Source organism: Bufo bufo, chromosome 1, assembly GCF_905171765.1.
Source record: "Bufo bufo chromosome 1, aBufBuf1.1, whole genome shotgun sequence".
Lineage (NCBI taxonomy): Eukaryota > Metazoa > Chordata > Amphibia > Anura > Bufonidae > Bufo > Bufo bufo.
The window spans coordinates 104,762,637-104,906,815 of record NC_053389.1 but is presented as its reverse complement, the minus strand read 5'-3'; the positions used below and the strand labels follow the sequence as shown (position 1 = coordinate 104,906,815).

The window sequence follows — 144,179 nt, the reverse complement described above, 5'->3', positions numbered from 1 at the left end:
TTTTATAGAGCCGGGCGATACGGACGCGGAGATACCTAATATGTATACTTTTTTTTTATTTATGTAAGTTTTACACAATGATTTCATTTTTGAAACAAAAAAAATCATGTTTTAGTGTCTCCATAGTCTAAGAGCCATAGTTTTTTCAGTTTTTGGGCGATTATCTTGGGTAGGGTATGATTTTTGCGGGATGAGATGACGGTTTGATTGTTACAATTTTGGCATACATGCGACTTTTTTGACCACTTTTATTACCTTTTTTGGGAAGTAAGGTGGGCAAAATTTCAATTTCATCATAGTTTTTTATTTTTTATTTTTATGGTGTTCACCGTTCGGGTAAAGTAACATGACCGTTTTATAGATCAGGTCGTTACGGACGCGGCGATACCAAACATGTGTAGGGAATTTTATTTTTTTAATTTTTTATCAGTGATAAATGTGTTTTTTGATTTTTACTTTTTTTTTCACTTTTATTCACTTTTTTTTGACCCAGACCCACTTGGTTCTTGAAGATCCAGTGGGTCTTATGTCTGTATAATACAGTACAGAACAATATATATTGTACTGCACTGTATTTTACTTACACTGAACAGATCTATGCCTTTCAGCTTTTCAGATCTGAGAGGCGTCCTGTTGCCATGGGAACCTTCTCCGTCTGCTCAGAACTTCGCAGACGGGGAAGGGTAAGGAGGGGATCTCTCGGGGGGCTGTCTGGGGGCTCTCTCCCTCTCCATCGGGGGGCTGCAAAGGCACAGCAGCCCCCCAATGGGAGAGGGAGGGAGCTCCCTGCGCTGTTAACCTTTTCCATACAGCGGTCCGTACGGACCGCTGTATGGAAAGGGTTAAACGGCTGACATCGCATCGCAGATGTCAGCCGTTTATACCAGGGTGCCAGCAATGTGCTGGCACCCTGGTATACCCACTGAACACCAATGAATTTTCAAGGGGAGGCGGGCGGGGGATCGCGATCCCGCCTGCCGCACCGCCCGCCTCCCGCACCGCCCACACCGCCCGCAACCCTCCCCCTGCACCTCCCGCCACCATAAAAATCATTCGGGGGTGCAGGGGGGGGTGAATAAAACTTTTTTTAGGCATATAAAGTTTCTGATCCCCGCGGTCAGGGACCGCGGGGAGAGAAACTGCAGAAATTGCAGCAAACCGCAGGTCTGAATTGACCTGCGGTTTGCCGCGATCGCCGACATGGGGGGGTCACGGGACCCCCCCGCGCATTTAGCCTAGGTGCCTGCTCAATGATTTGAGCAGGCACCGAGTTCCGATCACTGCCAGTCGCACGGCAGTGATCGAAAATACACAGGGCGTACATGTACGCCCTGTGTCCTTAAGTACCAGGGCACAAGGGCGTACCTGTACGCCCTATGTCCTTAAGAGGTTAACAAGTGGGAGGCACATATGCAAACTTTTGTAATTCCTACACCGTTCACCGGATTTGGATGTAAATACCCTCAAATTAAAGCTGACAGTCTGCAGTTAAAGCACATCTTGTTCGTTTCATTTCAAATCTATTGTGGTGGTGTATAGAGCCAAAAAATGTTACAATTGTGTTGATGTCCCAATATTTATGGACCTGACTGTAGCCCCATAGTGTTTCAATAAAGTATTCTAAGCAACTTCTCTACATAAAAATGCATAGTAATAGGTAGAGCTTTGCATGGAAGTCATACTTGGAATAGGTGATCAATGATCAATTTTTGACTCCAGGAACCCCTGCTGATCATCAGGTGGCTTATCTCACAAATTTAAGACTCTTTTTAAAACACTGTTACTCACTTATCTGGAGGACTTTCTGTGAGTGAGCAGCAGCTCATCAAGCACTTGCATCTCCCAGGATGCCTGTAGTTAGCTCTTGTTAAACCCTTCCCCCCCTGCATATAGCCCCAGAGATACAGATAATAGATAATGCCAGTGTCTAGAGAGATAAAACTATATATTTGAGAGGTGTCTGGGCCGCTTCACTTGTTTCACTATACGATCACTACATTGGCAACGGAGGGGAATAGAACAGGGAATATACATGTTAGTCCATCTGTGAATGCAGAAGAAGGTGGACCAAAAGAATAAACAGCAGGGGGCACTACCAGAGAGGAATATGTAACTTACATAAAAAAATAAAAATAACAATATTTTTATTGTATATACGTTTATTGTAAAAATACTTCATTTGAAATGTCCTATTCATAGCATGGTAATACTTTTTGTAAGATAACTACTTTACGCCCTATTACACAGGAGGATTTTCAGGCCAATTATTAGTAACACGTGGTCATAGGAACGCTCATTCCCAATAACTGACCCTTTTAATTGTTCTGCAGATCAGGCAAACTAGTAAACACTTGTTTGTTGTCTGATTGCGTTGTTTATGCAGCATAAAAAAATGCTACATTATTTGGCAGTATACGGCCCTTTGTAATCAGGGATGTGCTGGCAATAAATAATACATCTGAATGGGGGAGGAACGATCTCGGTAGCAATCGTTCTTCCCGCATATACTTTGTATCGGGCAGTGTAATAGGTCGTTTATTGTCAGTTGGTGCTTACCCTCATTGGGCATTGTAATAGTACAAAATCAAAAAAATTTACTGATAGGACCATCTTTAGGGAAGTGAAATTAGGAATAGGTCGTTTTGTGAGCCCACTTACACTAGGTTATTATGTTCCAAACCAGGTCACCTTAGTGCAATAGTAAATCCCACAGGTGACAGGTCTGTATATCTGTCAGACAGGAAGTGAAGATACGGAGGTGTTATGTACAATAGAAGGCTTTGTTGTAGTTCTGCAGTAATTGTATTTCCTGCTCTGTATCATGGTTAAATAAAGATTAAGCTCAAGTAAAGTCAATAACATTTTTAAATGAAGCAATGATATACCTCTCCATACTCACCTTTTAAGGGGTTGTTCACCCCTGGGGACATTTTCTACAGACCCCTCCCCCAGCGTGGCCTCACCGGATCTCTGCTGCTGGGTTCCGTCACCATCTGTGCCCCACTTGTTCCGCAGGTCCCGGGTCTCCCCGAGTCAACATCTGCTTTCATGTGGGTCACGTGACCACTGCAGCCAATGACCGGCTGTAGCAGTGACGTGTCACCCCTGACGCATGGGTGACACATCATCGTTGTGGCCAGTCATTCGCTGCAGCGGTCACGTGACTAGCGTGGCCCAACAACACTCTGTAAATATGCAGAAGAATATCAATCATCTATAATTCAAAATTGGTCAAAAATCCATATAGTTATCAAAATCTCTCCGCGCAGTCCAGCCTCATCATACACTCCAAAAGAAAGAGAGTACAGAGAATCAAGATAAAAAAACTTTAATTATTCCATTATATAAAAATCCATAACGATCAGGTCACACACTACATAGCAATCTTATCCATTAGGACTGTCACACGACCAACAACTGCAACCATGGAATTGAATGGGGTCAAAGAATGACCTGAGAATCGAAAGTATTCCAACACTGCTAGATTTTTTGTGATTCTGGGGTTGCAGTAACTTGGAAGCCCTGCACTGCGACCCCATTCGGTTTAATGGTTGCACTGCTGCACAGTGATCATTAATGTAGTGGCCAATATTGTCTCTAAGTTAAGGGGGGTTTCCACGGGCCGATGGAACAGACGATTGTTGGGAAGGAAGCGCTCCTTTCTGACAGTCGGCTGATCGCTCAGTGAAGGAGATCGCTGCATTTACATGCAGCGATCTACTTCACAGTATGAAGACGAGAGATCGCAATCTGCTGCCCAGGGACGATGCTTGATGTGCCTGCATGGACGACCGGATCACCTGATGAGCGAGCGTTTCGCTTGTTCATCAGGTGATCGGCGGAATATTTAGATGGCCAGTCGTTCCCGATAATCTGGCTGATTATTGGTTTGTGTAAATCCGCCTTTACTCCAGTAAAGGGGAGACATAGAAAGATAAGTCTAGATAAAAATGGTAAGATAAATCTCCCTACTGGTTGAATTAGCGTCTACAAATTGTAGGATATGCGCAAAAATTATGATTTGATTTGCAATTGTGAGGGAGTAGGAGACGGCCCTGTTTCTCAATGGGCGTCCCCTTCTCCCTGGCTGTAGAGCGGTCCAACCGCAGCGGAGAGCGCCACAGCCAGGGAGAAGGGGACGCCCATTGAGAAACAGGGCCGTCTCCTCCTCCCTGTACCGATGATATGCATTTACATACCAGGCGGGGAAAGTAAAACGGGGGCACAGCGGGGGAACTGAGTGGTGCCCAGGCAAACCAGTAAGTGATCTTACATCCCTGCAATATTGTCACTGAAATAGTAAATTGCCCCTTAAAACATAACATTTAATAGTATTCATTAAAAACCCACATAAAACAAAAAATGAACTAGGATATTCTGTATACAACCAGGAATGTGGAAAAAGTACTAATACCTACCTTTGTTGGTATGTATATAGAATAGTATATACATTTTTTGTTTTATGTGGGTTTTTAATGAATACTATTAAATGTTATGTTTAAGGGCTATTTCAGTGACATAGATGTACAACCCCCCCTCTGAGATCTTTCTAAGTTTCAGTGATATTATCCCTGCAATATGCCATACACATCCCCCTACTTATTTGATCATGTCTGGACCCATGAAACTTAAGGTCCTCTTTAAATAGGAGTGAGCTGCTGTGAACGGCAGTACCAGGCACCGCCACAATCAAATGTATGGCACTGTGCTTGATAAACACTACCCTTTAATACTTAGGCCGAGTTCACACGAACGTGTGTGATCCGTGGCCGTATTGCGGGCCACAATACACGGCCACAGTTCCGCGTGCATTCCGCATTACGGATGCGGACCCATTCACTTCAATGGGTCCGCAAATCCGGAATTGCGGAACGGCCGCATGGAACGGGACCCCTCGGAAGCACTACGGAGTGCTTCCGTGGGGTTGCGTCCCGTACTTTCGTTCCGCAAAAAGATAGAACATGTCCTATCTTTTTGCGGAACGGGCAGATCGCGGACCCATTCAAGTGAAGGGGTCCGTGATCCGATGCGGCTGACCTACGGCCGGCAATCGTGCATTGCGGCCCGCAGCACGGGCACGGGTCACACACGTTCGTGTGAACTCGGCCTTACAGTCCTGGAAAACATATTTGAAGGGGGTTAAACAGGAATTTGATACTAATTACCTATCCTCAGGAAAGGGTATTAATATCAGATCAGCGGGGGTCTGGCACCCGGGACCCCCTCTGATCAGCTGTTCGAAGAGGCTGCAGTTCTCCATAAGCACTTAGGTCTCTTCATAGACCAGCGACGTCACTATACATCGGTCACGTGGCGTAGGCGCAGCTCCGTCCCATTCAAGTAAATTAAATCGCTATACAATGTAAGGCGCTGTGTTTGGTAAGCTGCCCAGAGACCGCATCGCTCATCGGAGCCCTGGTGAGTTCAGAGGCCTCTTCAAACGGCTGATTGGTGGGGGTCCCAGGAGTCAGACCTCCGCTGATCTGATATTGATGACCTATCCTAAGGATAGGCCAACGATATCAAATTCCTGGATAACCCCATATGGAAAGAGCATATTCTGGTCCTCCGGGATGCTGCAATATGAGTTTATGCATTTATATACAGTCTATCATTGACATAGCTGAATGAGGGTTGTTTTTTGTAGGATGACTTGTATTTTTACACTATACTACTTTAGGATATGTATACCTTGCTGGTTGTTCTTTCTTCCTTTTTTCGAGGAGGGAAAATGGAAAAACAAGCCATTTGTTTGGTGGGTGGGGGGCTGTGTGGTATACCTAATGTGTTAATGTTATTCTATTTTTTTATTTCTATTGCAGAATGGATGAGATCATATTATTATTAGTCCATCAGTACTCATGGAGGATATGTATCTATTCATATCCACAACCAGAGTTTCTGTCCAACACAACCCGCACTTTAGGAAAGAATGTGAGTGAGCTGTATTCTGTACAAGAAGAAAGTGTCAAAGTGTTTCCTACATTTGGAACATATCATTGTTGTAACCTGCCTTGTGCTATTCTATTAAGCTGACACATTGCTAACACCCCCCCCCCCCCCCCCCATCCCAAGGTTTCATGAACCATAACGCCATTTGACGTTGATAAGGTTGAATACAAGTGAAAAGCTTTTTCAGGAAAGAGCTGAAAGAATTGTATGTGCGATATGGTAAGATGAATTACAGTAACAAGTCACAGAGAATACAAATGTGATGTAATGACAAGTCCTAAGTGGGGTTTGTGGCCCCACAAGTGATGATGTCATTGAATAACTTGTAGGTGTACACTGCCCATATGGTTAGTGTAGGTTATGCAATGCAGATCTAATGAAGTGATATGCCTGTACAAAGGACCCACAGGGGTTCCTGCTTAATGTCACAAGTACAGTAATGAGTTTTGGAAATGCCATTTAGAGTACAGTGCAGTTTGCATGGGGAGTTCTGCTTCACTAGAAAACAATTACGGAACCGCACTTTGGCCTGATGCGAGATGACGCACTTTTTTCTACACAGCCTATAGCAAATCTAAATTATTCCATGGTTAGGCTCCATTCAGACGTTCGTAGTGCATTGTGGATCCGCAAATTGCGGATCTGCAATAGACCCGGCCGGCACTCCAATAGAAATGCCTATTCTTGTCCGCAATTGTGGGCAAGAATAGGACATGCTCCGGAGCTGCGGAACGGAAGATCGGGGCCGCTCTCCGGAAATACGGATGTGGAGAGCACATGGTGTGCTCTCCGCATCCATTCCGTCCCCATAGAGAATGAATGGGTCCACACCTGTTCCGCACAATTGCGGAACGGATGCGGACCACACTTGCGGACGTGTTAATAGTGCCTTATTGAGATTTTAAAGCACAATATATTTTATTGCACAAAAAGCTCCAAAAATTGGCAACTTACTGTTTAAAAGAATTCCTTTAGCCACAATGTCAAAGGCCGTCAGTGTGCATTTTGATATAACAATAAGGCCTGTTGCACACAAACGTATTTTCATTCCGTTTCCGTTCCGCTGCATTCTGTTTCCGTATTTCCATTCCGCAAAACATAGAACATGTCCTATTTATTGTCCGCATTACGGACAAGGATAGTACTGTTCTATTAGGGGCCAGTTGTTCCGTTCCGCAAAATACTGAATGCACATGGATGTCATCCGTATTTTTTGCGGATCCGGACATACGGTCATGTGCAAGAGGCCTAAAACTTGAATGTCCGTTCACAACCCGCATTGCATCCAGACGGAAAACTTGCTCGTGTGAAAGAGGGCTAAACATGCATTCACGTGACCGTATCTGTTTTGTGTTCCACAAATCGGAGATCCGCAAAATACAAATGGGGTCCATGTGCATCTGGCACTTCTTGCGGGCCCCGTTTAAAAAACGGACAAGAATAGGACATGTTCTATAATTTGCGGTACAGCCACATGGATGCGGACGTGCTGTTCACGTTTTGGCAGCCCCACAGAAATAAATAGGTCTGCGTGTGATCTGCAAAAAATGCGAATCTCATGAGGACCGACAAAATACAGTTGTGTGAGTGCACCCTAAATCACATACATCCACAGGCTAGTTAAAAATGATTACAATTATAGTAAACATCATTATGAATTAACCTTTTCATTGCCCTAAGGCCTCCTGCACATGAACGTGTGCGCCCCGTGGCCATGCTGGGCCGCAATGCACAAACACCGACCGTGGGGCAGCAGCAGCGGATCGTGGACCCATTCACTTTAATGGGTCCGTGATCCGCCCGTTCCGCAAAAAGATACGACATGTTTTATCTTTTTGCGGAACGGAAGTGCGGGACGAAACCCCACGGAAGCACTCCTTAGTGCTTCCATAGGGTTCCGTTCTGTGCTTCCGTTCCGCACCATTCCGCATCTCCGAATTTGCAGACCCATTGAAGTGAATGCCCACGGAATAGCGCCCGTGTATTGTGGATCCGCAAATGCGGTTCGCAATACGGCAACGGGCAGCACACGTTCGCGTGCAGGAGGCCTAAAGAATATAAACACATTTGCAAGCAATATTTCTGCTACAGTTTCAATAACTGTAACATAGAAAAGGAAACAACTTTGCAAATAGTCTTGTATCTCTATGGTTACAGACTACAAACAAACCCTGTGTAGTCTGGTACTGCCTGTCACTGTGTAGTGCTCCATGTGGACTGTATGTCGGAGATATTCCCCCCTAGAACCTTATTTTTTTTTCTATTATGTTTATATGTAATGTGACAGTAAAAAAAAACAAGACATACAAAAGTACATTAGGCCCCTGGATGTCTATGGGTGCCCTATAATGGTCACATACAACCTCCTGTTATGGTAAGTTGCAATACAGCCATAGTAAGGAAGCCTTCGAATGCTTTATTTTTTTAAGGCAACACATTCGAGATGCTATGATTTTTTTAAATATTTTCCCTGTTGAATCCAAGCTCCAATATGTGCAGCTGTTGTCACGTGGCTATAACCAAGGCCGGCGTCAGCACCCGGCATACTCGGGCAAGTGTGGGGCCCATTGCTCCTGGGGGGGCCCACTGAGCTGCTATGAGCACTTCCATCAATGACACTGCTGTTATTTCACTTACGCAGTACCCCTGACGTGCTGCTGCCTGTGGAGAGAGACCGCAGGGCTGGAGCAGAAATGTTGTGAACACAGTCTGTGAGTCTGCACTGTGACTGTCTCTTCTCTGTGGGATAGGAGGGTGGGCAGGCTGAACTCTTTGAGTTGCTGCTGGATGCTGTATACCAGCAGCTTCATGCTATTTGGTTGTTTTACTGCCTCATTAAGCAGTTTGCCTCCATGACACCTGCCCCCCCCCCCCTTCATATCCTGTCCTATCTCATCCTCATGGAGCCCCTGCTGACTCCTTTCCTCCCTCATGTATCCAGAGCTCCTGTTCTACCCTCCTATCTCCTATTGCTGCCCTGCACAGACCTCCTGCCCCTATTTCTTGTATGAATCCCCCTCAGAGCCCCTTCCACCTACTTGCTGTGTCCACCCCTCCTGTCCATCCAGGGCCCCGGACCCCTGTCTCACTCCTCTGCCTCTTATTATGGTGGCGTCTGAACCCCAATCACCATAAGGACCTTCTAACGTCACAGGGTCATGCGACTGTGACCCCACCCGGTACTGTGCCCCTCACCCAGTACTGTGCCCCCTTATACCCTGCATTGTGGCCTCTTACCACACTCTGTACAGTGCCCCTAATCATTCCCTGTACTGTGCCCCCTTATACCCTTTTATCAGGTCACTGTATGGCGGTGTTATCCAGTCACTGTACAGAGGTGTTATCTGGTCACTGTATGGCGGTGGTATCTAATAACTGTATGGCCATAACTGTATCCCTTTCTCTGCCCACGCCACCTTTTTTAGACCTGGCATGAGTGGGGAAAAGTTGCAGATTGCGGTGCTAAGGACCTTTGCACCACAATCTGTGTCAGAAATACACCTAATATAGACGTATTTCTATTAAATAAATGACCACCTAATTGTATTATTATTCGGGGGTAGGGCTAATATCTTTATAGTATATAGATTCTAGTGTATTATACTGTGCCCTGTATTTCCCAGTAGAAAATGATCCTTGGGAGACACAGTCCTCACCCCTGACCACCAGGACCAGGCAGCACTCTGTCAGTACATGGCGGCCTCCCCTCTCCGCCACGCTGCTCCGATGTGTACTGGTGCTTATTCTGACACTAGGGCTGGGTTCACATCACATTTTTGCCATCCGTCTAATGTATACCAAAAATGTATACATTAATAACAGATGCCTCAGACTGATGCCGTACAGTGGCGTCCGTTCACCATACAGTTCCATTGTAAAAAAACATATACGTTAACGTATGTATTTTTTACTGGACTCTTCGGGATACAAAAACGTGGAGTGCTGCACATTTGTATACATCAAACCAATAGGAAAAACGTGATGTGAACCCACCGGGGGGGACGACGTACTAAAATTTGCTGTCAGCTCCTTCTCTGCTCCAGGCCTGGCCCAGCGGTGATGTCATGACATGTGTTTCACTGTTGCAGCGGGCCGGAGGAGAGAAGAAACGCAGGGAGATGAGCTGAGGTTAGTGAATGACAGGACCACCAGCTCCCCTGCCCTTCAGCAATGATAGGTATGTGAAGGGGCCACTGGGGGATCATTACATTGTGAGGGCCCCTTACACAGTATAATGACCCCCAGTGCCCCCCATTTAGTATAAAGATCCCCAATGACCCTCCATTCAGTCTAATGACCCCCAGAGCCCCCATTCAATATAATGACCCCCATTGACCACCATACAGTATAATGGCCCCCAGTGCCCCCTCCATACAGTATAACCCCCAGTGTGGGGGCCACTGGGGGGTCATTATTCTGAGTGTGGGGGGCATTGGGGGGCATTATACTGTGTAAATGGCCACTAGTGGTCATTATACTGTATAGGGGCCAGTGGGGGTCATTATACCGTGCGGCAGCCACAGGGGGACATTTAAATGTAAAAAAATGCCTCAAGGGGGCCCACTGGGATTTATCGCCCAAGGGCACACATGAACCTGGAGCCGGCCCTGGCTATAACAGTATTTTTTCACACATAAATATTTTGTATTTAGTGCATAACGTTCTGATTTGTTTTCTGCTTTAGACTCTAAGTGCATATCTACCAGTGGTGCTGTAGACAAAATAAAGTGAACGTTTGAAATAGTTTATCATGTTAAAAGGTGAAAATAAACATTTCAGACTTTTTTTTTATGTAGGCAATGCTCTGCTTGTTTCGTACTGTACCTTTTAAAGGCTTGTGGTATGACGGCTCGGTGTGGGTAGATGGGAATAAGGAGTCCCTTTACTACTGACACCGAAGAGTCAGCTTTTTATAGACACAGCCACCAAACTATATTTCAGCAAAAAAGACACCCCCCCACCACTGTATAAGGAGATTTTCTGTTCCACATAAGTAATACAGTAGCATAGCCAAAAATATATTTAGTAAATTTGAGATATATATTGTAGGAAGGTACAAGGGGTCATCATTGATGTATGTATGTGTCACCGAGGTTCCTGCCCTCGTTGAAGTAAGAGACGGTATTTTCATGTGTCAGCGGCAGCTAATGCTGATTGACACTTTTGCTATTTAGTATGGCTGTAAATAGCTGATCCAGGACGGCTCTTATTGGGAGTAGTCAAAGTGCTGGGTGGGTGACTACTCCCCACTTTCCAGGCCGGGTTTTGACAGCACCTGGCTATCTTTAAAAAGGTAGCTGGGCTCAGCAGCAGAGAAGCCCTGTGTGTTATTGATCTGAGCCCTGTGCTGGGCTGAAAAGCTGAGACCCGTGTGTTGGGAGAGCAGGCCACCTAAAGCCTGCATTTAGACTGCCGAAGACAAGGTGACGTATTTTGCTATGCATGAACTTTCTACTCGGTGTGAACAAACACCAACCCTGCAAAGAGTGTTTTTGTTTGACCTTATGTGTGAATAAACACGGACATTTGAATTACGAACTTGTACTTTGCCTCTGTACTTCACCCGCTTATCCCAACTACCAGAGCGAATCCCCACAATATATATATATACACAGTCAGGTCCATAAATATTGGGACATCGACACAATTCTAAAATTTTTGGCTCTATACACCACAATGGATCTGAAATGAAACGAACAAGATGTGCTTTAACTGCAGACTGTCCGCTTTAATTTGAGGATATTTACATCCAAATCAGGTGAACGGTGTAGGAATTACAGCAGTTTGTATATGTGCCTCCTACTTGTTAAGGGACCATAAGTAATGGGACCATTGGCTTCTCAGCTGTTCCATGGCCAGGTGTGTGTTATTCGGTGGATGCTTTTCTGGATGTAATTTTTAAGTTATTCACGGCCATTAGTGTGCATTTACGGCCACCGCTGCTAGACTGCCGGGTGGTCATAACTAGGGATGAGTGAATCGACTTCAGATGAAACATCCGAAGTTGATTCACATAAAACTTTGTTTCAGTACTGTACCTTGGAACCGAACCCGAGTTCGGGAAAAGTTTTTGTTACAGTAGAAATCAATTTATGAAGTTATTATGCAAAGTCTCGCGAGACTTTGCAAAGCAATAACTTCGGCTCATCGGAGCCAATACATTTGAATACTGTACTGAACAATTGCTCCGTACAGTATTGTTTCATCCGAAGTCAATTCGCTCATCCCTAGTCGTAACCATGGAAACGAGCAGTGTATAATGTGATGGAAAAATTTATCTAGCCAGTAAAGGAAGCAATATGGACAATCGATATACATTAGTAAGTGCCTTGTATTAACTTTCTCTACATGATAAATGCCATTTACTGAAGTGAGACAACCCCTTTAACTTTCTCAGTCAGGCCATTCACTCAGACCAGAGAGGGAAGGGGGATGAGTGACTATAGGCCAATCAAGAGAACAATACAGCTGTCATACTGTTATACCAATTCTACACGCACTGTTATACCAGCGGATAACATTTTCCCTTCACAGTAGCAGTAAACTGACAGTGGATTACCTATCTATATAAGAGTTTTATGTCTCTGTGATGACTGCTACAGAATTAAAATATTCTGTAGTTAACCCCTTCAGGACCCTAAAGTTTTTTTGTTTTTTACTCCCTGCCTTCCCAGAGCCATAACAGTTTTTTTTCCTGTTCACATAACCTTATGAGGGCTTGTTTTTTGCGGGACAAGTTGTATTTTCTAATGGTACCATTTTATATTACATACAATGTAGTGGAGAACTAAAAAAAATTCCAAATGGGATGAAATTGGGGAAAAAAAAGCAATTCTGCCACAGTTTTATGAGTAAAACTGATCTGTTACATTCATTCTCCGAATCAGCACGATTACAGTGACACCACATTTATATCGTTTTTCTTGTATTTTAATACTTAACCCCTTGGCGACCGCCGCCATACATATACGGCAGAAGTCGGCGGGCGCCAAAGCCGCCGTTTTAAACAGCAGAGGCCAGGAGGGGCCATAATGCTGATCACATACATTTAACCCCTCAGATGTGACCACGGCATCTCAACGGTGCAGACGCAGAAGCCGCGGGCTCCTGCGTTCTTAACAGCATTCCCCAGCTGAGACTAGGGAAGCTGTTATGTTACAGTGATAGCCCGGGACCTCTAGCAGGCTCCGATAGCTGTCACTGAAATATTCCAATACAGGCCAGCAGGTGGCAGCATTGTATTGGAATACAGTGATTGCCACTGTATTCCAATACAATGATACTGATACTAATGATTGCCAGTTATAGTCACCTAGGTTGACTTAAAAAGTAAAAAAAAAAAAAAAGCTTTTAAGAATATAAAAAAAAAAATAGATAAGTTCAAATGACCCCCTTTCCTCAAAATCAAAATAAATGAAAAAAAAAAAATTACAGGCAGTCACCCGAAAACTCTCGTACTATTAAAATGTAACAATATTTATTCCATACAGCGAATGGTGTAAGGAAAAAAATTCAAAATAGCCAATTTGCCATTTTTTTTTCACTTCACATCCCCAAAAATATGTAATAAAAAGTGTTTAAAAAGTCACACACACTTTAAAATTGTATCACTAATAAGTACAGATAGCCCCACAAAAAATGAGCCCTCATACAGCTCCATACACATAACTACAAAAAAGTTATAAGGGAATATGGTGATGAAAAGAAAATATTTCAAATTTTTTTTTTCTGTATTAAAACGATACAACTATGGTAATGTTGTAATCGTACTGGAGAATGAAGGTAACAGTAAAACAGTAAATGAAGGTGGCAGTAAAACTGTGGTAGAATTGCATTTTTTCTCCATTTGGAATTTTTTTTTCCAGCTCCCCACTACGTCATATGCAGTATTAAATAGTGCCAGTGCCCTCACAAGGCTATATGAATGGGGGGAAAAAAAAAAAAGCTATGGCCCTGGGAAGGGAGGAAGTGAACAACGAAAACGCAAAATCAGAAAATCAAAAGGTACTCCAAGGGTTAAAGGGGCTAGCCAGGATAGGTCATCAATATCAGATTGGCGGGGATCCAACTCCCAGCACAGTTGATCAGTTGCTGATCCGTGATGTACATGATAGCACCCAGTGGCGTAACTACAATTGACTGGGCACCACAGCAAAAATTTTTATGCCCCCCAACGCCCAACTTGACCCAAAGCAGCCGCTTCCCCTGCTTCCCCTATAGCTATGCCCCCGCGTGCAACAAAAAGAGTACAACTACATTGCGACATGTGTTGACGCATGACATTTTTTCTAATGATGATGTCGCACTGGATCCATATCCTAGCAGTACACCATAAATGTCCCTGATGGCAATATCCATTTAATACATTTCCTCTCTGGAGTTTATTGGTTACTCATTCTTTAAGGGTTCAGCCCTGTACCCATTCAAGTAGCCCTAGGATACTTATAGAAAACAGGAGCGCATGAGAAATGGCACAATTTAGTACAGTATTTAAGGGAAAAAAACACAATAATCCTATTTTTTAAAGAAACACACACAAAAAACTTTATTTATTATGAAATGGTCTTGGATTTCTGTTGATCTGGCCCTTAAAGGGAGGTGGAGACTCCTTCTTCACATTCTCCTGGGATTGTTCCATTGGAGTAGGTTGAGTGTCGCACCTCAGGCAGATTTTCGGAGGTCGGAGAGGGTCACACGCAGCTCTCACATTGTATGGAAGAGAAAGAAAATAAGGATCAGCAAAACAATTCCCAAACACGAGGAGAAAAACGGCCAAACGTACCCGATCTGGTCCTGTGCTTCTCGTCAGACGACCCCTAATAGTGAGAGCCAGCCCAGGAGACTGAGGCTGGGGTCAGTGCGTCATCTCAATATATACCTGTTGAGGAACGGTTGAGACGTATGCATATATCCATGCATGCCTGCAAACACGTGCGGTCATGTATGGTATATATCTGCATACATTAACCACAGCATCATGGGACGATGTGCGCAGATGTCCCCAGCATCTGCGCACGTCTGCCCATGGTGATCCCCAGGGGCTCATGGTGGCCCTTGTGGGAAATATGTGGTCCCTGGAAGCTGTGCCCCCTTATAATCCCCCTTATATTAGTATATATATGTGCCCCCTTATATGTGTCCCCTTATAGTTAGTCCTGTATGACCGTGTATATATTGGCCCTGTATGGCAAGTGGGGACATATGCATGTCCCCTGTATGTGATGCCCCAGATATATGCGAGGGTGTGTGTATATATATATATATAGATATGTGTGTATGTATTTGCACACGTGTCTATGTATATACACTTATGTCAGCATGACAGTATGTATGTGGGCTTATTGCTGCCCATTCATACCCCCGGTTTTTTATGTGTTTATAGATGTGCCCCAAGCATCTGTGGATATATATATGCATATATGCAATTCCAACTGTTATCAACAGAGTTGTTTAGAGAAAAACTTGTGCTGATAGCCTGTAGGAACAGCTGATTAGCATCTAGTCCCCTTTTGTTCAGGCCCCTTACAATCAGACTCTCTGGCACCGTTAGGGCCTTCTAACCAGAGACATCATAACCTGTTTTCCACACCTCTGACTAGGAGGGGGGACTAAGGCACACTATGATGTCACATGCCTGAGGAAGGAGGAGGGGGTTGCTTTTGGGCTATAAAACCCCAAACCGGACAGAGGTGCCCTCGCTTGCAACCAGACTAGATTCAGAGACGCATGGGAGAGAGGAGCTCCATGATGACCACCTGGATAAGGCCTAAGTATACCTGTGTAGCCCCTAACTACCCCTCAAATATCACCCCTGGTCCTGTAACCCCTATATTTGTGTCCCTGATGTGCACCTTGGGCCCTGCCTTATTACCCTTGCCCCTGATGTGTACCCTGGGCCCTGATTTACCCTTGCCGTGTTACTGGACACCCTGATCCCCCAAACCCTTGCCTTATTGTATCCTTGTTTGTACCCCTGATCCTGTGCCACTGGTTCCCCTGATTGTATTTGTGGTTCAGTTACACCCCCCTGATGACCCCCACTGTATCTGATTAACCCCTGCTCAAACCCTGCCACCCCCCCCCCCCCACTGTACACTTGCAGGGTATTTACCCTTGCATTGCTGTACAGTTCTGATATTATCCCCATTGTTAACCCTTTGTGTTTGTGGTCGGTTTACACCCCTGTACGGCCACCATTAACCCTCGTCGTACCCCGTAGGGACAGTGAATAGTCAGGTGGGGTGGGTTGTTATATACTTGTATGTGTGAATTGTCTAGTTAGTTTATGGGTGGAATATGGGAATGTGTAGTGTAGTTTAGGATTGTATATTTAGTGCTGTATTGCTAGTGTATTGCGTGCGTTGTGTATTGTAAGTAATAAATACTGTGTTACTTGTAACTATCTGTGTAACGTGTAGTTATTGGCGATAGTTAGTTAGGCGCATGCAGCTAGCGTAGTGATTAGTGTAAAGTATAGCAAAGGTATTGTGTTATTATTATATAAAGGCATAAATGGGCGGAGTTATCAATATATGGCTCCTCCCATTTATGAATATTAATTATCGATATTTGCATAAATATTGGTGATTAATAGTCCCCCTTTACAATACCCCATTATGACATCACAAGTCATCTGCCAGGATTCTAATGATGACATCACAAGCAGTGTCTCAACATGACAGCGGCCATATTAAATGTAATAAGATACAGACTACAGACAATGAGCTAACACTTCTTCATTGTGGCTGATTATTTTGTAGAATTACTTCAGAGAATTCCCAAATGCGCCAATTTCCAAAAACATTGCAAATTTTGGACACCGCCTATAAAACAGTAAATACAGTATTTACATATGTGTTCAGATAGTATAGGGGAAGATCTACACGGCAACATAAGTCGCGCAACCAGTGACATAACTACAATTGACTGTGCACTACAGGAAATTTTTGAACCCCCCCCCCCCCCCCTTACCCCCAGAAACTTCTTTACAACCCACATGCAACCCCAGCTCCTGTGGCTCGTCAGGACTGAGCTCTCAGACAAGGCCTGGTAGCCACTCTGTCCGTTTCCTACAATCACTGTATATAAAGTCATTGTAAAATACTGTTGAGGCAACCCTGACAATTAAATCTTTTAGACTTCCTCCTGAGGTGACCCCTTGTGGGTCTGGGCCCCAAAAGCCCCCTGCTTTCCCTATAGCTACGCCCCTGATAGCACCGTCTACATCCGTTGTCACTGTTTTATTTTGCTCCCTTTTAGGTTGATTTATTTGAAGACCATTTCTTTTTCTGGACCAACTTAAATGGGCTTGCAGAAACCACGAGTCATGTCAGGACAAGGCTCCTGGCATGCAAAGAGCAGGCCAACAATAGTAAATAATGAAGCTCTATTATTCGTCTATGGGCAGATTACTATGCGACAATTGTAAACACTGGGTTAGGCTGCTGATAGGTGTGGGCACCAGTGATGCATAAAGGAACTTTACAGTAATACGAAATGGATTTGTGCCAGGACAAAAATGCCAGAATTGACAGGTCAGATGATGCTGGGATACAAGAACTCTATATACACTATGATTCCAGTAATATGGACGTACAGTCTGGAATTCCTGGTAGACCTATGTTCACACCAGTGATATGACCTCATTTTATCAAATCTGTCTAAGGTACATTTTCGATGGCAGATGCATTTTAGTATCCATATATCATTTGCAATGTAGGCCCTCCACCGGTCCTATTTAACCCTATGTTGATCCAAGATTGGTTCTGCAGAATACTGGGTACTCCGCATGTGACCGAATTATGAATGCTAAAGTGTGTCTGTGTTATGGCTGTCTGAAGCACGCCTAAGGCTACTCTCACACTGGCGTTTTGAATTATGTTTGTGAGATCCGTTTCAGGGATCTCACAAACGGTTCAAAACGGATCAGTTCAGCCCCAATGCATTCTGAATGGATAAGGATCCGTTCAGAATGTATCAGTTTGGCTCCGTTCCGCCTCCATTCTGCTCTGGATGCGGACACCAAAACGCTGCTTGCACGCTGGCGATGCAGAGCCAAACGGATCCGTAGTAAGACCTATCTGACTGAGACTACCTTGGCGCTGGTAGGTGGGCACAGATGTGTTTTCATTAAAATATATTTGCTGAGGGTCTCAGATTTTATTATATCAGAGTGAGGGCTTAGTCCATGTATAATGTTTGGATCTATTGTGTTAGTGCATTATTTTTTGTGATTTTTCTCTTATAAATGTAGCCATGCACATCTGCATATTCATTTATCACATCGTGCAGGATGTTTTGTATCTTTTTATGTGATTTTTAGCTAACAGTATACCTAAACTTTGAACAAATGTTTGATATGTCATAGTGAGACATTGAAAGGTTTTGATCAGCGGGGGTCTGAGTGTAGTGACCCTCCTCAGTGCAGGAGATGGACTTAAAACATTTTCATAGACTTTCTATTCAGCATGTCTTCAGCAGCAAGGAGAGACAGCATTTTGTGGGAGTGCTACTTTTCCCTTGTTTTAGCAATCGGTCGGGGTCTCAGAAATCAAAACCTTTGATAAGACAACCCATCTCTTGAAAGAGAATTTCAGCCATGTATTTCTCCCCACAGTCATGAGTCCAGCATCTATACCTGGGATTACTTCACGCTAGGAGAAAATGTTGTACTGGAGGGGGAGGGAATGGCAGGCCCCTCTACCAAGGGTGCACAGAGTGGCTTGGACCTGACTTCGGTGCACATAACTGCTCATTTACATATGGATTAAAAGTACTTTTTCTCCAAAATGAAGCAACAGATCGCTAAGTGAATGTATCATTACATTCAGCTGAGCTAGAACTACAAGGCATTGTGCCTGGTTTATCAGTGAATATCCTGGTGACAGATTTTATATCAAGACACGGAGGCTCATATTTGCTTAACTCTTTCTTTACTGAGTATATATAGCAGCAAAGACAACTGAAGAAAAAACATCAGTGTAACCATGGAAATAACTCCACCCCCATAGCCCCTATATAAGGCGCATCACTGGACCACCACTTCCTCTTTCTTTGCTGCTTCACAGATAAGTACATGGGTTATTTCTGTGTAAAAATTTTAGGCTGTATTTTATTACCTAGTGGGTTTATGGATTCGTTCACTGTTTACTTATTAACCTAGTAGGTTTCACCGGTATCCACGGTCACCGATTTGGGTACTTTTATTAGTGTGCCCATTAGTCTCCACAGCTTTTTCTGTGGTATTTTCTTCCCTTCATCCCTTTTACCATTATTAATTTTCCGTCCTCTCTATTTTTCGTCCGTTCTTCTAGCCGTCCACACCTCCGGTGCTTGTGTCCGGCTCATTTTAGGTTCCCCTCTCTACTGGGGCCGGGTCGCGGCCATTTTCTGCCCCCCCACACCCCTGGTCCTTACCTTCTTCCCGCTTGTTCATCGGGTTTTTCGCGCGCTTTAGATCTCGCGAGGTACGAGATCTTTAGACGCCTTCCTTACTCTGTGTTACTTGACGCCGAGATCTCGCGGCGCCTAGCGATATTTCACATTCATCTTTGTTATCTCAACGCCCATTGGCCCTTTCTCCTGGGGGGTGAAGTCTGGTTGTTTATTTCCACTCCTACTCTACTACCGTTCCCAGTGCCTTCCTGCAGTCATTATCTGCGGTATATATACTCGGCACTGTACGCTATTAGCAGCTTGTTACTTTTTCTTCCTACTACGTTCTCTGTTTCTGTTGGGGTGACTTACTCCTTCAGATCCAACTGCATCATGTCCACTGTGCCCGCTTCTCCGGCCGTTTCGGTGGACAGACACTCAGGTCAGGTAGCCCCCACCACTCCCCTCAGGGCTAATGAGACTCCTACTCCTGGGGTACAAAATACTAATTTGCAGCAATCAATTTCTGATGCTATCGTTGCTGCAATGGGGACCATGTCAGCCTCTCTGACACAATCAATATCACAGGCCCTTAGGGCTCACCCTGTGTCTGATATGCCCCCTCCTGCCTCCAGAACACTCCTGAATGATGGCTCTGGCCCATCCATTGACTGCGCGAATAAGTCGCGTAAAAGAGCTAATCCGCGCCCGGCAGAAAGGGCACGATCATGGAAAACCGCCCGGGCATTACCGGATCCGGTATCTGATTCAGACGCAGAGTCTGTTGAGGAGGCAGCTGACAATTGGTCTAATCATTCAGGGGATGAGTTAATTGATGTTGCAGTTGACCCTGCTATTGAAGACCCGTCCCAGATAACGGGTATCATTTCTGAGCCAAATGAAGACGTCAAGGACGCAATTATTGACCCCATGGGGGACCCCCTTTTTAACCCTGATCATTTACACCATCCACGGTCCTCTGAGTGGCTCCCGGCCACCCATGTTACTGAATATCTTGAAGCCAGGGTCCGCACGCCTCTTTCAAAGGAGGCTCGCAGCAAGCTGCGCGCGGAATGTCCTCGTCCACTTATCCCTAACAGGATATGTGAGACCCCTAGTGTGGATCCTAAAGTGGTCCAATTCCTGGCAAAATCTGGTTTTAACCCACGCAAGGGGTTAGATTCTGCCTTGAAGGCGTGCCAGGATAAACTGTTGGACGTGACCGGTCCACTGGCAAAAATTTTTGATTTAGCCGAGGCCGCCAGGGTAGCGGGCACGCAGGTTGACCCAGAGGTTCTCAGTGGCTGGGCCCAAAGGGCCATTTGTATGATAGGCAATGTCAATACTTCTATTGCCATTGAAAGAAGGAAAGCCATACTTATGAAAATTGAACCCAAGTTAGCTAATTTATCCCTGTCTGAATCTGGCAAAGGCGCAGGGCCTTCTTTTCGGTGACCCCTTTATTAAGGAGTTGGGGAAATATGTAGGGGCCTTTACGGCCCTTGATAAGGCGCAGACTTCCATGCGTCGCGTTTTCCAGCCTCGTTTTTCCTCCAGGGCCGGCAGTCTCAGGGGCCGACTGTCCGGCCGCTCCAATTTTCAGCCCAGAGGTACGGGCAGAGGCTCCTTTAATTATCGCCAGTCCCTACAAGATCCCAGATATCAACCATCCTTCTTTCCGTTTCGCGGAAGTTCGTCCCGCTCCAGAGGTTTCCGAGGCGCTCCAGGATCCAGACGCCCGCATGGTAAGTCATCTCTGTGTGTCTTATCCGATTTCTCTTCAGGTTGGGGGAAGACTCCGTCTCTTTTCCCGTGCGTGGTCAAGGATCACCTCAGACCAGTGGGTTCTTTCCACAGTCCAAGGATTCACCATAAAATTGGTGGCCACTCCAAGGGATCTTCCTCCCATTTCAAGGTTGTTTTACTCGAACCAGATGCAGACACTTTTAGATTCAGAACTTTCGTCTCTCCTCCAGAAAGAGGCGATCGAGTTATCCCCAGATCCTCACTCGAGTATACTGAGCAGTATCTTCCTGGTACAAAAGAAAGGGGGTCAATTCCGCCCGGTCATAAACCTCAAACACTTGAATGTCTTCGTGCGTTACAGACATTTCAAAATGGAGGGCATCCATCTGTTAAGAGATATGCTTCAACCAGGAGACTGGTTCGTCAAATTAGATCTGAAAGATGCATATCTCACTGTCCCAGTGGCTCCAATATCCCGAAATCTTCTTCAATTCCTTTGGAGAGACCACATTTGGCGTTTTACCTGCCTCCCGTTTGGCCTATCTTCCGCCCCATGGTGTTTTACGAAACTCATGAAACCAGTGGTGGCCTGGCTCAGGGGGAGAGGAATTCGCCTGATCATTTATTTGGACGACATCCTGATTATGGCCCAGGATCCGCCCCTTTTACTTGTCCACCTGAACATGACCAAAGACCTTCTTCAGAGCTTGGGATTTATTCTCAACCTGGAGAAGTCTTGCCTCATACCGACCACTTCCATAGAATTCCTAGGCTTTACCATAGATTCTGGGAATCAAACACTCAGTTTACCTGCGACCAAAGTCAAGGCGATCCGCAAGGAGATCCGCCATTCTCTCGCCCTCCCACAGATATCTCTCCGTCAGCTGGCTCGCCTAATTGGACTCCTCACTTCGTCCATTCAGGCGATCTTCCCAGCTCCTCTCCATTATCGAGCCCTGCAGAGGCTCAAAATTGCTCACCTCAGGGCTGGAGCCTCATATTCGGACACTCTGGTCTTGGACATGGAAACCAGACACGAACTCATGTGGTGGATCCACAATTTGACGGTGTGGAATGGCCGAGCTATTTTCGGACCAAGTCCAGACCTAGTCATCGAGTCAGATGCCAGCCTCATAGGTTGGGGAGCCCATTGTCAGGGAGTGTCCACGGGAGGGGCGTGTTCTCCAGACGAATTGCATCTACATATCAACGCTCTCGAGCTCTTAGCGGGATCCTTTGCGATCCGCAGCTTTGCTCAGGGGTCGGTTCGAGCGTGTGTTCGTTTACGGATGGACAATGTTTCGGCTGTCCGTTATGTGAACTGCCTGGGAGGGACCCGTTCCAAGGTCCTGTCTACGCTAGCCAAAGACTTTTGGGAATTTTGCCTATCCCGGGGAATATCGGTGGTGGCCGAGTACCTTCCAGGCCTACACAACACTTTGGCCGACTGGAGTTCTCGTTGTCTTTCAGATTCCAGCGACTGGAAGTTGGATTCAACGGTTTTCCAGGTTATATTATCTCTTTGGGGCCCGTTATCCATCGATCTGTTCGCGTCACGTTTGAACGCACAACTCCCCAGATTCTTCAGTTGGCGTCCGGATCCGGAGGCCGAAGCAGTGGATGCTTTCCTCCAGCCCTGGGACGGCCCCCTTCTTTACGCTTTCCCTCCTTTTTCTCTCATTCCGAGGGTACTCGCTCAGGTGTGTCGTCAGCAGGCACAATTAGTTCTAATAGTGCCTTATTGGAGAACACAGTCTTGGTTCCCCCAGCTACTTTGCCTTCTGTCGGAGGAACCTCGGCTCTTGCCATCCTTTCCGCTACTCCTGCTAGACCCTTACGGTCGTCCACACCCTCTACTTCTAGACGGTTCGCTTCATCTTCTCGCGTGTCGGATTTCAGGAGTTCCTGGGACTCATCGAGCTTTTCGGCAGCGACTAGACGGCTGTTGGAGTCTGCATGGGCGCCAGGGACTAGACGAGCCTATCATGCGGCATGGCGCGTCTGGACTCGTTGGTGCGATCCACGGGACTTGGATCCCATACTTGCCCCTGTGACGGACGTTCTTCAGTTCCTCACATCTCTCTTTGAGGCTGGGAAAGCTTACCGTACTCTCAATGTGTACCGTTCTGCTATTTCTTCCAGGCATTTAGGATTTGACAGTTCTCCCGCCGGCCAACATCCTTTGGTATGCAGGTTGTTGCGTGGCTGTCGCTTAGCTCGTCCTCCGCGACCTCGTTTCTCTTCCACTTGGGACGTTGCGACAGTTCTCAGATTTCTAGAAGGTTGGCCTGCCAACTCTATGCTGTCTCTCCGGCAACTCTCAGCCAAGTTAGTCACCCTTCTTTGCTTAATCTCGTGCAAACGGGTCTCTGACGTCCGGGCTCTGGATATTGATGCGCGCTATTTTACCCCGGAGGGGGTTATGTTCAATATCTCTCGGCGCACTAAGACGAGCATTAAGTCTGTTTCTTATCCTTCTTTCCCTTCATCTCTTCAGTTATGTCCGGTGGCTTGTTTGCAGGAGTATGAGGCTCGCACGTTGGTCTTCTGCTCTGGGGATAATCCTCAACTTTTCATTTCATTCCGTCGCCCCTTTAATCCGGTTTCCAGCGTCACTTTATCCCGTTGGGTTAAATGGATCCTGTCCCTTTCTGGTATTGACACGTCCATCTTTACCGCACATTCGGTGCGCGGGGCAGCGGCTACCTCTATGTCCATAGCTGGTGCGCGTTTAGAGGATGTATTAAAATTGGCGGATTGGTCCCGGGTAGCTACCTTTCGGGAATTCTATTTTAGACCGATTCCTCACGCTTTTTCTTCCGTGATTGCTCAGCTTTAAACTAGCAAATATGAGCCTCCGTGTCTTGATATAAAATTCAGGATTTTCCTAAGTTATGACGTGAAGTCATGATTTTATGAAAGACACGGAGGCGAGTATTTCCCACCCATTGCTGTTAATGTCCCACCCGTCTGGTCTGTGGTTTTTTCTTGATCATTTATTTCCTTTTGTTGTGATTTATTCATATATTTATGTACTTTTTGTTTTACAGCAAGTAGATAATGAACCCAGGTATGGTTATCCGGACTTGGATCCCATATTACCACGATGTCTTGTTTTTTCCTTTTAGGTTGATCACCCTCTATCAGCTGTCTCCAGGTGCTCACCTGGCTGCAATCCAGTTTTGTTCTTGCGCGGCCGAAGTTCCGGCTGTTGTTGACCGTTCCAGGTTCCAAGTTCCAGGTTCTCGGCAGTTGAAGTCCACAAAGAAAGAGGAAGTGGTGGTCCAGTGATGCGCCTTATATAGGGGCTATGGGGGTGGAGTTATTTCCATGGTTACACTGATGTTTTTTCTTCAGTTGTCTTTGCTGCTATATATACTCAGTAAAGAAAGAGTTAAGCAAATACTCGCCTCTGTGTCTTTCATAAAATCATGACTTTACGTCATAACTTAGGAAAATCCTGAATTCTCTGTAACGATTTCTAGTTAGTGTATGTGGCCAAAGCAATCCCTACCAACCTATAGATAGCACATTAATGACTTTACATTTTTTCCTTACATTACTTATTTCACTCTATGATATGGTTGGAGCATTTACTCAGACGTCACACAAGAAAATACATTGTGTTGCAACTCACATAAGTGATATTTGCAACAATTTCGATGGTTCCACACAGTGACAATGTTAGAATGAAGGGTGGAATGGGGGCAAACTAACAGGCAGTTGATCAGCATCCGGCTGGGATTACACCATATGAGGTCAGCCAACCAAAAACTCCTCCACAAGGAAGAACAACCCGTGTGGAGGCAGTTGTTTGGGGTTTCTTTCCCCTGTACAGTACAGAGCCCTGGCTGGATGAGTGGGCTGTACTGGTTTTTACTGAAGAGGAGCAAGAACCCCAAAACAGCTGTCTCCTGAGTCCCTGGTTGACAGATGCCAGACAGTTCTGCTTCTTCTGGATAATAATTTGCATACATTTTGCATGAGACATGGTAAAAGTCTCTTTATGCCAGCTGGCTCTCTTCAAGGAGAACCACTACCCCCTCCAGAGCATCCCCAGTCAGCTGTCCTCATATAGAAGCGGCCCACCGATTACATGTACGTCACAATTAGCCTGGGGCTACAACTCTGGCCGCAAGGCAAAAATCACAGCATCGCAACTTAAAGAAAGTGAATGGGTTCATAATAAAACTCACTAGTTGCTGCAAAGGCAACACACGAGTAACCGGAAATCCTAACCTGCTGCATTTCTGACTACTGGAGTGTCAGCAGGGGCAGACTGGCCATAGACCCTGCAGGGAAATTTCCCAGTGGGCCACCCGAGCCATTCTCATGGCTGTCAGCTGGATACATGCGGTAGTGATCTGATGCTCTCAGCATTAACTAATGCTGGGAGCATCAGGTACTTATGCACCTGGCCGCAGGTGCCCTCCTGAACTCAACTGTATCACCATCCTCAGGGGCTCAGGGCTCAGGCACACGACCGTGTGTCCACAAAAAACGGATCCGCAAAAAAATACGGATGATGTCCGTGTGCATTCCGTATTTTGTGGAACGGAACAGCTGGCCCTTCATAGAACGTAAATACGGACATACAGAAAACGGAATGCACACAGAGTAACTTCAGTTTTTTTTGCGGACCCATTGAAGTGAATGGGTCCTATGTGTCCGTGAAAAAAACATGGCATCTGTGTGTTGTGTCTGATAGGAGATGCTTTGGAAATTAATTTTCAGCCGAGCACTTTCTGTGGAATACGGGTGACAAACCAGGAGTTAGTTCCAAAAAACGGACACATGGAGCAAACGCAAATGAAACACGGACTGATTTTTTGACTCATGTTAAACAGACACGGAAATGTGAACGAGGACTTATGGTGGCAATAAAGAGCAGAAGAGAATATGTTTTAACTAGGTCTCTTACATTTTCTGACGTATTTTTTTCATTTGTTGGAAATGTTTTATTTCATCGACTAAAAAAAAAATGTGTGGGTGTACGCGCACCTTACCTTACGTAAACCGCTTCAGACAATAATGGCTATTGAGTAGAAAATAGAAGTAAAATAAAAACATAATAAAAAAATATATATATACACCGTATATATATAAAAAAAACTGTTGAATGGTTTCCAAGGTGAAGAGCGTACTCTGGGGCCTAGCAGCCTGGAATGACTTATCTCGTACATTTTCTTCTATTATTGAAATTCTTTGCCTCCGATAGATCCATGCAGAAAATAGCGCTAAGGGTGCACGTCGGGTAATTGTATGTATCCATCAGGCCCTATCGTTACGACTACCAGGACATGAACCCGTTTGTTTTAATAAAGCCATGAAAGACTTTTCCCGTCACTTATTAGAAAGCACAAGGGACCTTCAGCCGATGAAATTACTGAGCTAGCACCGGAGAGCTCCTCTCCCCACCGCCTGCCAAAACAAGCCAGGGAGGGCTCCCAGACAGAGCAACCAGAAGATTCACTCCTGGAAGAATCAGGTCTTCTCCAAAGTGAATGAAGAGGGAGTCACAAGTGAGGCTGGAGTCTCAGTGTGGGACAGGAGGCTGCTCGGCCCCATGTGAGGACCACGGCTGAAGAAAAATGCCTCAATAATGGCTTTAGGCAATTCCAGGACTCTGTAGACAGCCTTCCAACGTCATTGCTGGATAATGTATCGCAGCAGAGATACATGGGGCACCGCTGCTTTAATAGGATATTGATGAATGCGGCATATATGGAGCAGACCGTACATGGACCTTCTCATTCCAGGGATACCTATATTTCATGGAAAATATAAGGCCTCATGCACACGAATGTATTTTCTTTCCGTGTCCGTTCCGTTTTATTTGCGGACCGCAGGCGTAACCATTCATTTCAATGGTTCCGCCCCAAAAAAATGAAGTTACTCCGTGTGCACTCCATTTCCGTATGTCCTTTCCGCAAACTATAGAACATGTCCTATTATTGTCCGCATTAAGGACGAGGACAGGACGGTTCTATTAGGGGGCCAGCTGTTCCGTTCCGTAAAATACGGACGTCATCTGTATTTTTTGCAGATCTGTTTTTTTGCGGACCGCAAAATACATACGGTTGTGTGCATGACGCCTTAAGTGCGTAAAAATAAATACTACCCCTACCCTGACTGCAGCCTCCGGGGCAACATTTTGCCTTAGGCTACATGCACACGACAGTTGTTTTTTGTGGTCCGCAAATAGCGGATCCGTGTTCCTGTTTTTTTTTTTACATCCACATCCGTTCCGTTTGTCCGGCAATTTTGCAGGTTGTGTTTCCGTGCGTCTTCAGTTTTTTTTTTTTGCGGTCCACAAAAAGAGACCCTGAAGGCTGTAATTCTTGAAATTTAATATATACAGGTTTCTCAGCAACCATCCGCCCCAAAAAACAGATGCGGATGACATACGGGTGGCTTCCATTGGTCATCCGCATTTTTTTTTTGCAGACCCATTGACTTCAATGGATTCGCAAAACGTTTATTGCGGACAAGAATAGGACATGCAATACTTTTTTTGCGGACGGGAAACACGGACAGCGGACGTGGAAAAGAAATGCTCGACTACACCCCAATTTTAACGGCTCCATAGAAATGCATGGGTAACCATCCGATCAGCCGAAAAAATACAGAACGGACGCAGAGAAAAACAACTGTCGTGTGCATGTAGCCTTAGGCCTCTTTCACACGGGCGTTAAGGAAAAATGTCCGGGTGCGTTGCGGGAACACCCGCGATTTTTCCGCGCGAGTGCAAAACATTGTAATGCGTTTTGCACTCGCGTGAGAAAAATCGCGCGTGTTTGGTACCCAAACCCGAACTTCTTCACAGAAGTTCGGGCTTGGGATCGGTGTTCTGTAAATAGTATTATTTTCCCTTATAACATGGTTATAAGGGAAAATAATAGCATTCTGAATACAGAATGCTAAGTAAAACAGGGCTGGAGGGGGTTAAAAAAAAAAATAAATCATTTAACTCACCTTAATCCACTTGCTCGCGATGCCGGGCATCTCCGTCTGACTCTTTTACTGTCTTAGGACCTGTGGAGAGCATTAACTATAGTTTAAGGACCTGGGATGACGTCACTCTGGTCATCACATGGTACGTCACATGATCTTTTACCATGGTGAATCACCATGGTAAAAGATCATGTAACGTACCATGTGATGACCGGAGTGACGTCATCCCAGGTCCTTAAACTATAGTTAATGCTCTCCACAGGTCCTAAGACAGTAAAAGAGTCAGACGGAGATGCCGGCTACGCGAGCAAGTGGATAAAGGTGAGTTAAATGACTTTTTATTTTTTTTTAACCCCTCCGGCCCTATTGTACTATGCATTCTGTATTCAGAATGCTATTATTTTCCCTTATAACCATGTTATAAGGGAAAATAATAATGATCAGGTCTCCATCCCGATCGTCTCCTAGCAACCGTGCGTGAAAATCGCACCGCATCCGCACTTGCTTGCGGATGCTTGCGATTTTCACGCAACCCCATTCATTTCTATGGGGCCTGCGTTACGTGAAAAACGCACAAAGAGGAGCATGCTGCGATTTTCACGCAACGCAAAAGTGATGCGTGAAAATCACCGCTCGTGTGCACAGCCCCATAGAAATGAATGGGTCAGTATTCAGTGTGGGTGCAATGCGTTCACCTCCCGCATCGCATCCGCGCGGAATACTCGCTCGTGTGAAAGGGGCCTTATAGGATCCCTTTAATTACGGATTTATTTCATGCTACAAAAAACAGCAATTGTTAAACGTCAATTAGACAAGCAATCTCGCTGAATTTGCAAGAACGTTAGGCCTCATGCACATGACCCTGTCGCTGATTCGTAGAGTATGGATGCGGTCCGTGTGCCGTTGTATTTTTTTGCGGACCCATTGACTTTAATGGGTCTGTGGTCCGCATTTAGCGGACATATGGGGTCATTTATCAAACTGATGTACAGTAGAACTGGCTTAGTTGCCCATAGCAACCAATCAGATCCCACCTTTCATTTTCCAAAGGAGCTGTCCAAAATGAATACCAGTTTGACTATCTGTTTGCGGCATGGATATATGGATGCGGAAAGCATATGGAAGATCCGTATTTGCATCCGTATGTCCGTTCAGCAAAAAGATAGAACGTGTCCAATACTTGACGGCAAAATGCGGACAGCAGACCCACTGAAGTCAAGGGGTTCACCCAAAAAAAAAAAAGTGGATGCAACATGGACGGAATCCGTATTTTGCGGATCCGCAATTTGCACACCGCAGAATACATGAGGCCTTAAAGTGCTGTAGAAAGTATTTAACGGGAATTCAGCAAAACTACCCTTACATACCCTTGTCTGCAGGTCATGGATATGTCCAAAAGTATTCATTAAATTACAAAGGTTTTGGTTTTTTTTTACATTCAGAAACAGCACCACCCAGTGTCCCTAGGCTAAGTCTGGTATTGCAGCTTGGCCCCATTCAACTGAATAGTGCTGAACTGCAATATCAGACACATCCCGTAGACAAAAGTGGGGCTGTCTGGCGTGAAAAAAGACCTTTTTTTTTTCTCTATTCTCATACAACTCCTTTAAAATAATTATTCCCACCCCCAGACGGTCATGGACCCAGCAGGCAGGGGATATGCCCAGCTCTACTCCTGACTGTCCAACATCTAGTTTAGTCTCTTGCATCCATAACACAACATTTGGCACATACGATAATCTTCATAAGATAGAAAGAGAATTCTTCCCTCTCTGTCCCTGCGCCATTAGAGCTTGCAATCCAATCTCTGCAATGCCAGCACAAGTGGCCAGGGGCAGCCTACCACCCTGTCTTTGGGCCTTGCACGTGGGATCCTCGGCTTGAGAATTCAGCATATCATTATATAAAAGCGGGTCTCCTATTGTGCAAAAAATGTGTCTGAACAAGCCCTAGAGCCCGACTGGTATGATGCCATCACTGGAGCGCGGATCACACAGCCTATCTACTGCATGTCCTCTTATAGGACCGCGACTGGAAAAGAGCTTGTGGGTAGTGATCAGCGGTATAGGCAATATTTGAATTCACGAGATTTTGCAAATTTTTGCCCTTTATATTCGCCATAAATTCGGAAATTTGAGAATTCGTGATCTCCAGTCATAATTTACTTGATTGCGAAAATCGGCAATGTAATATATTCGCGATAAAAATGTGCTTTTAGAATATTTGCAATCAACACTAAGGCCTTCTGCACAAATATTCGCAATAAATTCGCTGTAAATTCACGATTAGAATATTCACGATCAACACTATTCGTGAATACGAATATACACTCACCTAAAGAATTATTAGGAACACCATACTAATACGGTGTTGGACCCCCTTTTGCCTTCAGAAGTGCCTTAATTCTACATGGCATTGATTCAACAAGGTGCTGATAGCATTCTTTAGAAATGTTGGCCCATATTGATAGGATAGCATCTTGCAGTTGATGGAGATTTGAGGGATGCACATCCAGGGCACGAAGCTCCCGTTCCACCACATCCCAAAGATGCTCTATTGGGTTGAGATCTGGTGACTGTGGGGGCCATTTTAGTACAGTGAACTCATTGTCATGTTCAAGAAACCAATTTGAAATGATTCGAGCTTTGTGACATGGTGCATTATCCTGCTGGAAGTAGCCATCAGAGGATGGATACATGTTCTCATTCTGTTTACGCCAAATTCGGACTCTTATTTGAATGTCTCAACAGAAATCGAGACTCATCAGACCAGGCAACATTTTTCCAGTCTTCAACAGTCCAATTTTGGTGAGTTCGTGCAAATTGTAGCCTCTTTTTCCTATTTGTAGTGGAGATGAGTGGTACCCGGTGGGGTCTTCTGCTGTTGTAGCCCATCCGCCTCAAGGTTGTGCATGTTGTGGCTTCACAAATGCTTTGCTGCATACCTCGGTTGTAACGAGTGGTTATTTCAGTCAACGTTGCTCTTCTATCAGCTAGAATCAGTCGGCCCATTCTCCTCTGACCTCTAGCATCCACAAGGCATTTTTGCCCACAGGACTGCCGCATACTGGATGTTTTTCCCTTTTCACACCATTCTTTGTAAACCCTAGAAATGGTTGTGCGTGAAAATTCTAGTAACTGAGCAGATTGTGAAATACTCAGACCGGCCCGTCTGGCACCAACAACCATGCCACGATCAAAATTGCTTAAATCACCTTTCTTTCCCATTCTGACATTCAGTTTGGAGTTCAGGAGATTGTCTTGACCAGGACCACACCCCTAAATGCATTGAAGCAACTGCCATGTGATTGGTTGACTAGATAATTGCATTAATGAGAAATAGAACAGGTGTTCCTAATAATTCTTTAGGTGAGTGTATAGCACTATATTCTAAATATTCACGAATTCTCGAAGTGGCAATATTCAGGATTAAAATTTGTGATTCGAATATTCGCGCTCAACAACTACTTGTGGGGGTATCAGTCCAGAATCGGTGATGCAGAATGCACACGGCCGGTGCCCCGTGTATTGTGGAACCGCCGTATGCGGCCCGCAATATGGCTACTGAAGCACAACAGCCATGTGCAAGAGGCTACACAGATGTCAAAAAAGATTTGGTCCTTTTTTAAGTAGCCCCTGTACCATGTAGTACCTGAGAATCCTTACCTGCTCCCTTCTACCCCACTATGGCACCCTTGCTTTGTTCAGCCATCTTCTGGTGCCCAACTTAAATCTGGCTGGGGTACAGATGGGGTCGCATGCACAGCTGCAGTCAATGACTGGCCTCAGAGGTGATGTGTTCCCAAGCAGCACATCATTGCTGGGTCACAAGCTGCTTGGGGACATGTCACTGCTGAGGACAGTCATTGGCTGCAGCAGCATACGTGACCCCATCCGTCCCCCGGCCAGAAGTAACCAAGCTGGGGACCAGAAGATTGCTTGACCAGAGATTACGATTCTATCATTAGGTACCACACGCTGTGAGGGCTACTTAAAAAGGGACCAAATCCTGAAAAAAAAAACTTTAAGGTAATTTATTAAAAAAATATGTAAAATGGGGCAGAATTGGGTAATATTAAAGAAAAAAAGCACTGTTCACCTCATGGATCCTCTGCCACTGGACACCTTTGCTCCCAGCTAGACATGTCCTCCCAGCCTAACCCATCCTGCTCCTTTAATTCCCCCTGGAAACCCTTTAATACATAGTGGGTAGCAATTACTGCATGTGAAGACTCTTCTAGAATGGACAATGTTCCCATGATGCATTTTTAGACTGTCTTTATGAATCAAGGTTTGACAAAAGGCTTTACAGATCTCCAATTCTTGGTCAGGACCCTTGGATCTCGTTGGTTTAGTTATATGGGAAGTTGGTGATCCCATGGGTCGACAGAGAAATGATGTGACCTTTTTGACACAGTGATAAGGATCTGATTCCAAGCAGAACGTTAGACATTTCTTTAATTCTGGGTACATTTACGTCTCGCATTACCAGAGTATTTTCCAGCGAGCATCATTCCAATTGCTTCCCTTCCAGGTTAGACGGTGCTGGTAGTGCTTGCTATGAATTGTGATATTACTAGTTAGCACCAAGCCACTTTCATGCATCTGCAGTTTCCAGCAGCACCAGCAGGGGGCACTGTGTGATGCTGCCAGCCTGGGTAGACGTCTCTAGGTTAACCAAATGGGATGGATAAGAAAATACTAATTAGGCTCCATTCACACGTCCGTGGTGTGTTGTGGACCCGCAAATTGCGGGTCCGCACCCCTATAGAAATGCCTATTCTTGTCCGCAAGTTGCGGACAAGAATAGGACATGTTCTATTTTTTGCGGAGCTGCGGACCCGAAGATCGGGGCCGCGCTCCGCAAATGCGGACAGCACACTGTGTGCTGTCCGCATCCATTCTGTCCCCATAGAAAATGAATGGGTCTGCACCCTTTCCGCAAAATTGCGGAACGAATGCGGACCCGTTTGCGGACGTGTGAATGGAGCCTAAGTCTTGTAAAACAGGCCTATGCCAAGGTGCACACGACCGGAGCAGTTGGGGCAAAAAATCTGTGCCAAAAACAGAACAGAGAGAAGAATCAGTGCTTTGTCCTATGGAATTTGTGCTCTCGCTCTATATATAATATCAAGGTGGTGCCTACGTAGCGGCTTTCACGTTGCATATCTCGCTTAAATATGCAGGTAGGTTGCGTCTCGCCATATGTGTCCAATGTAGTGTCTGCCGCACCAGGCAAATAAGATGTTTACGCGCTGCATTTTAATGGGTTTTTGGGAGCCTCAGACGCGACCCTCTGTTGTCGGAAGCCTCATTTGAATGCTGTTGATCGGAAACCAGATGGCGGATCTCACGGCATTATGACCAAACAATATGGAGCATATGATAAGTGATTGTTCTTAAATAGATTATTCTCCCTGGGAGAATGACGGGAATCCGAGTACAGACGGAATAGGAAACGCACTTGACCTTGATTACAGGGAAGACAAAATGGACTTCATATAGACTGCTGATGGGAATGTGCGCACAACATGGCGGAAGGTATGCAGGTACCGCCATCCAGAGTCACTCAGCCATTGCATCCCGCCTGAGACTGTCAGCTCTTATGGTCGGGAATTTCTCGTACCTTGTTACAATTCATAGTGCAGATGGCTGATGGATAGTTAATAACGTAAATAACCGCATGTAAATTATTATTTTTATTATTATTTTACGCACGTATATAGCGCTGACATATTCCGCAGCGCTTTACAGATATGATCATTGTCTCCAATGGAGCTCACAATCTAAGTTCCCTATCAGTGTGGGAGGAAAAACCACGAACACGGAGAGAACATACAAAATCCGCACAGATGTTGTCCTTGGTCGGACCCCAGCGCTCCAGAACCAACGAGGTGGTGAAGGTGAAGAGACCGGCGTTTTGGCTTTCCGTTTGTGAGATCCGTTCAGGGCTCTCCAAAACGGATCAGTTTTGCCCTAATGCATTCTGAATGGAAAAGGATCCGCTCATCAGTTTGCCTCCGTTCCGTCTCCATTCCGCTCTCTTCGTTTTCACTGACACAATAGAAAACGGATCCGTCCTGACACACAATGTAAGTCAATGGGGACGGATCTGTTTTCACCGACACAATCTGGCACAATAGAGAACGGATCCGTCCCCCATTGACTTTCAATGGTGTTCACGACGGATCCGTCTTGGCTATGTTACGGATAATACAAACGGATGCAGACGGTTGTATTATCTGAACGGATCCGTCTGTGCAGATCCATAACGGATCCGTCTGTGCAGATCCATGACGGATCCGCACCAAACACGAGTGTGAAAGTAGCCTAATGCGTTTTGCACGCGCGTGATAAAAAACTGAATGTTTACAAACAACATCTCTTAGCAACCATTCGTGAAAAACCATCCTTTTTTTGCGTTCGCATTGCACCCGCGCGAAATAATCGGTCGTGTGAAAGGGGCCTTAAGGCTCATGCACATGGCCGTTTTTTTTTTTTCTGCGTATCCATTGTAACAATGCCTGTCCGAAAAAACGGACAAGAATAGGACATGTTCTATTTTTTTTGGCAGAATGGATATGCGGACATGCCGACGCAGAATGCACACTGAGTCATTTCCCGTTTTTTTCTGTTCTGCCTACGGACCTGTAAAGAAAAACAAAAAAAATTTAATAAAATTCGTATCACCTAGATTTACACAGAACATTCATTTAAATAAACCACGTAGAAATTTTTTTAAATATATGACCCGAAAACAAACGCAACAACCTGGGGACACCATAAACCACAAGAAAACAAACAAAATAAGGAGAAGCCTGAGAATTACCCACAAAAAACCCCTCTGAGGTCAAGAAGCCACAGATGAGAACGATTACCTGACTGAACCTCCCGCCGTCTAGTCTTTCTGCTTCGCCCTCCCGCCTCACCTTTTCCTTCTTCTCCGCTCTCACAACCGCAAGATTTACCTTCCTTTCCACAGACAATTTTTTTTCCGTTTTGCAGTAAGAGGGAAAAAAAAAAAAAAAAAAAAACTCTTGCAGGAGGGAGGGTGTTCCTGGAAGAGCCAGCCCGGGGAGTTGGTCACATTCTTGGCTGGGATTCAATGACTGAGGCAGACACCAACAAACAGAGAGAGAGAAAGGGGGTGGAGAAGCCATAGGAAAAGAGGGGAGGGAGGGGACAGACACACACACGGGGGAGGAGGAGGCGGCGCTCAGGCACAGACAGACACAAGCCATGAGCTAAGCATTCCGGCTGGGTGCGTGCACGGGAGCGCAGCTCTGCTCCGACACCCAACTTTCCCAAGGTAACAACATGAAGACAAACTCCTGACAACTCGACCGCTGGAAACTACGTTATTATTGGGGCTTTTTTTTTTTTTTTTCCTCCTTGGTTTGACGTCACCGTCCCGACTCTTTCTGGTAGACAGGACACTTGGAGAAGAAGAGGAGTTTTGGGGGCAGCAGACAGTAGTGCCGGCCGGAGGACATGGAGCACTTGTAATCCCCCCCCATATCTTGTGGATCTGTCTTGTAAGTTGCTAAGAAGAAGAAAGATTTCTGCGACTTGTTACTTTTTCTCCAATGATGGAGGCTGTGAGCAGGAGCTTCCAGCCCCATCCAGGTCTCCAGAAGACCCTGGAGCAGTTCCACCTGAGCTCCATGAGCTCCTTGGGCGGCCCGGCCGCCTTCTCGGCGCGCTGGGCGCAGGATATGTACCATAAGAAGGAGAGCGGGAAGGAGCCCGAGTCCGTCCTGCAGCTGCCGGTGCAGCCCCCGCCCGTCATCCCCGGGGGGCCCCTCTTCATCCCGTCCGACCGCTCCACCGAGAGGTGCGAGACCATCCTGGAAGGGGAGACCATCTCCTGCTTCGTGGTCGGCGGCGAGAAGAGGCTTTGCCTCCCGCAGATCCTCAACTCCGTGCTGAGGGACTTCAGCCTGCAGCAGATCAACTCGGTGTGCGACGAGCTGCACGTCTACTGCTCCCGCTGCACGGCCGACCAGCTGGAGATCCTGAAAGTCATGGGCATCCTGCCCTTCTCGGCGCCCTCCTGCGGCCTCATCACCAAGACGGACGCCGAGCGGCTGTGCAACGCGCTGCTGTACGGGGGCAGCTACCCGCCGCGGTGCGCCAAGAAGGACGGGGGCGGCGGCGGCGTCCTGGAGCTGGAGGTGACGGAGAAGAGCTTCAGGGTCTACCACGAGTGCTTCGGCAAGTGCAAGGGGCTCTTCGTGCCGGAGCTGTACGGGAACCCGAGCGCCCCCTGCATCCAGTGCCTGGACTGCCGCCTGCTCTACGCGCCGCACAAGTTCGTGGTGCATTCACACAAGGCGCTGGAGAACCGGACCTGCCACTGGGGCTTCGACTCGGCCAACTGGCGGGCGTACATCCTGCTGGCCCCGGACTACTCCAGCGAGGACGAGCAGGGCCGGCTCGGGCGGCTGCTGGACGACATGAAGGACAAGTTCGACTACAGCAACAAGTACAAGAGGAAAGCGGCCAGGGTGAGTGGTCGGGGGCTGCTGTCTTCTGGTCTGTGTATGTGCTGTGTTCTCGGCTCTGGCAGCCAAGGGGTTAAGCCCTGGCGACCGCTGTGGGTCCGGTCCAGCCCGGCGATGACCGCCCCCGCGGGGTCCCTACAACTCCCATTCCGTTTACTACCCGACAAATGGATTTAACCCCCTGGCTGCCATGGTCGCTGTCACCCAGCGAAGGTAGAGAAAGTTTTTGTTTTTTTTCCCTTCTGGGTCCAGCCCGGATTTGGCGTCATGTATGTGTCTATAGGGGGTCGGAGGACCTTAATGTTGTGTGGACTACAACCCCCAGCGCGAGTCGGGAGAGCAGCCAAATTAGGGTGCACGCTGGGAGTTGTAGTTTCGCAGTGCTGGCTGTGTTTTGGTAGCGAGGGGTTAATGTGTGAGGCTTCTTGTCAGTACTGGGGTCTTCGGCCCCTCTCTCTCTCGCTCTTCTTTTTTTTTTTTTTTCTTCCTCCTATGGGTTAATTGCAGTTCAAGTTTGTTTGGGGGCAGCGAGGCAGAAGTTATTGGCCGCCATAAAGGTGTCCTTTGCTCTTGTCCGGGTTGTGGGCGATCAGGGCGACTTCCTCGTGTGCTGTTGTGAGAGGCGCTGACCTCCTGGTAACCTGTCACCTATGGGTGCTAGGAAAGTGACCCGCCTGTCGCCGGGCAGCAGTCAACAAACAGCCATCCTTTAAAGTGGCTTTTAGTGTGACCTGGTGACAACCCTGTGTCTTGCACATGGCTGTCATCTGATGCCCAACCTGCAGCCCTCCAACTGTGGCAAAACTACAACCCCCAGCAAGCCCGGACAGCGCACAGCTGTTGGGAGTTGTAGTTTTGCAACTGCTGGAGGGCCGCAGGTTGGGGGGCGTCCCTGATCTCAACCCTCGGGCAGGATTCTCTGCGGTTACAGCCTTTGCAGCCTCAGTCGGTTGGTTCTTTCTAGGAACGCCAGCCTCCTCACTTTAGGCACCTGCCGCCAGACTGCTGACTGTCTCCTCTGCATTGTGTGTGTGTAAGAAGTAGGAGCGGCGGGAACCAGGAGGGCCCCGCCACCCAGACTGACTGTCCAGACGCTAGCGGTTTTATTTCAGGCGTCTGGACTCCGCCATATGTGGATGCCAGTGTGCGTAAAGCTGGCACCGATCCGACTTAGTGGGCAGCACTTAAGGGCCTGGAAAGATGACATACTGCACTCCCGTCATTTTAATCCTTCCTGTGCTTTTTAATTTTATTTTTTTATATTTTATGTATAATTTATTACTAGCGCTAATGGCGGCGGGATTTTATTTGATATTTTTATCAGCGTACTTGGTTAACCCCTTCCGCTCTCATACATTCTGAAGAAACCAGTATTTTAATTGGTTAGAAATTCAATTGTAGTGGGGGAAAAAAAAAATAATTTACCAATTTTTCAGAAAGTAAAGGCGGGGAAGGGCTGTGCCTTTGTACCATTGAGTAACTGTACAGGTTTACATCCCCCGATCCGATCTGGCTATTCATCGCCGGTCGGCATGAAACGCGTGTGACGCTCTCGATTCTCCGGGCGGATAATAAAAGTTGCATTTACCAATCTCTACTTGGGAGGCCAATTAAATCACATTATTGCTTAACCCCCCCCCCCTCTCTTTTTTTTATTATTTTTTCCGCTCTCCTCCCCGTCCCCCCTCACTTATTATTAGTGAATAGCCTCCTTCCCAATTTCCCTAGGAGTTCCTTACAACTGTGTGTCAGAGCCATTGTGGCGATGTTAACATTAATGAGGCACATTATCTGTGATAGTTGGAGGTGGATGCGTTTTTAATGGCTTGTCTATCCCCGGCTAATCACGGATTGAGGTTGGAAGCTTTGAATAGCCTTGTCTGAAAGGACCGGCTTTTTTTTTTTTTTTTTGCGAGACTGGTTTGGGGAGGTGGGGGTTAACCCATTTGCAGCCAGACCTTAGTGTGTTTTGTGTGTGTTTTTATATTGCTTTATATATTTATATTATTTTCTTTATATATTTTAGATCCTTTTTTATTTTTATTTTTTTTGCACTTATATATATATTTTCAGTTTGAAATTGCGTTATTTGACATGCCGCGCACAGTGCAGACTATCTAAGTCGACCCCCCCCCCCCAACTCCTGACCTGATGAATGGGCCTCCCGAATATATATAACTTGTCAGACCTGCTTTGCCTGCACTTTTGCATGCCGCTATCTTGTGAATGCAGACTCTGCTCCCACAATAGACGGGTGTTTTTATTTTTTTATTTTTTTTCTATCTCCTAAGTCCAGTAGATCTTTGTGTGTTGTATGTGTACTCCCCACGCTTCACGCACGTAGTGGGGCGCTCGTCTCCTCGTCAAGGGTTGCTAAGTGACTGGTGTGCGCCAAGAATTTTTTCCTCGTGTGGATGGGCGTAGCGACAAATGGCGCACGTGTATGGCATCTCCATACAGTTATAAACGTGACATGCATCGGTTTGTCCAGCGCCATTGGCTTCTATAGGCTGAAGCAAGACTAAATTAGACCTGGTAATTGCTCCATTATAATATCTTTCAGACAGTTCTCCAATAGGGAGATGAATGAACTTGGGGGAAGGGGCTGCTGGTTCTAATTAGCCCTGGTCTGGACAATTCCTTGAATAAGAAATTTGCTGTAGCCACCCAACTTTTTTATTTATTTTTTCAATAGGTCTCGTGAAAGTACAACCCCCAGCATGCACCGACCAGCTATGGAGTTTCACGCCAGCTGAAGTCTTTATTCCTTTTTTCCTGCAGGGCGTCTCTTCAACTTTCTGTTTATCTCGATAGATCTAAATCTCATTTGGCTTTTCTCGCCCCCTGGGCATCTCCCCCCCCCCATTATCCATCTCTTCCTCTCTCTCCCTGGACTCTCTGCCTGTAAATGGCACTAGTTGCTCCTAGCCAGGCGCTCTTGAGATTAAATAGGATGGAAGCACTTACCCGGCCCATGTCTCATGTATTCCAGTAGCAGCACTTCAGAACAAATAGCAGAAACACGGCAAGATTGGCGGCAGCTGGCGCCACGAATGGCCATGCCACGCAGTTAATGGTGGCACAAGCCTTCCTCCCCCACCACCAAGGACATGGCGACAAATGGGAAGAAAGGTCTGATTCTGCACCTGGTGCGTCTGGTGGACCATTTATTGGTTTGATAACACACCAGATCTATCATGATATAGTCGGTCAAGTGTGTGGAGTTAGGTTTGAGGTAATCTCTTGATTGTGTAAGCGTTCCTCAGAGACCGGGGGAAAAAAAAAAAGTCACATCCTTTTGTGTGGTGTCTGCTGGAGCGTTGATAAAGGACCCCGATGCAGCAGACAGGATATCAAGTGTTAGGAAGCGTGGGTTAAATAGGGCATAGACGGCGGAGCTGGGCAGACGAGCACCTCCTGGAGTCATCTGCTGAATGCATCTCTGGATTCTTGGGTCCTCATGGGAACTGTGTCTGGGTCAGCTTCCAGAAATTTTGCCAATCGTTTGGACCAAGCGATTCATAGACTAAGTTCTGTTCGGTTGTTCATGGGAAAGCTGGGTGACCATCAGTATGTATCGCCTAGCTTTTCCAAGATAGCCTCCTGTTTGTGAAGCCTTCCTAGTTCTGGTGTGATGATACCATATGGCTTCCGGTTTGGTTCAGACCACCACGATGGCTGGAGAATTGATCACCCAGCTTTTCCATCCCCCCCCCCCCCTAGCTATGGCACAGGGCTCCCATATTGATCAGGTCAGGACGTTTGGACAGCTAGGTGACCACCAATAAGGCCGAAGACCAGCTATCCCAGGCTTCTTTCTAGTGTGTGGTGCTACCACATTGATTGGTTCAGGATGTTGGGACAGCTGGGTGGCAGAAGATGACATCTTAAGGACAGGTGGTCTGTATGTAAGTTTATGTATAATATATTACACATATACACAAAAATTCATAGATTAACTCCTTCCTCTCCATTTCTTTTTAAAACAGTTATCGGGTATTAGTCAACTATAGGGATTACTCAATGCAGTGGTGTCTCGAAACTGTTGAAAGCCAGACATCCTATTCCTGGGCTGCGGTGACGGCTGGTCGGTGACTTGGGGAGGGGTGTTAACAATGATTTCATCAGAATTGTGTATTATCCTAAGCACGCCCTTGTGCAGAGTCTGCACATTCTGTATACCTGAACAATAATAGGGTCAGACAGTGAAATTTTTTTTTTTTTTTGGAATTACCAAGAGCTTTAACCTCTTTCAGCCTGGAGCTCGCTATAATGTACGCCAGGGATGTGAACACCAAATCCGTGCATTCGATTTTGGTTTATTGATCCTTCTGGAGACCTAGTGCCGTCCACGTATCGATTGGCGTCGGTAGGAGATTATTGAATATTTCAGAAGTGGGAGGCTGTCGGATCTGATTTATTTATTTGTATATTTATGATATTGTCAGGGACCTGCAGCGTTAATCAGATTTATGCCGTTGCCTAATCTAAAAGTGGCTTCAACACCATTTTTCATTCTTTAATTATACAGGCACGGATATTAAATAAAATATGAGTTAAACTGAAATCACGCTGATTACGACAGGAGGGATAATTTTACCAGGCAGCTAAAACCACCAATTACTCTTGACGTGACAGACAGAGGGAACGGCTTTGGCTCAAAAGAGTGGCGCAGGCTCTTTGATTCCATAGAGACTCATTGATGTGCCGGTGGAGGCCTTTACCAATGTGAATGGCTTCATGGCCCACTCTGATGGTCCCATGGCTTTGTATGTGTTTGTATCTATTATAAGGCTGTGTAAGTTTCCTCCTGGAGGTCTCAGATTTTGACCAAACTAAACATGTTCTGGTCATGTGGACTTTCGTCTGTCCATACAGGTGTCAATGGAGGATTTGCATGTTGGGTCTTGCAAAGGCGCAATATCTCCTAAGTTCTGGAAGCAGTTTTCTATAAGGGAAGTTTTTCCACCCACCCAAGTGTACCTCTATGGGAAGTCTGACTTCCCGATCCTTGCTTGGAATTTACTTGTCTGGAGAAGCTGATGAAGATTGGCAGAACCTCCAGATTCATTTCCAGAACTCTTAATTTTAACATTCAGATCTCTAAGCATTTGGCTTCTTTCAAGTCACCCCCCCACCCCCACACTATTCTGGTCAGCAATACCATGTAGACCTTATCCCTATAAATGGTTAATGAGGAGAGTACAATGGTTTTAGTGATTATATATATTTTTTCTTAGCTTATGTCGCCTGCAAAGAATGCCAAGCAAAAACAATACCGCCAACCTATCCAGTTCCACATTCACTTCTTCGCATGTGGACAAGGTGTATTATTTCAGCCTAATCTCGGGGTTTAACCGGCAGATCAATACAAGCATTATAGAAAATAAAAATCTAAATCCCCCATGAAAACCTAACAAAGATTGGGTAAATATAACTGCTAAGCCTTCTGCACCCATTCACCCCTCCCCTCGCCCGCTCTAAGCCATTCATCCCTTCCATATCTGCGCTGTAGGCTGTTTACATCAACCCCCACCCCACCCAAGACTTCTTTCTCCCACTTTTTAAGCAACCAAACAAAAGACTTGGAGAGTGACTGAAGGAACTTGAATTTCAGGCTGCGGCCGCGGAGGATGATTGATTTAATATTAAACAGGTGTGTGGAATGCGCTCGCTCGTGTCTGGTCATGACCAACTTGACAGACTAAACAGCGCTGTACCAATGTAACCCAAACCCCTTTCTGCCAAGTGGGCTCTCGGTCCAGTCACTGGGGCGGGGGAGGAGGATCTGGCAGTGTCATGAGTGTTCCCGCATTCCTAGAAAAGGCCATTTGCTAGGAGGGCAAAGTTGAATGCTAAGTAAAGCCTGCAGTGGCTTATCTCTGTCCCAGCCAGTTGCAACACCTCACGTGGGACCTTGTAGCTGTTATCAAAGGCTTGGGGACAAGTCTCACCCTACAGCGACATAGATTTAACAGTGGAAGTAAACTGTGACTGAGAGGTGCGGTCAAAGCGGACACCTCGGCAGGTTAATTAGAATTGAATGAGGTCGTGTGTCGAAGAGGAGCTAGAGTCAATAGATCGGGGGAGGACTTTATTCTGCAAATGCTCCCTCACTTTAGTTAGAAGTGGTCTTTAATTGTCAGCATCTGCCCGATCCTGCAACGGCAAAAGATTGCTCGATGAGCAGACGTAAAACTATCGCCGTACGATGAGTAAGTCCCCATGTGGGACAACGCGATGGTTCGATTGTATGGATTTCTGATTCGGTTCTCAGACACCAATCCATAGAGTCGTCTGATCGAGTGAGAATCATTATGTCTGTAGACCTAACACCTTTGAGTCTTTTGCTGTACAGTCTGGCAGTTTTATGCAGACTAGAAGACTGGAAGGGTCCTGGCCAGGGGAACGAGGTTATATCTGGTGGTTCTTAAGGGATTTAACTTCATCTGTAGGATATCACTATCCAGAAGAAGGTCTACTAATCATGATGCAGCAGGCGTAGCGTACTGTAGGTTGCCCTCCTGTAAACGTACCAGCCTTACTGCAGTATAGGAACTTCTTTTTTTTTTTTTTATCTCTCCTCCTGTTCTGCTGCATTGCATCGTGGGATTTCAGTTTCTGCTGAATGGGCTGCTTGTCTAAGGGGGAGGAAGTAAGTTCCCTGTAGGATAGCTGCAGTGGGGGGATGTCCTGTTGTATATGCAAAGCAAAGTATTTTCAAAAAAGAAGAGAAAAAAAAGATGGTACGGGAGGATCTCCCTGCATAGATCTAGTGGTATCATACACCTAAAGAGCAGCTGCAAGATGTATCTAGTATGGGTTCTTCTTTCTGTGAGGGACCTGCTTGGTTCTCCGCTTCCTGGAGGCTAATGATTCATTGTGTTAGGCTACATGCACACGAAAGTATGTGTTTTGCGATCCGCAAAAAAACCAGATGACGTTCCGTACGGTTTTTTTGGCGCATCTATTATAATAATTCCTATCCTTGTCCGCAAACTAGAAAAAAATAGGACATGCACTATTTTTTTTTTTTTTGCAGGGCAACAGAACGGAGATACTGATGCTGTCCGCATTTTTTGCAGACCTGTTGAATGGGTCCGCATCCTATCCGCAAAAAAAACAAAAACGGAACGGACACAGAAACAAACAACGTTCGTGTGCATATAGCCTTATAGAGCAGAATTTAACAAATAAAGGGTCATTTAACTTTAGCTTAATAGGATATACTCTTAGCTTCTTATACTAATAGTTGGATCTACAGGGGTCCTTGAAGAAGCCAGAAGTTAAGAGGTCTTCAGTGCAGCCTGATGAAAGGAATTTGGTCAAAAATGGAGGCTCCTTTCAAAAGGGTCTCTGAAAACTTTTTTTTACATTCCCCCTCAGCCCCAAACAATTCCCTGGACAGGCTTTTTAAGGTTGGACTTTTGAAGTTTTTGAAGACCTAGTTTTTGCATAATCCTGTCTGAGTTTTTAACATCGCTGCCCTTTTTTGTTTTTCATGGTGCTATAGACCTTTGTCAGGAAGAGTACAGGTTTTTGGGATAGGCTCCACAGGCATTTGCCATTTTGTTTTGTTAATTCAGAGACTTGAATGGGGAGGGACTCTTCTTAAAAACTTTCCTTGCAGCTTATTCTTTACCGGGATTTACGTTTTACTATTCTAAAGGAAGGGGGGTTAAAATATCCCACCTTTTTTTGCGCTGTGGCCGTCTGCCCCGTTTTAATTATGCGTTTTAGACTGAGTGGTATGCAAATATAGTCAACTAAGTGGGAGGTTTTTAATTAGCAGTTGTAAGTTCATGTGCGAAGTGCCGCGACTTAATCACTTTTCACAGTTTTGCCGTTAATTTGTGAAGTTTTTGGTGGTTCTGAATGTCTAGGAAAGCTGTGAATTTCCTGTTTTGTGTGCATGCAGGATTTTTTTTCCCTTTCTTCAGCCCCGTTGGAATGCGTAGCGAGTGAAAATACAACCCTGATGACTGCGAATGGTTAATACTATCTGATGATGGATTGGTACAGATGCATAAATGTCTCTCCTGTGAGAAGGGCGCCAGCGAACTTTGAGAATGGTTCATTGTGCTGGGTTACAGTGTCTCTATAGAATCCAAGGTGTTAGCAGACGCATTGAGTGGATATGTTGTCTATCTATCCCTGGGTTGTAAGATTTTGCAGTGTGCCTCTGTGATTGATAAGTCTAGAGTGAATCTTGAGTCATAACCTGCAGTTTAATTAGTTCTTCTTTTTATGGGAAAACCTGGAAGATTAAAAAAGTAAAAATACTGTAAAAGTAGGCCTGTCTGGATTAATGTAATTCATGTGACTGAGCCTGGTATCTGTAGCCTTAGGAGGCAGCCGTTAAGAGCCCCAGCAACAGGCTGGTGTTTAGTAAGTTTTTGAAGTTCAAGTGTTCTTTGTGCAGCCATGGAGTGCAAAATCCACAAGACAAAAGAGTCTTGGGCCTCCTTTCTGGAATGCGATTTTTGTGCCTTCTAGAGTGTCCCTTGAAAGGCTTAGTGGAGTGGGACCTTGCAGTTAGATCATGACCTGTTGGCTAGAGAAGCTCTTACCCCTATGAGAATACATCTTTTGTATAGTGCCTACATATTTTGCCGCCTACACAAGGATAACAACCCTTATAGAGGATTGACTGAAGCATCTACCAACAATGTCACCGTAGAATAGGGCGAGATTGCTGACAAATAGACCAGGCGATCACTATTGACATCTGTGGCATTACAACAGTTCTTCACCACCAGTAGAAATTTGGTCCTTTTGGGTTTGAACAATTAGTCAACCAGTTTCAAATATTTGGATTTGCATAGTCCTAGTAAGACATTGGAAAATAATTGCCATTGTTGCAAAAGTTTTGATGACCAGCATCCTGATGGTTGAATAGGGGTGCGAATTGTGACATCTATGGCTGCCATTTGTAAATGAGGGTCTCGAAGCTTCTCTTCACCTCCACCTTTCCCTGTTGCCACACCACTCCTGTGAGATTCCCAGGGCCATGCCTCCTCACTGCTTTGATGCCTAGCCTTGAAATCTCGCGCATGCACCAGCGAAGTGAAGTTCTCTTGGGGTTGTTCCCACTCATTACTGCACGTGCGTGGGCTGTAAATGGATCAGAACGCCTTCATGAAGATGTGACTAATGTGTCGGTGGTTATATAATACATTATTAGTGTTTGTATTCTTGTCTTTGCCACTTCCTGTTTACAGAATCCCCGTTCCAACCTCCCGACGTCTCCTTCTCGTTATGACACTTGCATACGTATAACCGTTCCCAATGTAAACATCAAGTACAAGAATCCAAGGCCTGAGCCATCCAAGCTAAATATATATTTAAGGGTTCTTAAAGTGGCTGTGAATTACCTATTATTAATGTCTACTGCCGAAGGATGTATTAACGTGCCGCACGGAATGTGCCTCTGGACGTTTCCATCATGACCTCCGGTTGCGGCAGTTGCTTTTATAGAGAAATTTTTGTGCCAGTGTTGAATTGGTTTTAAGGTCCTTCTTTTAAAAAAAATTGTTGTCTAGGTATATCTTATGTTTTTATTAGACCTAGATTTCCTCAGGCAAATTCTCTTTAGGTAGGGATCTGAAAATATCTAGTTTGATCTTTCCATACTTGAGCTTTACATTTTTTTTTTTTTTGTGTGTATGTAGAAGGTGGGGGGGGGGGCTCCACTAGACTGGTTCACTTTGTAGACAAGGGCATTTACTTCAGAAACAGGATCTGTCGTCTTTGCTGCATCTGGGGAACACTTCCTGGACAGACATCAAATTACACTGCTTTGGTTTTGTGGCTTTTTTTTCTTTTCTTCTTCTTCCCCCAGTATTGAAGCATCCTTTCTATTGGGCTTAAGATAACAGAGAACTTGCAGGTCTACAAACGCCTTCTTCAGAGTGCACGTATGCTGAGGTCTTATTCTCACGGCTGAGTTTCTCTCCTAGGATGGAGATGGTGAATAATTTAACAAGTGCAGGCAGGGTTGTCTAGCGTAGCCACACTGTTAGAAATTCTCTAGTCAGCAGACAGCTAGTCTGGGCAGGCAGTGAGGAAACTTAGTCAATATTCCATCATCATCTTGCTGTTAACCGTTGCAGCGCGAGACGGTGGTGGGTGGAAGCACGAAGGCCAGAAAGCAGCTGTAGATCCCTTCATTTCTGGCCTGATGTTTAGTGTGTACTTGTAGACCTGAAGGGGTAGTCTTTTCATGGACCAGTGGCTTTAACTGGGTGAAGCCCAGAACTGGTGTCATTCCATTGATGAGAAACGTAACCCGTGACCTTTCAAGTGGTCCCAAGCCCTCATGGAAGGTTGTCGAAGCCTACAATGGCATTAGGTAGATAGATTCGCCCTCAATTCAAATGTACTATACCACTAGGTGTGTCCATGAAAGGTCCATAGAGATTGGGTACCAAAGAGCTATCCTGAAGGTGCTGCCACTGGCCTCCAATATCCACAGCTAGATTTTATTTATTTTTTTCTCCATAAACGTGCTAAAAGGCCGCTGACACATGGCCTGCTCACTGGCTTTGAATAGATCCCAAACATACTCGCCCTGTTTCAGACTTGTCAGAGGCACACAACCATCACCCTCTCTTTAACATCCCAGATGGTAAATAACAGCAGGAGATAGAAGGGACCGCATTGTCCCTTTTCTTATGCCTAATTTAAGTCCCTCACTGTCTGTCCATCTCTTTTCCAGTTCCTTTTCTTTTGCTCCTGACTCTTTCTCTAAATGATCAAATTAGGCTGTCTATTTGGATGTCTTAGGGGGGGTGCAGTGTGTTAAATGAATCTACCACACTCCAGAAAACCTGTATTAAACTTGCATTCTGCCTCCTGTTGGCTTTTGCCATTTGCACACTAATGCAGTTAAAAGCATTTTCTTTCAGTTGTGTGTGTTTTTGTGAAAGTCCTTTTTTATTTTTTTATTTATTTTTTTATTCTCCAAGTATAAAGTATTTTTTGGAGTCTGTGTTTTTATAAATCTGAGTGTAAGTGGTCCAGGGCCAAGGGAATATTGTACAGATGCGGTTTATTTTATATTATTTATTATAACTGTATATGTTAAACCCACAGGTGCGCCTATTGCAGACCCTTTAGGGGCCCCTCATGCAGATTCTGTCAAGTGATTTTTGGCACCGATTCTGCACTAAAAACAGCTGGGTGTCCACATGGAAACTATCTCCCATTGACCAGGCCAAGGAGGATCATGCCTTTTTCGGGGTGCAGTTGTGGCAATAAACCGCATCCTTCCATTGAAAACTATTGGAGGCTGTTTTTGCACGGCCGCCTGGTGATTTTTATTTATTTTATTATAAGTCTCACCAAATTTAGCTGACAAAAATATCTCATGTGAATGGTCCCAAGGGTTTAATGGTAGATTGGTTTATTTTTTATTTTTTCCCCCAGTGCAGATTTTGGTGCAGACTCCACGCCCAAAAAAGTTTGCATAACCTCTCCATTGACTTCACTGGGAAAACCTCTTGTTCATTTACACCATGTAGCTTTTTCTTTTTCCTGCTTGCAGTTTAAAAAACAAAAACAAAAAACAAAAACACAACGTGGATAACATAAGTGACATATATTCTTTCGCGGAGTGTGTTTGCGTCAGATCAACATCCAAACCTCCCACTGAAATAGGCCAGATAAAACTGCGTCAGAATATAACCGTAAAAACAAAAGCAAAAGGACAAGGCTGAAGCAGAACCGCACAGGAAAAAAACTAAACATACCCTTCATCTGCTGTGTGTTTTTTTTTTTTGTTTTTTTTTGAGACTCTTATTCTTTGCTTTTGGAGCTGGGTCAGGGTTACGTTCTGGTCAGTATTCTTTCCCCCTGTGGTCTGAGGCCCCTTATCCCTGCTGCCCTCAGAATGTCCCCTAGGTGTTAGGGGACCCTAGTTGTCACAGCATGCTGGATTTATGGTGGGATTTTCGCTACCCTTCCATGACCCGGAGTGATGCCAAACGCTGGTCACTGCTTTTCTTTCCAGCTTCACGCGATTGAATCCGAGTCCTTGGTGAATTGAAAAATAGAATGGATTAATGAATTCCCTGGGTGCAAGGGTGACCATCCCCTTTGTCTGCTTTTGTTTTACACTGTTGAATATTAATGAAAAGGGGGTGCAAGGCCTGGTTACAAGTCGCTGGTGCTTCAAAAGGTGACGGGGGAAGGGGCCACTTTTTTTTTTTTTTTTGCAGATATTGGCATTGATGAAAATGTGTCCGTCAGATTTTATTCTTCTCTGTACATGTGGTGACCAGAGCAGCTGTGTTGGCTTTCTATACCTCTTTTTTCTAGAATAACCAAGCAAATATATATATTATTTTATTTATTTATTTTTCCTGAACACTCTGCTATGGGTGCCCTTAGTACCTCTGTATAATAGAAGCTGGTTAAATTGGATGCTGGTATCTTGCACCTCCCATTTAACCTACATTTGTGAATTGTATTTGGCTACAAGTGACTTATTGACATGGAAAGGGGAATACAATCCCCTGCTTGTGTACAGTTGTGTTATGTGGGGACCTGGTTTATTTTTTTTGTGTATTCAGTTCCTTTCCTTTGTGAGACTTTTTTATCTTGCAAAGATTCCAATTTTTAAGCTTCATTCAGAACTTGGATCTGCCTGGTACAAGCCACTATTCTTTTGTTAAGGAAGTCCTCCCTTTCCTCCTACTCTCCACTTATGTTCTAGCTGGTGGGGACTTTTCCGCTTGCAAAGGAGGATTGTAGGAAGAAAAAAAAAATCCATGTAGACCGTGTTCACACAACCGTGGGACGGCTGTGCCCGATCCGCAAGATGCGACCAGTCAATGAGTCCGTCCTACGGTGGTGTGCATTCGGCCTTATTGTGGAACCATCTCTATCATCCCAGAAGCAATGCAGATTTCTCCTAAAGGTTGACCATACACATTTGGTAAAAGTAGGTTTGATGGTTGAACGACCGTGTCTGGTGAACGATCTTTCTGCCGTACACGTTTTCATCTATGATGGTCATTAGTCACTGAACTTGGCCATACATCTTCACCTGACGAAGGATGAATGATCTTTCAGGAAAGTTCTGTTACAGATCATTTGTTGATTAGGGACTATTGAACAAAAATGTTTAACCCAGTCAACTTCTTTGTACACAATGATGGTCTGTCATTGATCAGCTTAATCGTTTGTGGTTCATTTTTTTTACCCAACAAACCATCATTTTGGTTGAAAATTTTCTGGTTTGATCAACTTGGGATGCATTCACACGTCAGTATTTTTACCTTTCCAGATAAACGTTCCTGTTTTTTGCGGATCCGAAAATCTGGATGACATGAGGATGCTTTTAGCATGTCATCCGATTTTTTTCGACGGATCCATTGACTAGAATGTGATGACGGAACGCAAAATCGGACAAATAGTAGGACAGGGTATATATTTTTTTTTTTTTTCCAGGATCCGAATAACGGAACCCACGGAACGGAATCGGAGAGCATTGAAAATGAATGGATCCGCATAACGTTCCGTTTTTAATCGGAACGGATGCAGAACACCAAAACGGACGTGTGAATGGACCCTTACACAGTGTGTAACTAGCATGTATCGTGCTGAATGCTTTTAACTTTCTAGTAGTGTGGTCATGACTTAGATATTATTAGAGATCATAAATATCATCTTTAAAAAGACTAGTTTTTTAATGGCTTTAGATCTTTTTGGCCGCAGCATTACCAGTTAGCTCCGTACCTCAAGGCCTGATGTTTGCAAGCAGTCGAAAAATTTGTGTTTTTAGACCATGTGGGTCAACTGACTACCTTTTTAGATTTTGTAAACCAAAGATTTTAAAATAAAACTTTCAGCTAGTAAAAGTTAAAGGAAGATTTCGGTAACTTTGACGCAGACTTGGGAGGGGTGGGGTGGTGGGGATACTCCTGTAACAAGGCTGCTTCCTTCACGTCTCCTACAGGATGTAACCCAAGTGTCTGAAAATAACGTGAGAATGGTAAACAGAACTTAACTGCTCCCTTGGTAATCTGTCCCTCCTCCCATGTGCTGCGCTACGGAGATCTAGCGGGCTCCTTTTTTGTCAGCTTTCTAAAGGACTTTTCCATGACATTGGCAACAAGTCCTTTCATTTACAAAGCAGCTTGGGTATCTCCTATCTTCTTCTTCAGAGATGTCTAAAACCTCTTTGCTTCTCTTCATCTCCTTTGTTTGGTGCTCTATTCCTGATTAAAGAACTTCTCATCTAGAGGTGTAGTTACAGCAGTCAGGACTGAATTATACCATATAAGTTGCCGTCAAGGTGTTGGCCTGTATATTGGTTTTATATCCGTAGACCTCCGGTGTGGTCTCTCTGGCCCTGACTACTATTGTGCATTGAGAGCAGAGACATCCTCTTGGGCCTGGATCTTGTGTTGCAGCATCTGCAATCTACACAATGTCTATAGAGACAATGCAATCTAATTATGTAGCTTGCTTTAAAACCACTTGATAGTCTTACAAAGTTGCTTTAGCCAAGCTGCAGAAGAGTAATACTCATCTGGCCTGCGAATCCGACATCTGACGGATGTTCTTTGATAACAAGGCAGCTAGCTGTCTCCATGCTGTGTCTGCCCTAACTTCCTCTTTTATTAATATTGCTTGTATCAGCGGTGCCAGCACAAAGCTCGGTTTTTGGTCCACTGAATTTCTTGTAAATTTTTTTTTTTTAAAAAGGGGAAAAAGAAAGAACAGTTTCATAGATAGGTTTTTTTTATTTTTATTCTTGGACCACAAAGTCCTTTTTTATTTATTTTTAGCAGGCAATATATGGCTATCTTGGCAAAGGTAAAATTAGATCAGGTAGTTTGCTGGTTGTGGACATATAAAATCCCTTTTGCGTCATGCCAGGTTTTGTAACATAACCTTGTATAATACCATAGTGTCTGTACTAATGTAACCATAATTCCTTACCACCTTGTCCTGGGAGGACATGCAGGCCTGGGTTGCAGCCTATAGTGCGTTGCAATCCACTAGATAAACCTGCTTATCCACATGTGGCCAACAATACCCCTATGGAATCGCATTATTCGAAGACTATGAACCATGAGCTTTTCTTGCCTTGAAAAAGCTGTACCGGAGATGTAAAGGCTAGGTATCATGGAATGCTACCGTTTTTGTTTTTTTTCTGAACCAGTCATATTTTTTATTTATTTTTTGCGCTTTAATCTCCAGCGTATTTCCCTTTGCTAGTAAAGCTGAATGCATTGCGTTACATCGTGTTATTTTTAGATACATCTGCAGTGTTTGTCTTCACTTCACCTAGTCCTATCAAGCAAATATTGCTGTGTTGTAAAGGGAGATTGTACATTCTGTACGGTTGTGAGCGAACTACGCAGTACGGGTGCTTAGTGTACAGATTAAACGTTAACTACAACCCGCTGTTATCTGTGACCTCAATGGGTCTTTGGTTCTAGCCGGTGCCTTTATGAAAATTGCACTTCTGTCGTCTGCATAGTGGCGGATCATTAGCGGTCACAAGTTGTATACAGCAGCCCAGCGGTTCGTTGGCACCGTCGTCTTGAAATATTAGGGATTTGATACCATCTCCCTGGCATTTTGTATGGTCTTCTTCTCCAGATTTCCTCCTCCAAGCCAAAAACGTTGCTTAAGGCTCGTTTCACACTGGCGGCATAGGTCTGACAGACTGTTTTCACGGTGAACAGAGATCCAGAGAGCTCCAGCAGGGCTAGAGGTTAGCAGATGTGGTCCGGCGGAGATCTGGCCGCAAGCCGGCAAATATAACAGCCTGCTGGAGCTATTGCGCAAGTGTGAAAGCCTAACCCAGCCCTACAATCGAATGTGTATTTAGAGCTTCTGACTGTATTATGTCGAAGAAGTGAAGATCGGCAAATTTAATTTTCACCCAATCCTCTTTATCTCCAGGATAAGCCACCGCCTGGCAGCAGTCTTCTTGCTACTCGTTAAAAAGACACACTCGGCCAAACCATGCTTGTATGTGTACGAGGGGAAGTAATGGTTGACAGATTGATCATTCGGCCGTCTGCTATTGAAGATGTATGGCCACTTTTTAGGGTACGACCACTTGGTCAGTTTTCTGCATGCGGTTTTGGAGGCCAAAACTAGGAGTGAATTAAAGAGAAGTATTATCCGTCCTTTTTATAATAACATAGTAACATAGTACATAAGGCCGAAAAAAGACATTTGTCCATCCAGTTCAGCCTGTTATCCTACAAGTTGATCCAGAGGAAGGCAAAAAAACCCTGTGAGGTAGAAGCCAATTTTCCTCACTTTAGGGGAATAAAAAATTCCCTCCCGACTCCAATCAGGCATCAGAATAACTCCCTGGATCAACGACCCCTCTCTAGTAGCTATAGCCTGTAATATTATTACACTCCAGAAATACATCCAGGCCCCTCTTGAATTCCTTTATTGTACTCACCATCACCACCTCCTCAGGAAGAGAGTTCCATAGTCTCACTGCTCTTACCGTAAAGAACCCTTTTCTATGTTTGTGTACAAACCTTCTTTCCTCCAAACGCAGAGGATGTCCCCTCGTCACAGTCACAGTCCTGGGGATAAATAGATGATGGGATAGATCTCTGTACTGTCCCCTGATATATTTATACATAGTAATTAGATCTCCCCTCAGTCGTCTTTTTTCTAACGTGAATAACCCTAATTTTGATAATCTTTCAGGGTACTGTAGTTGCCCCATTCCAGTTATTACTTTAGTTGCCCTCCTCTGGACCCTCTCCAGCTCTGCTATGTCTGCCTTGTTTACAGGAGCCCAGAACTGTACACAGTACTCCATGTGTGGTCTGACCAGTGATTTGTAAAGTATGTCTCTCCTTTTATGATCCACTCCTGATTTTTGGCTTCCTAAACTGCTTGCAGAAACCTGACTGTGTGGCCGTACCCTTAGGTTACCAGATGAATTGTTTGTGTTTTGTAGTAATATTCAGTAGGTTTCATACAAGCAAAGAATACCTACTTTGGACACCCTTTTTTTTTATTTTTATAAAAGTCCTCTCAATCTGGGTTACAAAAGAAGTGAATACACATTTGTTTTCTTGCAACTTTTTTTTTTTTTTTTCATGAAACCGTGGACACACCCAGATTTGTGTTGTGACTGTAGTGGTGACACAGGACTTTTTACATTGTTAAGTGATCTAGATGCTTCCAAAGCAGAGGCATGGATTACTACTACTCTGTTTGGGGAGGTGGCGTGGTAGGTAGTCTTTAGGCTGGGTCGCTGACTGTGAAGTGGTCACTGTTTTGCACACAAAAGAAATAGCTTGGGCACGATCAGGCCAGGTTACAGCTGTTGACTGAGTTGGCGGTGGCCTGCCGAGTTCAGGGGAACTATTGTTTGTCCAGTCTCTTGTGTTGAGTTGGAAATGTGACAGACTATAGCTGTCTGCACATCACATGAGGCGTAGGGCTTGACCTGCCAACTGTGGGCAGGTCAGTGTGACAGAGCCCACATTGCTATCACAAACTCTGATTTCTTTCCAGGCGAGCAGTGGCCAAAATAAAATGTTTGAGTTGCAGCCTAGTTGATCTGGAGGAAATAACTTTCTTCTCGTCATTGCTGTCTTACCTTGAAGTTATTGAGTTTCTTCTTCCTTTTTTTTTCGCCCCCCACCCCCCCCCCCCCCCTTTCCTTTGACGTTGTAGCTTGTGTCTGAGACTTTTTGTTGCCACACACACTCCTTCCTGAATGTCTCGCCGTCTCTGATCTAATCCTAGCAAGTTCTTGTGTGGTTTTTAAAGGTGTCATAAAACACATCCTTGTGTATAAAATGGCAATCTTATGTTTCATAACACAATAATGCATGCTCGCTATTTATGACACACATTTCAAACTCTCTCCGCCTGCCCTTGTAAAATGGAAGAGCCAGCTACTCGACTTTCAACCGGACTTAAAATTTCATATTTTAAGGGTGTGTGACTGAGTCCTAAAACTTGGAGACTGGTGGTCTGTGTTTGCCGTCTGGTTATTGCAGGGCTTATGTCGCGTCACATCTATTACTGTGACTCTGTTATAGCTGTGGCATTGCATTGGATCATAGTGTACGCCCCACTGAGGCAAAAGTGGCTCCAAACAGTGCCTCCATATGGTGCTGCTTTGCGCAGCATGAAATCGGAAGCATACGGAGGTATGAGAAGGCCTGTCAGAAGTCTACAGACACCTTTAATTACATCACGCGAGATTTTATGAGGTCCTAACTTGCCCGTGTCCTTCAGCTGATTTGGTAGTCCTATAGTACATCGACCTAATTCTTGAGTTTGTGATTTACGGCCTACAGATTGATATAATTTTGCGGCTAATCTACTTCTTGGCTATGACTTGGTTACATCCCCTTTCTAACACAATGGTTAGACTTTAATAAAACCTACGCAGCAACTGTCATGTCTTCTCCATCTCCCTGAAGCTCAGATGATGGCAACAGAATGCAGGATCCTGCCTGTAGCTGGAAGTGATTTGTGCTCGTAGCCTGGCCTTTCCAAGAGCTCATTTATACTGGAACAAATCGTATAAGACAATGCTTTAGGATCCAGCTGGAGGAGGTTTCTAAACTAATGCAGCATCAGCGAGATGGAAATAAGGTTGAGAAAGTGGAAAAAAACATTTCTTCTCTCAAAGCAAAACAGTGTTATGAAGCCTCTATCGCTAGGTCGGTTAATGTGGGAGGAACCTTTGTTGATAGACTTGTAAGCAAAAGAAATGCTTGTATCAAAAAATTTGGACGCGGTGTTATTCTTGTGCATAGCGTAACTGACCATTGATGAGCCTATAGGATAATGTATATAAGTCTGTTACCTATGCATATTCTTGATGAGGTTCCTGCGCTTACTGGTCTCCATGAATGATAATTTCCAGCTGAGTAGAGAAGATCAGACAGAACATGTGTGCTTGTGGTAAGCGGAGGATGATTAATGACCCCTTCATTTTTTAATGCTCCTTAAAGTAGAAGAGAAGTTGGATTGATCGCCAAAAATATGTCTAGCCAACCTTTTTGTGTTCTCTGTGGCACTGACTGAGGGACACCTCTGTTTATGTAAATCTATCTGATCTTTGGACTGTTCCTTAGGGATTCAGCTCCTCAAAAACATGAAAGTTTTCCTTCCAACAGCCGTGTGTCAGATGGCGAACTGTTAATTAAATTACCAACAGCACATTGCTCAAGGTCCACAAAGGTATTGAGCTATTCTGTCAGCAGGCTAGCATCTGGAGGTGAAGTCGTCGTTTAATAGCCTGATCTAATTCATCAAGTGTCTTCACAATAAGTTTGCGTAGTTCTCAGAAGATGATGCTTCCAGCCTCGGTATGTTGAAGGGTTTGGCCTCTTTAAAAGAATCTAGGCTGAATGGGTGTGCAAGTCCATGCTGTGCCTCAGTAATTTGACGTGTGCCTTTCATCTCACCTGAGCGGCTTGTCACAAGGCCCCAGGCTGCCCTTCCCCTAGATATCCCTCCTCCACATGCAGCACGTCCATGGGAACCAAAATGGCGCTGGTTTGGACGGACTACAGTCCAGCACCTATGCAGATCAGTATGTACATGGGTATTAAAGCAGTCAAGTGATTAAAATACATGAAACACACCCCCTCACCCCCCCCTTCCTATTTTGGTTTCCTGCGGTAGGATGTTTATATAGCCGGGTAATGGGCAGAAGGTGTCATGAACACTAGAGATGAGCGTTTCCGTTATGCAGGGGAGTCCTCTCCTGCATAACGGAATGGGGACAGATCCGTTTTGCAGCCCATGGACTTCTGTTATGACTGAATGAATAACGGAATACCTCTAAAGGCATTCAGTCATAGAATTGCGTTATGGTCCGTGGTAACGGAATCCATAACGCAATTCACCTTTTCCCAGTAAACAAAGCGTGAATGAATTTCAAAATATGAAATTCACTCATCTCTAACACCTCAGGCGAGCTGAAAAGTATGTGTCCGATTACTGTGGCCCAACATGGCCTGGCGTTGCCTGTTCAGCCTGGATTCTTTTATAGTGGTCAACCCCTTTTTTAAAGCATTATGGGACTATTTATCAAAACCAGTGTCATGAAAAACTGGCCTAGTTGCCCATAGCAACCAATCAGATTCCATTTTTTTATATCTCAAATGTGGAATCTGATTGGTTGCCATGGGCAAGTAAGTCAGTTTTCCCTTATGCCAGTTTTGACAAATCTCCCCCTTTTTGTATTTTTGTACCCTTTCTCCACCTGCCTTTTGCAGATCTGGTTAGATTACGTAGGGTCAACTGTGTTGTAGGATGGCGCTTATTCTCTGCGGCATGACCTTTGGCACAATGAAAAGCCATATCCGTGCTTCTCGTACGCCTCTGACGCCCAGTAGTTTTATAAGTCTTCCGCATCAGCTTATGCAACAGTCTTCTGAGCGGGAAGGGGTCATTTGAGGCAGCTGTCTCAATCTGGCAGCTTTCTCATCTCCTCTCCGAGGCTGTCTGGGAGGATTTGTTCTGTTTCGTTTTCAAGGGGCACATTGAGGCAGTTATGAGGATTAGCGTTAAAACAAAAGTTCGTTTCATCGTTTCATTTTTTTTCCCCCTTCCTCTCTTGGTCTTGGCTTGCTGTAAGACATTCCCATTTCAATAACTGACTTAAACGCTCTGCGTTGCAGGCCACCTTGTGTTTTTTTTTTTTTTTCCATTCTTTTTCTCCTTCCTTTCAGTCCATCAAGATCCGTATTCATCTAGGCACATGCAGTTCTTTATTATGCATAGGGGTAAAAAGTTATTGCGCCACACGCATTTTGTGTCTTCCTGAAACACTCCTTGCCATGGGTGACGGCACTATGATTTCCCCCCCATCAAGTTTAGGATGGGCCTCCACACCCACTCCTACTATCCACTTCCACTCTGGCTATACCCCAACCCAGTCGCTCCATCATTCAGCACTTTATTAAAACTCCCAGGAAAGAGGCCTCACACGGTAGACAGGAAGGTTTTGTGGAGTATAATTAAATCTAAAGCTGCTTTAGGGATTAACAGGTCCACCGAGGTAACCATCACTTCCTCTGCCACAAGGAAACGTGCTCGTACTTCGGCAAGCCGTAGTCTAAATGGGAGCAAAGGGTCGGAGAGCTTTACATCACTACTGCCCCGACGATGCAGAGGTGGGGGGGGATAGCTGCTTGCTCTGTCTTGCATTTTGTCTTCTGTAACTAGAGTAACAATAGACATTTCACCCTACGGGACCTTCGGCATTTGATCTAATTTCTAAGAGCCTTGTCGGCCCTTTGGGAATTGTAACCTATGATTATGGTGATTTGCGGAATGGCCTGTCACTTGTCAGCCCAGCGGTGCGATTGACATGCAGGTGGCGGAGAGAGGATGCATGTGTTGCGTTGTCGATTTTTAGCTTAATTTTGTCTACCCCCTCAAAGGATGATCAGATTTTTGGTCTACAATTTAAGCAGTGCATCGTGTGTAGTAAGCAAGGACTTTAGGCTAGGTCAGGGATGGGAAAACTGCAGCTCTCCAGCTGTTGTAAAACTACAACTCCCAGTATGCCTAGTCTGTCTACAGCTATCAGCCTACAGCAGGGCATGATGGGATTTGTAGTTTTACAACAGCTGGAGAGCCGCAGTTTGCCCATCACTGAGCTAGGTGTCTCTCAAAAGGGGTGAAGGCTACTTACTATCCCCTATGGTTAAAAAGATTCCCCAAAAATATGCAGATCTCAGGTTGTCCTGTTGCTGGAACACCTAGCGACTGTCTCTCATTTGTGTGGGAACATGCCAGGAGGTTAATTCCCCTGCAGCGCCACCACAGGGAGAATTAAGCATTGCACAGTAGCTTTTTTAAATCATTCGGTTGTCTTTGTAATACATGAATGTGTTGGGTCCTTAGTGACTGTTTTTTTTTGCAATCACTGCCCCAATGCAGAATTATTTTTTTTATTAAGGGGTTTCTAAAGCAGAAAATCCACCAAAACTCACTTATTATGATAAATTATCCAGAAGTACTATATATATATATTTTATTTTATTTTTTAAATAGCCGAACTGCAATACCAAACGCACCCTATGGACAATGGTGGCACTGTTTCTGGGGGGAGCGGGCTGTCTTTTTTTTTTTTTTTTTCTAATCCTTGAAAGCCCCCTTTAAAACTAAAATCCACGAAGAAAGTCCATGTGGTTTAAGTTACCAACAAAACTCAAAATATAATAAGATTGCATTTTTTATATGTTTCAAACTAAACGTCTGCCTGTAATTGTGAAATAAAAAAAGGCCTCAGGGTGTTTCCACGTAAATACTTTTACAGATTTTGAGCTATTTACATTTTTCCCGTCTCAGGTTGTAATATAAAGGCTTGGAGGACTTTCCTCGGACAATTATGAAGGTTTCCCAGCCCCCCCCCCCACCCCACCTTATTTTACTGGCGCTGAGTTATTTATAGGGGGATGTAGATGTTCAGTAAATAACCTCCTGTTGACTTAACTCTTTCTGATGTGGAGCGTTGGCCGTGGCTCTAGATTCCTTCCTTCTCGGTGGCCTATTTTTCTTGATGCTTTTGAAGAAGGGGGAAGTCTCCCATCACCCTACCCAAGCAATTGCCAGTCCCTTCCAGAAATGAAGAGGTTAAACCTGTGGCCTCCTTCTCTCCAGTCAGTTCCTTCATATGGTTTTTGTTTAGTATTAGGATGTAAATTACATCAGTGTAATATATAAGCGGATATATCGTCCCTTCTGCTGGCCAGATGTTGGAGGGGATAGGATCAGACAAGGGGGTAAAAAAAATCCAGGAGAAAAAGGGCCATTTGTGCATAGGATTTACAGCAGCGCCTGGAGCACATTTTGAGCAGACAGGGGTAGAAGCGTTTATTATGGTGACAAGGCCCAGGCCTGCTGAATAGCAGAAAACATACCGGGAACACTAGGAAACATATGCTTTCTCTGGGATTTTAGTCAGGAAATGGGGGGGGGGGGGGGGGGAGACAAAACCTTTCTAAAGTGTAGGCAGAGGTTGGGAAAATGGCAAGTCATTCAGATTGAAGCGAAATTTTAAGCTGAGAGTTGGCATATCCCCCATTTTCACCCAGGCAGTCCCCCTGATATAGGCATCGGATCATTTCATGATCCAATGCTGTTTGTTTTATATTATTTACGCCGGACACTATTAGGCGAGCTTCGGCACTGCCCTAGCTGTTTTACAGCGGGCTCACTGCTGGCCGGAAGCCTCACCCTAGCTTTACCCATGGAGAGCCTGGTATGTCACCGGGTCTCCCCAAAAAAAAAGCCCTTGCACTGTGCAGTTCATCACAGGGCAAAGAGAGCATCAGAGCATGAAATGCTCATATTGGGGGGGGCACGCTGCTACCTGGGTAAAACGGGGATAAGTCCAGATTCAGCTCTGTAGGGGTTGTCTACTTTCATATTGATAGCCTGAGAGGGTATTAATATCTGATCGTCGGCGGTCTGACACCTCACACTCCTGCCTATCCTCAGTCTCTGTAGTGGACGGTGTAGTTCTCTGTCTGAAATCAGATATTGAGGGCCTAGCCTGAAAATAGGCCATCAATGTAAAATTTGTGGACAACCCCTTTTAACACTCTTCACATCTGTGAATTAAAATTTTCTGTTATGTCATAGGCCAACCCAATGCAAAAGATCTTGTACTAGCCCCATAAGGCCCTGTTAGACCGAATGAGATTCGGGACAATTATCAGGTATGAGCATTCATAGGAATGCTTGTTCCCGATAATTGCTCATATAATTGAGGACCTGTCAAACAAGCAAATGCTAGTTTGTTGAGTGATTTGGTATCATTCATCAGGATGAGCGATGCCCAATTATTGGCAGCACATCTCCCGATGTAATCAGGAGCGTGCTGCAGTTAATTACCAGAACTGAATGAGGGATGGAAGGACTGTGGTAGCGTTCGTTTTCCAACGTTCCCTTTGTATCGACTTGTCTAATAGGCCGGCACAAACAAGCACTGACAGATGTGTGTTTTTTATCCACTGGCGCTCGTCCTGCCCAAATATGGGGCAGTGTAATAGTGTCCTTAGTGTCGAAAGGGGCTGTCCAAGATTGGGGAAAGAATGGTCCAATTTGTCCCAGCAACAGTGCCACTCTTGTTTATGGGCCATGTTTTTTAACTGCAGCCTGTCCTTACTCTATATTGCAACACTGGACATAGCCCATCAGCGAGAGTGGCGCTCTTTATACAGAAAATGCAAAAAAAAATTTTATTCATTTTTTTTTCAAAGTAGGGTCACTCTGTTTTGGATATCACAAAGGAATAAAATATTTTTACCAGTCAAACTTTTCAACTGGTTTGCAGTGTTTTTATTTGTCTACTATACAGAAGTAGCCTTGCAGACGCTTACGAAGTAGTGCAACCTCGCTTGGGCCTCTGTTCCCTAGGTGGGGCTGACCTAGGTCTAGATACTAGAGCACATAAGTAAAGATTAGGAAAGACATGGGGCAGCCTATGGGAGAGAAGGGTGGAGAATGCTGCGTTATTGTTGCGTGCACATTCAGGTCTGTAGCAATGTGCTTGAAGGTAAATCGCAAAAGAACAAGCCTTCACTTGGAAGCCTAAATTGTTGCAGAGGGCAGACCAACCAGTCTGTTTACGCAGAAAAGTCAGATCAGCACAGCGGGCCAAGCCTGCCATTAATCATTCTCCATATCCCAGGGAAACCTCAGGTTAGATTAGATAGTCTAGAGATGATTTATAATGCCAGTTCCTGTGCAGAGGTCTCTGAAGGAGTCATGCATTATCTTTGTTCCTGTTTTATATTGCTCCTAATGTAAACCCTGCATATGAATCAGTAATGCAAGGATGTGATCAAAATGTAAATGGTGAGGGCTACAGACTCAGGTTTATTCTTAGGTGCAGAGGAATCCAGTTGCATGCAACCGTTGCTCACATTATGAAAGCATTTTATAGAAAATAAAATTTCAGGATTCTTCTTTATTTTTTTTTCGTACTTAGTTTTGTATTTTTGTTCATTCGGTATGTGGCCAGATCATATTCTGATTTAGATGGCCTGTCCTTTATACAGCTGCATTGTTCTGGGCAGCAGATCGGGGTTTAGACTGCACGACCGGCTGCCCAGAAACAATAATAATTTAGGTACCTGCATGAACAGGATCACCCGATGGAGGCCCCTTTCACACGAGCGAGTTTTCCGCGCGGGTACAATGCGTGACGTGAACGCATAGCACCCGCACTGAATCCTGACCCATTCATTTTATTGGGTCTTGTTTGTAAACCTTCAGTTTTTTTAGCACGCTCGTGCGAAACGCATCAAAACGCATTGCACCTGTGTGGAAACAACTGAGGGCAATCGCAGAAAAAACTGACTGAACTTGCTTGAAAAAATGGTGCGAGTTTCCCTGAACGCATCCGGACCTAATCGATCACGCTCGTGTGAAAGAGGCCGACAAGTGTTTTGCTCGTTCATCAGCTGATCTATGGCACATTTAGGTGGACACATTGTTGGGAACGAGCATTCTCGGGAACGTTTGTTCCTGATAATCTGCCCAAATATCTGGGCCCCTTTAGTTGGCCACTTGGACTAAAGGTGGCCATACGCATTAGATAGAAGTTGAGCAAGTACACAACTGGTGAATGATTGTTTCACAGACACAGCCATACACATTTCAGTCCGTATTGGCGATTACAATACAAACCGGCCATACATGTTCAAGGAAGCAAGGTGATGGACGAATGTTCTTTCAAAGAGATCTTTTGTCTTCGTGCAATCTTTCAAATCTATCAAATGAATGTATTAAACATGGCCAACTATAATGATATGTCATTGGTCAGCTAAAGCAGTCGTTGTTAAATGTCATCCGACAGACGATCGTTTGGTTGAAATTGCCCATTTTGATCAATTTCAGACTGTGTATGGGCACCTCAAGGGTTGGGAGTGGCTCATAACAGCACAAGGGGGATGTTTAGAATTCTCATGTTCATCTTCTCGATGCATCACGTTTCTTGGAAGGACGGTGGTCCATTACTTAACTGGTCTTGGGTTATTGCCACCTTGGTGACCAGTATCATTTAACAGCATATGTTGTGTTTTTATTGAGGCCACAAGAATTCATGCCATATATTCTCTTGGCCATTGCTCTCGTTGTCAGGCTCATCTAATTTAACTTCTCTCTAGAGCCAGGCTTTCTTCTGCAGAAAATTTGTATTCTTGGGCTTCACCATACCACTGCTATATATCTCTTCAGGGTTGTTCAAAGTTATGTTGTGCTAACAGTTCACCTCTGGAATAGGACGAGAGAAAAAAAAATGTAGTTACTAGGCTTTTGAGGGCCTGATTACATCCAGACCCTGGTGTCCTAAATGATCCTTTAACAGGATTTTATTTCTCATTTTTATTATTTTGTAGAATTAGATGGTGAAATTAATTGTGGAGCAATTGTGGGGTGTTAAGAGCCCTCCTCTTTATAAACCAAAGTCAAAATCTTTTGACCCACCATCTGATGACCACCGATAAAGGTAGGCTTTGATTGGCTTGACGTGAATAAATATGAACTATTCACACAAGACGGAAGTTGGCCATAGATAGAAAAATTTTCTTTTCTGAGCATTGTTTCATTATCCCATAGAAAATTGGCGTAGTAACAATCAATATAATTGACTATTGATCCACATGGGGAGCGCTTGGTAAAATGTAGTGACCAAAGATATTTTATGACCAATACAACATATGTCCATTAAGGTCATATATCCATGTGATTAATTGGTCTCACAATTGGTACATGTGGTGACTTTAGGATATGAATTTCATAACAATCAGGTCTACGGCATGTATTCCTTTGCAAATGATGGGCGTGCCTGTTCTAGATCTGGACCACTGTTGTAGTCTTCCGTTTTATGTGAGGTCAGACAGTCACTGGATGACGGGGGGCAGGCCCTGCCATCTGGCAATCGTAAAATAACAAGGCAATACACATTTTATTTTCTCCTCTGCTCTGTGGATGGGAGAGAGGTGTTGGAACTGATGCATACAGCTGACTGTTGTCACTAGCAGACACCATTTTATGGTCCTTATTTAAGTCTTGGGTGCTCAACAGGGTGGGTCAAAAGTTCAGACTGTCCATTCCCCTGCCCTCTTGAGATAGAAGGCCAAGTGGGGGGATGGAATGCAAAGACTGCAAATGGCTGCATTCTGCTGAGACCCCCCCCCCCCCCCCCCACCCCCAGTCTTTCCTTCTTCCAGACTAGCTCAGGGTTCAGAATGGACAATGCCATTTCTCATTGTTAAAACCTCTTGAATGGACTAGATTGCCATGCTAGAGGCTTTATTTTTATTTTTTTTTGTTCTCAAAGTAACAAAATGGCCGACTCCGCTGTCAGCAGTTGTCGATCTGACATGACTGTCTAAGAGCCCCTACAGACAAAATTTTTATCCTTTTTTTTATTTTTTTTTTATTTTTTTTATTTTTTTTGGCTCATTAGAAAAATGGCATATAAACAAACTGCTTGCTAAAATGGCAAGAAAAAACACCAAACGCTTTGATATGCTGCGCTCAAAAATAAATAAATTAAATAAAAATACCAGTAATAAAACAAAAACAAAAATACACACTAGTGTATCTTGTGTTTCTTTCCCATAAGCTTTCAGATACCATCTGGAGCTGACATTTGTACCACAAAAAAAAACCACCAAAAACCGCCCCTAAATGCAAAAGTGCACAAAACTTCATTAAAAGCCTATGTGAACTCGCCCTTAAGCCGATTCCATTTTCTGCTGCGTATTTCTTAGCTCGGTAAGGGTGTATATATGGTGTTTTTTTTCTTTTTTGTTTTTTTTGCGTTCTGATTACAAAACTGGTAAATGAGCAAAAATTTTGGAATGCGAAAGCTACATCTGTTCTGTGTTATCGTGCAACAGAAACTCCTGCCAATATCCCTCGGTTCTGGTGTTTTGTTTCCCAACCCTTTTCCCCCCTTTTTTTTTTTTGTTGCAATGTAGAAATGTTTGCTCTTGACAACTGCTGTTTGTTGGTGCCCTTTTGTGGCGTGGGCTGCGGAAAATGTTTTTGTGGACTCCTTTACTTCACCTGTCTTCAGATCAAATTACAGAATGAAAGTCCAAGCTGTTTGCTACCTGTAATAACCAGTTTATTCCCGAGCTTTCATAACAACCGTTCTTGTTGGGCTAAGGTAAGCAAATATTTCCATGATCTCTATAGGGCACCACGTGTCTCGGAGTGTACGGTATTATGTAATGTGTCCTTACTTGTATGTTTGACACACTTTCATAAGGATGTGATCTGACTGGTATTGGTGATTGGTGCTGCAGTCACCACTTAAATATTCTTTTGATTTTTCTTCCAGTTATGTGCTGTAGACATTCCTGAAAGTTCAATAGTTCTTTATGTGCTGGCCTAATCTATTTTTTTTTTTTTGTGTTACCCTTGCAAGCACTACATGTTATTTCTAAGCTTTAAATTTTGCCCAGTATGATCCAGACCAGAATCTTCCTAATTAGGTCTTTGTGCCACCCCCCTCCCTGTTTTTTGTTTCAAAATGTCATAACTTTTGGACCTAACTTACCATCTACAACCAGTTCTTCATTTTGGTTCCTTCTGTGTTTGTTTTAGTAACCGCTGGCTATCTTCTTGCCCGGGTCATGTTAGTACACACATGGGGAAGCCCGACCATGTAGGGGACCAGTGTTTTATATCCTCCTATGAAAATGTCAACCTTGACAGCCTACTGTGCTTTTCGGGCCTGTTATTCTGGCGCCTTCGCTGTAGACTTGCGGTTGCTAACTTGAAAAGTACCCAACTTCATACGCTAATGACATTGTAATCGCTGCAGCCTATCATTATGGCGGGGTTGTCCCTGGGTATATGACATAGCTTGTTTGGAGAATTTGCACACTGCTGTGCCAAGGGGCCAGAGCTAGTTACAGCACTTTGCAAGAAAGCCTTCCTTCTTCTCTGCCAGGCCATGACATTTTTGACCTTTTTTTCAAGAACTGTATAATTCTTTAGAAATGATTGTGAAACTCTACCATAGAAACCACTGTCATTTTAGCTTGCTTTATATTGTTGCATTGCACTGTAGAGGCCGTCCATGCATCTTCGACACTTCATCAGTCCTATAAATAAAAATCCAGGGGACATTGAAGGGTAAGATGGGAACCTTCTTGCTCAGGCCGCACAAATCCTTGATGGGTTCCAGAAATGGTAAATCTGGCTCCCACAGTGTTTGTGTTTTGCCCATCTCTACACTTGCTACCAAGATACTTTTCATCCATTGTTGTGATGATCTCAACTTTGGCAGATTTCGCCAATGTAGAATGTATGAATTCCAAGTGCAGTCAATGTGACTTGCTCCTTGAGGCCTTTTCTTATGCCAGAATTTGTTATCTTGGAAAGTGTTAGCGGTGGTTATCAATTGCCACTCCACTCCCCACCAGCAGGTCCCAGAGAATTGCCTCTTTTTGATGAGTAAATTAACACTTCATGACTGCTCAGGCCATAAGCTTCTATTCTCAGTAAACAGAGTGTTTAGGTCCCTGCTGGGTGGCTGTAAGGGCTATAGATGTAATTAAGGGTTTTAAAATGCTAACTTTTTGAAAGCGTCTGATTCCCATCCCCCCCCCCTGTTTAGACTTTACGTGCATTGCTTGTTATCTTACTGATGCCTCCTCTTGAAAAATACAGCTTTTTAAAATATTTTTAGGGTACAACCTTCCCTGAAACTGATTACACTTCATTTTTCTTAGTGGGGTATTTTTTGGTTTAGTTTTTGAAGTGTGACTTGTTTTAAATTTTTTGGATTGAACCATCTAAACTCTGAGGAACCTGGTGACGTTTGGAAATGGAGAGTGTGAGGAAACTGTACATGCCGGGGAAGTTCCGTGGTTTAGGTACTTGAAACATCTAGTCATTTCCTGGGTGTGCGCGGCGTGATGAACCAAAATGCTCAGAGGGTGTATGACTTGAAGGTTTCAATTCTAGGTTTTGAAACGTGTGCCAAGTTGCAGATGGCATAGCAGTAGGGTTACTTCTAAAAAGTTGTGCTTTCCATGAAGCTTAATTTTCTACTGATAGCTTGTCAAGTTGGTAACTAGAAGCGATGGCCCCCTTTTTTCTGTGCCCTATTGTCAGTTCTTCTTTTCAAAGTGTTTTTATGTATGTTTTCTTTACTTGACCAGACTTAAAAAAAATAAAGCACATGCACGGTTACCTATTGGTCTGTTCCAGAATGGAAATGGGTAGAACAGTGGAATTTATCCCAATTACCAAATGATAGATGGATCGAGCGACTGAAACCCAAATGAATGGTGACGTTACAGTTCTGTAGCTAATGGCAGACCCTACCCTTTTTAGGCTACTTTCACACTCACGTTTGGTGCGGATCTGTCATGGGTCTGCACAGACGGATCCGTTCAGATAATACAACCGTCTGCATCCGTTCAGCGTTCAGAACGGATCCGTTTGTATTATCTTTAACATAGCCAAGACAGATCCGTCTTGAACACCATTGAAAGTCCATGGAGGATGGATCCGTTTTCTATTGTGCCAGATTGTGTCATAGAAAACGGATCCGTCCCCATTGACTTACATTGTGTGTCAGGACGGATCCGTTTGGCTCGGTTTCATCAGACCGATACCAAAACTCTGCAGGCAGTGTTTTGGTGTCCGCCTCCGAAGCGGAATGGAGACAGAACGGAGCCAAACTGAGGCAGTCTGAGCGGATCCTTTTCCATTCAGAATGCAAACGGATCCGTTTTGGACCGCTTGTGAGAGCCCTGAACAGATCTCGCAAACAGCCAAAACGCCAGTGTGAAAGTAGACTTGGGCTACTTTCACACTACCGTTCAGAGCGGATCCGTCTGGTGTCTGCACAGACGGATCCGCTCCTATAATGCAGATGTTTGGATCCATTCAGAACGAATCCGTCTGCATTATATTGTAGAAAAAATTGTAAGTCTGAAAGTAGCTTCAGACGGATCCGTCCAGACTTTACATTGAAAGTCAATGGGGGACGGATCCGTTTGAAAATTGAGCCATATAGTGTCAAATTCAAACGGATCCGTCCCCATTGACTTACATTGTAAGTCTGGACGGATCCGTTTGCCTCCGCACGGTCAGGCGGACCGTGCGTTCGGGTGTCCGCCTGCTGAACGGAGCGGAGGCTGAACGCTGCCAGACTGATCCATTCTGAGCGGATCCGCGTCCACTCAGAATGCATTGGGGCAGTACGGATGCGTTCGGGGCCGCTTGTGAGACCCTTCAAACGGAACTCACAAGCGGAGCCCCGAACGCTAGTGTGAAAGTAGCCTGACCCGGCTTCCATTGCTTTTCTGTTTGAATCATCTTAGAGGATGAAGTTGAAAAGTTCACAGCCTCCTTCTCTGTTTTTTGTTTTTATTATCTGTTTTTTGTGCTCCTGAGGTGACCTGGCCTGAGGGCATCAGACAGGTCAGCTCGTTATCTGGTTTACAGCAGTGTCTGTCCAAAGAGCAGCCATCTACTTAAATATATATATTTTTTTTTTACTACCTATCCTTTTCAAGAAGCCTATAAAATACTTTTCTGCAATCCACAAATTACCTAGACAAGACAAAGGGTGAAAGAACGGCTGGCTTGTATGGGTCTGTCATGTGTCTTGTACTAATGCCTTAGAGTTTTATTTTTAGTTTTTTTAGTTTTTTTTATATATATTTATATTATTTACAAGTGGATGATTTGGTCAGTACATTCCTGTGGCTTCTGCCACTGCTAACCCTATAAAATTGCCCAACAATCATTGAAAAGATGTTTTTTTTTTTTGTGTTTTTTTTATGTTTCCCTGAATTTGTCCAAGCCTGCCTGTTTTGCGGACATAATGGATGGATTCCTTATGCCACCATGTTTTGTCCTTTTTTAATAAGGTTGACAGGTTTGGAACCCTTTAGGGATCTGTCATTGAGAGTAGAATTAGGTGTTGTTACAAGTTCTTCTTTTTTAATTTATTTATTTATTTTTCCTTCACGTTCTACTTTTAGTCTTGAGCTGGATTCGGTAAACAGGTAAGACTTGATTTATTTCCGTCACTCATACGTACACTCACACCTGCACATGAACTCGGGTACCTACAATTAACCCCTCCCATATACTAGAGAATTCCGCTTCTGGCTTGCCCCAGTTTTTGTTAATAATCGGGCTATGCAGCATTTCACCCTGAGCCCAGTGCCTTCAGTTTTTTTGTTTATTGCCTGACAGCTGAACATCTATTATGTAGATAGTCAATTTTATGGATGGAATATATAGCTGTTAGAAACTCTGTAGACCCTGCAGGTGCCAAAAATAAAATCTAGGTCACTAACAGTTGCCTTCAAGTTCAGATTCCTAAAACCCAATGGACTTCTGCTCCCTTAGGCCCGTTTCACACGAGCGAGTATTCCGCGCGGATGCGATGCGGGAGGTGAACGCATTGCACCCGCACTGAATACTGACCCATTCATTTCTATGGGGCTGTGCACACGAGCGGTGATTTTCACGCATCACTTTTGCGTTGCGTGAAAATCGCAGCATGCTCCTCTTTGTGCGTTTTTCACGTAACGCAGGCCCCATAGAAATGAATGGGGTTGCGTGAAAATCGCAAGCATCCGCAAGCAAGTGCGGATGCGGTGCGATTTTCACGCACGGTTGCTAGGAGACGATCGGGATGGAGACCCGAACCTTATTATTTTCCCTTATAACATGGTTATAAGGGAAAATAATAGCATTCTGAATACAGAATGCTAAGTAAAACAGGGCTGGAGGGGGTTAAAAAAAAAAAAAAAATCATTTAACTCACCTTAATCCACTTGCTCGCGATGCCGGGCATCTCCGTCTGACTCTTTTTACTGTATAGGACCTGTGGAGAGCATTAACTATAGTTTAAGGACCTGGGATGACGTCACTCCGGTCATCACATGGTACGTCACATGATCTTTTACCATGGTGATTCACCATGGTAAAAGATCATGTGACGTACCATGTGATGACCAAAGTGACGTCATCCCAGGTCCTTAAACTATAGTTAATGCTCTCCACAGGTCCTATACAGTAAAAGAGTCAGACGGAGATGCCCGGCATCGCGAGCAAGTGGATTAAGGTGAGTTAAATGATTTTTTATTTATTTTTAACCCCCTCCAGCCCTGTTTTACTTAGCATTCTGTATTCAGAATGCTATTATTTTCCCTTATAACCATGTTATAAGGGAAAATAATACTATTTACAGAACACCGATCCCAAGCCCGAACGTCTGTGAAGAAGTTCGGGTTTGGGTACCAAACACGCGCGATTTTTCTCACGCGAGTGCAAAACGCATTACAATGTTTTGCACTCGCGCGGAAAAATCGCGGGTGTTCCCGCAACGCACCCGCACATTTTTCCGCAACGCCCGTGTGAAAGAGGCCTTAGAGAACTTTTTAAAAAGTTTGCATTTTCTAAGTTGCATTGTAGTCAAGGCACTGAAATACCTGAAATCTCTGCCTGAAAATTATGCCTGAAGTGAAGTTTCTTTTGAGGTACAGAGTCAGACATGTGCATCACAGAAATGTGTAACACGTTGAGAATAATTGTAGGGCATGTCAACTATCTTGAGACGAGAAGTCTTGACTGTATTGGAATGTTGAAAGTACAGATTTGTACAAATGTAGTAAAGTAACCCTTCACGTAGCTCTTGGGCTTTGTGTATAAAGATGAAGCGCACTACTAGTAAGCGCTAAGACATCCTCTTAGGGCATGACTGTGCGGAGACCAATGCTCTGAATCGCCTGCTTGTTTGGACTTTATAGAAGGATTCGTAGGGTTTGCAACCATGATATTAAATAGGATTGTATATTAGGTTATTGGCAGACCCTGACAATTTTGTTTGCATCCACCATCATTAATTTAATGTAGAATTTCTTAATGTTATATCGAGGTCCTCCTGAAACCCTTCTTTTTCTACATCAGAGAAGCTTAGTGTAGGGCGGTGAAGCTTTCTTTGATTCTTCCTGACATTTGTTGACTGCTTTGCCATGGTGTCTTTGAGCAGGATGTAATTAGACCTTCTGGGGAATCTCTGACAAAGTTCAAGGGACCCCTGGTTTGGAAACACTGGCCAGCAGAAGTACCATCTCCGTAGAGCATTGCAGAATGTGCCTGTGATGTGTAAATATAAGCGGAAGATATGAAAAGAAAAACCTCTTGTGTGTTCTACTAGTCTTCACAGGGTTTGGATAAAGTAGGGTATTTGGGTCTACTCCACATTATCTGTTTACAGTATTTTGCTTACTTATTTTTCCTCTAAGGCAGACTTTTTTCCCACAATTATTATGTTAGCATATTTTCTTGCGTTTGGAAGTCTCCATTAGAGCCAAAGATTCTGCAGGTCTTGTTGGAAGAACTCTCTCTTGCTTTGTGTGGTGGTCCATCACTGTAAAGGAATTTGTCCTCTGGGACTTGTTGAAGACTTAAGGTCTCCCTTTCAGTTAGTAGCGTTTCAGTAAGAAACAAAACAATGGTGACCTTTTCTGATAAAGCATGTCTAATGAAGGTCAAGAAATATTAAGAAATCATCTTTGTATTTAAAGGATTTTTCTGACTGTATAAGGCCGCATGCACATGGCCGTTGCGCGGCCGTTCTGTGCATTGGGGACCGCAATTGCGGTCCCCAATGCACTGGCAACATCCGTGCAGTGGGCTGGACCCATTCAACTTGAATGGGTCCATTGTCTGTCTGCACCGCAAAAAAAAATAAATTACATGTTCCGCACCGCAAATAAATATGACGACGGAAAGAAACACCACGGAAGCACTCCGTAGTGCTTCCGGTGTTCCGTTCCGTGACTCCGTTCTGCATCTCTGGAATTGTGGACCCATTCAAGTTAATGGGTCCGCATCCGTGATGCGTGGTGCACACGGCCAGCGGCTGTGGACTGCCAACCCACTGTTTTGCGGATCTCTGATCTCTCTATATTGGGAGATATAGCTGTTCGAAATCGGTTTGGAGTTTAAGCAGCTGAAAGTGAAAGCAGGTTTTAGCTGCTTTCACTCCCAACTCAATTTCTAAAAGCTCCTGATGTAGATCTATGTCTCCTGATTTATTCCACATAGTGACTGTCGTTAACATAGATCGCACAAAATAATGTTAAAATTGCTGTATTTTTTTTTTTTTAAATCTTCCCCCTAAATAAAATGTTGTTTAATACACTATATGAACCCCAAAATGGCTCCTAAAAAAAAAACTACAACTTGTCCCGCCAATTTTTATTTTATTTTTTAAGTTATGACCGCTGGAACAGAGGGAAAATGTTAATGGCCTGTCATCTCAGTAATGGGTTAAAAAATGCACTTGTAAGAGACTCTTACTGGTTGTCTCTTCAGCAAAAATATATTTTTGTGGGCGGGGGCAAAATTACCATAGAACATTTGTGGAAGCCACCATTCAGAAAAAGGTCTCGAGTCCCCAAATGTGTTTGTGATGTAGTGTGATTTTGACGGCCAGTAATGACTACTGCGGCTGGTACTCTTCGCTGTGGATTTTATTTGCCGTTATTCTCAAAGGATGATTTTGGTGATCTTCAAGTTAAGCATCCCCTTTGCTCATGGAACTATGCAGAGGCGCACATACTTGCGTATGTAGCACGGGGCTGTGTCCTGTCTACATTTTTTTTAGAGTCACAAGTATTTCCTCTGTTACATCTCTGTTCTGCTGAAACTTCCTACTTTTGTGCTACCCCACCCTACTGTGCTCTTGAACATTCATTCATTGAGTGATTCATATTTAAAAAAAAAAAATCCCCTTTCGAGGTTGTGAAATGCAGGAGGCACATTGGATAACCTCCATGGGCTGCCATGACAACTAGAGAATTTTCAACCAGATGGCTCCAAAATGACACAATGGTAAAGGAACGCTGGAGACAGGCGCACATATGAAACCATTTTATATCCTGCTGGAGGCAACACCAGTCCGTCCGCTCAGGCCGATGATACACAGACCTTTTCTTGAACGTGCTTGGATTTTTCACAATGAGTCGTCGTGATGTAGTCATCATTTTATGTTGGCATTTTTTCTCGACCGGAAACAACTCTTCGCTGTTGACTTACATTGTTGTACAAGCATTGTTTGCTCAGAGTAATGGATTTGTTTTAGAATGTATTCTAGAAAATTGTCCTAAAGACTTGGAAGTCTTCACGGATAAGGTTTAGTTCTCCTCCAACATGGCTTCCCAGTCTTGTTTTTGTGTCTGGGGGTTGTGTATTACAGTGGGATCATCTGACCAGGTCTTGTACTTTTCAACTCTGGTTTTATAGCTGTAATTACTGCTCTTAACTGATAAATCAATGTCCCAGGGTGCCTGGAAAGTCAGGGAGCATGTTGAGGGCAAAGGGCAGAGGTCAAATCTGCTCTGATTGACCAGAAGCAAGTCAGACAACGGAGCTTATGTCTGGAGATAGGCTGAGATCTCACTCTTTGTTTCTTCACAATTTGAAGCCAACAGTAGTCCTGAAGACAAAAATTGCATAATGTGGAGGATAGAAGTTTTCCTAACCAATCACTAATTTAACTAGCATGACAATTTATTATATATTTTTTTTTTAAGTTGACATGCAAAAATCTTTATTTCTGAATGACTTTTTTTCAGTCTTCTCTAAAACGGGTAATGTTGAGGAACATTTCATTAGATGCAGCTGTCCTATGAAGCTAATGCTAGCAGTGGGGAATCTGGAGCTTTATCCCCTTTTAACACATTTGGGTCATTTTAGGTGTGACTTGCCGTGAGAAATCTTTCACACTATGCAAATTGAATAATTCTACCTCCCTCCTTTGCATCCCGTACTCAAATGAAAAGCAGAAGTTGGCGACATCCTCTGCTGTTGCAGTGCTGTCCACCCACAGGTTTTGCCACCCATCAAGGGGGAAAAATAGGCTTCCTGTGTTGCATTGTGTTCATTTTCAGAGTTCGTGCCCTAACCACGTTCCATGAAGTTGGTGTCGATTTAAGGACAGGAAGGAACAAAAAAATAAAATTAAATAAAAATTGGTGTTGCTGAGACAAATGGAGTGTGAACTTGACCTAGGAAACTGAGAATTCTGCACATCCTATTGCAAGAGGTAAAAAAATAAATAAATATCTCCTGTTGCATGCATGTGCATGGCAGCTTAGTGTAACCGGCCCTCTAGCTGGACAGCTGTATTAGGTAGTGGATGAGTGCAAGCCAGGACCGGCTGAAAATATTCCTTGTAATCCACAGCCATCTGGTCACCTGGCTGTGTCAATTATATAACATTTACCAGAACACTTCTGCTTTTTTTGGGTTGTGAAATGCTTACTAAAGAGCTTAGTAGGGGGAGCTTGCAGGGGCTATTAAAATATAGCCTGTGTATGTTTCAAAAGTTTGAGCCTGACTTTATGAGCTTACATTGGCAGGGCCAAGCTAAAACTCTACATGTGCATCACTGGGAAGCAGAGTATTTATTTCTGCTAGGACGCGGGCCTGGGGTACTTGTAGATGAAAGTATTGGAGTTCCACCCAATTTAGTTGTTGAAGACAGACCTTAAAGGGATTGTGGATGATATTAACATAAATAGGATAAACATCTGATCCGTTGGGGTCCAGCCAATAGGCCCCTGACAAAGATTTCAGGGGTCCTGAGCAGTGATGGTCAGTTCGCAGTGTTCGCCAGTGACTGCCATCTTGACTCGCCCGTCAGGCGATGCACAGGTAAGCCCTTACCTGTGTCGGGAGCCGGTCTGAAATCAAATGCGGTCACCGGGAGCAGGCAGTTCCGAGAACAGCACGATGAAGGCCCCCGGCGGCTGTTCTCGGAACTGCCTGCTCCCGGTGACCGCATTTGATTTCAGACTGGCTCCCGGCACAGGCAAGGGCCTACCTGTGCATCGCTGGACGGGTGAGTCAAGATGGCAGCCCGCAAGTGTTTGCTGGCGAACACTGCGAACTGACCATCAGTGGTCCTGTGTGCCAGAAAGAACGGATTTGCAGTCAGTCATGGACTGCCACACTCTTCTCTATGTTCTTCATTAAAATGACTGAAGCACCAGCCCACATGCTTGACCTGTCGCAGTCTCACCCCCACCACAATCAGATGCTTATCCCCCATCCTGTAAATAGGGGAAAAGTTAACAATATAGTTTAAACGAAGGTACTTTTTCAGTGTTGCGTCTAAGCAATGTCATAGGTTGAGGCCCTTGAACAGTCCCATCGATCCCCATAGCAGCACAGTGGACAATACCTTGGAAATCTGTGGCCTGGTGACTAGTGTTGAGCAAACTTTTGTTTCAAGTTGAGCGTACAAGGTTGGGTTTATCTAAGAATTCCATTATGGATTTCTTATGGTAGCGGAATCCATAACGGAATTCATAAATAACCCGAACCTTGTACGCCAGACTTAAAAGCAGAAGTTCGCTCATCACTAAAGGTGACCAATCATTGACTCTTCCAGCTCACAGACCCTACTAATATGAATTGCTGACTTGTCTCCTATGAAGCGTCAGAACAGTGTAGTGTCCCTTTAACAAATAGCCGTAGATCACTTGTGCTAGCGGTACCTTCAGGGATTTGAACAAGGATTTAGTCTTTGCGGTAAAAAAAAAAAAAAAAAATGGCGTTCCTTATTCCTTGCTCTCTATCACAAGGCTTGCGTGAGATCTGCCTTACCACAAAGGTATATTTTTCGCTGCCTCTTCTGCAGTTTCAGTGGAGCCTTTGTTCCCAGAAGATCTGGCTGTCTTGGAAATGTTACTAGGGGAATTGTGTGTGTGATTCTAAGACACAGCTGCGGTAGTCTTGAGGTTGGCGTTCTAAGGCAGGGCAACACGCCTTACTTTTGAAGCCAGATTTCACTGCAGCGTATTTGTGCTTCCTGCTGTATGTTGTTGGCTGGCCCCGGGTACTGATGTGCTTGCTTTGAATTCTAAAAGTAGCCGGCACCTTACGCAACCAGAGGATTTAAAAGGCTCAGTGAGAACAATTGCTGTGTGTTTAAGAGTGGCGCCCTGGTTGTGCGCTGTCAGGTTGTGTGTGTGTTTTTTAGTTGTTTTTTTTTAACAGACTACATTATGTCCCTGACCTCATAACACCCTTGGGTGCATCCAGTGAACTGCAGTCTTTCACAGCAGGAGGACATGAGGCTGACCCAGAAAATTACCTATGGCGTTTGGTTTGCTCGAGTGGAATCTCCAGTGGCTGTACTGTGAATTTAATACGCGAATCACGACCTTGTAGTAGGTCACGTTGCATTGACGGTGCGTCGAAAAAGATCCATCCTCTTCAGTGAAAGTCTTCCGTTCGTGGTGCCGGCCGCTTTTGCGTGTTTTTGGTAAATAAAACGGTGCGGAAATGGCTCGGAAAGGGTTAAATTAGAACCTTGTGTAGGAGGAAGAATTTTTAACTCTATAAATTCCAGCCTGGGGGGGGGGGGGGGGGGTAGATTTTGCTCGATTTCGAAAGTCCACTCTACGCCCTTTTCGCCAGCAGGGCTGTAGTACAGCTTTAAGTATTTGTGCAGCATGCGTCAGCTCCAGGCGGCAGACAACTCTGGCAGACTGTGGAGAGAGGGAGGAGGCGTATAGAGGTTGGTGGGGAGGAGGAGGAAGAGGAAGGAGGGGGCACGGAGGACAGAACAGCCACAGTCTGGGCTCTCAGCCTCCTGGCTAGACTGCAGAAACTTATAATTGAGTTCCTGAGCTGTTCCTCCCCTCCCTGCAGCTCAGCTGAAAAACACTCTGGCTCCCAGCCATGCCCTTTCACAGTGACCTTGCCTGCAAATAGCAGGCAGGAATTTTTACAGTCACTGTGCACTTGGGTGAAAAGAAGTGTTTCAGGAGTTGGCAGGAGGGTATGGTATACCTGTTCCCTGTTCATTCAGTGCATGCAGTAAGCAAAATAAAAAATCTAAAAAAATTATATGTATTTTTTTTTTATATCTATAAATTAGTAGCTTTTTTATTAATTTTTTTGTTAATGTTGTATTTCACATTGCATGCCTCCTGATTTTATGATTTTCTTTAAAATTTTGTTTTTTTTGTTTTCTTTTGCACATACCTAGGGTTTGTGCCTAGCAGACAGAACATCGAGCTTCTCGGCTAGGCATCGGCCGTATTCATTGTGGCTTTGAACGCAGACTGTCCGCCAGGTAGACACTGGTGACTCACTGGAGAAATGTTTTTTTGTGGGGAACTCGAATTTCTTGTCTGCCCACATGACCTCTCTGTGTGTGTGTGTGTGTGTGTGTGTGTGTGTGTGTGTGTAAACCGACTCTCCAGTCTGCTGGAGGCTCTCTCTCTAACTTATGACAAAGGCTGTGTGTTCCACAGGGAAAGGTAAAGAAGAGGTATGCAGTCGTTATGGAGAGAGTATTAACAAAAGGATACGTCAATACGGTGTGTGCCTCCGAATGGGTGCATTGTTTCCAAACTGTCGTGGGCCGAGGTCCACTCTTGCAGCAGAGGGTATTTAATGCCATGCTGTCTCGCTGCAAATAGATGTACGTCAAGGTATTAAGACGTGTATAATGTGGCATCTGCATAGCACTGCGGGAGAGAAGTCAACGTTAGAAAATGGCTGTTTTGTTGTCTACTCTACGGCGTAGTATTTCGCAGAACCTGAGCCTAGAACATATGGTAACTCTGCTCCCACACAGAGCTTTTAAAACAGGTGCTATGCGTCAATGGCTCGAGACAGGCGAAAGAGGAAGTCTTGGATCCATTTCCCCTCCGATTCCACCTGACTGCCACCTGCTCTGCCACTAAAATTGGCTTGTCTACAGAGTTTCCTTGGCAAGGAGCACGCAAGGGCAGAATTCCTTCACAAAGAGAGGTCGAATGAATAATGCATGTATACAGGCTGGAACTTATAAGAGGGAAAACGTGTCTGTACGCGTGCAGTAACATTTACATTTAGGATTGCTTTTCTAGTTTCCGCCTTTGCTTTGAATGTAGAGGACCAGGATTTTAGGAGAAGGCATTTATTTTTTATTTTTTATATATCATGTTTACATTACTAAAGATTAACTGGAGCCCCAAGTGTCTGTTTTAGTTATGACCTCTCACAACCTTCTTATTTAGAGTTGGATATCCCATCTATACTTATTGTGTACACATTTAGCATATATGTTTGGTAGGGGTTTTTGTGCGTTAATCGGTCATCTTTCTGCCAAATACACATTAGTGTCGCCTCTTCCTTCAAGAACAGAGGCCAGAGATCAAGATAGATTAGATCTCTCAAATGAACAACCAGGTTTGACTGAAGGTGTCGATAGCAATTTAGCAGAGAAAAAAAAATCAATATGAGATCTGGATATCGTGGCCTTCCCATTCATATATGCACAGTGTAACTCATTCTCTGCGGGGACGTGGAATGTCCCTTCCTGTGCTTAGAGTCCCTCGGCAGCAGGAGCCCTACACAAAATGTCCTTCTGATTGTGACCTCAATCCAAAAATGCCTGCATGGCATTCTTGCTTCCGTTTTAGTTTACATTTCCTTCTATTAGATTAATTGGATTATAGTTAAAGTGGCCACACAAACACCATAATGAGTAAAGTAATAGCTGAGGCAGCTTTTGGGTGATACGGGCATAACTTGGTCATTTCGACCTTGATTTATAATGGTCTAAAAAAATTATAGTATTTACTGTGGGACCAACACAATCTTTTGTACCTATAAATTGTCAAAATTATGAAAGGCCTCCTGAATTTGAGGGCTTATTTCTCTTTCAGGCTAGCATTTGAGAGCTCCAGCAGTTGGTTTCTCAGTGAATCATTAGCAGGCTCTCCTTAAATGAGTATTCCACGTTCACATAATTGGTGACCTAGTCTCACGATAGGTCATCCGTTTCAGACTAGTGGATGTCGGACTCTCAGGGTCAACACCGATCAGCTGTATTCTCCTGTATGCTGTCTACAAAGTGGTGGTGGTGCAGTGTAATCACAGCTGTTGGTCCCATTCAAGTGAGAGGGAGTTGTAAGTACTCGGCACCGCCGCCGGCGTGCTGGTTGACATTGAAAAGGATCGGCTATCGCATGAGCACCACAGCCCATTCAAACACGTGATCAGCAGGGTTGCCAGGAGTCAGACCTCCGCCAAACTGATATTGATGATCTGTCCTGAGGATAGGTCATTTATATCGCGAAACAGGGATAACTCTTTAAAGTCTACTAATTTGACTGCATTTGAGTGAAGCAGGCACCCCCTTTGGTGACGATGGTCTTATGTAAGTGCCCTATTGCCATATTCATTTCACTCGGTAATTGCCCGTGTGCACTACTTTATCCTCCTTTATCCTATGCGTGGATTCTTAGAGCAACAAGAGCCTTCACGTTTCAAGCTTATATTGTACCGACTGTTTACATGAGCAGTATTAAGACAAGATGTTAAAATGAGGTCCATATCTGCCGTCATGTTAAACATGATTAAAGGTATTTTTCTTGAGAGCAGGAAAAAAGCAGTAATCTAAATAGTCTAGAAGGGGGAAGAGGAATGTTTTTGGTGAGAGAGAAAGCCTCTTTACCGCAGGAATTTGTTTAGTCTCCGGTGTCATTGAGAATGTTAGATTATATATCTTCCCAGAGTGCCGCGGTCGTCTTCCTTCATCCTACAAATGTGATCTCGGTGTAGAGAAATTTTTATTTACAGAAATACAGTACTGAAATCAAGCAACTTGCATCTTTTGTCTCGTCTTTTGTTTTTTATTTTAGCCTTCTGTACGTTGGATATGGCGAGCCAAAATGACATGGTCATGGTCTCGGACTGTGATGCTAGGTTTACCTGCAATCCTATGTAAAATCACAGCTTGTGATAGGACAATAAGTTGCGCCGGATGATGAGCTCCACTAATGTACATACACATTGTGTTTTTAATATATCCCTCAGCAGCAGTATTAGGGCCCCTTACAGTGTTGCTGGTGCACGGCCAAACTTCGTTCTCTATCTATCCTCTTGCTCTTTCTCTCCTTGCCGATTGCCAAGAATGTGGGAAAAAAAATAATAATAAAAAAATACAGGAAATGCCTCTTCACTTTCTCTAATGACATCCCCAGCTGCTGGAGGATGTAAGAATAGCTGTGTAGGAGGAGTCACTTTGGTGGAAATTTGCTTGGTTTGCCAATTCACATTGGTCCATCTCAACTTTTGAGGTCGAAGTCTCTTTTAATTGCATGTTTGTCACTTTGAAACATCCCCTTCATTGGGGCACTGCCAGTTGGCTACTATACCTCGTTCTGGTCGTTGATCGCCATTGATTGTTTGCTTGGGCTTTAACATCATGTATCTTTTTGGTCATGTCGCCTTATGTCTTTATAAATGCATATATGCTGAACCCGTCCTTTGTCTCGTTCAGACAAACTAAAAATCTACGTGAAGCAATTATATTTTAGTCTGGACTGTTGATTCTGTCTTCTATATAAAGCAGACAGAACAAGTTAAAAACAGACTTTTTTTTTTTTTTTTTGGCTTTCAGCGGTTTAATGGACTTAAGTCAAGAATGTCCTGTCTGAAGCACAAGGGGGGGGGGGCAGGGGACATAAGTAGCTGATTGATGAAGAAATGAAGGAGCCTCCTAGAACAGTAGGGAGACTGGCTATTTGTGAAGGAAATGCCCTTTACTAGGATTGACTTTGGTCATCAACCATCTTAGGCGCGTCTGTAGTTGAAGAAGCTGTGGCTAAAGGGTCATGTTGCGTTACATGACCCATCTGTAGATAATACATAAATCGGAAGAATGTGACTTAAGTCCTAATCACCCAATTAAAAGATGGCCTTTCTCTTTGTCGGTTTAGAAAACTCCTGGTTGCTTGAGTTGTGTTGAACAGTTTAGACTCTGGTGCTTCAGATCTTCAAAGATTTCTAGAAAAGGAAATAACAAATTTTCTTTCCATGCTGCCTTAACAATAAAGCCTCGAACTAGCCACGTAAAACGCTCTAAACAGTTTAATGGAAGAGTCAAACCACAACGTCGCACAACCAGGCGCCTCGCGTAATAAAACATCAAATGTCTGGGATCATTTTACGGGCAGATCTTGTCCATGGATGGCTGCAGTTTTATGTTGTCATCGTCTTTGAGGCCAACAGTATGGCAAGTTTCTCTTTCTCTCAAAAAAAATAATATAATATATATATACACACATACATACACACACCTTTTATATACCTTGTGAAGCCTGGTAGAGCAGCCAAATGTTCCGTAAAAGCCTACTGGAAGTATTGGTTGTATTTTGGCCATCGTTTTAATATCCTCCAACTTGTCCAACACAGAAGACCAATTTCCAGATCATGTTTGAATTTCTAAATGAATGGTGGTCATGCCTATTTTTTTCTTTTTGCTAACAATTTGTCCATCCTTTTTGGATGTCCCAGTAAACTCTTTCAGTGCTGGAGTGTGCAGTGAAGCATTTAATCCTCTTCTAGGTCAATTGGAATAAATTAACATCTGAGCCAGTTGACCCTGCATGCTGCCCTTCTAAGGTGTTCTTATATAACACTAACCTCTTTGTGGCATGATTGAGGGCCTTCTCTGATGTCTTCGGGAGAAAAATCAGTTAATGGGATTTGTACCTTTTTACCCTGGAGGCAAAGGGGCGTTTTTGCAAACACAAGGGGTATGTTAATATGGACACCCCCCTCCCACCCTTTGTGTTTTTACAATGTGTAATAGGTCTGGAGTTGGCTATCCCTTACCTATTCAGTTACACAATACGCGCAGAAACCTTGTAGCTGTCTTGGTGGTAGAACTAGAGGGGGCAAGCAGTATAGGAGCCTGCTGAAATGCTTAGGTGCGCAGCTCGAGAACCCATAGAATGTTAAGGTTGTGACTTTTTAAAAATTATATATTTTTTAATTTTATTTTTTATTTTCATTTTTTGCTCTTTAGTGCATCATGGGAATTTTAAGAGTAGGAAAAAAATCCAACATTCCCGTCACACTAACACCTGCAAACCGTTGTTACTCGCGGCTTTGTTTGGGCAGCGATATCTGCAGAACGTTGCTATAGTTATCCCTGCCAGCTTAATTATTCTTCTAGAATCACACGAGTCATTAGGGTTTTTTTTTTTTTTGTTTTTTTTTTTCTTTTTTTGTTCCAAAATCTGTTAACAGAAAGGGATGATGGCATCTTCATTAGGTTGTTTCTATTCAGCCAGTTGCCTTTTTTGAGTAGAGCGGACACTGAGCAAAGAATGTATCTAATTGCCAAGGTGGTAGTAGACACAGCCATTGGAATATTCGGTCTTTTGGCCACAAAGCTGGCCATACAAATCTTTTACGGCAGGTTTGGCTGACCTATTTATTATATGTATGCCATCCTCCCGGGAAGAAAAGGATCGGCCATGTTGAATTTCAGCTGCCTGATCTTTTTGTTCTCGGGGAGATAAGCTGCTGACAGAGGTATCTTTTCCTATGCTTGGCTGAGCATGCATATGTATGGGAGAATCGGGAGAGATGGCTGTCGGCCGAATGCTTTTATCTCGTGTGTGGGCAGCTTGAGTGTTTTTGTCTCTTATCAGCTGACTATTCACTCAGGTTTCATTGTAAGTATCATGCTTCCATTTCTTTACAAAACCCAGTGCTTCCCTGCAGTACAGTTCATTTTATGCAAGAAAAAAAAAGTGCACAGGGGTATAATGAAATGGGAAAAAGGCTAGGGTACAGAATGTTACTCTAACAGGAAACAATTGGAGAATACCTTTGCACGTCACATGCGCTGGCAGGCTCTCATGATCCTGGGCGGTTTTGCTGGACTTGCTCTGAAATTTTTCTTTTTTTTTTTTTTCCTTTCTTGAGATGAAGTTGTCTCAAGCTCTCTGTTATGTCTGTTTCTATGGAGAGAAAAAAAAAACACTCCGGCTGCCAGACTAGGGAGGTTTACAAGGGGGAAAGAAAAAGCTGAACCTCAACAGAGTTAATACCATTGGTATCGTTAGGGCAAAAAGTTTATTTGATCGAGACTGACTATGCTTTGGCGATCCAGGTTCAAAGGCTTTTTTTATGAGACTGATTATAGATTTCTCTGCAAAGCTTGCATCACATTGCAGAAGCCGTCAGCACTCAGGAGGCACCATCATCCCTGCGATGAGACGCCCAGTGCTCGAAGTTGAGCTAGTAAATCTCTATTATGTACTGAAATACATAATTATGCCGTCCTTCTCACCTCCTAGGGGTATAATTTGCTGTGGTTTTGGTGTCCGTTTAAAGTCTGTCTTTCCTGTGTTAGGTTACGCTAAATGTATAAAATGGCGCACAGGGATATATTGGGTGCAATGTGGTGTACTCCTTTGTCGCACATCATAAATGACGCTTAACATCCTAATCGTGACCTCCACTTCTAAAAGTGGCGGGGCTCCCCAAATGTCGCACATGGGCATCAGTTGCAACGTTTTTTTCACCACAAAACTGGCGTGGTGGATTTGATAAATGTCCCTCTTGGTCCCTTTTCTGTAAAACATGTTTAGATACTGTTCCTCTTGTCCTGAGGCAGTGATGTATGGGGAGTGTAGTATAGTAACGCTCCAGCAACTATACCGCCATACTCTCACCTACTGTATCCTACCCCCATCCCTTGTAGATTGTAAGCCCTCGAGGGCAGGGTATTTCATTCTGTACCAGTTTGTAAATGATCTTGTTCTTGCTTATTGTACTTGTTTTATGTATGCTCAACCGGCCTGTTTATAGCACTATAATAATGTCAGATGCTATTAAAGGGGTTGTCTAGGATTTTGAAAGTGTTTTACATATCCCCCCCACATCTGTTAGTGGGGGTCATGGGAGCACAGCTTCATTTAAGTCGGGGTACTTTCACACTTGTGGCAGAGCATTCCGGCAGGCAGTTCAGTCGCCGGCAATCCGGACGCAAACGGATGGCATTTGTCAGATCCAAATGCATTGAAATACCGGATCCGTCTCTCCGGTGTGTCATCCGGAAAAACAGATCTGGTATTAATTTTTATTTTTTGCATTTTTAAAGGTCTGAGCATGCGCATCCGTTTTGTCTGAACACTTAATGCCAGATCCGGCACTAATACACATTAATGTAAATGAATCCGGCATTCTAGCAAGTGTTCGGTATTTTTTGGCCCGAGAGAAAATTGCAGCATGTAAGAGGGACTGAACTGATGCATCCTGAACGGAGTGCTCTCCATTCAGAATGCATGGGATGAAAGTACCCTAAACGTGGCTGAGCCGCAATACCAGTTGCCGCCTATAGACAAGAGTGGCACTATTTTTATTTTTTCCCCCTAATCTCTGATAAACCCCTTAGTGCACAACGTGAGACTTTTCTGTTTGGCTTCTGTCAAATCAAACTCTACTTCCGTTCTACAGACCTCATAATTATTTTATCTCAATGCCCGGGCAGTCAAACAATGTAGAAAATGTTGTGCCTAGATCCATGTCCAAAATCCCCCTCCTGTGGAGGAGGGGGGAAAAAAAGCAATGGCTTGGATTTGTTCTCTCTCTAAAATGATCTTTCACTCTGTCGAACGCCTTCTTCATGTGGGTTGCTGAGCGTTTCGGGGAGATGAGAGGATTTATTTTGGCCATAAAAAGGTGATGGATTAGCAGCAAATGTTGGGTTCAATCTTCTCCTCTGGTCCTGGAGCCAGATGCTCTTGCAGACATCATATACATCATTCTTATTACCCAGAACACTTCCTGTGCCCCGCACCCCCTCCGCCGATCACTCGCTCCTCGCCTGGCTGTGATTGCTGAGATACGTACATGGTTTCCACGTGCCCTCTTGAACATGTGGGCAACTCTGTGAAAGTGTCGTTATCTTCAAAATAGCTTCTTTCTGGTGTAGAACAGTATAAAATAAATCATGGGGAAGAGAGTGTGGAAAATCCTAATGGCCTTTGTGTGTTATTGCTGTGGATGTGATTGATTTTCACGTATCCCCATTGAAGGAAAATACAAGATCTTGCTCAGCCTTGGTCTCAGCAGAACCTACAGCAGTATTTGGTGGTCCCACTGCTTTTAGTGGAATTTTATAACTCTATTATTTGTGATCGTTTACAGCACTTGATATCCAAATCATCATGGAACCTGATTGAATGAATGGTGTATCGAAACAATTTACCTCAATCTCCATATATAAGGTCGGAATAATATGGCTGCATTTTTGGAGCCAGTATTACAAACTCAAGTTCTCCCAAACCTAACCGAGATGTCGATTTGATACTTGAAACTGGCCTATGAATGAATGTACACTTGCAGATATCCAACTCGTCTAAAAAGGAATGTGTCCCCACAAAATGACCTAATGTTTTTATGGTAAATATTTATTATTTTTTGTTTTCATTTTACATGTTGGTCTACTTTCACACTGGCGTTTTGGCTTTCCGTTTGTGAGATCCGTTCAGGGCTCTCCAAAAGTCGGATCAGTTTTGCCCTAATGCATTCTGAATGGAAAAGGATCCGCTCAGAATGCATCAGTTTGGCTCCATTCTGCTCTGGAGGCGGACACCAAAGGACCGCTTGCAGCGTTTTGCCGTCCGCTTGACGAAACTGAGCCAAACTGATCCGTCCTGGCACGCAATGCAAGTCAATGGGGACGGACGTTTTTCACTGACGCAATCTGGCACAATAGATAACGGATCAGTCAGCCATTGACTTTCAATGGAGTTCAAGACGGATATGCTATGTTACAGATAATACAAACGGATCCGTTCATGACTGATGCATGCAGTTGTATTATTGTAACAGATACGTTTTTGCAGATCCATGACGGATCCGCCCAAAAACGCGAGTGTGAAAGTAGCCTTACTATATTTAAAAAAAATGGAACAGTGCCGTTTTGCCCTGGCCACCAGGCCCGATATGTTGTGACATCCTGTTCTGTACAGGTAGTTTTTGTGTAGCCATTACATTATCATTACAGGCAGGATTACAATGACAGATATCTTTCTTATTGATGACACAGGGTTCACCATTCACAGTAGGTGATATCAAAGCTGACCTTATTCTGTCTATGGTCCAGGCTGCTGTCAAAGAACAAGAAGTCTTGATATGTTTTAGGCCTAGTGGCCAGTCTAAAAACTTCATGGATCTATATAATTTGTATTTTTTTTTTATTTTTTTTTTAGATATAAACTTTAATTAAACAATAACTATTGAAGGGTTAACCTGTACCTATTGTGGCATTCCATTGCCATGGTGGCTAGAATGTTTGTTTTTGTTTCTCCTCAAAAAAAAAAAAAAAAAAATCTCCAATAGAACTCGGTGACCCTTTTGCTGAAGAGTAGCATTGTTATGTTTCAACGGGATTAGGATCTGCATCTCTCCCTGTGATCCGCAGCTGCGTCATGTTCCAAGGTGTACTGAGGCTCCAGCAGTGGGCCGTCACTGGAGAGCGAGAGCAAACATTCCCCTTGGTAAACAGAGGCCTCCGCCTGGCAGGCTGTGCGAGACTGCAGTTTATTTTGATTTCTTGGAATTCAGCAGACACAAAATCTCTCTTAAATGTTAATGTTTCAAAAGACACACAGATCAGCATTCTGCAGAGCGGCAGAGACGCCGGGGGAAGGGGAGGAGGGGGGGGGGGGGGTCGGGCGAGAGAGAGGATTATGGGGAACTAAAAATTCTGATTGATTTATAGACTTTATATTCTTTTCGTTCTTTAAAAATACACTTCTTCACTTCCAGCCCTTTTTGGCCCGTTTTATCCCTCTGTTGTCTCCTCACCTCTGCCTCTTCTTTTCTCCGCTTCTCCCCAGGCAAAGCTGACCAGCGCCTCTTTTTAGCAAATCTGACACGGAGCGTAAAATCAGACAGACAGGTTGAACAACTATTCAATTGTTCCATTCATTTTAGCTTTATTCAGGCTGGTGGAGGCCTCTACTTTGTACTGTGCGCGCTATTTGGAAAATCTTCTAGGGAATCTTTATCGAGTAGGAGCCATTGAGTCAATACCCTCTTATACGTTTCAAAGTCAAGGGCAGCCACGATGTTTTACCAGACGGTAAGGCATGTTGTCATGGAGCTCCTCCTAGTAGGTTTTCTGGATATTACAGGGGTTATCCAAGATGTAAAAGGACCTCAGAGAGTTGTTGACCCACAGTGGGCTTCATACTTACCTGGTTCCTGCCACTGGGTTCCAGCGCCTCTGCATTCTCTGCAGCTATGCGATGCGCTGGCATCAACATCCTGTTGGTGTGCGCCACATGACTGTTGCAGCCAATCATTGGCCACAGAGGTGACCTGTTACCTGTGCGACACAGAACCGGCACAGGGAGCAATGGAGCTGTAACCCAGTGGCAGGGACAAGGTAAGTATGAACCCCGCCGCCTTTTTAAGTTCTGGATAACCCCTTTAATTTTAGCAATTTTATTCTTTTTGTGTATAATTCTCTATTTAGCCGTTTATTGGCACAAAGCCTATTGCCCATGGCGAAACAATGTCCATGGATCCTGTACAGTGGTACATGGTGTCCCTATGGCATGAAGTTATTTTTTTCTTGAAGCAATTCTTTGTCGGGGAAAATACTTTCCATAGTTTTGAATACTATGAAACCTGCAACCCTGGGGAATCCCTCAATGTGAAATACAGTATGGGTCCATAGATATCTATCAGCATCATATGTTCAATCCCTTCAAGATGAAGCTGTGTACTTGAGCGCTCACGTTTTCCTCACCTTGGTGGCTACCAGATATTCCCAGAAACACATTTTGATGCTTTTTCTTACCAGATGTTTGGTATAGTCCTTTTCGTGCTAGTCATTTTTCAGGTCTTGCTTTTAGAAATGCCTATTTTGTGCCTCGATTTATCCACAAGGTTCCTTGTATATACAAGATTGGTGCACTTTCCATACCATGTATTACTAGGCTCCATATGTATTTCCTACTCTATGCTCTTTTCTGCCTCAAAATTCACATGAGTTATAGGTGATGAGAATGAAGTTGGGGGAGGGTCTCTTGTGTTGTATTGCAGACCCGAAAGCCTTCTGAAGTGTAAAAGCTGCTCAAGGAAGCCTGATTGAATGCTGCTGAGATTTTCTTGAGTGCCCATTAGGGAAGTGTCACATGAAGGCATAGTCCTTGCTAACCACCTCCTGACAAACCTGATGGTGAACATTACATTTCCTTGCAGGTCCTACATACAGCAAGGGTAATGAAGTGAAAATGTTTTCCCTTTTCTGTTCGTCTGCTGGAAAGCTTTTATTTTCTACGTTACTGAAAACTTCATCTGCAGGTATTTTGATGCACTGAGGAGAGTTTTGCCCCAGTACATTAATCTTGTTTGTTGTACGGCACTTGTGGTGACAAGGAGTCTTCATCAAAGTTCTATTGAAGGCCTCATTATTTTTTTTTATTCTACTTAACATGCTAACGCTCTTGAGTTTTTCACCTGCGTTAGCACAAATTGACCAAGAAACTGAATTGTTAATCCTATCCTACACTGACCCAACTGTTTTTAGAACCCATTTGACTGGTAGCGTCAGCCACTTCCATAGACTGTAGTTTCTAGTAACGCTTACGTGTGCATTGTAAAACGTGATCGTTTTCATACATTATTGATCGAACGCCCTTCTAATTTAAGTAAAATACTTAAAATGGTAATCTAATTTCATGAATGGAAATCTGTTCTAAACAAGGCTCAACAAATGTGTTTCCTGTTCTTCTTGCATTCTGTTCTAGTTTCCTTTCTAAAACCCCTACACATGAAGACAGTGAGAATTGAGTGGAGATGTCTAGTTTCCATCACTTTACAGACTCCTTAGAAAAATATTAATATGACATTTATTGTTAATGTGTCGGCCTCAAAGGTTTGGGACATCTGCCCCTTTATACCCTCTGATGTGGTGACCTTGGTGCTTTGTTTCTCCCTGGTCTAATTTCTTATTCTTCCTCCGAATATTCTGGTGTAATTGACTCATAATGTATAATTCATAAGTCCTCGCCGAACCATTATTTCCTTTTCTCTCCAAGCAAGAGTGTTTAGTTATTAAAAATATATTTTTATTTTATTTATTTTTGCATGGAAAACAGGCTTGGTGGAAAAATGCCCAAAATCTGAAAACCATACATACTCATCCTTTTTATCATCTTTTAGCATTTAATATTGTATTTTTATTACAAAACTGAGTTTGTTTTGTTGCCTTAACATTGGCCCCGTGTATGAGGATATAGCTGTCTTTTTTAATATTTGCTGCTTGGTATTTTTTTGGTGTGGAATTTTCTGTTTTTCACATTTGCTTATTTATTATAAACTGATCATAGACTCCCTTCACTTGACAACGTAGTCAATTTACTTGTTACCTGGAAGTTTTTTTTGTTGAATGACTTTTTATCTGTAGTAAGAGAGTGCTTTCTGTACTGCGGGTGCATTTGTATTTCCTTGGTCTTCATTAAAGGGATTGTACAGGATTAGAAAAAACATGGCTGCTCATCTTGCTTGAGGTGATGTGCAGTTCCACCGTGTGGAAAAAAATTATCCATGTTTTTGAATTCTTTGAGGAAAGGAGCTGCTCACCTTTCTAGCATTTTTCAACGGACTCCACAGCGTTTGCAGGCCCGCGGTGGTGATCATACTTGCAGCCGGATCACCGTCGCAGGTTCCTGGCACCATGGCACGTTCTAGGTCTCCTCGCATCGACCTCCATTTTCACTCCGAGCACATGACCGCTGTAGCCAATGACTTGCTGCAGGGCTGACTAAGGGTCATGGCCCATCAAATATTACGTTCATTTGCCATGTCGAAGCGTAAAACCAGTTCATAAAGCACAGATTGTTTTTTTTTTTTTTTTTTTTGTTGTTTTTCCAAAGAAACTGAAAGAGCTCAGCTAGGTTAGGACACCAAGTGATAAATCTGTGTGGAATGTCCATCAGAGATGACATTATAGTGAACATGTCTGGTTTATTTTTATGTCTGCAGCATATTTTAAGTGTGAGTGAGGAGCTGCTAGTAAGAATTTACTGTTTTCTGCTCCCACATGAAGAAGTATGTGGTAATATTTTTACCTCGACATGTTCTACAACCGGTGTCTACCACACAGCTGCGTGTTTTGTCTAGAATTCAGTCTCAAACACCTGGCTTTTTTATTTTTTGTGTATGTATATGGCTATATGTGCGGGTATGTGTACACCCTGGAGGCCTGAAGTCACAATAAATCAACATTTTTACTGAATGAGAAGTGACAGGATTTTTCATTTTTTTTTTTTTTTTTTTCTTTTCCGAAAATAAATAAATCTTTTGTAAACTTTTCAAACTGGGTCAGGAATTTTAATGTCAGGTGTGTCCACATAAGACATATAGCAACCGAGGGTGGAATGGCAAACATTTTATTGAGTAAGGGTACTTTCACACTTGCAGCAGAGGGTTCCGTCGCAATCCGGACGCAAACGGATGCATTTGTGAGACGGGTCCAGGTGAAGATCCGTCTCACAAATGCATTGCGATACCGGATCTGTCTTTCCGGAAAAACGGATCCAGTATTTATTTTCTAATTTTTTAAAGGTCTGTGCATGCACAGACCGCAAAACTAGATCTGTTTTTCCGGGAACACTTGGGGTCGGATCCGGCATTTCGGTTAGTGTTCAGCATGCTGGGGTATTTTCTCCGGCCAAAAAAACATGAGGGACTGAGCTGATGCATCCTGAACGGAATGCTCTCCATTCAGAATGCATTAGGATAAAACTGATCTTTTTTTTTTTTTTTTTCGGTATTGAGCTCCTGTAATGGAACTCAATACCGGAAAAGGAAAACACTATTATGAAAGTACCCTTACCATTGAGTTTTCAGAATTCTCTTTTGACAAGTCTTCGTGTGAGATATATGAAAACAAAAAGTTGAGTAAATCGTTCTGTGGGAGAAGTTAAAATCTGAACCCATGCATTTGGTGGCCATTTGAGAGTTGTACCTGTCAGTCAGTCTGAAGACCATGTGGTGGGATTTTTTTTATTTTTGGTCCAAAGAAAATATATTTTAAGCAACACAGCCATAAACAAAAATCTTGCTTCCTTGATGTTCATATTAAAACATTCTCTTTTAATTAACTTGGATTCCTAGTATATAAACCTTCCAAGCGCTGTGACCACAACATCCTGTATTTCATTCTGCCGTTCTCATCTTGGGCAGCATTTCCTTTAATCCTGAATGGAAAAGTTTGCTTGTTGCATATTGATCCTTTGTGAGGAAGGGCACAGTGCCAAAACTCCATTAATTTGTACACCCCACAAGTTTGGCAAGTAATGTCGCTGGAATGTCTGATGTGAAGCAGCCTCAGAAGCTTTGAAAGAACAGCCATCAGCTCCGCTGGGAGTGCTGAGAATAAAGGACTGCATTTTGTTGTGGCTTTAAAAAAAATATATATATATATCTTTTTAGATGACAGTAATGTAACTCTTAGCACCCGGATGATTTTGTTCTTGTGAGGTTTTTGGATTATATATTCAGAAAGTAGTTTTTGGATTTGGGCATAATTAGGAATCTTATAAACCGAAGATGGATAAAAATATATATATCCCTCCCACACCACCTTCTGGAACCGGCTAGATATTCTGCCCGGTGAATGAGCAGTCGGCACTAATCCTCCATTGTGCCTTTTATTTTTATTTTTTGTGGGGCTTCATTTAGCCACCAAGCATTTATTGTGTCTGGTCGTCAACTTGAAAGAGTTAAGAATCAGTGTCCTCTTTTAGTGAGAGAGTTGTTGTTTTTATTGGCCCTTGTCTAGCCATTTACCTCAGGTTGAACTCCAGCCCAGAAAACAGGGTTGTGGTGACCCTTATGGGCTTGAACGTTCTCTGTGGGCCCTTGCACACCCACTGGAATGCTCCTGAAAGGCAGTGACCTTTTCTCACCCCTCTTGGTCTCCATGGAGCTCGTGTTTCTCTCCAAGTCAGAATTTTTCTTTATGGTTGCTGTCTCCCTAGGGACATGCTCTTATGTTCCTCTTTATTTTTCCCCTCATTCATGTCCCATCCATAGGCATTTGTTAAAAGCTCATATTAACCCTTTTTATTTGTTTTGCACAAGAGCAAGGTGGGTTTTTTTATGGTCTTTTTTTATTTTAATTTTTTTTAAATCTTTTTGCACCGACCTATTTAGTCTGTTAAATAGCAGATATTGAAATATTTTTTTCCTTCTCTCGCAGCAGCACATGCTTCATTGTTTTTCCCCTTTCAGAAACTATTTCAACATTGTTTTGCTTTTTTGATCTACCATAGTTGTTCGACTGCCTGGAAAACGCCCACATAATTATAGATTTTCCAAATTGTACTTTCCCTGTGGCTTAATTGAAGCACAGGAAGCTTGATGTTTGCAAAAGACACAGTTCCTGCGATTTCTCTGCATAACGTGCCTCTTGACCACTGGAGTCCTTTCGCTCATTCTGTGCACCTCTGCCTAATTTTATTTCACACCCCTTGCTCAAATTTTGAGTGGGCTCCACTGTTACCAAGCAGGTGTGAGGCTTGGATGGCAGCCAGAGTGTAAGTAGAGAGAGAGAGAGGACAGATTGTCGCCATGCAGTTCCACCACACGTGGAGACTGCCTATTGATGAATCTCTGGCAAGAGGCCAGGCACCCAGCTCCCTCCTCCTCCACCCCCTGCAAGGCGCGAGCGTACGGAAAAAATGGCTAGACAGAAAAATTGATTGTTCATGTAATTTGATTTGACATAAGGCAAAGTGGAAAGAGAGGACAGGGAAAAGCTACAACCTCAGCACTGCATTAGCAGAGCGGCATTGATGTGAAAGAATTTATGGCTGCCCCGTTTCTCCTCAGGAAGCGCGTTTTACCAAAAAGGGGGTCAGAAGAACCTCCAGTAATATGCAGATGAATGGTTCCTCTGTAGTCTAGGAGACACTGTGGGGTTTATTGAGAAGTCCCCCCCATTACCGACTAGAACAGATTTTGTTGAGATCACACATTGCACAACATGTTTTAATGCTGGTCGATTACAATCGACCCTTATGAACAGCACTGCAAAAATAAACCACCAGGCTGGCTGACGTTGAGCAGGATTGTACTGCTGCAGACACGTAGCCGTCTGTTGTATGCACTCCTGACTCCGCTTCTTTCTGTTCAGTTGAATTTCAAGTTACTTTTATCTGTTTTTGTTGCTTTTTGACCTTTCTTATGCCTTCAAGGAGGGCTTCATCAGCTTGCATTAAAAATATATCATATATCATCTTCATCCCATTCCTCCTATATAAACATGACCATGCCATAATGAGTAATGTAGTTAGGATGTTTTCTAGAGATGTATACGTTCTATATTTAGGATTTTCTTTTGTATGTGCGCCTCAGGAAACACACAGGCCGAAGCAGTAGGGAATATCTCTTACGATAAGAAGCAAAATCCCTTTATGAGTTGCATCTATGTTTTTCCCCTTTATTTTTAAAGCTGTGTGGGCCTCTAAAATACACAGTTGTATCGGTCGAGTAGAATATGATCCAAGTTCAAGGTACTGCTATGTAAACACACCCTACATGGTTCCTCTTTTGTTTGTACTTGCAGGACTTACTATCTGCTCTACAAATGACTCTGAACGCATTCCACACTCAACGCTCCTAACCGAGAGAAGATGTAGTAATATTTGTATAAGTATTCAGACTTGACTTTGTTCCAAGTACAGCATTTATGATTTGCGTACGATGGTGGTTGTATTTCATTGACTGGTATTTGTCTACTGTTAGGACAAATACAAGGGGTTGAGCACCTCGGGGTGGCGAGTTTTCCCCACACCCCTTGAGCAGATCTACAAAGGGAAGCATACTTGCCTGCTTCCTGGCGATTGCTCCCAGCTCTTCCACTCTATGGTTTTGGCTGGGCTCCCTGCATGTAAACTGTTGGACACCACTGCAGCAGTGACCTGCGTTCCTGGCTTCGTAACAGATAGTCATGGGATGCAAGGCAATCAGGCTACCACTGTGGCCACCGATTGGCTGCAGTGTCGTCAGACAGTAAGTTTACATCTAGAGAGCCCAGTGGAGCAGCCAAGATTGTGGAGTGAATGAGCCGGCTCAGGGAAGCAGGCAAGTATGCTTTCCTTTTGAAGGTCACATCGGTTATATGGCCTAGGCTCAGCTCTGTCCCATTCAAGAGAAAGGAGCTGACCTGCGATACCAAGCACAGCTGCTATGAACTGGACGGCACTGTTGTAAGCTGCGAGGAGGCCATGGCGCTCATCGATGCGCCTCACCCTCTTGAAACAGCAGATTGGTGGGGGTGCAACCTATCCTGAGGATAGTCATCAGTATAAAACACAAAAAAGCAAAAAACATATGTAAGTTGTATATGTCTATCTTGCAGCATTTTAATGTTCGGATGGTTTCCTTTTAAAGCTTTGAACATAGAAAACGCATTGATCAAGACAACCCCCTCCTATCATTTTAGTAGACAAAAGAAATCTTTACGGCGCTAAAGTCTTTGCACCGGAGGGAATATTAACTGCCGTTCCTATGACAGCACTGTTTGTAACTCCAAGAATAGAGTGCAGATCCTATCGCTGCAGGTCTGGGAACAGTTGGGATGTCAGAAGCAGCCTCCAGTTGTCAGTGTTTTATGGTTCTCTCTCCTACAAGCATATACAGAAGGGCTTAGAGTCCTCCTTGGCATTATCCATCCTTCTTTTCCGCTGCCCCTGGAAACAGACATTAAATATAATTGGTCTTGAAAAGAGAGGCTTAATACGGCAGGCTGACCTGCAAGGACTGAACAGTCTGTCTGGGATTTGATCACTACATTGACCTGGGCAAATCCTTTCATTGCAGAGAAATCTTCTTAACCATGGTGTCTCCCCTTGAACCTAGGAATGACATTCCTGCACATTAATTTCGTCAATAAAAGCAACGCAAATCGTGTAAAGGGCCGTGAGTACACGTGACCATACATAGGGCTTGGCCATGTCTAGTATAAGCTGATACACTTGTGTAGCAACAAATTGGGGCTTGATCGTTGCCGGCTTTGTTATTCTTTGAGGCCTACATGAGAATTTCTTCCTGGAAGCTATTTGGTTAAATCACCCAATCTGAAATACACTAGTTAAGTCCTTAGACCATCTAGGCGCCTGCAAGGCTGCCATTTAAATCTCCCACGAGTCTTGACATGCTGTATATTCTTAAGGAGCCTGAGCACATGCATCGAGCTTCTAAATGCTTTTCCTCTGCTCTGTTAAAACAAGTTCCATCCCTCTAAGCACAAGCGCAAAATCAGATCCTTCCATGCTGCACGGGATAATTGCATAGAGACTAGCAGGTAGGCTTTTTCTGTCTCCCCCTGGGTGCAGCATCTTGCACAGGGAACACGTGATGTACCTAAAGGCAGCCAAAGGAGCTTTCAAAGTCTAAGACTGTAATTGGTTGACTAGCTTTGTCCTCAAAGCTGCGTAGAGGTTTCCAAAGTCATGACAATTATTTAAAGTAATTAAGCTAGCTGAGATTTTCATGCGCTAAGTCGTCTTGATGCATCTGCTATGTGTGTTTTTCTCCCCCCCCCCCCCCCCCCAAAAAAAAATAATAATTACTCGAGTATCTCCATTTCCCCCCCCCCCCCCCCTTCCATGTCTTAATTATTGAACAAGTCTGTGGGCATTAGGACTGTGCTTCTACAAGACTTACAGCTTCAACATTCCCCCAAATATACCATATGTCAGGGGTAGGCAACCTCTGGCCCCCCCAGCTGTTGTAAAAACTACAACTCCCACCATGCATACTTGCTCTGCTCTTTTCAGGACTCAGAGCATGCTAGACATTGTAGTTTCGCAACAGCCAGAGTGCCGAAGGTTGCCGACCCCCCCCCCCCCCCCCCCCCACCCCACCCCTTCATATGGGCTATATGACCTACAAATACAGGAGCCGCCGACTTGCTTTGCACCGTGGAAAAGGTATTGATTGGCCCCAGCAGAGAAGATGAAGAGTTAATGTATAAATCTCGTCGTTTAATGTGTAATTTGTTAATGCTTTCGGGAAAGCACAGGATTGTAATGCAGGTTGAACTGGCTTCTGCTGATCCCAAATCAATACATTTTAATGTCCATTAGCTGTGCATCCAGGTTAAAAAAAAATAAAAAATCCTGAGCTCCTCAGCAGTGCATGTTTGGAGAGAGGATTATTTTTTCTTCTCCCCGACTGCAGGACAGAATGATTGTATTGAATTAAAACTGCAGCTCCCCGATGATGGTGCCAGGTCTCCTGGTAAGACATTGACTGCAGTAAATTGCAGCTGGGCCTGAACAGTGTTTATGGGATATCCATGATTTATATAGGATGCCTAAAAGTAGGAGTTTATTTTGGAACTGATTGTTTTTACCCGTATTATTTTTTGCATCCATTTCTAGACCATACTCTAATTAGAACCCGCTTAAAGCAATACACAATATAATGAGGATGTGGGACTCTCTTAGTAACAACTTGAATGCATTTGGCAACAGTCTACAAGAAAGGTCCGGTTTGGGGTATGTCCCTGCACAGTCTGACACTATCCAATCAGAGCTGTTAGGGACACCCCCACAACTGGTAATGCCCGTACAGACCTTTATTGCAGACTTCAGGCAGTCCCTTCAAGAAGCATTAATAGTGGAACAGCACAACAGAGTCTGCTCCAGAATTGCACATCGGGAGAGAGAACAGGTCCCCTTTAAGACGTTAAAAGCCATAAGCACTGGGTCTGGCGATCTTAAACATTTCTGTGCTTCCATATCTCTTTACATGTAGAAGTGTGAAAACACCTCCGCATAAGTCAACATAGAACACAAAGTTCCCACACAATTCTTGCCAAACAAAGCACCAAAGGAAAGTGCACTTCCCTTACACTATCTCCTTTACTGCCGTCTCTTGACCTGCTTCATATATTGGCAGAATGCCACCGTTTTTGGTCCACCGCTCTGACAATTGGCGTTATTTAAATAAAACAAAAAAATTCCTCCTTGGAGAACTAGTCACTTATTTGCCTGTAGGTGTCTGTTTTACAAATCGCTGCTTGGTGCTAGACACAAGGGGAAAGTATGCACAGGATGGTGTGACATTACTTATCTAAAATTCCAGCCTCGTTACGTGGGCTGATACGAGTGCAGATGCCAACAAATCCTACCAACTAATGAATTGTTGGTGGTCGCTTTGACTGACGAAGCTATGATTTAGTAATGGTGACTCAACTTGGACAACAAAGAACACACACATTTTCTCCCAGCTTATTCACAGTATGCTATTTCCTTTATTAGGAGAAAAAAAAAACTATTCTAGAGATTCACCTGATGATGAGCCAAAGGACAGGCAGTGAGTCAGTGTTTGAGTCACGTAAATGCAGTATTGTCACTGGTTCGTTGAAAAGTTTTTGATTAGCCCTTCAGAAATTGACTGGCTATTCAATATAAACCCAAAAACGTATAGATGTACAGATTTTTCTTTAGATGACTGGTTAGAGAAGAGACATAGACGAGCCTGACCACGTTCCAAGAACACTTCCCTGTCTATTCTTGCTTCTTCATTTTGGAGTCTCCAGATGATGCCTTGTGGTGGGAATGGACTTCTTCATAATATAACAGTAGCCTCTTTTAAATTGGGAAGGGGTTGGGTGTGTTGGCAACTCATGCATCTCTTCCTAACTTACAAGTGTAGTGTCATTCTATGGGTTTCCCTATTAATCTTATGCTTGATCTTTTTAGATATCTATATAGACTCTTAAGAAAAGGGAAGTATTTGTAAGTGTTGCCCGATATCTGCCCATAAATTCTCTCAGAACAACAATCGGTCATAAAATTGGCCATCATTGACCCAACTAGTTTAAAAGTCAACATGATATGGAGTTCATACCCTTGGTGATGATGCTGGATTCATCTTGTGGGTAAATTTCCTCATGTTAAAGTGTGCCGTGTTTTTCTTTTTCTTATAACACTGAACATGACTTGAATAATAATGCACGTCTTGTAGCTTTTATTGCTTGGTATTTTCCTAGAAGACACAAACCATTCCAGTCACTTTATTTTCAGTGAAAAATTTTATAGCCATGTGTCACACTCTACCTATATAACACTCTGATATTGGCTTGGCCTCAAATAGGGTGTGTGGCATTCTCCGTAATTCAAATCGCCAGAGAAGTTTTTGAGCCGTCTACTGTTCGGCGTGCAGTCCTGTAGCAGTAGGTGAAGAGGACTCTGCATATGTGGCCACGTTTCTCCATTCACCACTGTTGGACTGCCGAAAATAGCCAAGTCAGATCTCAGCTTATTCCAAAATGGAGAAAGCCTTGCATGCCATTCTTGAGATAGGAGCAGGTCCGCACCTATTGGACATTAATGGCATTTCTTATCTATGTGCCTTAGTTGGCAATACAATTTTTAGGTAGTCTTGGTTAAAGATTTGGCAATGCTTTGACCAGTTTGATAATGGAAAAATTCCAGAAGTTTCTCAAATATTTAGAGTCTAAATGGAAAAAATCTAATCCTTAAAACTTTTTTTCCTTGCCCCAAATGGAAATTTCACACAAGTGTACTGTAAGGTGCTAGATATATTAATTATACATGTATCGTATATCTGTACAGAAAGGTTCATATTGAAAAGAGAGGGAGGATCTCCATACCAGGGAAGCGTATTAAATAGGACAAATGTTCTTATTCATTGTCTCATCCACTTAAGACACTGGGTGTCTCTGATTACACATACTGGCTCTCCAAGTTTAGTGGCAATGTCTGTTTTGTCTAGGACAATGGTATCCAGACACTGCTTGCCTGGAAGCAGCTGCATGGTATGTTGTGTCTTCTTCTGAAAGGCGTATTCCTGGGTTTGCTTTATTTTTCTTCGCTGTTAGATGTAACATTCGATTACGTGTCCTTACTTAACATTAGACTTCCATTTAAATCAGTAACGTTCTATTTTATGTTAATTCAAGAGATTGTGAAGGACCTGAATTCTCATTTCAGGTTGCTTTGAAATTTCTCTTGCACCTTGGTCACCGCAGCTCTCAGTGCATGTACAGCAGTACCTAGGCGTACATACGGCCCATACGTTTATACAGGCTGGGCTTCTTGGTTGCGCACATCAAAAACTGAAATATTCTGTCTAGCACGTTGCCACCTAGAAGGGGTGAAAGAGACTTTTTGAGGTTTGCGTTTAAACAAATAAATAAGAACTATTAGACCGGCGCCTGGTGCTGTGGTTTTGCTGTTGGTGAGAACCTCTTAGTTTTTTTTGCTGCTCACAAGAGATTGTAGTGAAACAGGAAGACCTCACCCTAAGTCTGCCCGGGAAAAACTACTGCTACGTTCTGCATTTAGCATTTGCAGTAATGGTGTGACTTACCATAAATGATGTCTGTGTCAGATGGCAGACACTTTTTATTTTATATTTTGTATTTTTTTTTTTGGGGGGGGGGGGGGGGGGATAGGCCTAGGGTATGAATATTTGACCTTTTTGTGTGTCAAATTCTTTATTCAGTCAGAATTCCTAAAAGTGTCCTTGTCTACCAATTGTAGAAATGTCCACCTCAAGTGGTTCTCTTTGGGCCCTATTAGACTGCATGATTTTCGGGTCAACTATCGGGAAGGTTTATATGAGTGACCTGTATAATCGAGCAGCTGATGGAGCAAATGCTCTTTTGGTCGGCTGATGGGTGTCTTTCATCAGGATGAAAGATGCCTGATTTATTGGCAGTAGATCTCCCTTTGTAATTAGGGATGTGCTGCCAATAATCAATAGATAGTATAGTATGGGGGAGGGACGACTGCAGTAGTGATCGTCGCTCCCACATTCACTTTGCATCAGCCTGCTTAATCATGTCAGTGCAAACGAGCGCTCCCTGAACATCGGGCAGTGTAATGGGACCTTTTGTGTGAGACACTAGATGCTTTGTAAACTAACTTGAACTTTTTCCATTCAGCTTTCGTTTTGGTGTAAAAACTTGCATCTTGTTTAGACTTGCAACCTACACTCTGAGCATCGGCTTGCCGTAGCTTGTTTCTTTTCAAATTCAAGCACTTCCTTGGTATTTCCATAAATCCGGCTGCATGGTCTTCATTATGCTTGCCTTATCATGTGCGTTCTTAATAAAAGGTCCCACCTTCTTTTACATTCTTGCCTCTCATTATACCGGTGTCCCCAGTTTAACCGAATGTTAATTTCAGTTTTTAGAATGTAGGTTCATCCACGGTTCCAGAGGCCTAACTTTACACTTCTGGGCTTCGTTGCAAAATCTTCAACCGAGCTCATCCCCTTCCCTATGACTTTTTTAAATACTGATATCTTTGTACGTAACAGTAGGAAGCTCGGGCCTACTCTGACAACAGGCCCTAGCTTCAACTGTTTCCTCAAATCCCCCTAATGCTCCTGTCTGGAAGGGTTTCAATAAGTTACATACAGGGAATCTAAAATAGTATCAGGAGACTAGCCGTGTTACTTGTCCCATCCGTGTAGGCCTTCAACTTGGCAGGTTTTTTTCAAGTAGACTTTTGCCGCACCTGCTCGTAAGTCACCCATCCTTTTACGTTTGTTTGTGTGTGTGTTTGTGCGCGCGTTGAAGGGAACGTAGCTCTTGCCAAGAGGTCTCTTCTGTGCTTTAGGGTGATTTTTACAGTCCAAGCATCTAACCACTTGTGGAAAAGTCAAAGCAGGATTTGGCATCTTACCCAGAATCCAGTGCAGCTGTGGCAGAGTGAAGTCATCTTCATAACAACCATGACAAATAAACACAGTCTGCGCTGTTCACGCTGTTCCTGATTCACACCACATAAAATATTCCTTATATACGCAGGCAGAAAGCAGACATTTGTCATTTTCAGGGTGGATTCAGTGGGGGCACTCAGTCTGACCAGTTCCATTTCTGTCATTGCTAAAACCAGTAGCACTGTGAGGTCATTTTTGGCCCCTCGGAATGTTATTGGCCCTTTGAGAGGGGGGGGGGAAGTTATGTGAGATGAGGACCAGTTTAGGGCCAGGAATGGGTTTACCCTTTAAAGTCACAAATGCCACACGACATGACTCGTTCTCAGGAGACATGGCAAGTTATTTTCAGTTGTGCAGTGAGACTTCTTGAGGAACTTCAGACCAGCAGCAAGACTTCCCTAAATTTGTACTTCCTTGTCGCTTCAAATGGCAAGGCTACATGCCTTTTCTTGGCTTGAGTTATACATCTCAGTAAAGAAGTTTTACATGATCTTGCATAGTGATGCACGTACACCTCTATCATTTACATTACAGTAGTCCAATGCTCACATAAAGGTGTAATGATGAGGAGTTTTTCATTTGGCGCAACGTGGCATGATGTCACTATGTGCTGAGGATGCTAGGTAAACTGAGTTATCAACATAGACATGTCTCAAAATGAATAATGAATAACAAATTCAGCTCCTCTGTATATGGGACAAAGTTTCTAATCACAACTTTTTTTTTTTTTTATAGATTTCTTCTGAGTCTGTACTTAAAAAGTCAAAAACTGATGAATCGATCATCCACTCCCCAAGCTCAGCAGAGAAAGACAAGTCCTCAAGTTGGTTACGGAATTTATCGAACTCCAGCAAGGTAAGCGTATGTAATATTGTATTAGGGATGGGAAGAGGACTTGAAACATCAGTTGACCTGTTTTCATAATGTGTCTCCGCCTCACTGTGGGAAATGTCTTTCTTTCTTTCTCTGTTAAATTGTTTTGGCACAGATGAGGTAAGTGGATTCTTAGAGACTTTACAGACTGCAAGCCCCCGACCTAGATCCCATAAAACCAGCAAAATCTTCCTATTATTTATTGGCAGGCAAATCTAATCCGGTTCATCCTCTGCAATGAAAGTTGCTGAGCGATTAGGGGCGACATGACAAACTAAGGAAGGGTTTGAGGACCATTCAGCAGTAAACACCTGTGATGGCGTTAAAAGCACTGGCTTTAATTTGTCAGGTGTGCAGTGCAGGTGATAACAATATTTGGCCAAGTCGCAGATAATCCGTAATTTCATAGCAGCTTCTAGAGATTAAATTAGTATTAAACAGATTGTTAAAAAAAAATCATCTGTCCTCAGGATAGGTCAACAATATCAAAATGATGGAAGTCTGACTCCTGGCACCCCACCGATAAAGCTGTTTGCGAATGTAGTGGCGCTCCAGTGAGTGCTTCGGCCTCCATGCATAAAGCACAGCGCTATCTGTTGTATAGTGGCTGTGCTTGGTATTGCAGCTCAGACCCTTTGACTTGAGTGGAACTGAACTGCGCCTAGGCCAAAGGAAGACATCAACAAGGTTGACATTAGTTGGATGCCTACTGATCTGATACTGATGACCCCTCCTGAGGATATGCCATAAAAATATCGGATAACCCCTTTAAGAATTTTTAAGTTATCTTAAAACAGGGATAATTATTCAGTGTATTCAACTGTAAGGGGAGTACAATAAGAACAGACCGAATTATTTTGCCATTGCAAGTGTTGTCCAGTAGGGGGCCAGTTTGCAAATATCTAGTATGTCATTTAAGGGGCTACGAGAACACTTTCTCTTAGATTTTGGAAACGTTGTATTGTATGCATTTATTACTGTACGTGTGACAGCACTGTTATTTTTTTTAACCCTTGGATTATTATTTTTTGTCTCGACACAGAATTCAGCATATAGTAACCCTCGCCAGCGCCTTTCAGCTTTCCGGCCCTGGTCCCCTGCCATTTCAGCAAATGAGAAGGAGTTGCCTGCCCTAATCAGAGATGGGTAAGATCATAATATACTCGTGGAACCTTCCGATTTTTTTTCTTATAATTTTTGTACTGTACTAAGGTGCAAAAACTCATATCTGCATGATACACCCATGTGGCTTTGCTTTTGTTTACTATAGTTTCTAATATTTTTTATTTATTTTTTTCCCCCGTTTTTGACAGTTTTTATAGTTACAAGAGTTTTGAGCACCTGGTTGCTCCCAATGTTGCTTTGGCACCCCCTGCCCCACAGAAAGTCATCACAAGCCCATTGTGTGCCCCAACTGTGCCAAGAAGCATTCAGGCATCGAGTAGCCCTGCACAGTCCCGAAAACGAAGGCCGACTGCAGAAATGCCCCCAGCACCTGAGGTACCAGCCCCTCCCGTTCCAGCCCGGGAAGAAGAGAGAGAATCTGAAACGGAAATAGAAGTGGAAAGTAGAGAAGAATGTAAGTGTGAGTTGAATTTTTGATTTATTCATTTTCAAAGTATAAAAAAACGACTGCTATGCAAAGTACTGAACTCCCCCCGGAAATGACTAGGTTGCCCTTCCACCCAGTGTGATATATAAAGCAGTTTGCTGTGCAACCCTTTTCTAAGGAAAAAATAATAATGTTGCTTGTAAATGGTGTTTGCTCTGCAGAGCTCGGAGGGTGGGTGATGAAATTGAAATTACAGATCAAAGATTAAATGGATTATGTTTACGAGTCAGGTTCCAGTAGTTAATCTGTGCTGGGTATCACCTTGCCTGGTGGATGAAATCACTTGGGTCACACTCAGGTCATCACACTCCGTGTCATACTTTTCTGGTCTTACTTTGGTGTGCCATATACAGGAACTCTGGGCAGGAATTTTTATTGCTGACATTTTAGGAGGTAGTTTGTACATTACACAAAATTACAAATTGTCACACTTCTAATTGATTTCAGATGTTCTTTAATCTTTAGGTATCGTGTGAAAGGTTCAAATATGGCCTTCAACATACCTTGTAGCTCAACATCAATGTTGCACTGAGTTTTTTTGTTTTTTTCCTTAACAGAATAAACTATTCCTGGAAGTCTTTCTGCAACCAATGACAATGGTTGCATTCTGATTCGGCTGTGTTCTTTTGAATATAATGCACCTCTTAGATGCAGGATGGACTATCCAGTTCTGTTTGAGTAGCTTTTGTAATTTCCTTACACTGTTTATGAATTGCAGCCGTCTTGGTTTAAAAGATGTACTTGACCTATTTGCTTGTGTAGACTTTGAGTAAGCAAGAATCGATTGGCTATATCCGTTCTTATTATCTTGTTTTTTTCCTGTCTTTTTAGTTACCTCTTCGCTGTCTTCGCTCTCCTCTCCTTCCTTCACATCCTCAAGCTCCGCCAAGGAGTTAAGTTCTCCGGGCATGTTGGCCCCGACAGTAATCAACCCTTTATTTGAAGGGGCACATCATTGTGACTCTCACAGTAGCGGACTTGAGGCAGAATTGGAGCACCTAAGGCAAGCCCTGGACAGTGGTCTAGATTCCAAGGAAGCCAAAGAAAAGTTCCTCCACGAAGTTGTTAAAATGAGAGTGAAACAAGAAGAGAAACTGAATGCTGCATTGCAAGCTAAACGGAGTCTCCAACAGGTAATATTTCCATTTTATTTTTTAGATGTCGAAAAATACATTGTGCGCCGGATATTATGGCATTAGGTGATCAGGTACTTGGAAGGTGGGCATGGTGTGGAAAGTGGACGTAACTGCTAAAATTCTGGAACACCTGTTGTGTTAGATAAAGTGCCATTGTGTTATAACACTTTAATTCCTGGTAAACGTCTCCATGGTTGCAACCTACTCCCGAATAGGTTAACGTGTTACGATACAAAAAGGAAGGAAGGAAGGCACCATGGAGATGGTTTCCAAGGAAGGATGAGTTGGAGACAGAGGCACCTTTTGCGGAAACGGTAGAGTCAACGGTGAACCGACTACTACATCTTCCAAATGGAATTTTTTCTTATAAGAACAACCTACATTCTCCACCTGTGAGATGATGGCGCCCCAGACAGGAGACTGTAGTACTTCTTGCAGTCTGAAAGATGAATCGTGGCAGCTTCCTTCCTCCATGCTATGGAGTTCCTAATTTTGGTGGAGAGAAAGTCAGGAGTGCAGCGACGTTAACAATGGCTTGGCTGGGATGTCATATTATTGTAAAGGGAAAAGGATTTCCCATGACCTAGCTGCAGGGTGTTACTTAACAGAAATATGTTGTTGTGCATGTCCATATCAGAGAGCAAGAGGAAGCCTCATTTCTGGTCCTGTTTTAATATCTCCTCTATCCCAATGTTTTATTCCCGTGAATCCTTTCAGCAGCATGATGATGCTGAATTGCATGGTTTGCCTCCATTCTCATTTCAACATTTTGCTACGTTTGTTTTCCCCTCCCTGCCCCCTACATCACCTGAACACTTGGTATATACATAAGTATGTTGGGAATTAAGTGCTCTGCACTGAGTGCTTTAGTATTTGCCAACATTTCTAGTTGTCTTCATAGTCTATTAGCTATATTTTTAAGCAACAATCTCTTTTGTGATTACCAGGAGCTGGAGTTTCTTCGAGTGGCCAAAAAAGAGAAGTTGAGAGAAGCAACAGAGGCAAAACGCAACTTAAGAAAAGAAATAGAACGTCTCCGGGCTGAAAATGAGAAGAAAATGAAGGAGGCTAACGAATCGCGGTTACGTCTGAAGCGAGAGTTGGAACAAGCTAGGCAAGTCAGAGTGTGCGACAAGGGCTGCGACGCAGGCCGGATACGGGCGAAATACTCTGCTCAGGTAACTTTTTAAACATTTTTTTTCTGTTTTGTTTAAAGGGATTCTGTCACCTGGATTTTAGCTACCGAGATTTTCACATCTCTACATCAATCTCCACGATTTAGTTTAAAATATACTAGTCTTACCGCCATCTGTCTTGTCACTTAGGGTAAAAATTGCTTTTATTAATATGCAAATTACCTCTATAAGGAGCCCAAGGGGGATGTTCCTCTGTCCCATTATCTGGGAGCCCAGCACCGCCTCTCGCTCCTCTCCTCGCTTATTTTAATTTTTTTCCCCAGTGCGCTGTAATCTCGCGCATGCGCCCTGGTTACACTGGTCTGGGCCCTTGCGGTGTCCTGTCAGGTAAACGCTCGCCACTCCGCTCTTCCTTTCCGGATTGAGCGAAGTGCGCAGACAGCCGGCGCATGCGTAATTGCTTACGTGAAGCTGCTGCCAGGACACCGCCCGGGCCCGGACCAGTGTAACCAGGGTGCATGCGCGAGATTACAGCACACTGGAAAAAGAAAAAAAAAAAGAGGAGAGGAGTGAACAATTAAAAGGGGCTCTGAGATAATGGGCGCGGCTGGGCTCCAACGGACAGAGGAACATCCCCTTGGGCTTCTTTTAGAGGTAATTTGCATAGTTAAAAAGCAAGACAGGACAGATGGGGGTAAGACTAGTATATTTTAAGCTAAATTGTGGAGACTGATGTAGTGATGTGAAAATCTCGGTAGCTAAAATCCAGGTGACAGAATCCCTATGGCACAAAGGGCTCCAGGACAAAAAAAATAAGGCATTATCTTTATTGGGCGATTTCACAGTTCTGTTTTAGTAGTGAATATAAGCTTGTATGTGAGCACACTGACAAAAAAGAGAAAACTATTTATGCCTCTTTTGAAAATGTTCAGTCAATAACGGGAAGGGGAGTAGACTGATTCTACTGAAGTGAGACATGCCAAACCAGGAAATGATGCAAACTTCCTCCCCAGCTTCAAGCTGATAAGAGGCCTCCAGACTAAACATCACCAGAGTGAGAACTCTGCAATGGGTGTTACCTGCAACCTGCTTCCACCGTACAGAACACCGCAACTGTGTGTAGGAAAACCTGTTCCAGTGGAGGTCTGAGGCTGGGTTCAGACCTGAGCGTCTTTGATATGCGCGTTTAACGCGCGTTTTTGACGCGCGTTTTTGACGAGCGTTTTTTGCAATAGTAAACGCGCGTTTGACGCGCGTTTGTGTGATTGACTGCAATGTCCTATGGCCACAAACGCGCGTCAAAACGCCCCAAAGAAGCTCAAGTACTTGTTTGAGCGTAGGGCGTTTTACAGCGCGTTTTTCAGCGCTGTAAAACGCTCAAGTGAGAACCAGGGCCATAGGAAAGCATTGGTTTTCATGTGTTGAGCGTTTTACAGCGCTGAAAAACGCGCTGTAAAACGCTCAAGTGTGAACCCAGCCTTAGGAATTAAAGTTCTCCACTTTATGTGCTATATCAAAAGTGCTAGCTAATTGAACACCCCTTCCATTTGGATGATAGCAACCTAGCTTATCCTTGCACACGACTGTATGTATTTTGCAGTCCACAAAAAACGGATTTGCAGAAATTACGGATGACGTCCGCGTGCATTCGTTTTTTGTGGAACAGAACAGCTGGCCCCTAATAGAACAGTACTACCCTTGTCCGTAATGCGGACAATAATAGGACATGTTCTATTTTTTTGCGGTACGGACATACGAAACGGAATGCACACGGAGTAACTTCAGTTTTTTTTGCAGACCCGTTGAAATGAATGGTCCGCAAAAAAAACAAGAACGGCACGGAAAGAAAATACGTTTGTGTGCATGAGCCCTTAACCTTAGAACCGCAAGACTGCATGCACCCCATGCTTAAAGGATTTTAAGATTGATGACCTTCAATATCCGATTTCAGGATCCTGACACCCAACAAACCCTGCCGTTAGGCGGTTTCAGAATAGCGCCGGAATCGCACAGCTCCATCCATTGTGTAGCTGATGCAGAAGATGGTAATGGCTGCGCTTCTCCCATCCACTTCAGTGCGAGCAGCGCTGCAGTTACCAGCGCTATAATCTACACCAAGGATGCTCAACCTGTGGCCCTCCAGCTGTTGCAAAATTACAACTCCCAGCAGCTGTAGGCTGGGAGTTGTAGTTTAACAGCTGGAGGGCCACAGGTTGGGCATCTCTGCTCTACACGGTAGACGGAGTTAGGGAGTTTCGGCATGACAACCGGCACTGGAGCTACATAGTTCGTCAGTGAGTGTTGAATCCCTACCAATCCGATAATGACGGTATATCCCAAGGATGGGCCATGACTACAAAGCCTCATGCACACGACCGTATCTGTTTAGCAGTCCGTGGACCCTGGCCGTGTGCATGCCATTTTTTTTTCTTTTATATTCCTTTAGAAATGTCCTATTCTTGTCTATAAAATAAACAAGATTCGGGCATGGTTTTTGTCCACATCTGATCAGCAAAGAATGCGGGTTGGATGTGGATCGAACTTACAGGTTGTGTTCATGAGGCCGAATCCTGGAAAAAATAAAAACTTTCAAGAGGCCATGGCTGCAGGGAAGTAGAAAATAAATAAAAAATCTATTCTAGTGCTGTCTAGCTTTGTAAGATAATTAGCAGCATGCTTCTTCACAGCCAGCAGTCAGGGGCATGCAACTTCCTCTGTCAAGGTCGGCATCCTTCTATAGCAGATACAGAAAGAGGTCAGAGATAAACACACTGTATTTGTTACAGCATCACATCCTTGACTTTACTTCCTTTGAAATAAAGGTCACCCGTGAATTGCTTGCTGTCGAGCTCAGAGCAGTTTTATGGAAATACATTTTTACAGTGGCATTAAATATTACATTTTTATTAATTAGCAAAAAAGTGTTTTACTTTTTCACTTATTATCTCTAATTAAATAGTAGATATTTACATTTTATTGTATGAATAACTATTTCCTTAAGTTATACTGTAAAGAATTCTCCTAACCTCTCCTGAGTATGACCTAACGTTTTTTATTTTTGTTTTTTACCTGGCCTATTTTAGATAGAAGAGCTGCAAGCAAAACTCCAGCATGCAGACAGTGACAGAGAGAAACTTCGGACAGATCTTGTACAGGAGCAGGAAGCCAGAGAACTCTTGGAAAAAGTTGTCAAAGATCTACAGGAACAACTTTGGGCCAAGCCCACCAACCTTTCCAGCAGTGAACACACACGAAAAGACATTGAGAACTAATGCAAAATAAAACACACACACAAAATTCCTTTTTGAAGCAAAAAAAAAAAGTATCTATTCATAAACAAGATTTTACGTATATGCACAGGAAGAGGAAGAGGCTGTCCGATGTATGCATGAATAGGTGCACGTGTGAGTGTATGGAGTGTGTGCAATGAGCATGCACTAATAAATATGAACATTTACAAGAGTGGAAAATGATAGATCCTATACAACAGAAGCACTGAACTATGCCTCGTTTGATCCCACACAGCACAACATCTTACTGTGCCTCAGACAGAGTGTTTATAAAAGGAGCCATTTAGGCTCAAAAATTACTTTTTTTTTTTCTACGTGTCAACTACAAGATAACGCAGCATTCAAGTCAAAGATTTAAACAAAGCAAGCATGATCATTTAGGGGGGGAAAAAGAGAAAAAAATCATTCTTACGCTTGCCTGGATCACTTTGAGATTTACATTTTCTTATAAGCTATTTAATATAAAAAAAATATATTAAAATGATCAGAACATTGTAAAGACTCCATAAAACAGGGGGAAAACATTTTTTTTGTATAACAGAACTGAAACTTTGGTGCACAATTTTAACTGACTTGTTACAGGCTTTTTGGGGTTTATTATTAAAAAAAAAAAAAAATTTAATAAAAATCAACCCTTCCTTGCTACTCCAGAATCCACCCTTCCTCTCGACGCCATATTCAGATCGACTGTGCAATGTATTTGGCAGCAAGCCATCAATTTTGAACCCTGTTAGAGACTCTACTACATTAGTGGCTTCTCCATCAGATTCTGTTGCCTGGGAATTATCCAAATGCTCCACCTTTTTTGGTTTTGTTTTGTTGTAACATATATATATATTTTTTTATTTTATTTTGTTTTGCCGAGACAGGTTTATCTGTGCACATATAGGAGAGGGTGAAAGACCGAACATCCAAACCACAAATAAAAGAAATGGAACCGTTTAGCCATATTGACCAGTGTTTTTATAAATCCCGCCATATTGGAAAGAGATCTCTAGGTGTATATTGAATCCAAGTCCTCTTTACAAATTGTCCAGAAAGTGGGCAATCGGGTTGGAATAAAGAATATAAACCGGCTGTTAAAAAGTTTGTGCAACAAACAGCAAGTATTTGGGAGTCTATGTAATCTGTTCTGTTAGGTTTTTGTTACAGTTTTCATAAATTCTGTATTTTTTTTCAATGGCTGCTGTTAGCGTGTTTCGAGCGCATGTTAACACAGTGCAATACTGAATGCTAGACCGAGAGATGCAAACACTATCTTGCTGCTTAAAATAATATCCTATACAGGTGGCTGGAATTAGAGGATAGATATTTGCATAGTAGTAAGTTTATCATTAGAAGGAATAATACATACCGTATAAACAACAAAGCACAATGAGCTCTTTGTAATAGACTATGTCCCTACCATCTTATAGGGGCTGCCTTTTAATTTTTTTATTTTTTTTATACTAAAAACAGCGCCACCTCTGTCCATGGGCTGTGTCGGGTATCACAGCTCATCCCCTTTCAAGTGAGCTACAGTACCAGACGCAAGCCATGGATTGGGGCACTACTTTTTTTTGGAGGGAGAAAAAGTGCAGAAAACTAACTTTTATGGTTATTATATGATTTTTATGTTGCATGGTCATATTCATCTCAGAATATGGCCCTACAGTTGAGTATCACCAAAAGCAGCCTCTGGGAATCCTGTATATGCCATAGGGAACATGAAATCTAATTGAAAGAAAGCTATCCTCAAATTCTAGCCATGGTGCTAGGAAGAATTTAATGATCTTAATACTGAAGTCCGTTGAACAGTTTAGGTACTGACTTGACCAACTATTTTTGCAGGTTGCTTGATGTATTTTGTGTGTGTTTGGGGGTAAGGGGGTGTTAAAGTTGCAGTCTGAAAGGGAAAACATCCTTGTATTTTAATTTGGTGGTGACTGGCAAGTGATTGTATTAGGAGTTGAACTGGTCTTACTTGTGAGTGCATTGGAAAGAAATCCAGTTTCTATCTTGGTAAGAAAATGATCACCTGGAGAAGATGGCCAAGTTGTGTCACAGACTCTCAGATTTTGTAGTCTCAGATTTTGACATGCTTGTACATCTTTGCTTTTAAAGAGTAGTGACAACCTGAGATTCCTCAGCCGCTATGGAACTATGAAGTCCTGTATAGCAACAGGAACTAGGAGGCAATCCAAAGGTTTGATGACTCCATAGCGGCTGAAGGGTCATCAGTTGCTCTGAAAGACCATCCCTGGTGTTTAGGAGATGAGTTCCATGTCCGGATGCAGAAACATTTCTTTTCTTTTTGTTACTTCAGGGTTCTCTGTTTCATATTTTTTTTTCCATTCTAAGTGTTCATGAAGCCGCCCAAGTCTTCATGTTGTCAGTTCTATCTAAATAATGGGCTATCATGCTACGTATGTACAGGAAATATTTATACTCTATTGTAAAGTTTACTAACTGCTCTTTTAAAAAAAAAAAGAAAATAAGTGTAAAAATATTCTATAATGAAAAAGATGTCAGAATAAAATAAAATGCATAGAACTAATAATAATAAAAATAACTATAACTGATGCATTGCTTACAGGACTGCAAAGGTCTGGTCTTAATCCACCATTATTTTTTTTTTAAGGTTGTAAATAATCAGTCTTGGAGAGCATTTGTGCACCATTTATAGGTAGACAAGTGACCCTCCGCAAAGGTGCAGTGCCACTCTGAAGTCAGAGCATCTCCTTATATAATCCCTCTTTTAGTGTTACTTGGATTAACTTTTTGGATAATGAAGTCCTGAAATGAGTCAGACATGATAATAGGTTGACCAACACTTAAAGTGGGAAATATCTTAGGAGACAACACAAAAACGCGGTCTTGTTTATTTTTATTTTTTTTCCTTCTCATTTTAATGATAGTATTTCCTAAGGGGCACCAAAAACGGCTACTCTACTTGCCTTGGTGAAAGCAGCACAATCTCTTGATACTCAGTGTTCTAATCAAATTCTATGGGTCGTACATGTTCATCGCTATTTACCCTATCTTAAACCTATGGAGTACACTAACATGGCTATGTACACTGCACGCCTCTAATGTCACTGCACTGTTGATAATATCCATTAATATTCTTGGGTTAGTGACATTTTTTTATTTTATTTTTTTTGTTTTGTTTCTGCACACACAATGCAATGAAGCAGTGTCTCACAAAGGTGTTTTTTTTTTTTTTTTTTAATTACCCACACGTTTGCTGCTAGTGGGTTCCTCAAGTCATATAGAATGTATTTACATAAAGGCTGCGCTACAGGTCATGTTTCCCCAGTGAGAAGCCTCTTTACAATAAGGTTCATTGTACAGTCCTCGGAGCAGCGTGCCCAATGCTGCTGGTACTGGAGGGTCCTGCATCGCATTTGCATGTCTTTAGTTCTGCAGCTGTTTAAGTTTTTTTTTTTTTTTTACTTTTTTTTCTTACATAGTGCAATGCAAAAATATCAGTGACTGTCATTTAAAAAAAATAAAAACTAACTTATTTTTTTATTCACTTTTTTTATTTTATTTTTTAAAACCAAACCATGTGAAATTAAATCTGCCACTTAGGATAACACAAAATGGGCATTAATAATGTTAAGATTTTTTAAAAAAAAATTTTTTTTTTCCTTTTTATCCATAAAATAACTTCACTTTTTGGTTTCTCAGTTATAATAATCCCTAGCACTGATTTTAAATTTGTGGGGGGGGGGGGGGGGGGGGGTTGTGTAATCTATCTCCAAAAATCTGTTAGGTGAGTGGGGCAATTCAACGCTGTTGGATACATTTTGTGGTTGTGCGTTTTCAGGAGCAGAAAGCCAAAATACACACCCAATTGTTTTATATGTATCCTAGGCGAAACCCATGCTCTAAGTTGTATATACGGTGCTACATTAGCAGTCAAAAAAATGTTTAAGTAAAAAAATATGAAAATTGGGCCCAGTGCTGTAATCGCATGCAGCAATCTGGGTTCACTTTTTGGCTCCATTTACTTGCATATCTTTTATAAAAAACCACTATATTCCTGAATTTTAGATACCAGCTGTCCAAATACACAGGTCACCCTTTACCGTGCCTTCCTTCCTAGTCGATGCGTGTGCCTTTTAAAAATCGATCTAGTACTTCAATTTTCAGAAGGTTTCCCAGGAATATCAGGGCTCCTTACCCCAATAAAAGATGTGAAGCACATGACTTCTCTATTGAATGGGGGTATTCTTAAATATTTAGACAATTTTTTTAGCTATGGATGCCGAACTCATTGGAGGAAAAGAAAACGAAAAGCCATAATTGTACTGCATATAAACTCTTGAATTACTGAAATATATACATTTGGAATAAAACTGGATGTTCTTAGAAATTTGTCATTGTACTGCAGGGCATTGTCATCTGCCATCTTTTTCTCTTTAATGTTTCATGTTGTAGCACAGGACCCCTCCCTCCCATTAATTAGCCCATTAAAAAAAATCTGTAGAAATCGATGCTTGAATGTTTGCTCCCTCTTCCAAAACTCTCCACTAAACCAGCGCTAGGTTTTCCAGTCTAACTTTTTGTTTTTGGACACTTCTACATCCGCAATTCATAGGCGATGCTTACCTTCTTAAGGGACTTTGACTCTAAAATGATCTGATCTACATATTAATACGTAAAGCCATTTTTAAAGAGTAAAGTTTTAATACAGATACCATATACTCGTTTGCCTTACTAACGTTTGCTGCTACCAACATTGTAAGTTATTAGGTCCTCAGAGCGTATGTTGTTTACAATGTTACACTTGCTTATAGCTTTTCAATCTCTGTATTCTACAACTGTTTGGGAATTTCCATTTCGGATCACCATAAACTCACCTAAATGCTTCGATCTGATCAAACCCAGCAGGTACATACTATAAAAAAACAAAAAAACAGGCCTGTACATTCTTTAAAACAACAAAACAAAAACTTCACTCCTGAGCATTCTACCGTCTAGGTTTGGCAATGAATCCCAGACTCGAGGGATGATTTTAATTTTTTTTTTTTTTTTTTTTTTTATCGGCACAGGGGTTTGATATGAAATTCTTATGTACAGTTTGCTGCGTTACATTGTTTTTGTTTTTTTCATGTTCCTGGATGTGACTGCTTTGCGTGTTCATGCAAAAGCTGTGACTCTCCCTCCGCTTGAAAAGCATTACTTTAAAAAAAAAAAAAAAAGCGTGTTCCATTTAATGTTTCTATAACGATGATAAAGGGAAACATAAACCAACAGCAATAACATTAATACATATTGAGCAGATTACTCTTAAGCATAATATTCTACTTTTAAAAGTCAAACTAGCCAATTGTACAAAGAAACTCAATTTGTAAATATTTTGTTTTATCATTTTCTTTTTACACTGTTGTATTATACATGTATATGGTGTTTTTTTTTTTTGTTTTTTTTGTGTTCCTTCAAATGCTCTTTATTACCTGCTAATTATATGGTTTTAATTGGTTGTTTTAACGATGAAGAATCTGTTAGAGAGAAAAAATGAATTTTTTTGCAATTTATAAATGTAGTGTTTTTTCCATCACACTTGTCCATATTTTCATTGTAAAGTATTTTTTTTATTACAAAACTTTTTTTTTTTTTCCATTTTTCTCATTTTAGGTGGAGTTTTTTGTATCAGAAAAAATAAATCAGAATTACATTTTTCATTTGATGAAAACAAAATACATCTGCATATGTTATAGCCAATATCATTTCAACATATTTTATCTTTTTTATTTTATCCTATGCTGCTGCTAATGACAATATTAAAAAAAAAAACTTACTATTCTAGAACTATTTTTATGTAATTAATGTATGCTTTCTTGTTTATAAATGCCTGATTAAAACAAAAAAAGTAAGAAAAAAGCTTAGCATATTTATCTATTTCGCTGTGTACTGTCGATTCCTTTTTCTTTCCAGATTCTTTGCCCTCACACAGTTAATATTGTAAAATAAAGGACTTTATGAGATTATGTATGAAAATAGCTATGCTTATATACCACAGTGACTGAATGTACAGTGTATAGACGCATTACCTAAAATAAAATGTTTGTCCAGAAAAAATTTAAAAAAAGTCGCCCGTGTTTTGTATTAATTTAAGGGGAAGGACGGTTGAAAAGGCAAGGTCACTCTTTGTTAAGCTTTTCTTGTTAGGCTTTTGTTTTCTAAATCTTGTCGGACTACAGCTTGCTGAAGCCATACTCTTTTAGTCACCCCGTTGTCCTTGATCAGTTGCGGTTATACAACAGCTGAAGAACGGGTAACGAAGACCAGGCGTTTATGGAAATAAAGAAGTGTGGCAAAAAATCACTCACTCTGTTACGCAGCTGGGAAATGTGAATTCCTTCTTGACCTATTAAATGATAGAGGTTAATCTCCATGGATCTTACCTCATCATTCAGTGTGCCCCCCGCATTCGTCCTCTTTATCGATGCACAGAACACAAAGCGGGATAAGCCTGATGTGTACACATAAGATGCTCGGAGGCCTCACAACTTCTTTGGGACCATTGACACTGGCAGTTGAGCAACTCCACATGGCACATTGCCTTATGTTCAACATCTCTTAATGAATGCAAGTTGGAAAAAAACAGCCCACAAGAACAAATAATTTCTTTTTAGAAGTTCCTTTCCCAACCCACATGTCCCGAACATTACTGGAGTTATTGTGAGCAGTTATATATTACTCTTATTTTAAGTACACTTTAAACAGCATCTGCCAGCCGTGCAATGAATGCAAAGTGTCTCCAATCAGGGTGATATACGGTCAGGCACCAATGTGTGAGGCCCCCGTCCTCACAATGTTCATTGGAATATTCAACGGCTTTCTGGAAAGTCTGTATTGCACATCTGTAGGTTTCCCTATTGTCCTCCTCGTACAATGCGCACCTAAGGTTTGAGATGCAGCAGTTGCAACACTTTTATCTCTTGGGTATAGTTTCAGTTAAGAATTAAGGCATATTCAGGTTGTAATAAAAGTTCATGAGGTCAAAATATACTATCAAAAACATTTTCCAAGACTTAAAAATTGACCTCCTTAAAATAGACCATCAATATCTAATTGGTGGGGATCTGTTTTCTGGTCAGCTATTGGAAGGTGCAATGGTGCTTAGATGAGTGTTGCAGACTCTTGACATCCTTTCTATTGGTCTGACCCAGGCATGCTCAACCTGCGGCCCTCCAGCTGTGGCAAAACTACAACTCCCAGCATGCCCGAACAGCCTACAGCAGGGCATTGTGGGAGTTGTAGTTTTACAACAGCTGGAGGGCCGCAGGTTGAGCATGCCTGGTCTGACCCATTCAAGTGAATAGACCTGAGTAGCAATTCCAAGCCACAGCCATGTATGGTATGGTACTGTGCTTTGTATAGTAAGAAGAGACTGCAACACGCACACAGGCGCTGTTGCATCTTCAAAAAGCGAATCGGCGGGGGTTCAAGTCAGACCCCTATTAATCAGATATTCATGACCTATCCTGAGGATAACTTGTCTCGCAGTTCAGCTGACACTTGATCTGTTGTGTGCGCTGCAACGGGAAGGGGCGTTCCCCAAGTCGATAACAGAGAAGTCCCGAAAAGTGCTTTGCATTTCAATCGGGTATTACAACAGATATAATCTCAGACCGGATTTCGTCATCTATTTTAATACAATAAAGGATATACCTGATTGAACTGCAAAGTGCTTGCCGAGATTTCTCTGTTACTATCCTGATGATAAGAGCTCATGCACACGAACATATTTTCTTTTCGTGTCCGTTCCGTTTTTTTAGCGGGCCGTATGCGGAACCATTCATTTCAATGGGTCGCGCCAAAAAAAAATGAAATTACTCCGTGTGCATTCCATTTCCGTATGTCTGTTCCGCAAAAATATAGAACATGACCTATTATTGTCCACATTATGGACAAGGATAGGACTGTTCTATTAGGGGCCAGCTGTTCCATTCCGCAAAATCCGGAATGCACATGGACGCCATCCGTATTTTTTGCGGACCGCAAAATACATAGGGTCGTGTGCATGAGTCCTAAGTCATTGATTTTTAAGTCTCGAAAACCCCTTTAAAGTTGAATCTGCATCCACAATCTGTGACCTTGTTAAAGGTCATTAAACTTTAAATTAGCGCACAACTTATGAATGGCCTCAATTTTCTTGACATAAAACTTATATATCTTACAGGCATGAAAGGGAGTCAAAATAGTAACAGTACCATCAAAGTGAATTAGATTAAAAGGGTTCTTTTTTTTGTTGATGGCCTATCCTCATTGACTACCGGCACCCCTGCTCCAGTGCTCTTCCTAGGTCATGTGACATTATTTTCATCGGTCACATGGGTTAGGCTCATTCAAGAGAGTAGGGCTGAGCTGCAATACCAAGCACAGCCGCTGTAAAATAGACTGTGCCGTGCTTGGTAAGCTGCGAGGAGGCTGTGGTGCTCATCTGAGCTTCGGTGAGTGCTGCAGCTTCCTCAAACAGCTGATCAGTGGTGGTGCCAAGAGTCAGACCTCCGCCAATCTCATATTGAGGATATGCCATCAATGTGAAAATCCCTGAGAACCTCTTTAATTACTTATAATTAGTGAATAAAAGTGTTAATCGAGCTCATTGTACAGTTATATGACCTGTATAATGTCTGCGCTATGGACTTAGTAGCGCTTATTTGATATTTTATCCACTATTTATATATAATCTAATAAAGTGTGATCCTCTTTAAGGCTAGGTTCACATTGCTGTTTAAAATTTTGATATTCTGTGCAGGCATAGGAACCGGAAATTGCCAGATCCAGCAAATGTAGGCGCAGAATTGTGGTACTTACCGTATTTTTCCAAAGTGGGGGAAAAAGGTCACTGTGTCTTATGGGGTGAATACTAATGAGCGCTTCTATTTATGGAAGTGCTCATTAGTACCGGAGGATCGGGAAGCGGTGAAGGCTCTGTACTCACCACTTCCTGACCCTCGGCAGTCAGCTGTGCTGTGGCTACGCACAGCGTGAGGGCGCTCTGTGACCTCACGCTGTGCGCGTTGTGTCACAGCACAGATGCAGCAAGAAGAGACAGATCGCTAGAATTGAGGAGCGCCGGCATCCGGAGCAGGAGAGGTAAGAGGATTATTTTTTTGTGATCTCAGGCTGGGGGCTGATATGAGGTTTGGAGTTTTCATCTGAGGTCTGAATGGGGGGCTTTATATTGGGGTCTGATTGGGGGTCCTTCACATTGAGGTCTAATCTGAGGTCTTATTGGGGTCTTTTTAATATTGAGGTCTGATTAACATTGGAGCTCTGATCTGAGGTCTAAATAGAAAATTCGTGGCAATCTAGCGTATAGTACATCCGGATTGGAGCATATGGATTAGAGTCGTATAGTTTGTCCCAACATTTCGGCCAATTGATTGACCTTTTTCAAGGGATCTATAAAAAATCATGCAAATAAGGATCACTTATAAATACATATAATGATTGAGTGACAAATATAATTCTTAGGTGAATAAAAGATATGGGTCAGGTATATATGGCAAAGAAAAAGGCAAAGGCAAAACAATTACGTAGGTATCATCTATACAAGCAAGTGCCAGTGGGGTAAGATTGTGATCTGAGGTCTAATGAAAAATATTTTTTTCTTATTGTCCTCCTCTAAAACCTAGCTGCGTCTTATAGGGTGAAAAATGCGGTATACTGGAAACCCGGCAGACCCCATTATAGTGAATTGAATCCACAGGGCACCGACAATATCCGGCATATGCTGGATCCGGCCATTCCAGTGTCCTGTTCCTATGCTGGAGCAGAATACCGGAATTTGATACGTAAATGTGAACCTTAGGGTCAATCAATTCCAGGGTTAGGTTCCGGACGGCGTCGCTCTTGTCAGGGCGGGTGCTCCGTGGTTAGGCTATCAGGGCCAGTATAGCCCCCCCCCCCCCCTTGTAGGGCCTTATTAGGGAGATCTAGTCCGGACCCTATCCTTTTTCAGCAATTCCACTTTCCCGAGGATTATTTACATCAAGTCTCCGAGAAGAAACTGCTGCACACAGGAACCAATCTACGGAGCGGTAGGACAAAGGGTTTTTCATCCAAAGTGCCGCCGTGCCCTTCTATTCCTACTCCACGAAGTGATTTTGTCTTCCAGGATTTGATTATATAGTGGGGACTTACTTCGACAGTAGCTCCATATATTGTACTTTGTTTGAGTATATGTATTATCAGTAACTATTTTAGGGCCAATTATTTTAAAAGAAGGCAACTATTAAAAGCTAGGTTTTATAATTAAGTAACTACAGATCACTTTTTTCAGTATATTCTGATCTGAAACATTGTGCATGTGAAACATCCATGTATTTTTTTTCTTTGATGCTTTGTAGTGTTTTTTTATTTAAAAATCTAGCTATCTGCAAATCTAGTTGAGGTCCTGGGGCGTGCACCGGACCGCTGATGATACGGTTGTCTGTCTGACCAACATTTCACATTTATACTGTAATATTTATTTAACCTCCTGACGCTAATGTTTTATTTTATTCTATATGCTTACTATTCCCTGTCATTAGCACAGTTGTGGCATATTTTCTCCGTCACGTTGTGTTGATCCTTGTGTATCAGGTGGAGCAGCAGAGACCTCAGAAAGTCACAGGTTATTAAGGGCACCCTTCTAATATATTGTGAGGATACATCCAAGGTTCATGTAAAGAACATGCAAAAAATATGACTGTTTTTCTGAAGATTTCCATAGCAACGCACATTCTCAGCAATGTCACCCAAGGGTCAGTTCCGAATACCTGAGATGTTACACTGCTTGTTACCAGATACATTTTTTTTTTTTTGCTAAATCTTCAGCTGCCAGTGGAATGTGTAATATATTACATGTATGTCAAGCATCAGCTTTACAATGAACAGGTTAACAAGAGAAATCGGATTTATATGAGGTGTTTTCTAATGGAAAAACTATATTTCATCCCAAGACATTCTGGACTTCTGAAAAGTGTGATATGTTACCATCTGGCAAATAATCCATCATCATAGCATGTTATAGATGAATACAAAATCATAATAAGTTCACTATCAGATGATAAATGTGTGTGCAAAATGTGTGTAAAAAATCACTGTCGGCAAACATGTGCAGTAAAAGGCTACCTCCCAAAAACTCCATGAACATTCACACTCTGGCAGTGACTTATCTCCAGGCTCGGACTGGCCCACAGGGGTACAGGTTAGTCTCCCGGTAGGCCCCTGAGCAAGGTGGGCCCCTAGTCTCCCACCCCCTGCAGAAGTGGCACATAACACAGTAGACTTACTGCACTACATACATATATTCAATGTACAGCACCTCAACCAGCCGATGTTCATATAAAAAACTTGATAAGATGACCTCTAGGTATAGTTGTGTTCAAAATAAAACTATCACTAACCTGATTAATCACTGTTTTTGGTAGAAATAATATTTCTACATGGCAAATAATTTACGAGCAGGTGTAGTAGAGTAATAGAAATCCAACAGACCCAACAGTCATGACATGCATGCTACTGATTCTCTGTAATTCAATCACTTATTGAAAGGGGCATGTTCAAAATAATAGCAGTGTGGAGTTCAATGAGTGAGGTCATTCATTCTTTGAAAAAACAGGTGGCAATTATTGCCCTTATTTAAGGAAGGAAGGCAGCAAATGTTGTACATGCTGGTTACAGTGCATTTCTCTCTGAAATTCTGAGGAAAATGGGTCGTTCCAGACATTGTTCAGAAGAACAGCGTACCTTGATTAGGTCTAAAGTTACCTGTGACTACTGTTACAATTAGAAGACGCGTATGTGAAGCCAAGCTATCTCCTCGTAGGTAAGTTCTAGACTTGACCGTGGCAAATCAATGGATGTCGTATATCTTGACGTCATCACCATGTGATGGGGTATCACACTTCTGGTACAATGTAGAATGAAGCAACGGGAACCTCAGTGTTGGAATGGAGGATAGATGAATAGATAAGTGCCATCTTTCTTTAGGCAGAGGAGATTCGGGGCCATAACAACAATTGAGGTAGCGGTTGGAAAATCAGTGGTCAACTGATATCTATATTTAGCCAATATTCTCTGCACAGAAGCTAGAAGTGATCCGTACCATTAAAAATGAATGGGACAGCTTGGGTGTAATTATACCTGCTCACCGCTGCAGATGCAACGGCGAGCAGGTAAACCATGAAGAGGAGGCAGCGCTGGCATGGCGCGCGCCTTCTCTTCAAACAGCTGATCGGCTGGGGTGTCGGACCCAAGCCGATCTGATATTGATGACCTATCCTGAGGATAGGCCACCAATAAATATACCTTGGACAACCCCTTTAATATTTTCGACTTGTTTGATTTGATATATTCCAATATCATATGTCTGTGAGGGGCAAAAGTATGTGAACCTTTAGGATTAGTAGATAATTACCAGGTCTGGGATGGCGACCTGTTTTATTAAAAGTACATAAATGTATCAAAGTTTGATCGTCACAACATATGTTTTTGGAAGTGTATCATGGCGCGAACAAAAGAGATATCTCAGGACCTGCTCATCAGGTTGGAAAAGGTAACAAAACCATCTATTTCTAAAGAGTTGGGACTCCTCCAGTCAGATTGTGTACAAATGGAGGAAATTCAAGGCAGTTACCACCCACCCCAGGAGTGGATTACCAACAAAGATCATGCCAAGAGTAATATTCTGCAAGGTCACAAAGGAACCCAAGGTAATCTCTAAGCAACTAAAAGCTTTTCTTACATTAGCAAATGTTAATGTTCATGAGTTCACTACCAGGAGGACACTGAACAACAATGGTGTGCATGACAGGATTGCAAGGAGAAAGCTCCTGCTTTTCAAAAAGAACATTGCTGCCAGTCTGGCAAGACAAGCCAGGAGGCTATTGGAACAATGTTTTGTGGACGGATGTCCAGAATGGTTTAAATGAGAAGCGTTATATTTGGAGAAAAGAAAACACTGCATTCCAGCATAAAAACCTCATACCATCTGTGAAACACAATGGTGGTATGATGGTTTGGGTCTGTTTTGCTGCATTTGGGCCAGGACGGCTTGCCATCATTGAGGGAACAATAAATTCTGAATTATATCAGCAATTCAAGAGAACGTGGATCATGCAGCAAGACAACGAACCTAAGCACACAAGTTATTCTACACAAGAATGGTTAAAGGGCTTCTGTCAGCCCACTAAACCGTTTTTTTTTTTTTGCTTAATAATAACCCCTACACTGCGATTTATCCATACATAAGTAAAATAATAATTTTGGTTCAGTAGAATTTGCTAAAACCCTATTTTTATAATATGTAAATTACCTTGCTACCAGCAAGTAGGGCGGCTACTTGCTGGTAGCAGCCGCATCCTCCGATGGTAATGACGCCCCCTCTGCTTGTTGATTGACAGGGCCAGCGGACGGGATCTTTCTCCGCTGGCCCTGCCTGTTTTCATTCAATATCTGGCGCCTGCGCCACGGCCGTACCTATCTTCAATCGGCGCAGGCGCACTGAGAGGCGGCCACTTACTCGGCCGCTTCATCCTCAATGCGCCTGCGCCGGGTGTAGATGTGACGTCATCGGCGCAGGCGCATTGAGGATGAAGCGGCCGAGTGAGTGGTCGCCTCTCAGTGCGCCTGCGCCGATTGAAGATAGGTACGGCCGCGGCGCAGGCGCCAGATATTGAATGAAAACAGGCAGGGCCAGCGGAGAAAGATCCTGTCCGCTGGCCCTGTCAATCAACAAGCAGAGGGGGCGTCATTACCATCAGAGGATGCGGCTGCTACCAGCAAGTAGCCGCCCTACTTGCTGGTAGCAAGGTAATTTACATATTATAAAAATAGGGTTTTAGCAAATTCTACTGAACCAAAATTATTATTTTACTTATGTATGGATAAATCGCAGTGTAGGGGTTATTATTAAGCAAAAAAAAAAAATACGGTTTAGTGGGCTGACAGAAGCCCTTTAAAGAAGAATAAAGTTTTGAAATGGCTAAGTCAGAGTCATGACCTTAATCCAATAGACATGTTGTGGAAGAATCTGAAGCCAGCAGTTCATGGGAAGAAACCCACCAACATAACAGGGATAAAGTTGTTTTGCATGGAGGATTGGGCTAAAACTCCTCATAGCGTATGTACACAACTAGTCAGAAATTACCAGAAACATTTAGTTGCAGTTACTGCAGCAAAAGGGTACACCAGATACTGAAATCAAAGGTTCACATACTTTTGCCACTCAGTGAAATTTTGTAATTTTCCTCAATAAATAAACACCAATTCAAAAAATGTTGACTCATTTGTTTGATTTTGTTATCTTTATCTAATTTTATGACTTTTATGAAAAGCTGATATAGTTTCAGGTCAAATTTATGTAAAAAAATATAGAAAATTCTGAAGGGTTCACAAACTTTTAAGTGCAACTGTATGTCCCAGGTAGAGTGCTTCCCCTGCTGCTCTATAAAAAGGCTCTCAGAGGATACTTTTAGGTAGTATACCTCTTGGTGAGAGATTATTAGACATGGCTCTATGACGCACTGTATTATCATGAGATAAGTGAAACTGAGATTAGTGAAAAAATAGACTTAACACGATTAAGGTGCTTAAAATGTTATTAAACTATGATAAAAGACGGCTGACGCCCATATGATGCCAAGAAAGGTAGTGACAGCAAGACACATCTTAGGCCTCATGCACATGACCGTTGTTTTGGTCCACATCCGAGCCGCAGTATTTGCGGCTTGGATGCGGACCCATTCACTTCAATGGGGCCGCAAAACATGCGGACAGCACTCCGTGTGCTGTCCACATCCGTTGCTCCGTTCCGTGGTCCGCAAAAAAAATATAACCTGTCCTATTCTTGTCCGTTTTGCAGACAAGAATAGGCAGTTATATTAATAGCTGTCCGCGCCATTCCGCAAATTGCGGCAATCACATGGACGCCATCCGTGTTTTGCGGATCCTCAATTTGCGGACCGCAAAACACACAACGGTCGTGTGCATGAGGCCTTACCCTGAGGATGTCTTCAATGGAGCTGTGCTCTTTGTTACATTACTAGATGTTTTCTAGTCTCCTGACCTTTCCTAGCCCTACCTAAAGGTCTTCAGTGTGCAGTACGCATGTAAAGTTACTTCATACTTCAGGAACGCGGCCAGGTATGAGGCAGCACTAACCGATTGCATTACAAGGAATTAATGGGGAAGGAACCACTAAAATACCTTGCTATTCATGCACTCAAAGACATTTTGCTGAGATGACAGGCTTTTAGAAGGGGCACATCATTTGACTGAAAAAGCAGGATGGTCAATTCAATAAATTGTCTCTCCTCTGTGGCCTTCCATCTAGCACTCTCGCACCCCTCCAATCTCTCATCAACTCTGCTGCCCGACTAATCCACCTCTCACCCTATTACTCCTCTGCCTCTCCCCTCTGCCAATCCCTTCACTGGCTCCCCATTGCCCAGCGAATTCACTTTAAAGTACTAACAAATACATACAAGGCCGTTCATAACCTGTCCCCTCCCTACATCTCTGAGCTACTTTTCCGATACATCCCCACACGCACTCTCCAATCCTCACAAGACCTCCTTCTCTCCACTCCTCTTATCACCTCTTCTCACAATCGCCTCCAAGATTTCTCCCGTGCATCCCCGATACTCTGGAACTCGCTACCCCAACATATCAGACTCTCACCTACAGTGGAATCCTTCAAAAGAAACCTGAAAACCCACCTCTGCAGACTAGCCTACAACCAGTGACCCTGCTGCCTCTATACCGCCATGACCAACATCACCCGCACCTACTGTGTCCTTCTCCCATACCATGTAGATTGTAAGGCCTCATGGGCAGGGCCCTCTCTCCTTCTGTACCAGTTTGTAACGCGTCTTGTTTATGATTAGTGCAATTGTCCGTATTATGTATGTATACCTCTTCTCATGTGTACAGCGCTATGGAATGAATGGCGCTTTAATAATAAATAATAATATTAATTGAGGCCTTTTTACGACATAAATGTTAAGAGGGGTTAGGAGTAGTGGTTACATGAGGGCACACTGACATAGTGAATAGGCTCTGGACAGTCCAGACAAGCCGTAGAGAGGATCATTTGATTCGCCGACAACCATGAACAGCTCCTACAGTTTAGTTCTTCACCATCCAGACGCAGGAGCCACCTTCATTACACAACCCTGTCTTTACCAGGACCATATCAAGGTGCTTAGCAAAAGGAAATTTGGTGTTATGGCACCCATTACATGTCCTGCCATTGACAGTCAGCCACTGTTGCCTTCATTTGCAGTGGTGTAGTGAACGAGAAACCTGGACTGCTACAGGTTGGAACTGTAACATCTTTAGTAATGAATCCAGGTTCTGTTTGGGATCTAAAAACTATTGGGTTTAAGTATGGAGGCCTTGTAGTGAGCACTTCTATCCTGCCTTTCCCTTGGAGCGACACACTGCCCCAACTGCTGGTATAATGATCTGGGGAGCCATCGGCCATCCCTAGCAGTGATATGATAACAGCTCAGCTAAATGTGCAGGACATCCTGCGGCCACATGTGTTGCCTCTCATGGCAGGGATTCCAACTAGCATTCTTCAGCAGGATAATGCTTGCCCACACACAGCAAGGGTTTATCAGGAATGTCTCCACCAGATTGCAAGACTTCCTTGGCCTCTCAGGTCATCAGATTTATCACCAGTCGAGCATTTATGTGACCAGCTGGGACGCCAGCTTCAGCATCATAGGAGTGTGCAGGATCTACAGGCCTGGCTGCAACATCTGTGGGCAAATGTGCTGCAGGATTCCATACAGAGCATGTACGCCTCCAAATGTACCTCATCTTGTGTCCAGGCTAATAGACATGCCTATTGAATCCATGTTGTGGACGTCACCCTTTATCATGTAAGGCAATATTCACACTGCATCCTGTATTCCTATACAGTGATCCACAGAAGAAGCTATAATTAAGATATAGCACCGTATGGCATTCAATAGGAATTAAAGCCCAGCCATGGACTCTACCAGTGTGTGCACTGAATGTAAAGGTTAAATACAACGTGAACATAGCTTCATGTAGCATAATGTGGATTTTGACACAAATTGCTGAAAAATTCAGCTACATCTTAATATAGCATAACAGGGACGTGGGCACATCATCTCTCAGAATTTCCGAAATATGCAGTGTGGAGCTACCTGAAAAGCAGTGCACCTATAGAAACCCTGTGAACTCCTTACCCAGTCCTTTGCCATTTGTATGTGAAGCTGCTGCTTGCACTTGTAATGTCAACTTTACTGTAGCCTTAAAATAGGATACTCATAATAAATGCATAGCAAAAGTGACCTGTTTTATTTCACAGCCATATGGTAAATCTGAATCTTGACTTAAACTTTACATTTCAAAATATTGTAATGATATATTAACTATTTTCCTATAGTGTTTTACAGCTCATAGAGTAAGGCTTCATGCATACGACTGTGACCGTATTTCAGTCCGCAAACCACAGATCTGCAAAATACAGATACTTCTCATATGCATTTCACATTTTTCTCACTCCCATCAATAGAAATGACTATTCTCATTCACAATACGGACCAGAATAGGACATCCTATAATTTGGGGAGTGACCAGATGGATCTGCAAAAAATGCTAATGTGTGTAGGGCCTCATAGAAATGAATGGGTTAGCGTGCTATCTACATGTAATGGGCAGTGAGTGTGGACCCATGGTGCCAACTAACCAGATTGACTTTAGGCTAAACCTAAAGGTGTTGTCCTGGCGGTGCCCTAGTATTCACCGTTAAACCCCTGAACAGGTATCTGGACTTCGCCGCAAGGAACCAACCAGGCCACTACCTCCTGGAGTAGTTCTTGTGTAGTTGACAGATGACACACAGGGGCCAGACACACTGGTGCAAAGCACCAAGGACTCAGGCATAGTCTGAACACAGTCCAAGGGTGACGTGCACATCCCAGATAGCAGTTTCAAGGGCAGGTGGCAGGGAGCAGAATCGGTAGACAGGCAGGGTATGATACACAGGAAGTCAGACAACAGATCACACCGTTGCTGCTTCCTAAAAACTAGAAGACCTCAAAGCTCCAGGCAAGGAGGTGGATCCGCGGCCCAGTTATATAGTGAGGCCGATCCGCACTTTCATCAGCAGCTGGACAGAGAGCAAGAGGAAAGGATCAACTCTTGCAGGGCTGATAGGAAGTTCACTGAGCACTGACAGGAGGAGAAGAGCAAGGACTGTCGGTGTGACACTGCAAAAAATGCAGCTAGCATGAGGATGAAAAATACGGTTGTGTACATGAGGCCTAAGAAGGCCTAAGTGTGCCTGGAAGGGGAATGGTAATGCCCAGTTGTCAGTTTATTCATACATTCCCAGGAGGAACAACTGAGGAACAGCACATTTCAGTGTTCCATGAACAGATGATCCAGAATTGTTATTTCATGGAGAATACAAGTATTTAGTGAAACAGACATGTTAGGAGAGCTGACAGATGCGCTATTCTAAGCACCCTTCGTGTAAAACAAAGCCCCCTCCTTGTATATCTAACTGAAAACAGTCTAGAATAACTAACCAAAACTTTCCTTTTTCGACGTGTACTTTCATATGTCTACATTTTAAATTTATCTTACCAAAAGCTGCTAGACGGGCCACCATCTGTCCATGATTTTGTGACAAAGTGACAGTTTTGTTCAGTTTCTGGTGTGATCATAGGGGGGTTACACAGATGCAGGTTTTTATGTCCACCTGGTAAAATATGCTACAATAATGAACCCCTCACAAATGTTTTTACTTTTTTTTGCTGTCATTACAATTTTTTTTCAACCTAACAAATGAAAACTTTTTTTCTTCTGGACAAACTTGAATGTCTTGTGTTGCTTTTTAATGATAAATGTAGCATTTTAATTTACAATATTTGCATCATTTTTCTTCCATGGTCTGAAAAACATACTTAGCCCTCATGCACACGACCGTTGTGTGCATCCGTGGCCATTGTTCCATTTTCCGTGATTTTCTGCGGACCCATTGACTTTCAATGGGTCCGTTGAAAACTCGGAAAATGCACCGTTGTTCATCTGCGGCCATGATCCGTGTTTCCTGTCCGTCAAAAAAATATGACCTGTCCTATTTTTTTGACGCACAACGGTTCACGGACCCATTCAAGTCAATGGGTCCGTGAAAAAACACGGATGCACACAAGATTGGCATCCGCGTCCGTGATCCATGGCCGTTGGCAACTTTCACACAGACGGATTGCAGATCCGTCTGCATAAAAGCTTTTTCAGATATGAGTTTTCACTTCGTGAAAACTCATATCCGACAGTATATTCTAACACAGTGATGGGGACGCTTCAAGTTAGAATATACTGAGAACTGTGTACATGACTGCCTGGCAGCACCCGATCTTTTACAGGGGGCTGTGATCCACACAATTAACCCCTCAGGTGCCGCACCTAAGAGATCAGGTGCTGCCAGGCAGCAGGGGGCAGACCCCCTCCCTCCACAATATTATATTCATTGGTGGCCAGTGCGGCCTCCCATCTCCCCCCCCCCCCCCCCCAGTTAAAATCACGTTTCAAATCCCCCATCATTGGTGGCCAGTGCGGTCTCACATCTCCCCCCCCTTGTTAAAATCACATTCCGAATTCATTGGTGGCTAGTGCGGCCTCACCTCTCCCCCCCCCCCTTGTTAAAATCACGTTCCGAATCCCCCATCATTGGTGGCCAGTGCGGCCTCACATCTCCCCCCCTTGTTAAAATCACGTTCCGAATCCCCCATCATTGGTGGCCAGTGCGGCCTCACATCTCCCCCCCCCTAGTTAAAATCACGTTCCCCCATCATTGGTGGCAGTGGAGAGTTCCGATCAGAGTCCCAGTTTAATCGCTGGGGCTCCGATCGGTAACCATGGCAACCAGGACGCTACTGCAGTCCTGGTTGCCATGGTTATTTAGCAATTTTTAGAAGCATTATACTTACCTGCGAGCTGCAATGTCTGTGACAGGACGAGCGCTCCTCCTACTGGTAAGTGAAAGGTCTGTGCTATAGGCAATACGCCACACAGACCTTTCACTTACCAGTAGGAGGAGCACCCGGCCGGTCACAGACATCGCAGCTCGCAGGTAAGTATAATGCTTCTAAAAATTGCTAAGTAACCATGGCAACCAGGACTGCAGTAGCGTCCTGGTTGCCATGGTTACCGATCGGAGCCCCAGCGATTAAACTGGGACTCCGATCGGAACTCTCCACTGCCACCAATGATGGGGGAACGTGATTTTAACTAGGGGGGGGGGAGATGTGAGGCCACACTGGCCACCAATGATGGGGGATTCGGAACGTGATTTTAACTAGGGGGGGAGATGTGAGGCCGCACTGGCCACCAATGATGGCAAGTCATGTCCGTGGATCCTCCAAAAATCAAGGAAGACCCACGGACGAAAAAACGGTCACGGATCACAGACCAACGGAACCCCGTTTTGCGGACCGTGAAAAAATACTGTCGTGTGCATGAGGCCTTATCCAGTAATGTGATTATATTTATGAGGGTACTTGATCTGTGCCAGCAATAGGCTACTTACAGTTTAGGTGATAGAAAGTGAAGTGAATGACATTGATTATCTCATGCACCTGCCAAAGGGGTGGGATATATTAGGCAGCAAGTGAACAATTAGTTCTTTAAAGAGTTTTCCAAGATTTTTATGCTGATGACCTATCCTCTGAATAGGTTATTAGTATCTGATCGGTGGGGGTCTGACACCCGGGATCCCCACCGATCAGCCGTTTGAGAAGGCATGGGAGCTGCTATGAGCGCCGCAGCTTTCTCTTTGCCCACCAAGCACAGCGCCGTACATTGTGTAGTGGCTGTGCTTGGTATCACGCTCATTCACTTCTATGGGGTTGAGCTGCACCTAGGCCATGTGACCGATGAATGTGTCATCACTGGCCTAGGAAAAGAAGTGAGAAGGCCGCGGCATTACTGCAAGCCCCAGTGCCTTCTCAAGCAGCCGATCGGTGAGGTCCCGTGTGTCAGACCCCCACCGATCAGATACTGATCTAGAAGTTAGGTCATCAATATTTAAATTTCGGAAAATTTGTAACAAGGGTCATACTGTGATGACTCAACAACTAGGTCAGAACATCTCCTAAACAGTACGGCATGCAGTGGTTGGTGCCTACCAAAGTGGTCCAAAAAAGGACAACAGGTGAATGGTGATGATGGTCAAGAGCTCCAAAGCTGGTTGATGCTCGCAGGGAGTGAAGACTAGCCAATGTGGTACAATATCACCGAAAGCTACTGTAGCATAAATTGCTGAATTTTTAAAACATGTTTGATATGTCATAGTGACATATCAAAGATTTTGATTGGTGGGGGTCCGAGACCCCAACTGATAGCTGAAATGAGGACAGGACCAGGCAGTGAAAATGTCATCACCTGGCCCTGTCAATCAAAGTGCAGAGGGCAGAGCAGTTGCAGAGAGAGCGGAGCCTCCAGGTGTAATGACAACGCCCCTGTTGCTTCTAGGGGCTAATTTTTATATATTAAAACATCATTTTTCTCAGTAATGCGGACACATATGAACACGGGACCAACACAGATGTCTTCAGCTGCCAAGCGCACATGTAACAGGTCAGTCAGTGTCATAGGGACAAATCTGCTGACAGATTCCCTTTTATGTTGTGAGATTGGTACTCAAACACTGTGTTCATCAAATAATACATTCTGTGTTACTTTCCTACATCTGTTTTATAATATGATCTAGCATCCATGATTATTCAGCGCCTGGCTTACCTGTCTGTGTCTGTATAGCGCTATGATACCCGTCCTGTGCCCTGATAAAGAACCTGTAACTCACCCACATGCCTTTCATAGGTCCAGCTGCCCTTAGTCCCATAGTTCTTCAGTTTCATTGGGCCCACACAGGCGTAGTACCAGGATGCAATCCGTGCTCTCTCTATAGTTAAAGGTTTTCTACCATCAGAAATACTGTTATGTAGCTGACTGATATAGCGATGCGCTGATGTCCGCACTACATAACAGTATGTTTTTTACCTTTCTCCCTGCAGCCGTTCTGATAAACTAACCACTTTTATAATATGCTAATGAGCCTCTAGGTGATATGTGGGCGTAAAATCAGCACCTAGAGGCTCGGTCTACTCACGCTTTATCCCGCCCAGGTACTCCGTTCTGCCCGCCCAGCTCCTCTTGATTGACGTCACGGTTCGCAGCATTGCTGATGAAATCCCGCGCCTGCGCTGCTCACTTCTGTCTTCGGTGCAGGCGCAGTGAGTGAAGGCCGCTCTCCTGATGACGGCTTCCTCACTGTGACGTAGTCGGCGCAGGCGCAGTGAGGAATCCGGCACCAGGAGTGCATCATTCACTCAGAAGTGAACGGCGCAGGCGGATTTCGTCAGCGATGCTGCGAACCGTGACATCAATCAAGAGGAGCGGGGCGGGCAGAACGGAGTACCTGGGCGGGATAAAGGGTGAGTAGACGGAGCCTCTAGGTGCTGATTCTAGGCCCACATAGCACCTAGAGGCTCATTAGTATATTATAAAAGTGGTTAATTTATCAGAACGGCTGCAGGGAGAAAGGTAAAAAACATACTGTTATGTAGTGCTGACATTGGCGCATCGCTATATCAGTCAGCTACATAACAGTATTTCTGGTGGTAGAAACCCTTTAAGAGGACCCCTGTAACCTCTCCTGACATGTCTGTTTTAGCATCTATTTGCATTTCCCATGTAATAACAATTCTGGAGCATCGATTCTTATGACTCTATGGCTGCTTTCAGACCAGCGCATTTGCAATGCGTATATAGTCCAGATTTTATGTTCCAGAATCTGCTGCTAATGTTAATGAATGGAGCTATTCACATGAGTGTATAATTTCCATCAGTATTTGAAATCCGCAGCATCTCCGAGTTTTGTGCGGATTTGTTTCCAAATACGCACATTACAGTCTGGGCAGTGCATACATAATGAAGGAAGGAAGAAATACGCATGTAAATCCTGATGAAATCCTGATGGTATATCATCAGGATCCAGAGCCAGAATACTGATGGTTTTCAATACACTCGTTTGCAATGAAGGTCCAGATGGGTGTTACAAGTGCAGGGACAAAACCTAACTGGTAACAGCCATCTGGACCTTCACTCCAAACTGCTAGCAATTCCCAACTTCTAACAGGTCCTCTTTAAGCCCTATAGTAAGGATACCTCATACCCTACTACTGTAAAGCTCAATGAACAGCATCCTAATGCAGAACCATTGGCGGGTGACAGCTTAACTCCTGACGAAGATGGGCATCACCACAATAGTTTTGCATTTTGTGAAGGCGCCTCATCTTAGGTGCTTCAGTAAGAGGTCTGTCACTTACCCAACCATCTTTGTATTTTAATTTGTTGGAAAAAGGAAATATAGAGAATGTAGAAAATGAAAACAATATACACTGCTCAAAAAAATAAAGGGAACACTTAAACAACACAATGTAACTCCAAGTCAATCACACTTCTGTGAAATCAAACTGTCCACTTAGGAAGCAACACTGAGTGACAATCAATTTCACATGCTGTTGTGCAAATGGGATAGACAACAGGTGGAAATTATAGGCAATTAGCAAGACACCCCCAATAAAGGAGTGGTTCTGCAGGTGGTGACCACAGACCACTTCTCAGTTCCTATGCTTCCTGGCTGATGTTTTGGTCACTTTTGAATGCTGGCGGTGCTTTCACTCTAGTGGTAGCATGAGACGGAGTCTACAACCCACACAAGTGGCTCAGGTAGTGCAGCTTATCCAGGATGGCACATCAATGCGAGCTGTGGCAAGAAGGTTTGCTGTGTCTGTCAGCGTAGTGTCCAGAGCATGGAGGCGCTACCAGGAGACAGGCCAGTACATCAGGAGACATGGAGGAGGCCGTAGGAGGGCAACAACCCAGCAGCAGGACCGCTACCTCCGCCTTTGTGCAAGGAGGAACAGGAGGAGCACTGCCAGAGCCCTGCAAAATGACCTCCAGCAGGCCACAAATGTGCATGTGTCTGCTCAAACGGTCAGAAACAGACTCCATGAGGGTGATATGAGGGCCTGACGTCCACAGGTGGGGGTTGTGCTTACAGCCCAACACCGTGCAGGATGTTTGGCATTTGCCAGAGAATACCAAGATTGGCAAATTCGCCACTGGCGCCTTGTGCTCATCACAGATGAAAGCAGGTTCACACTGAGCACATGTGACAGACGTGACAGAGTCTGGAGACGCCGTGGAGAACGTTCTGCTGCCTGCAACATCCTCCAGCATGACCAGTTTGGCATTGGGTCAGTAATGGTGTGGGGTGGTATTTCTTTGAAGGGCCACACAGCCCTCCATGTGCTCGCCAGAGGTAGCCTGGCTGCCATTAGGTACCGAGATGAGATCCTCAGACCCCTTGTGAGACCATATGCTGGTGCGGTTGGCCCTGGGTTCCTCCTAATGCAAGACAATGCTAGACCTCATGTGGCTGGAGTGTGTCAGCAGTTCCTGCAAGACGAAGGCATTGATGCTATGGACTGGCCCGCCCGTTCCCCAGACCTGAATCCAATTGAGCACATCTGGGACATCATGTCTCGCTCTATCCACCAACGTCACGTTGCACCACAGACTGTCCAGGAGTTGGCAGATGCTTTAGTCCAGGTCTGGGAGGAGATCCCTCAGGAGACCGTCCGCCACCTCATCAGGAGCATGCACAGGCGTTGTAGGGAGGTCATACAGGCACGTGGAGGCCACACACACTACTGAGCCTCATTTTGACTTGTATTAAGGACATTACATCAAAGTTGGATCAGCCTGTAGTGTGTTTTTCCACTTTAATTTTGAGTGTGACTCCAAATCCAGACCTCCATGGGTTGAAAAATTTGATTTCCATTTTTTTATTTTTGTGTGATTTTGTTGTCAGGACATTCAACTATGTAAAGAACAAAGTATTTCAGAAGAATATTTAATTAACTCAGATCTAGGATGTGTTATTTTTGTGTTCCCTTTATTTTTTTGAGCAGTGTAGTTTATATGTGGGAAAAAAATCCCCTAGACATAGAGAAGGGATAAGCAATAAAGTAATAATTACATGGTTTTTTTTTTTTAAATGTATTTAGATACAATAAATATACAAATACATCTAAACTTTCAAATTGATCCACATCCCCTACCAACGGAGGGCCCCTGAACGCAAAAGTCATCTGTTTTATAAAGGCGGAGAAGTGGTTAATACTCCAGTACAATAGTGTGGGCCTCCTGGTTACATTGCTAACTATCCATTCAATGAGCTTGATTGATAGATCCTCCCTTCTCCTTTATTTAGCCTCTTTGGTATTATTCCTCTGCATCCAGCTCTCGTCAGGGAGCCATCACGCATGGTTTACAAGGTCTCATTCTAGCTTTCCTCCACATGACCTCCCACATTCAGGTTCAGCCCAGCAGCACCTGAACCGCTGAGAGGACTGAACAATGTCAGTGCTGGGCAGATTAACCCTGGTGCTTGCCAAATGTTACAAGCCTACCTGCTCTGAATGTTTGAGAGTTTTGGGGAAACTGAGTCATCAGCTGCAGGCCTTGCACATGGCAGGGCAACTCTCCAAAGATTGCTCTACGTTAGACCAGTTCACTCCTGTTCTCCAAAACATAAACTCAGTTAATCCCCTCTGACTGCTGTAACGATAGCAAGCAGGGCCCCGGCTCATTAGCTGCCAAGTCTCCTGTACTTTGGCTGAGTGAGCAATGGGCTCTGTCTCCTGAACACTCATCTAGGTGGTACATTGCCTATACAGAATGTTCTTTTTACATCCAAAAAGACAGTTGCTAAAAACAAGAGCAGGAGTATGAGGCCTTCACATCTGTTTAATCTCTCATGCTTCCCACATGAATCACCTGACCCTAATTCCTGGTAACATTAGAGTCTGGATCAGTAGAGCATATGCATTCAACATAAGTAATATGTTCTATTAGACATTACTCCACAAGTAGGGGTCATGTATTCTCCAGGTATATCATTACATATTTTATAAGAAAATGCTCGTAAGGGGGTCAGACCTTATGCAGGATCTATTATGCCTCTCAACTCTATGGGCGTCAACAGTTCTGCCATGGAGTCTCCCTATGACGGCGATGAGGATGGCTTGGTCTAAGCCACAGCAACTCTCCAAATGGTGCACACTCTTTACGCAGGCATGACCACAAACTGTGGATGCTTTCCACATGGCTCACATGCATGCTGACAGTCCTCAGCTGTGTCATGGTCTTAGCTACAGCTGTCTGCAATCTTCAACAGTCTCTACTTAGCACAGGTCAGTACTCCACAGGTGTTTCTTACTGAGGCACGCTGGCTGGTACTTTCACACTATCGTTTTTGCTGGATCTGGCAGGGTCCAGCAAAAATGCTTCCGCTACTGATAATAAAACCATCTGCATCCCTTATGAACAGATCCGATTGTATTATCTTTAACATAGCCAAGACTGATCCGTCATGAACTCCATTGAAAGTCAATGGGGGAGCGATCCGTTTTCTATTGTGGCAGATTGTGTCATAGAAAATGGATCCATCGTCATTGACTTGCATTGGGGTAATGCCGGATCCATCTTGCATCCACATCCCAGGACGGAAAGCAAAATACAACATGTTGCGGTTTGCTCTCCGGTCTGGGAACGCAACTAAATAGAACACAATGCATTTTGGAGCACTCCATTCTGTTCAGTTCAGTTTTTCCCCCATTGACAATGAATGGGGACAAAATTGAAGTGTTTTTTTTTCCAGTATTGAGCCCCTATGATGGAACTCAATGCCGGAAACCTTAAACGCTAGTGTGAAAGTAGCCTTATCAAACGTCCTCTGAACAGGCTAGGAAGCACTATGGTCAGATACCCGTTTTTAACACTCCCCTCTGCTATGGATGTCACTGCTCCAACTTCTATCTAGATCCCTAGAGTAGAACCATTCACTTCTACTTGCTAGCTAAATACCACGCAGGGCTAATGGTCCTCACCACACCAGCAACTGCAACATTCTCTGTGCAGTCTTACTCCTACATGCTGATGAAGGAAAGCAATGGGGGTAATGTATTGTACAGCAATCTTATCATGGTTTTATAAAGACTCATACTCTCTGGCATACTTGGACAGTTTTTGTTGGACAAGTTAGCTTTGTATGTAATGGCTTGATCATTAATTCTTCATACATTGTTCATCTTCTGGTTCAAAAGTTCAGACGTTGGCATCTCATACTTCGCTATCTGCTTTGAAGTTCATGTAGAAGAGGTTATCAGTGTAAAGCTTTTGTTGGAACTGGTCCAACCATCAAATGTTTATAAGTAAGTCTCCTTAGACAGCAGATGTTGGAGGAGATAAGGGTTGGGCATGTTGGACTTCAACTGCCTGATCCTTTTGTTCTCGTGGAGATAAGCCACTGCCAAAAGGAGTGTCACAGTGGCTTCCTCCCTCACTCTACTGTGAAAACATGCTTATTCAGCCAGGCCAAACAAGCGTGTGTACAAGGAGATTGGAGAGATAGTGTTCAGCTGACAGCTGTCTTATGTGTTTGGCCAGCCTAAAGGCCCTTTTACACTGATAGATATAGGAGGCAATAGTCAGAAAGGAAGCATTCCTTCTTGACAATTGCTTTTCAGTGAAGAGGACCTCTGCATTTACATACAGTGATCTCCTCCACAATATGGGGTTGAGCTATCGTTAATACCATCACTTGTCCTCATACAGAAGCATTATTTGCTGACAGCAGTGGCAGTTTAGATGGCACAATCTGATTCCAGCAAATGATGATTTAGGTGACTGCATGAAAGATTCTATTACCGGATGAGAAAAACGTTTTGGGTAATCAGCGGCACTGACCATTGTTAACGATGTTCGGGCAGTGTAAAGGTACCTTCAGATAGAGCCTGTCCAACACAAACAGTGAGATCTGAAGCTTCCCATACACATCACATTATGTCAGTGGGATCCAAACCAAACCCGTCAGGATACACCGACATTCTCGCTGTTGGTTGAAAGACTGTTCAGTTGATAGCTATCTAAAGTGTATGGCCAGCGTTACAAACATAATTTAAATGGGGTACAAGGATGATTTGCATGTAAAGGGGTTGTCCCATGACAACTACTTATCTCCTATCTGCCGAGCACTGTATTCAGCCGTGCACATACAGTCAGGTCCATAAATATTTGGACATCGACACAATTCTACAATTTTTGGCTCTATACACCACCACAATGGATTTGAAATGAAACGGACAAGATGTGCTTTACCTGCAGACTGTCAGCTTTAATTTGAGGGTATTTACATCCAAATCAGGTGAACGGTGTAGGAATTACAACAGTTTGCATATGTGCCTCCCACTTGTTAAGGGACCAAAAGTAATGGGACAATTGGCTTCTCAGCTGTTCCATGGCCAGGTGTGTGTTATTCCCTCATTATCCCAATTACAATGAGCAGATAAAAGGTCCAGAGTTCATTTCCAGTCTACTATTTGCATTTGGAATCTGTTGCTGTCAACTCTCAAGATGAGATCCAAAGAGCTGTCACTATCAGTGAAGCAAGCCATCATTCGGCTGAAAAAACACAACAAACCCATCAGAGAGAGAGCAAAAACATTAGGCGCAGCCAAAACAACTGTTTGGAACATTCTTAAAAAGAAGGAACGCATCGGTGAGCTCAGCAACACCAAAAGACTCGGAAGACCACGGAAAACCACTGTGGTGGATGACCGAAGAATTATTTCCCTGGTTAAGAAAACACCCTTCACAACAGTTGGCCAGATCAAGAGCACTCTCCAGGAGGTAGGTGTATGTGTGTCAAAGTCAACAATCAAGAGAAGACTTCACCAGGGTGAATACAGAGGGTTCACCACAAGATGTAAACCATTGGTGAGCCTCAAAAACAGGAAGGACAGATTAGAGTTTGCCAAACGACATCTAAAAAAGCCTTCACAGTTCTGGAACAACATCCTATAGACAGATGAGACCAAGATCAACTTGTACCAGAGTGATGGGAAGAGAAGAGTATGGAGAAGGAAAGGAACTGCTCACGATCCTAAGCATACCACCTCATCAGTGAAGCATGGTGGTGGTAGTGTCATGACGTGGGCATGTATGGCTGCCAATGGAACTGGTTCTCTTGTATTTATTGATGATGTGACTGCTGACAAAAGCAGCAGGATGAATTCTGAAGTGTTTCGGGCAATATTATCTGCTGATATTCAGCCAAATTCTTCAGAACTCATTGGACGGCGCTTCACAGTGCAGATGGACAATGACCCAAAGCATACTGCAAAAGCAACCAAAGAGTTTTTTAAGGGAAAGAAGTGGAATGTTATGCAATGGCCAAGTCAATCACCTGACCTAAATCCGATTGAGCATGCATTTCACTTGCTGTAGACAAAACTGAAGGGAAAATGCCCCAAGAACAAGCAGGAACTGAAGACAGTTGCAGTAGAGGCCTGGCAGAGCATTGCCAGGGATAAAACCCAGTGTCTGGTGATGTCTATGCGTTCCAGACTTCAGGCTGTAATTGACTGCAAAGGATTTGCAACTAAGTATTAAAAAGTGAAAGTTTGATTTATGATTATTATTCTGTCCCATTACTTTTGGTCCCTTAACAAGTGGGAGGCACATATGCAAACTGTTGTAATTCCTACACCGTTCACCTGATTTGGATGTAAATACCCTCAAATTAAAGCTGACAGTCTGCAGGTAAAGCACATCTTGTTCGTTTCATTTCAAATCCATTGTGGTGGTGTATAAAGCCAAACATTTTAGAATTGTGTCGATGTCCCAATATTTATGGACCTGACTGTACATGACCACTAATGATGAGTAAATCGAAGTCTGCGACTTCGATCCGAATTTCAGGATAAATTTGATTAGGCATGAAGCCAAATTTCCTCGTGCTTCGTGGTAGAGAATCGATTTAAACTGAAATAGTGTAAAAAAACAATAAAAATAATACGTACTTGATCAATTTGCTAGCGACGGGCCGGCCACCGCCATTATGCTTGAAGATCTCATCTTAAATCCCGTGCGCGTTGACGTAGGATGTCACCACGCCAGCTGGCGTGATGACATTATCTCGGGTCGCATGAGATTTCGCACTGGACCTTCAAGCAAGAATGGATCAGGTAAGTATTATATATATTTTTTTAAATCTTACACTTTCTTATTTATATCAGATGCCGCGATCATTTATGAATGCGGCATCTGCGGGGTACAATGATGGGGAGAAATGCCCTTTGTGACGAGAAGCACATTTTTTGTAAAATTTGGCAAAGCAGACAAATCACATTTTTTAATACCTCGCTCATCACTAGTGACCACTGCTCCCAACAATACTGGAAACACTGGGTTCTGTTCTCCTGATTACGGCATCCAAACGGTTGGACCCCCTCCAATCAGACATCTATCCTCTATCTTGTGAATTGGAGATATGTATTTGTGGTGGGACAACACCTTCAATGCAGATCTTTTGGTAGGGTCATGTTTACAATACTTTATAAAACCTATATATAGTTATGTACCATATGTATCTCTGGGCTTAGATTGGTCACCAGCTTTCTCTATAAAAAAAACAAGTCTAGCTCTCAGTGTGAATTCTTCTGATTCCTTTTTCTTTAACAAACTCTGCGTCTTATTTTCCTTATGTAGAAGTGAAACCTGCCTGAGCTCCTCAGGAGCATAAGGTCCAACCGAGTGGAGCATTTTTGTTTTGTTAACGGCCCTTACAGCAAGAAATTGTTTTTCTTTCTTTTAAAATTGAGGGATAACAGGCCTCCGGGGCTCCATTTATTTCATGTTACACAGGCCTTTATATGTCCCGCATGCTTCGCAAACGCTGGCAGGTAAACTGTAGATTAAAAAGTAGAGCTTTGTGCATGAATTCCCAGCCGTGCATTTAGTTAATAAAACTCAACTAAATCCACCACCTATAACTTGTGAGTTCCGCACACATAGCAGCTACAAAGTGTGGAAAATTCCCTGAAAGTCTCTGTCTGAATGTTCTCAGGCTGCTACCTACATCAATGGATCGAGCCAGAGGAGAGGTATTGAAGATTGTGCAGCCGCAAGCATCAAAAATTCACTCCAATGAGAGTTTAGTATTGATAATCCAAGGGAGAACATGATGCTGATCTACAACTGCACTGTGCAGGGGTCATTGGCCATGGGGAGATGTAACAGGCTTCTGCTAAATCTGGTTGAAGCTATATTTTATAGATGTGCACCAAAGAAAATAATTTGTATCACTATTAGTGCAATTTTAAATAAACAGGGTTAAAAATTAGCCTGAAACTCTTATATAGTTTTACATTTCAAGGCAAACTGAAATCTCAAGGACCATACTGTATGAACCCAAGAATCCAAACACCACACTGTTTTTTGTCTACATATTCATCCCCAAACAGGAGAGACTATGAAACTAATTTATCATTGGAGTAATATTTAAAGGGTTATCCGAGACTAAAAAATGCCCCCCCCCCATATGCCCGGGCCCCTCTTTCTGCGCCGCTCCTGGTCCCCGCATCGTTGCTGCTGCTTTTCCCCGTGCGCGGATGAAAACATCCGGTGTCAGGGGAGGGGGAGCAGCCAATGGCAGGCAGTGACGGGGACGAGCTTCCTTAGTGTCACCCGCGATGCTAGGGAGACTCATCCCCGCCTGCCATTGGCTGCTTCCCCCGACATCGGATGTTTTCATCAGCGCATGGGGAGAAGCAGCAGTGGCGGTGCGGGGACCAGGAGCGGTGCAGGCAGCGGGGAGCCAGGTAAGTAGATTCAGTGTGAGGGGCCTGGCTTAAAGGGGAGCATTTTTTAGTCTCGGATAACCACTTTAAAGTCAGCTTTGTTTGAGTGTGCGTTGGAGTACTTTGCCCCAAATTGATCAAAATGTTGCACATTGCTTGTTAAATTAAATTACTAATTAGTATTGCGGGATTGCAGGCGCCATCATGTGACCTGATTCGTCACGTGACGTGTTACGTCACATACATGCGGAGCGCTCTGTATGAGCCTTGGGATTCAGGTGTATATAATTATGCATTTGACAGTGGGCATAGAGCGCTGTGATTGGTGTTTGCGAGTATTTAGTGTGTGTCCTGCAGTGATGACGCCACCCCCAGACAGAGGAGGCACACTATGGGTAATCGGTTCTGTCCTTTTCATATTTGTACTATTATTTCTTGCACTTGCACTTTAACTTGGATTTCGTTGGATTAGTATGAATTGTTACCATTGTGCCCCCTTTTGGTTGATGCCGCCATTTCCCTGCACTTGTTTTTAATACATGAATTTTCCTATGAATTTTGCAAATAGAATGTACTATTGACTTTATGCGGTCTGGTAGTCTTCTATAGGTATTTATATTGTTCTATCTTGCCATAGGCATGTGCTTAGGCTACTTTCACACTAGCGTTGTTTGAATCCGGCGTTCAATTCCGTCACTGGAACTGCCCGCCGGATCCGGAAAAACGTGTGAAAACGGATTACCTTTGAATCCTGATCAGGATTTTGATCACAATGAAAAAATGCATTGGAAAAAACGGATCCGCCATTTATGGACTTTAACTTTTTTTTCACATTTTTCGAGTTTATCATGCAAAAGCCGGATCCGGTTTGACGGAACACACGGCGCCGGATCCGGCGTTAATGCAAGTCAATGGGAAAAAGGCCGGATCTGGCGTTCAGTCAAAGTGTTCCTGATTTTTGGCCGGAGGTAAAAATACAACATGCTACGTTTTTCTAAAAAGCCTGATCAGTCAAAAAGACTGAACTGAAGACATCCTGATGCATCCTGAACGGATTACTCTCCATTCAGAATGCATTAGGATAAAACTGATCAGTTCTTTTCCGGATTTGAGCCCCTAGGACAGAACTCAGCGCCGGAAAAGAAAAACGCTAGTGTGAAAGTACCCTTACTGAGCAATATACGGTAGTTACGTAATGTGAGATATTTCTCTAATTGTATTATTAAGGGCTGAGCCTCTATTTTAATGTTATGAACAGAATTGTCATTTGGAAAAGGAGACCGAGAGATGAGGCTGCAGCTATAATTCTCTAAGATATAGAAGCATATATTTTATATTAGAGTATAATCTAGTAGCTAAATTACAAAGCTGAATCTAGTCTGGTAGAGCACGAGTATACTATATAAAATGCAGTAGAAGGCATGCCTTTCACCAATTAATGTATAATCAGAATAAATAGCGTCTATGTGCAGAAGAGAATGACAAACATTAATGACCATGAAATACTATGGCCTCTGTAGGTTCAAGAGTGTTCTTTGATTTTCAGCTCTCTAACACCAGAAACGCTATGCTTATCAGTGCTTTGAAGGTGGATTTACGTATTCCTGTTCCTCGTGTATACAGTCAATAGATGTAATGAACCAAAGTCCAACATAACACGAAAGGGTAAAATGAGGTCAGGGTTTATTCCTAGACTGCAAATGTCCCTCAACAATCACTAAACTATATAAAAATGGATTAGACAATCAGAAATTAAAGGTAAAGTACACTTTTTAGTGTAAAGATATGAAACATTAAATGCACATATTTAGGCCCTTAATGCATAATCACATATTGACAGCGGCATCTGAGGAGTTAGACAGGGGAAGGGTGCTCCCTCTGTCCTCTGATTGGAGCCCCGTGATGAAATTGTGTGACTATAATCAGCTGCTATAGCAGACTGAGCCTTGTGCAGGCTCCCAGGCCTACCACAGTAAGATATCTGTTAAGCCATGTCTGAGGCACAGCTTAACAGGAAGCCTGTCAAATCGCATAGACTGCAGTGCAGTCGTGGCCAAAAGTTTTGAGAATTACATAAATATTAGAAATTGGAAAAGTTGCTGCTTAAGTTTTTATAATAGCAATTTGCATATACTCCAGAATGTTATGAAGAGTGATCAGATAAATTGCATAGTCCTTCTTTGCCATGAAAATTAACTTAATCCCCAAAAAAAATTTCCACTGCATTTCATTGCTGTCATTAAAGGACCTGCTGAGATCATTTCAGTAATTGTCTTGTTAACTCAGGTGAGAATGTTGACGAGCACAAGACTGGAGATCATTATGTCAGGCTGATTGGGTTAAAATGGCAGACTTGACCTGTTAAAAGGAGGGTGATGCTTGAAATCATTGTTCTTCCATTGTTAACCATGGTGACCTGCAAAGAAACGCGTGCAGCCATCATTGCGTTGCATAAAAATGGCTTCACAGGCAAGGATATTGTGGCTACTAAGATTGCACCTCAATCAACAATTTATAGGATCATCAAGAACTTCGGGGAAAGAGGTTCAATTCTTGTTAAGAAGGCTTCAGGGCATCCAAGAAAGTCCAGCAAGCGTCAGGATCGTCTCCTAAAGAGGATTCAGCTGCGGGATCGGAGTGCCACCAGTGCAGAGCTTGCTCAGGAATGGCAGCAGGCAGGTGTGAGCGCATCCGCACGCACAGTGAGGCGAAGACTTTTGGAAGATGGCCTGGTGTCAAGAAGGGCAGCAAAGAAGCCACTTCTCTCCAAAAAAAACATCAGGGACAGATTGATCTTCTGCAGAAAGTATGGTGAATGGACTGCTGAGGACTGGGGCAAAGCCATATTCTCCGATGAAGCCTCTTTCCGATTGTTTGGGGCATCTGGAAAAAGGCTTGTCCGGAGAAGAAAAGGTGAGAGCTACCATCAGTCCTGTGTCATGCCAACAGTAAAGCATCCTGAGACCATTCATGTGTGGGGTTGCTTCTCATCCAAGGGAGTGGACTCACTCTCAATTTTGCCCAAAAACACAGCCATGAATAAAGAATGGTACCAAAACACCCTCCAACAGCAACTTCTTCCAACAATCCAACAACAGTTTGGTGAAGAACAATGCATTTTCCAGCACGATGGAGCACCGTGCCATAAGGCAAAAGTGATAACTAAGTGGCTTGGGGACCAAAACGTTGACATTTTGGGTCCATGGCCTGGAAACTCCCCAGATCTTAATCCCATTGAGAACTTGTGGTCAATCCTCAAGAGGCGGGTGGACAAACAAAAACCCACTAATTCTGACAAACTCCAAGAAGTGATTATGAAAGAATGGGTTGCTATCAGTCAGGAATTGGCGCAGAAGTTGATTGAGAGCATGCCCAGTCGAATTGCAGAGGTCCTGAAAAAGAAAGGCCAACACTGCAAATACTGACTCTTTGCATAAATGTCATGTAATTGTCGATAAAAGCCTTTGAAACGTATGAAGTGCGTGTAATTATATTTCACTACATCAGAGAAACAACTGAAACAAAGATCTAAAAGCAGTTTAGCAGCAAACTTTGTGAAAACTAATATTTGTGTCATTCTCAAAACTTTTGGCTACTTTTGGCGGTCCGAAAATTACATATTCAAGTCCCCAAAGAGGACTAAGAATCCAGTGAAAAAATGTTTTTACAAATATTGAAGAAACACCACTTCCCTGGGGATGGTCTATCATATACCCAGGAATGACACGCATGCACCGGCCCTTTAAGAGACTGAGAATGAGTGCTCCATATAGAGCAGGCATGGAGGTTTTTAAGGAGTGCATGTAGGCTGCAGCCTTCAGAAGAAACTTTAAACGCTGGTGGCTGGAATTGCTGCTGGCAGGAGGATAGAGGAGACTGAGACAGGACCGCTGGCAGAATGGATGGGCCTGGGGTGTGTGGCACTGTGCCAGTGCCTACAAGGGAGAGCAAGGCTGCTGTAGGCATGAAATGCTAGTGCATCGGGCGCCTCTGCCCAGGCGTAGGAATTGCCGAGTGGTATAGTACGGCCAGAAATGTCTCTTTATGTGTGTCACGGTTCTCCTACCTGGATATGGCTGGACCCCAGGCTTTGGCTACGAAGCAATAAATAGGAGGAATAATTGAGGGATAAAAGAATAACTTGAGTCCAGACCTTGAGATGAAGTTCAATGGCAGCTTTACTTTGAATAAACGTTTCTTCAAACTGTTCAGGCTTTGTCTTGGTTCCAGCAGGCTTTAGCATGAAACTGGCAGGCAAACTCAACTCTACTATATCTGT

The 144,179-nt window shown here is 43.5% G+C and overlaps 1 protein-coding gene across 2 annotated transcripts; it reads left to right on the top strand.

The window, feature by feature from the left end:
• The first annotated feature begins 35,094 nt into the window (after window positions 1-35,094).
• On the top strand, window positions 35,095-114,080 carry SKI (SKI proto-oncogene). 2 transcript variants are annotated; one of them, XM_040427490.1, is made up of 7 exons: window positions 35,095-36,532; window positions 100,847-100,966; window positions 102,027-102,130; window positions 102,298-102,563; window positions 103,428-103,729; window positions 104,680-104,910; window positions 107,952-114,080. In XM_040427490.1, the coding sequence occupies exons 1-7, from the start codon at window positions 35,612-35,614 to the stop codon at window positions 108,138-108,140; spliced, it is 2,133 nt and encodes a 710-aa protein (XP_040283424.1). In that variant the 5' UTR covers window positions 35,095-35,611; the 3' UTR covers window positions 108,141-114,080. The 2 variants fall into 2 exon arrangements, with proteins under 2 accessions (XP_040283424.1, XP_040283416.1); XM_040427482.1 differs by having other exon boundaries at window positions 102,298-102,569.
• Window positions 114,081-144,179: the final 30,099 nt, after the last annotated feature.

Bases quoted from the DNA above. Each gene is read 5' to 3' on its own strand.
- SKI (XM_040427482.1), top strand. From the start codon at position 35,612: ATGATGGAGGCTGTGAGCAGGAGCTTCCAGCCCCATCCAGGTCTCCAG. The intron at 36,533-100,846 runs GTGAGTGGTCGG...TTTTTTTTATAG, and splicing joins ACAAGAGGAAAGCGGCCAGG to ATTTCTTCTGAGTCTGTACT. The intron at 104,911-107,951 runs GTAACTTTTTAA...GGCCTATTTTAG, and splicing joins GGGCGAAATACTCTGCTCAG to ATAGAAGAGCTGCAAGCAAA.